Here is a 138,370-nt window from a genome sequence, read left to right as displayed (position 1 = left end):
TTAGACCACAAGCTTGGCTTGGGAAGCTCAGTGCCCACAGTGCTTTGTGGAACTTGGGGGCAGGAAATGTGACATCCCCAGTCCAAGTAATTCAGGACAGAGACTTTTAGCTAATAGTAAGTCCTTAAGAGTGGCCCTGCAGGGTATGTCAAGAGCTCTGTAATGTTTTGAACAACCAATAAAAAAAAAGAGTGGTCAGGGTACAATGAAATTGACATTAGGGAATGCAACCAGCCTCTTCAGAAATTAAAAGCCTTGAAAATGTCTATGTCTCTTGGCCTGTTCCACTTTTGTAAATCACTCCTAAGTAAATCATTCCAAATGCATAAAATGTTTTCTATGTAGATATTCATTACAGAACTACATGCAGTAGGTCTAGAAAACACTCAATCTGGCATAACGGTTGATGATCAAGAACATAAGATCAATCTAGTCAATGGGCTATAATGCCTATTTTATTTACTACTGTATCTCCAGTAGATGGAATGGCATCTGACATATTTGTTTAGTAAATGAATAAACTAATAAAATGTCTTAGAACTTGAAACAAAAAAGCATAAAATAATTTTTTTAAATTATATATAAATGCCAGCATACACACATGAGCTCAACCATATTTTTAGAAAGAGATGCATATGTAATTATATATATACAAACTTTTAAAAAATGAATCCTCAAAATGTAAATAGTGGGGCTGGGGATGTGGCTCAAGCGGTAGTGCGCTCGCCTGGCATGCGTGCGTGTGGCCCGGGTTCGATCCTCAGCACTATATACAGACAAAAGATGTTGTGTCTGCCAAAAAATAAAAAAAAAATAAATATTAAAAAAATTCTCTCTCTCTCTCTCACTCTTTCTTTAAAAAAATGTAAATAGTGATTATTTTTGGATGGTGGAACTACTGATAATTTCCTTTTTAAAAAACTTTATTTCTGTATATTCTGCATATTTTCAAGAATGAATATGATTACTTTTATACTGGAGAGAACAAGTCAATATCATTTCTTTAAAAAGGAAGCGCTGAATTTAGGCAGATTTACACTTTCACAACCAGGATTCTGTAAGGTGATGCACTCTGAGGGTTTCCAGGCCATCTTGTGGGTGTGAGTCCCCAATCCCAACCATGATGCTCCCCTGTAGGAAGGTTAACTCCCACTGCAGTTGGCAAGGGTCAATTATCTGGCCCCTCTGGATTTAGAGAGAGATGCTGAAAGGTATCAACCTTCACGCAAGCAATTTCTAAACTTCAAAAATGATACCCAGCAAGGTGGAAAACTGTTGATATATTTTTAAGTGAAACCAAGCAGAATGCAAATGGGCACATTTTTTTCTGCTTGGAGCTATGCGAACATGCATTTGGCAAAGAATGAAAAAGCATCACAAACAACACATCCACATGCAACCAGAAATAACACAAACAAACAAAATTGAGCCATTTTTTTCAGTAATAACAGGTAATAACAAATCCAATAGTAGGTGTTTTCAGGTGCTCACCCAGTAACTCTAGGTTTCAGGTCAATCTGTTCTAGAGACAAGACTCTTAAATTTAATGTGCATGAAATTAAGCTGCAGATCTTGATGAAATGTGGATTCTTATTTAGTAGGTCTGAAGTGACAACAAGAAATTGACATATCTGACAGGTTCTGAGAAAGGCAGAGGCTGCTAGTCTTCTGACCATACTTTGGATAGCAAGTGTCTATGGTCTGGTACATAAGCAACTGGGATCATTAGGAACCAGGAACAGGATGTAGCCATCCAGGTAGGTTGTTCCACATTAAACCAGGGAAGAGGAGCACAGAAGATTCTCAGTGAGGCTTCCACCCACCGCCCAATTCCAAATACCAAGCACCTTCAGATACTCAATCTGGTGCCCCTATTCCGAAGTATGCCAGCACCCTAAAGTATATTTGTTCTCAAGCATCTCGCACCATTGGGATTTATAAAGAGAAGCAAACTTCAGGCACTTGCATGGTATCTGGAGAGGACCGAGGCCTCAATTCTTTGGAGAGCTTGAACAATGATATCTTACCAGGATGGACATCAGAGTCTGGGCTTTTACGACAGATGATCACATGAAACAGTCAGCAACAGATTGCACCAGAGGACAAGCACAAGCTGTGTCCAAGAGTGGCTCCAGACCTGAAATCCAGGAATGATGGGATGCCCCCCCACAGCTTGCAGCATGATAATGTGAAAAAGAAAATTGAATGGGAGATGTGACCAAAGTTGAGACAAGACAAAAAGTTCCAGGAAGGGGACAGATGACTCAAACAGCCCTTGTCTCAGGAGTCAGTTGCACAGGTTCTTTGGTCAGGACAAAAGATCCCATGTGACTGCTCAGTCTGCTCCTGCCTGACCCTTTTTTAGATTATCCGTGTAGTGCCAATGCTGGCCTTCTCACAATGAGGATCCTTGAGGACCTTGGCAGCACTGAATACCCTACCTCACAGGACCATGGTGTATCCAGCCATGTCCATTCCATCGGAGGTCTAAGTAGGCAGAGCCAGGCTGGGACATCACTTCCAAGGTAAGCCAGGGGCAATCCTGATATGTCTTTCTAAGAACAGGATGTAGGTCCACATACAAGCCTTGGAACTGGTTCAAGATGAAGGGAACTGGGCCTTGACCTCCATAGGGGAGATAATCACTTGTGCTTTCTCCCTGCTCCTGTCAGTCAGGGCCTTATTAAGTGAGACTCAGGAATCTCTGCCCTTACTTCTGTCAAAGGCCACTGGGATGCTAATGTCCTGGGAACACTTTGAAAGAACCATGGTTTATCACTCAGGGCAAGTCATCTCAGTGGTCAGGGCATGGGTGAAAGGGGCTATAGACATAGCCTTAAGGACTGTAGGTCTCTGTAGTGGGTCAGCACAAGGGAGGGCCACAGAGTTTATGTCCACTTTCCTTGACAAGAGAGGTCCTGGAAGGCAAGAAGGACTATGGGTACAGCAGCCTGACCCCTGACCCTTTTCTATGCTGGACCATAGGCAAGTGACCTGAGCTATGGTCTAACCCTCAGCAGCAAGTGGCACTGTACCATTAATTTGCAATGGAAAACTTTTCTGGAGCTGCCTCCCTATGCCAGAGCCCATCCCTGGCATGGGGGATATGAGTTCTAAGGAAATAAAGATGTCATTCACAGGCTGGGGATATAGCTCAGTTGGTAGAGTGCTAGCCTCACATGCACAAGGCTCTGGTTAGATCCCCAGCACCACACACACAAAAAAAATGTCATTCACAATGTGCTGACAATTTCATCCAAAAGAGATGCTTTCAAGCTATTGTCCATATAAGGTAGCAGATGCAGTGAAAGAGCAAAAGAATAGAGTAGATGCGAACTGTGGAACTCCTTCTGCAGAGGACCATGAGGACTTAAGACAAGATCCATCTTTTTACACTGGATTCAGGCTGTGCTAAATGTATGACAATTCTACTGTCTGGACTCTATGGAATTCTTACCACTTGCAAAGCACATACACACACATCTCTCCCAGGGAACAAAGGTTAACCAAAGTTCAGAGCCCTATCTCCAAGTGCTACTTTCCTCACTCCACAGTGGCCTCAAGGTTTATGGTTGGAAAAAATCCCTGGTTTCCCAGGACAGGCATCTGTTACTGAGTTACTATAGTGAACCCTTCCTGTTGTAGCCAGACATCTCCGGCTCTGGCATCCTGCAGCTCAAGTCACAAGGTTCACTGTGATCTGTAGAGTTTAGATGCAGAATTCTTCCAAGAACAAATAGCCAAACCATCTGAATGTCATACTTCACAATGAAAAGGATGCAAAAACAGGTTCTTGCCAGACTCTTGGGACCCGAAATCCAGGAATGATGGGATGCCACCCACAGCTTGCAGCATGTGCTCTTAGTTAAATGGAAAGTCCTGGCAAGAAACATGGCAAAGAGAAGCCCATAACCTGGTTACATGGGAATGGACCTGCCACTTAGCCTCAGAGACCCTTTGGAGACTTCTGTGTGTACTGTGGACAGGGGCAGATTCTCAGACTCCTCTAAAGGGGAATTCTGTTGGCAGGTCAGCACCAGGGCCTTGACCTCCTTCTTGAAGTTGGTATTGAGAAAGCCATAAATGAACGGGTTGACACAGGTAGAGGCCATCGCAATCAGGTGGCACACCAAGAAAATGAGGTTGCTGTGGCAGACAGGGATGACTTCATGATGCCAGTCCTCCAGGGTATTGAATACATGGAAGGGCAGCCAGAATACTGCAAAGGCAGCCACCATTGCCATAAGCATCAAGTTGATCCTTTTCATCTGCCCAGCCTGCCAGCTGTAGGTGCCCTTGCGGAACACACGCCCCTGCCTCCGCAGGCGCTGGTAGATGCGCACATAGCAGATCAGAATAAAGCCCAGAGGGATGCAGTACTGGAAGAGAAGCAAGAAGGTGGTATAGATAATGCGATGGTGGTACAGGGGCCAGGATTCAGTACAGACCACCTTGTCCACCAGAAAATCCAGAGCCTTGGAGTGGTTGTTGTGGAAGACGTTCTCCAGGACACTGTTAGTCAGAAAGGGCAGGGAAAGAAAGCAGGCAATGAGCCAGATGGCCACAATTCCCATGTAGGCCTGGGAGATGCTGGGCTTCCAGCCCGTTGGGTTGATAATGAGCTGATGCCTCTCCAGGGCCACAAGGACAAGTGAGAGGATGGAGACTGTCACTGACGCACACTGGATGAAGGCTGACATCTTGCAAAGGACCTTGCCAAAGATCCAGTAGTCCATGATGGTGTAGATGACTGTGAGTGGCTGGCAGAGGAGGCACATGAGGAAGTCAGAGAAGGCCAGATTGGCAATAAGAAGGTTGGTGACATTGTTCTTCTCCTTTTGCTTCAGGGTCACACATATCAGGCAAAGGTTTCCTAGGACGCCCACAATGGTCTCAATGCTGTAGAAGGTGATGATGAAAGCCATCGGGTTCACAGAATCCTGGCAGTGGTCAGAGAAGTTATACAGAACTCCATTGAGTTTGCTCCTGTTTTCACCCTGTGAGGATCCTGGGAAGAGCAAGGCCAGGAAGTGAGAGGTGTTCATGGTGGATTCGAGAAGATTCCAGGAGCTCTTGAACTCAGGGGCCCGTTTCACAGGTGATGCCTGCAAGGCAAACAATAGGACTCAGGGATCATGCCTCCAGAATGGAATCCAGGGAGAAGGTTCTTGCTGCTTCTCTCTCCTCTGGCTATCACCTTGGGACAACAGGAGCTGTCACCTAAGGCTCAAGGGAAGAGATTGGCATCTAATAAACATTACGCTATAGGAAGCACTTTTGCATGTTGGGGATCACATGGTGTTTTGCATATGTTAGCTAGTTTATTCTGAAATGTAGGCATCAACCTATTTCAAAGATGTGAGGCAACTTGCCCCCAGCCACACAACTAATAAGTAATGGATCCCAGATACAAAACGATGTCTGTCTGATGCCAGAATTTATTCCACACATTCCCTCTGACCTCAGCGTTCCAATCTGTTTTGATGATAAACAAGTTAGAGAATCATGTGCAGAGTTCAGAGGCAGAATTGTTCAGGGAGTGAATTCTACCCAGAAAACCCTTTGTTGCATTTTAGCCAAATAGAGATAGCAATAAATGTTGCTGTTCACGGTGACTTTGGGAGCCTCCCCTCACACCTCATGCCCTTTAGGACAGAACGACTCCTTGGAGCTCAACACAAAATGCACCCTCCCAGTCTCAGTCCCTACCTTCTCTGGCAGCCTCACTGCTCAGGTGACACTTGGCAAAGGTGATGACTTTCTGGTGTGCAAAGACTAGCTCACCAGCACACCAGATTCTTCCTGCTGCCACCATGTGTGCACACAGTCCTGGCTGAGGACATGGGCTGCCTATCACTCTCCCTGGAGCCCACACCATGTGTATGCTCAAGTCACCTGATGCAGTTTGCAGTTCCTAAATACACTAAATTGTTCCACACTTCCACGCCCTGCCACAGGCTATTCATTCTCCCTGGGGCCTCTTCAGCATAAGGGACCCCTGCCAAGATTGAGTTGGAACTTGTACTCCAGAGCCTCCAGGAAGAAATGCCAATGATGGACATTTTGACATGTAGAGTCACCCACCCTATCACAGCATATATCATTACAACTTACCACACAAGTTCACAGGTTCTCTCCTTGACACAGGCTCACAGTTCTCAATCTTCATTAAATATGAAAATTACTCTGGGAGCATACTAAAAGTACAGACTCCAGGGCCCCTCATTCTGGAATGCAGTGAGTCTGAAATGGGGCCCAGGAATCTGTAGTTTAACAAGTGCATTAAAAGATTCTGGTGCACATGATCGCCAGGCCCTATTGTGAGAAACACTATTCATAGCATAAATTCCTATTTAAGATGTTCAATAATTCCCATATATTAATCGTGTTTAGTTTTGAGCATAGCGATCTTCTTCATGATCAAGTTCCAAGTTAAACATAATTCTTACAAAGTAAGGCCAAATTAACCAGAGATCAGTAATTATTTCTCAGCTGTCATAATGTTATTCAATATACATCTGACTTATAGAGTGAGTCTTGTGACTCACAGAAATGAGCCATTTTATAAGGTCAAGTCAGGAACTTTCCCGACAGCTCACAGTCTGTTTATTTGGGACCCAGATCTCAAGATACATGATCGTTTTGCCAGTACCATGATTTTTTTTTCTACTATAAGGGCCATTTGAAGTTAAACATGACAAAATAAAGTTCACAGGACCAAACACATGAAGCAATCCACAGCTGCCACTGATGTACTGGCCTTAGATGCAGCAAATGGGATACACATCCAAGGATCTGGATGACCATTAGCCAGAGCAGAGCTAGATCATCAGTGAGGGGCAACAACAGTCAATCAAAAGTACCAGCTGCTCTAGCACGATCAGAGGGGAGCTATTGGGCGGAGAGGGATCCAGAAAATAGTCACTGCTTCATTTATTCATCTACTCAATTAACATGTGTGAAGCCCTAGTCTGAAGGCAAGGGCTGCAAAGATGACTCAGATAGCCATGGCCATCCCAGACCAGGAAAACTGACCTCTAGGAATGCAGATAGACCTCAAGGACACATTGCTATCGCCAAAACCAGTATGAATGGGGTGCCTGTGAATTGGGAGATGAGAGAAGGAGCAAAGAGATGAGAGAAGTGGCATTGATCTTAGGCTCCTAGACTGCAGACAAGTCACCCATACAAATAGACAAAGAAGAGGAGGGAATTCAAGGAACAGAGGCAGAAAAGAGGAGAGCCTCCAGGGGAAGAGTTCAGAATAACTGGAGCCAGGGAGAGGCTGGAGACACAGAATGCTAGGTAAGAGAGGGATGCTAGATAAGCCACTAAAAAGGTGCCAGCAAGCTAAATGCATTCCAGAAAGATCATTTGGGAGCATAGAACAGATTGACGGAGAGGGCTATAACAGAAGAATAAGGGCTCTGAAGAAGGCAGAATTGGGAGTCAGCCTGGCTTGCAGCTCCTTTCTCAGAGAACTGAAGAAGAGTTAACTTGCAGATGTTAACACACCATTCCAACACCACTGACTAGACTGCATGGATGCCTGAGCCCAAATAAGCTGTTAAGCTCTTTTAGCTGCTTCTGGAAACAGGACAGAGGGTTTGAGAGAGCAATAAAGTAGGATGCACATGACTAGGGACCAGGAAAGAAGTGAAACTATCTATTGGCCCTTGCATCTTTCCCCAGAGCTGTAGAGGCTAGGAAGAGCCATCCTGGAGCAGACTCCACAGATTGATGTCTCGAAGGGCCCTATGTTCACAGGGACTGCAGATTTCCAGAAACACACTCGAGGGGCAAGGCAGCAGCAATTCAAATCCTTGAGCCCCTGGTCAGCAAGAAAGCTGACTTTTTTCACAGAATGTGCTGGGAAGTGAAGGAGACTCCTACACAGAACCAAATAAGGAGGGGAAAAGGATCCAGGTGACCCCAGGGACTTGGGAGGCAATCATGGCACAGCCCTGACTTCAGCAATTGGAACTAAAGAATCCAATGTTAGAAATGACCAGAGTGAGACCATGTGGTTATAAAGGGAGTGGGTCACCTGGGACCTGGAGCCTTTACACCAAAGAAGGGACTATGGGCCTGGCTCTCAGATCACCTCAGGGTCTCTTGAATCAAGAACAAGTTCCCCTATAACATAGATACGGCCATCCTGCTATGTGAAGAAAGGGAAGAGTATTGCCCAATGATCCTCCACGGGCCAGCGGAGTACATAATTGCCCTGGGTTCAAATCCCAGCTCTGCAAACTATGAGAGGGTGCATATGCAAGGATTGCTTAAACTATCTGAGCCTCAGTTTCCTCAGCTGTACAGCAGGCGAGGTGAGTAATACCCATGTTGCAGAGTTGTCTGGCTCCCTCCCAGGTCAAGGATGAAGAGACAGATAGAAATGTGTGTGTGTGTGTGTGTGTGTGTGTGTGTATATATATATATATATATATATATATATATATATATATATATGAATGATTTGGGGCCCCCACTTCTGGAACTCTTTTTGGTCCAGTCTCCATCTTAGTTCTTTGAGCAAATGGGTGTAATTGGATGGACCAGCTCCTGTTAAAGAGCTTTATTAGCCACCTGACAAGAAGTACGCTTCCCCATTTTGTAACCAGAGCAACCTGGCACATAGTAGGTACAGATCAATGTTAGTTTCCTTTCTACTCATTCCACCAACCCCACCTAGGAGACCTCAGCACCCCTAGGAAGAGCTGGACAGTCAACCACACAAGTCCATTCCCCCTCTTGGAAAGGAGACCTCAAGGAGGGAGGGGCTCTCCTCACCATGGAGGGCTCCAGCTTTCCCAGGAGACCAAGGGCAGAGGAGACAGCAGCTTTTACTCACGGTCCCACTGCATGCTAGTTCCCACCATAGTCCTATTATGAAGGACTTTTTATGCTGATCCAGATGAAATTGCCAGTATCCAACCATGTTTGATCACATGTAAAGTTGGCAAATTCAACTGGTTCAATCAGCCTCATGTTAAAAAGCAGAACATTGAGGCCCAGGGAAATGAAGGGTCCTGGCAGAAGTCCCACAATTTATCAGGAACAGAGCTGAAGCCGGAATCCTGGTCAGTTTGGCTCTGAAATCTTAGGTTCTTTTGCCTCCTTTTTTGAAAATAGAGAGATTCTGAAGGGGGAAAGGGGAGTTTGTACCAAAGCAAGAGACAAACTGTTGCACAAAAGTGACAGGGCACAACTGGAGATTGACATCTCATCCTCATGGAGCTCAGGGCCCAGCTGAGTGTCTGCAGGTACTGCCATGTGTCTTAACCCAGAACCAAAACTTTCCCAAAGCCCAGGATCTCTGTTGGCCAGGTGGAATGGCAGCCTGCCCAGAGTCCATTGGCCTGTAGTCCCCACACACTGGCTTAGAGCCCCTGTCCACTAGGGGGCAGTCCTCTACCAGGTGCCTAGGACAGCACAGCCTTCTCCATTCCCTGGTCCTTCCCCAAGGTTAGAGTCCCCAATGTAATGACAACCTTAGAAAGAGATATCTCCCTCCTAGCAGTTTGGGCCCTGGGAAGGCTCCCGAACATGGCAAAGGCAAAGAGTGCAGCTGCCAGGGGGAGGGACACAGGAATGAAGTGATATGAGAGCACCTCTGTTTGTTTCTTCAAAGGTCCCCACCTGCCCTTCCTTCCTTCCTCTTGCAGCCTCCAGCCTGGACACTCAACTCTTGAATCTCCTCTAGGTGATCACATGCACTACTCCCCAGGACAGCTGGGCTGGGGTGCCCCTGACCAGTGTGGACCAAAGGGCCTCAGGAACTCCTGGCACACCTCAAGGGGTGACAATTCTGGAAGATGAGGCACATTATTTTGCAATTGCTGTGAACTGCGTAGCCTGGCAGCTCTGAAGACACAGAGGGAAAGGCTGCAACCCCACCTACCCTGAGAAATGCAGTGCAGCCTGTTTTCCCAAACAGAGGAGGAAAACTAATGAACAAAACCACGTCAGTCTCCCAGTGAGGTAAAGATGAAGAAGGCGGTGTGTCTTGTTTCCTGCAATCTCAGCAAACAGCTACTATCTCCTAATGCCTTACCTTCTCTGATGGCAGTTACGGGTCCAGGTACACCCCACACACACCACCCCCCACCACCCCTCACCCAGCCGCCCCATTCTCAGGCAAGGAGACTGAAGCACCCCCACCACCCGCCACCCCGCGCGGCCGTCCAGGTCTACAGCAGGGCAGGATGGCGCCCCCTACCGGGGCTGCACAGCTCCAACCCCCAGGCTCTAGGAAGCCCACCTGAAGCCCAGCCCCAGGTAAGGGGGCAGGGGTGCCGGCGAGCAGCAAACTCTGCTTCCAAGAGGCTCAACGCCTCGTCCGCCCCGCCTCCGTAGCGTCCCTCTCCCTTTTCCCGCAGGATACATGGCGGGGGGCGCATACCACACCTTCTCCAAGGGCAGAAGCGCTGTCCCAGTGTGGAACTTAACCACCTTGCCTCCAGCTTGGCCACAGCCCGCCCGCACCGCCGCGGCCCGCCAGCGCTGCCACCACCGCAGCCAGCGCCCGCCCTCTCCGCTGTCTCCTGGAGCCGCACCCACCGCGAGCCTCAAGCTCCAGGGCTGAAGTAAGGCGCGCCAACCGCTGCTGTGCGGGGCCCACCCAGCCCCTCACGCCAGCAGACTGGAACTGCAGGGCTTGCCGCACACGTGCTCCTTCTCCCTCTCAACCTTAGTGTCCTCATCCCGCGCGGGCTGTGGCCAAGCTGGAGGCAAGGAGAGGAGCTGTGCAGGCGATATCTGACACTGGCATCTTCTCCTTGTAAGGTGGCTGGAAGGACCTGAAATGACTGTTGCCTCTTAAGGTTTTGCTGGGGAACCCTTCCAGGCAGACTGCCACAGGAATACTTTTGAGAATAATTGCCTGAGATTCAGATCAGAGAACAGGGAGCTGAGAGTTTGGAGAAATCAGCAAAGGGCTCCGGCACCCGGAAGAGGTGCATTCATTCTCATGCCTACCTGGTAGGTGTGATCATCCCATTTTACGGATTAGAAAATTGAGCCTCATAGAAGTGAAGTTATTTTTCCAGTCGCCAGGCTCATAGATGGCGGGGATGGCATCTGAACTCCAAATTGAAGCTCCTTCTCCAAGATCATACTGCCCTTAAGAGGGGCAGGCATCTCCTCATCTCCTCATAACAGACAGTTTTGGTGAAACCAGCAGGCCTCACACTGCCTGCTAGACTGTCTCAGTTGCGGAAGGAAACAGCACCCTCTAGTGGCACCAGAGCCCGGCACTCAGGTATGCTAAAGCCCCTGAAACTCCAAGAAAGTAGTCAAGGATGAGAAACAGGGAGCCATCCTTCATTACTTTCTGGGTTTGGGGGCTAGAAATGAAACATATGGAGCTCTGTGGGCCAGGATGCATTCCACAATCACTGGGAAAGGGGCTGGGTAGGATTTTTCCTTCTGCCATAAAAAATGATTGGCTTCTCTGACCTTCTGGAAATTGAGATTGACCCTCTTTAATAGCTTGGTAATGGACCTCACTTCCCATCCCTCATTACTGTTTCAGAAAAATCATCTTGGAGCACTAATATCTCAGCTGTGTGCCACCTTCTCCCATTAGTGAAAAGTTTTCATGATCCGTTACCTCTCTTTGACCTCTCCATCTTCAGCATGTTCTGTGTCCTCCTTGATCCAATGAGGAAGCTGACCAGAAGAAGAGGGAATAGGCCCTGAGCACTCTCCTTGCACCCAGTTTCCTCGGATTTGGAATCAGGTCTACTCACTCTGACAGCTAATGTGGGGAGTCCTCATCACAAGCTTGGCCTTCACGCCATCTCCCTGAACCTCAGATTTCCATTTATAAACTGGAGCTAATACTTACATCCACTGTGGGCATGGGTGTTAGCAGAGAAGAGATGAGAATATTTCTTAGTATGGTCATTGTCAGATTTGTGTGTGAGTCCCCTGCTTGGTGTCCACTCCCTTCCCCACTGGTGCTAATGAGCAATCTCCTTCATTTCTAGTTTGAACTTTCTCCAGCCCATGTTATAACCCATGCTTCTCACCTGGATTAGTTCACAAGGTCCTACAAGGCCCTGTAAGATCAGCCATGGTGAACTAAAATCAGTCTGAGCCTATTTTTTTCTTAAGCTGTTCTGCTGCTGCCTCCCCAGAGGTGTTCTGTACTTAAATATCATGGAGTGGCAAGTGTCCAGGATTGTAGATGTTGCTTCACTAAGCTCATTTTCCACATGGAAAATTCTTGATTATTCTTGGAGACCTAGCCCTCTGTGAAATGTCTCTTCACCCCCACTCCCTGCTCATTCTTTTTTTAAAATTAGCTCATTATACACATATATAATGTTGGCATTCACTTTGACATAATTATAATCCATTTGTACATGGATTATAATTTGCTCTAATTCAGTCCCTAGTACTTCCCCTTTCCCTCCCCATCCCCAGTTCCCTTTCCTCTACTCTGCTGATCTTTCTTCTATTTATTCATAATTTTTTTCATTAGTGCATTACCAATGTACATAAAGATGAAATTCAACCTATATGTACTGAAGAAAGTCAACATATACGTATATTCACATATGTACATAGGAACATTTAGGTGGGATTCATTCCACCACTCCTCCCTCTTCCAGTCCCTCTTCCTTTCCCCTCAATCCCTTTCCTCTATTCTACTGATCTCTCTTCTTCAAAGGATTCCCACCCACCACCATTTTTCCTTCCTCCCTTCCTTCCTTTCTCTTTCTTTCTTTCTTTCTTATTTTGGTCTAATTTCCACCTATGAGAGAAAAAAATTGACCCTAGACTTTCAGGGTCTGGCTTATTTCATTTTACATGATGTTCTCCAGTTCCATACATTTACCAGAAAATGCTATTCCATTCTTCTTTATGGCTGAGTAAAACTCCATTGTGTGTATATACCAAATTTTCTTTATCCATTCATCTGTTGATGGACACCTGAGCTGATTATATACCTTGGCTATTGTGATTGTGCTGCTATGCACACTGAAATTGCTGTATCACTATAGCATGCTGATTTTTAGATCTTTTAGATATATACAGGTGAGTGGGATAGCTCGGGCCATATGATGGTTATATTCCTAGTTTTTTGAGGAATCTCTATGCTGCTTTCCAGAGTGATTGTACTCATTTGCAATCTCTCCAACAATGTATGAGTTTACCTTTTCCCCCACCTCAACAACATTTATTATTATTTGTATTATTGGTATACACAATTCTGACTGGAGTGAGATGAAATCTCAGTGTGATTTTGATTAGCATTTCCTTAATTGCTGCAGATGTTGAACATTTTTTTCATATATTTGTTAGCCATTTGTGTTTCTTCTTTTCAGAAGTGTCTCTCTATATATTTGGCCCATTTGGGTTATTTGGGGGGAGGGTTGGCAATACGTTTTTTTTTTTTAATTATTTTTACATTCTCAATGTTAATTCCCAGCTGGAGGAACAGTTGGCAAAGATCTTCTCCAATTCTGTAGGAACTTTCTTCACATTCTCAAGTGTTTTCTCTTCTGTAAAAAAAAATTTAATTTGATATCATCCTACCTATTGATTTTGGTTTTATTTATTGTGCTTTGGGGTCCTGTTAAGGAAGTCAATGTGTGTGCCCTCTATGTTGGAATGTTGTGCCTACATTGTTTCTAGCAGTTGCAGGGTCGAATTCCCAGGTCTTTGATCTACTCTGAGTTGACTTTTGTGCAGAGTGAAAGATAGGGATCAAGTTTCATTCTTCTACATATGGATATCATGGTTGGCCAATTCCAAATGTTAAAAAGGCTGTCTTTTCTCCAGTGTATTGTTTTGGAACCTTCTTTAATACCAGATGACTCTATATATGTGTATTTGTTTCTGTGACTTCTGTTCCGTTGGTCTTCATGTACATTTTGGTGCCAATACCAGGTTGTTTTGTTACCATAGTTCTGTAGTACAATTTGAAGTCCAGTATTGTGATGCTCACAGACTATTCTTCTTGCTCAGTATTGCTTTGATTTGTCTACGTTTCTTATTCCAAATGAATTTTAGATATTTTTATTTCTATGAAGAATACTATTGATATCATGATGGGATTGCATTGAATCTGTATAATGCTTTGGGTATTATGGACATTTTGATAATATTAATTCTGCCTATCTAGGAGCATGGGAAATCTTTCCATCTTCTATGGTCTTCTTCATTCCTTTCTTTCTTTCCTTTTCTTTCTTTTTTTTGTGTGTGTCTCAGATACTATTTATTACAGGAAAATTTTAAAAGAGGTCTGCTGGCATAACATAAGTATGACGGATTCATTGATGATTGTTAAAATGTACCTTTATATAATGATATCATTTCCAAGGAGCTCTTTAATACATGAGTTTGATTGATCCTCAAACAAGTGAAGAGGAGGACATGGGAGGTATAGTACCTGGGGGGGGGGGGGATTGTTTTCTTCCCCATGATACCATGGCCAGTGAATGGCAAGTTCAGGACCAACACCCCAGGGCATTTTAGCATGGGTCTTATCACCATGTTCCTATTCATCACAATGACTTGTAATGGTCTGTTTTCTTGTCCTCCTTCTCCACTCCTCTGTAAAGTCTTTAATTGTGTCCACAGTGCTGGAAAAATGTCTGACATAGGGAAAGAGGTAAATAAACATTTTTTCAGAGAATAAATAAATGAAAGGATGGATGGATAGATGCATGTGCGCATTTTCCCTCTAGAAGACAATGGTAAGCCTACTGGTGAACTAGGCGAAGTTTGACTTGGGACACCTGTCATCACCTTGTATCATGCTCTTTGCTTATGAGTTACCCAGGGCCACAGCATATCAGGATTTACATTCTCCATTCAAGTTCCATGATCCCAGTCCTTCAATCAATCCTCTCCTGTCCATCCAGACAATCTCAGCCCATATACAGCCCATATCTATCATTACCTGCCTTCAGTGTTTGATTATTTTCATTGTAAAGGGTTTTCACAGCCTTAGATTCATTTCTAAGTTTTTTGTGTGTGTGTCTTTTTTGTTTGTTTATTTATTTATTTATTTGTTTAGTTTTTAGTTTATAATGAATGGGTTAGTTTTCCTCATTTTTTTCTCAGAGGAGTCATTGCAGAGTACAGGAAAGCAGCTGATTGTGTTGATCTTGTATCCTGGTACTTTGCTAAATTTGTTTATCAGCTCTAGAAGTCTTCTGGAGGAGCATTTTGGGTCTTCTAGACAGAGGATCATGTTAGCAAACAAAAATAATTTGACTTCTTCTTTTACTACTTGTATCTCTTTAATTTCCTTCTCTTTCCTTATTTCTCTGGATAGAATTTAAAGGACTATGTTGAATGGGATTAGTAAGAGTGAGCATCCTTCCTGTTTTTAGAGGAAATAATTTCAGTTTTCCTGTGTTAAATATGCTGTTCACCTTGAATTTGTCATATATAGTCTTTATAATGTTGAGGTAAGTTCCTCTACCACAAATTTCTCTAGTTTCTCACACAAATAAAGTGTCAAGTGCTTCTTCTGCATCTATTGAGATAATTGTGTGATTCTTGTCCTTAACTCTATTTACATGGTGAATTACATTTATTTATTTGTATATGTTGAGCCAACCGTCACCCCTTGACCATGAAATTCTATTTTCTTAATGTATTATTGAATGTTCTTTGCAAATATTTTATTAAGAATTTTTTCATCTATGTTCATCAGTGTTACTAATCTCAAGTTTTTTTTCCTTGATGTATCTTTGCCTGATTTTATAATCAGAGTGATACTAGTTTCATAGAATGAATTTGGCAATATTCCCTCCTTTTTTATTTTGTGGAACACTTTGAGGAGTATTGACATTGGGTTTTTTTCCAAAGGTCTAGTAGAACTTGGCTTAGAATCCATCTGATGCATTCTCTTTTGGAAGCCTTTTAAAACCTGCATCAATTCCACTGTTTAATAGTGGTCTGCTTATGTTTTCTTTTCACTCATAATTCAATTAGGTTAGATTGTAAGTTTCTAGGAATCTGTCCACATTTTTGAGATTTTTCTAGCTTATTGGAGTATAAATTTCAAACTAGTGTCTAATGATTCTCTGGATTTCGTTTTTGTCTGAAGTGATATCTCCTTTTTCATCTCTAGTTTTGTTAACTTGATATGTTAAAATATACCTTTATATAATGATATAATTTCCAGGGAGCTCTTTAATACATGAGTTTGATTTTCTCTTTTGGTTATTTTGGCTAAGTATTTATCAATAATGTTTATCTTTTCAAAGAATGAGCACTTGGTTTCATTGCTCCTTACTGTGTACTTTTTTTATTCTCACCTTCATTAATTTTGGCTATGATTTTAATTACTTCCTGTCTTCTATTGATTTTTGGTATTAGTTTGTTCTTCTTTTCCTTAGGTTATTTATTTGGTATTTATTTTTTCAATGTAGGAACTCAATGTTAGAACTGAATCCATATGTCCCAGAGATTTTGATATATTGTATCTCCATCCTCATTTATTTCTAAGAATTTTTTTTATTTCTCTCCTGATTTCTTCTGTGACTATGTCCACTTAAAAGTGAATTATGTACTCTGAAGTTATTGGAATTTTTTTTAACTTGTCATTGATTTCTAATTTTATTCCACTGTGATCTGATAAGATACAGGAATTATATACATTTTTGTATTTGTTAAAATTTTCTTTGTGTCCTAATATATGATCTATTATAGAGAATGTTCCATATGCTGCTGAGAGTAAATTCAATTGTCAGTTGATTAAATATTCTATAGATGTCTGTTAGGTCAATTTGATTATTAGTATTCTTTATTTCTGAAGAGTCATTTCTTAGTTATGTCTGGATGATCTATCTAACCATGAGAGCTGTGTGTTGAAATTACCTAATATTATCATATTGTGATCTATTTTATTCTTTATATTGAGAAGGGTTAGTGTACCTAGAAGCACCATTGTTTGGAGCATAAGTTTTTATAATCTTCATATCTTCCTGTTGGATTATTCCCTTAACCATATGAAAGTGATCTTTGTCTCATCTGATTAATTTTGGTTTGAAGTGTGCTTTGTCAAACATGAGAGAACTACCCTGCTTGCTTTGTTTATATTTGCATGGTATATCTTTTCCCATCCTTTCACCCTAAGTCTGTGGATGTCTTTGTCTACAAAATGAGTCTCTGGTAAACAACATATAGTTGAGTACTATATTTTAATCAATCTGCCAATCTGTGTTTTTTGATTGAAGAGTTTAGGCCATTTAATTCAATATCGCTACAAATTATTTTTACTTCCTGTCATTTTGATTTATTTCTAATGTTTAAATCAACTTGACTCTCATTTAATTGAATATTCTTATAGTGCAATTCATCCCTCTGCTGGTTTTCATTTTTATTTTTCATTTCTTCTGCATGAAACATTTCATTGTGCATGTTTTGTAATGCAGACTTAAATGATCTTTATTATAATGTGTCTTGGAGTGGTAGTGCCTATTTGGAGTTTTATATGCATCAGGTATTTGGATTTCTGTCTAATTCCTAAGATTTGGAAAGCTTTTAAACATTATTTCATTGATGGGATTGTGCATTCCTATACTTTGTATTTTGGGACCTTCTTCAATCCCAGTTATTCTTAAATTTGATCTCTTAAGTTATCCCAGATTTCTTGAATATTCTGGACATTGCTCAACATTTTTTCTTTATTACTGACTTTATTTTCAAGATAGTATAATTTATCTTCAAGGCCTGGAAATCTATCTTCAGAGTGGTCAGATGGATTGGTGATGCTCTCTACTGAATTCTTAGTTCCTTTTATTGAGTTTTTATTTTCATGTTTTCCATTTGGCTCTTTTGCAGAATCTCTATCTCTTTATTGAAATGAAGTGAAACTTCCTGTATCTTACCTTTAAGTTCATTTTTAGTATCTTCTTGTAGCTCATTGAACGTATCAGTATGAACTTTTAAAATTCTTTCTCCTACAGTTCCTCCACTGTGATATGTTGTGGGCTCTTTGGGTTGATTTATTCCCTTGCGTTTTCATACTGCTTTTACATCCTCTCATCTATACGGATGATTTTCATTTTTTTCACTTTATTTTATATAAAGTATTATTTAGTAAGCTTCTTTCTGTTAAGAGCATTGGGCTGTACAAATATTCAGGTTACTGCTACATTCACTCAATGTGTGTCTCCTGCTGTTCTAGTTCTTAGCACTATTTGAAGAGCAGACACAGAATTCTGTTTACTATAATCACTTTAGAGCAAGTCACATATATTTAACCTTAGGAAAACCCCAAACCTTTCTGATATTGTTCTTCACGATTCTTCTAGTCCAGATGTAAACATGTAGTAAAATTCTGAAATAGGTTGAAAAATTAATTATTTAGAATAATAAAATTGTTATTACACTATAAAGGAGTTAAAAAGAAAGAAGAGAAAATTGGACCAAAGAAGAGAGAAAAAAGAAAAATATAAAGTAATAACACTTACCAAGGTAGAAATAAGATAAAGATAGATTGGAGGGGGGTTTGAGGCTGTATCAGGTAACATAAGAAGGAAAAGAAGAGCCAAGAGGAGCAAATGTAAGCCTAAGCTAAGAAAACAGAATGATTCTAATTCATGCTTTTTAAAAGAAGAAATACAATCAAATGGGTTGAGGGCACAATATAAAATAGTAGGCTAGCAACTATCCAATCAAAATGAAGTCTAAATTATGGCTATTTATAGTAAACCATGCAATATGAAGAATATTCTTGAGTCTTTATTATGGTTTGGATGTGAGGTGTCCCCCCAAAGCTCCTGTGTGAGCCAAGCAAGAAGGTTCAGAGGAGAAATGATTGGGTTATAAAAGTGTTAACCTTATCAGTGAATTAACCCCAATGGGATCAACTGGTAACTGAAGGCAGGTAGGGTTTAGTTGGAGGAGGTGGGCATTGGAGCATATCTTTGGGAAATATATTTTGAATCTATAAAGAGGAGTCTCTCTCTTTCTGCTTTCTGATCATTATATGAGATGCTTCCCTCTGCTTACTCTTCTGCCAGCATGTTCTGCACCACATTGAGTCCCAAAGAATGGAGCCAGCTATCTGTGTACGGAGACCTCTGAAACCACAAGCCTCCAAATAAACTTTTCCTCTTCTAAAATTGTGTTTGTCAGGTATTTTAGTCACAGCAGTGAAAAAGCTGACTAAAACAGTCAATTTGAATTTCATCAGAATTTGGGACTTTTAGAAGATGCCCATCACCTTTCTACTTCAGATCCCTTAGAAGTGTTGGGGCACAGGAGCCACTCCCTTACTTGCTATGGACTCCCATCAGCTGGTTCTTAGTTGTCAGCCCAGTGCTGTGTCTGTTGGCTTTTACTATTGTGTGCAGGAACTCAGGATGTTAGATGTTGTCACTCTGACAGCTGAAAGTCACTACATAACTGCTTCCTTTCAAAGGGTCCTCTACAAAGTAGCAGAAAGCCTGGCTGCTGTCTGCAAGCACAGCACCTATGGCTCTGGGTTCTCTGTAGGTAGTCGGTGGTGCAGAAGCACCCTCCCTGACCAACACTTATCACTGGATCACTGTCCCTATTGCTGTAAAAGAGACTCAGTTGATTCACCTGGGTTCTAGCCCCTATCGCCCATGGTTGTGAATGATGGGCACTGCTCCCCTCCACCAGTGGGGAATAAGAAAAGCTGTCATACCCACGTGAAAACTCCTACTGGCTGCAGCCACGTATCATGGGGGCTGTCCGTTTCTCTTGCCTGGAACAGAGACTGCTTTCCTGTGTGGTTCTGAGCTCTCACTTCTTACTGAATTGTGAAGGTTCACTCCTTCTCTTCCTAGGCTCCCACAAAGGCTTTGGAGAGTGCTGGTTCAGCTGGCACTTCGAAGGACGGGTCTGCTCCACTCAACTACCCTCATTCACTACAAGGTGAAAGGGTTTCAGCAACTTTTGGCTATTTACAATCCCTCTTTAAATTCCTTTTATATGGATTATTGAGACATCTCACCCCATGGTACTACTTCTGGTTATATTTGTTGCTACCTGAAGATGGTGAGATGCTGTGTTGATTCAATTTCTTCTAGGGTGGCTGGTTGCCATGTCCGGCATGGCTTTCTGTCTACAATTTGGGTTATATGTCTTGATCTCTTTCAATGACCTCACTGCTACTCTGGTGTTCTAATTTGGTCTACTCTTCTTTCCAGCTCTGGTTAAAGAAATAAGCCTGTGTGCTTTTTCTCTCCCTCTTTCTTTCTCAGATCTTCCCACCTCCCATTACCCTGGCCAGGTTTCAGGTTGAGGAACTCTGTCCTTATTTTCTGCTCTGGTACCTGAACTTCAAGTCTCTCCTGGTCTCAGACTGTGTCTTAGAGCACTTATTCAGTTCCCCATCTCTCCAGTCAGCTGTTTCTTTACCGCCTCCTTTCTGTGCTGTGGGGAGGGGAGGGTTGGGCATTTCTGCTTACCCCTGCTCCACTACCCCTCCCCCCTCATTCTAAAGCAAAGTCTGGCTCATATGCATAAAGCTCCACTACACACAGCAACTGTTCTGCTTTTTCCTGGAAGATATAACGAGGGAAACTAGCTAGAGAGAAGCAAATTCCCTTCCCATTGAGAAAATCAGTAGCACAAAGGAGATAAATCAAGAGGAATAAACAAAATAACCAATCTCAAAACAAAATTAAAATAACTCTGGGTATAGAAAAGAACTTTAAGAGAATCAAACCTACTGTTATAATCCCTAAAGAAGTTACCACAACCATACAAAAAAATCAAACTGCCATGAAGCAAGAGAGAATAAGAAAGCAAGACAAAACCCTTGAAAGTTAAGCATACAGATGCTAAAATTTAAAAATATTTCTTTGGAGGGATGGGAGAATAAGATTAGGAAATGTCCCATAATCTAGAGCAAAATCACAAAAAGCTGGAAGACCTCAGAGCAAAAACAAAAGACACGGATGATTAACACAAATGATTTGTTATCAAATTAATAAAAATGTTCAGGAAGGGAGAGAGAGGCAATGAGAGGTAGTTATTAGTTATTATTAGTCATAGTCCACATAGATAACAGAATTCACCATGATATAGTCCAAAGAAGAGACTTCAATGGAAAAGTAGCTTTCAGAGGTAAGGGAATAGAAAAAGATAGGGTGAGGCACCTTGAAGCTAGCAAAAGCAAGAAGTAGTTACCTCCCTATGATTAAGGAATAAGAGGAGAAAACCAAGTTACCAGAGGACTGCAACAGCTGTTACAGGTATGGTAACATCTCACTGTAATGAGACTCAGCTTGGAAACAAGGACACATAGGAAAGAAATACACCAACAGCCCTCTCCTTCCACTGTCAGTGTCCTGTGGGTGTCCTCCATTGGCCAAACTCAAGTGGAATCCCACTGTAAGGACAGAATAAGGATTAGGGACTGGCCTTCCTGGAGGCCTTCTCTGTAGAGATTCTGGCCAGCAGGACTACAAAAGGCATACCTGCTGTGGGAGAGGTCCCCAGGCTCTGAGGGATCACTAGCTCTTTGTTTACCCTTGCTCTCTGCTGAAGTTATAGAGGCTGAGCAGTAAAATAAACCTACTCCGGCCACAGGAAAGATAAGACATGCCACTTGGAGAGCCAACACCTTCCTTTTCTCCCACCAGCAAGGGAGCCACGAAATCCCCCTGGGAACAGAAAGAACATAGAACAATGGTGGAGGATAGATCTAGGTAGAATGTGAACTAAGCATGGTGTTCTCCCTTTATCCATAGGGAATACATTCCAAGCTCCCCAGTGGATGCCTGAAATAGCAGATGGAACTAGCAGAGGAGAATTTCACAGGGGTAGGCAGTAACTGCATGAGCCCAGACCTGTCTGAGAGAAGACCATGAGGATGGTACCCCTGACAGGGTGTCAGAGCCAGAATGGGTGAAAGAGAATGTCCATTCAGGGAATCAGGGATTTGGTAGCCCAGCACAAGCTATTTGAACCCAAGTACTCTGAAGATATGGTCCACATGACAGAGCAAACAACCAGTTGTGAAAGCCAGAGCCCAAGGAGGAAGGTGCTGAAATGGGGTCAGGAGGTCCGTTTCCGGGAGATTTGGTACCCTCAAGGGGATCAACCTAGCAAAGTAAACATATTAAGGCTTCTGACCCCAAGCAGCTAGCCCTGCCCCACCCCAATACACACCACCACCTCTTCATCTCTCCAGAGTAAATCTGGGCCTCCTAGAACCTTTTCCCTGGAACATCCTCACCAATGCCTTCTTTTTCTCCACTGCATTTCAAAGGAGTCATGGTCTTCCACTTTAGCTCCATCCCCACGGACTAATCCATGACCTTGAATTTCAGCAGTATAGAGCAGAGGATCTTTTTCTTCTTAAGGGATGGAGAGAAAGACAAGGACAAGTGCACACTTTCTCCCCTGGAGGCCTCTACCCTCTGCCTTCTTTTCCCCACTCATCCCAGGGTGAATCATTTGTCCCTCTGTGGAGGACATCAGAGGAGAAATACCAAAGGATCCCAGACAGTATTCTTTATAGGGACTTTCCTAATCCTTGTCTCTGCCCTTTAGAAACACAGAGATTCATTCAACTTCCCTGTGTTGGACACTGGATACAGGCTTTAGATCCCTAAGACTAAATATAATGGATACAGACTGGATTGTAAGCAAAATATACACCAAATTTCAGTCTATTCCATTCCCTTGTCACCTTGGACTTATGTTATCCTTCCAAATTTGTCTGCTACAGTGATATATTGCTCAGCTATTGTGAAGCAGCAAACAACAAGAAAATCTCAGTGATATGGAAACATCACTGCTTGTCAGCCAGAGGTTAGCCCACCCAGGCTGGCACAATGGGGCAGCTCTGCTTCCAGCTGTGAATCCAGCTGAGCTTGGCTTCTCACTGGGATTCAGCTTTCTCTCCCCATGTTCACTCTGGAGCCCAGGCTAGAGATAAAATGTAAATGAAATTTTACCCTTGAAGATGTCAAGAGCAAGAGAATAAGCCTAGGCATGCAAGGTCATTTTCAGACCTACTTGAGTCATATCTGCTAATATCCATTGGCCAAAGCAAGCTGCAAGGCCGAGAACAGGCTGGCGAAAGCATGTCAGGCTGACCATGAGTGTTTTTTTTTTTTTTTTACTTTAAAACTGACGTGTTTTTTCTCTGTAAAACTGATGTGTCTTTTCCCCCACCCACCCACCCTCTGTCTCTCTCCTGTTTTTTCTCTTCTCCTTCTCCACTTCTATAACTTTGGGAGAAGCAAAATTAACTTTCTACTTACTACTGGTCAGTTTATCATGCCTTTCATTTCACTGACCACAAGAATAAAGAAACCTGTGACAGCAAGATGTACAGACCTGGAAAGTGGAGCCAACATCTCTAAACAATGGCCACCTCTAGGTCACCAGCTGATCTTTTTTTTTTTTTTTTTTTAGTTTTCGGTGGACACAACATCTTTGTTTGTATGTGGTGCTGAGGATCGAACCCGGGCCTCCCGCATGCCAGGCAAGCATGCTACTGCTTGAGCCACACCCCAGCCCTCACCAGCTGATCTTGAATCATGTCTTCTGACAGGTACACCAGCCCCTGGATTTCCCTCTTAAACCCCCTTTGTCCGCCCTTGTAATGGGACACTAGTCTGCTACTTTTTTTATTTGCTAATGAGTAAATAAAACTTAGTTTTTTTTTATTCAAAATCTCATCCTCATCATTTGAATCAGGACCTGGGATAAGGACTGAGCTTTTGATAGCATTAATTCCAGGTTGTGGCAGTTACATATTATATAATCAATACATTCTACTGACAATATTGTCAATAATCTATTAGAACTATTAGATTTTACTGGTCCACTCTTCATATCTTTTCTTTTATGTCATCTTTCCTTGGATTCATATTTTATTTTGATGAAGTACATCCTCTAATAGTTCTTTTAAATAAGTAACTATGTTAGTTGTAAATAGAACTTTTTGCCTTATGATGTTTCATATTTTTCCTCACATATGCACTCATAGATTGAGTATAGAATTAGAAATTTGCATTAGTCCATTTGTTACTAAAACAAAATTTCCAGGGAAGGCTGATTTTATAAAGACAAGAGGTTTATTTAGCTCACAGGTTAGGAGGCTTAAATTCAATGTTAGGCAGCTCCATTGATTTAATCTCTGAAGAGGGATTAAGGGCACCATGCTGGAGTGTATGTGAGATCATGTCACTAGACCCAGGAATCCAGAGATCATGTCACTAGACAGGAATCCAGAGAGGAAGTGAGAGATCATGCTCCCTTTTATAACAACTCACTGTTGCTAGAGCTCAGAGTTTCCACAAGAGCTACCTCAATTCCTTCTGAGGGCAGTTTCCAGTGACTTAAGTTTCTCCTATAAGGCTCTCTGCCTCTCAGCACCACCCCAGCAGGGACCCAGCTTCCAACATATGTACCCTTGATATCCAGACTCAAATTATGGTGAAATTGGCTTCATGCCAAGATTTCAAGGATATTGGGCTGGGGACGTGGCTTACGTGGTAGTGCGCTTGCCTAGCATGTGTGAGGCACTGGGTTCGATTCTCAGCATCACATAAAAATTAAAAAAAAAAATAAAGATATTGTGTCCATCTAAAACTAAAAAATAAAATATTTTTAAAAAAGATTTCAAAGATACTGTTCCCTTGTCTTTTGAATCGGTTTTGCCAAATGAGAAATCTGTCAGTTTAATCTGCTTTTGTTGCTATTGTTGCTGTTGTGTACAACTTTCCTTCAATGTAGACTTTTAGGATTTTCTCTCTGTGCTTGATGTTCAGAAATTTCAAAACGTGGACATTTAAGCCTAGACTTCTTGTATGTTATTTTCTATCATGTTATATTAATTATATGGTAGCATATTTTTAGAAAATATTTTAATTGATTTCTCTACTTTCTGATTTTGAGTTTGGATTTCCTTTCAGGCTATTACCCCTGTCTGGTTGTATAAATATTTTCTTTATACCCCAAGGGCCAGGAGGTAATGTTGTATATGGAGAGTTGTTATAATCAAATGATTTTAGGTTAGATTCTTGGGTCTTATTTCTGACTGTTTTGAGATTAAATAAGTATTTTTCTCTTTTTTTCATGCATTATAGTGTATTTCATTGTGACATATTTGTACATGCATATAAAATAATTTGATCAATTTCACTACTAATACCTTCCCTTACCCTCTCCTTATTCCCTATAATCTTTTTTTTTTAATTTTTAGATGTTGATGGACCTTTATTTTATTCATTTATTTATATGTGATGTTGAGGATCAAACCCAGTGCCTCACATATGCTAAGAAAATGCTCTACCACTGCACCACAACTCCAGCCTTGTAGTCTTTTATTGAACAAAATTATCCTTTTTTATGATTTTGATTTTTCTCTAGATAGTGTTCTTTTCTTTCTTTCTTTTTTTAACAGACAAATTAAAAAGCACAGAGAATTTCAGGATTTTAAGGAATCTTAGCAACCATTCAAAGTATCCTTTAGTACTTTAAAATGTGTTTAAAGTCCTGTCCAAATGTCCTGAGAGCCATTAGCCAAGTAGGTATGACAATTTCCTTGCCAGCGTACCCCATGTTGCTTAGAGGAAGGACTCGTGGAAATGGACTTGCTTTGGACATTCACAGTGACATTGCATGTATGTTTGAGAAAGGTGACCCTGCTCAAGGACCAGGGTGGATCCGGGTTTAAGGAGGATCCTACTGGATTAGGGTGGTTTCAGGTGTACCCTGCTGGGAATAGGGCATATCCTGCTGCCTCAGGCACACCTGCTCCCAGAGTATTTTGCAGAGAACGTGAATTTTCCCCAGAATATGTTTGTAGAGGGCCGGTGTGATTTCGGGAATAAAGAATTGCTGTTTGAATCTACAAGGCTGTGAGTGGCTCATGATTTTGTGCCCAGCCAGACTGCGGCACAAATGGTTGTTATGATCAACAACCTATGATCTACAGATATTAAAGTGATTTTCTGAATATACTAAGTGGCCACAGTAAGATCTGAATGAGCTCTGGTTCCTTAATTGAAGGCCCCAAAGTATACAATATTACTATTTTGTAGGTGAGTGTTTTAATAGAGTCAGAGGTCAAATCCAGTGAACCTTAATGCAGAGGACCAAAATGAAATTAGTGCATAAATCCTGTGACAGAGAACAGAATGGAACTAACAGAAGAAGAACAGGTTTGAAGAGGAACAATGCCAGGTTTTGTAGTAATGGGGAGTTTAGAAAAGAGATCAGAATATTAGGATTTACAACCAGTTTGATAACTTCAAGACAGGGATTAAAGACATAGGATATAGGGAGCTATCTAGAAAGACATATTAAGATAGGGAATTCAGGGTATCTTGAACAGGATTTTTGCTTTCTTGGAGGAATTGACCAATCTCAAGATTTATGTGGAAAGATATTAAAATAATTTCAGCTACTGGGAAGAATCTCTAGAGAACATAGAAATATGAGAATGGCTGACAGAACCTCGAACTCCAAGGATCTAGAAGTTGCTGAACCACTTCCATGACTTTTGCCAACTCACTCATATCCTTCTTATGTAACGTAGGGTAGGACGGGGTGGGTTTGGTTGGAAAAGCCATCATGGAGTTTCAGTTGAGTTGTTGGTAACCTGCTTGTGCTGAGATCAGTGACTCCTACTCCATTTAGTTTTCCAGGAACAGGGAGAAGGAGTTCCCACTCTTGGTCCTCGAAGCCAACCTTGTTTCAGGAAACTGAATCTTTATAGGATGAACATTAAAAGGGTGGAGACTGCCACCTGATTCTGAAGAAGAGGGATGCAGGAGTGCAAGCAATAGGAAAGAAGATATTTAGATAGTACTTAGGGAAATAGAAATAACACTTCTAGTACTCTACTACATAGGTAGCAATTCCCATTGAGAGAGAAACTATGAAGGGATTGTTAACATATGTCAATAATTGGATTTTGTAATTTATAATTTTTGTCTCTGAGAAAAGTACTACCAATAACAACACATACATTTGTTCTTTGACTTTCATACATTCAAACATTTCAAATGTTTCCGGGAAATATCTATGCTATTTGGAGGTAAAAGAAAGCAATATGGCCTTTTTAGTAGGTGTTTTCCACCATGCTGAATCACCAATCATTTTTGGTCTAGATGTTGAACCCCACTGGGACACTTAACCCCTGGAGCCACATCCTTTGCCTTTTTTTTTTTTTTTTTTTGAAACTCATTTCACTAAGGTGCTTAGGGTCTTGCTAAATTGCTGAGGCTGACTTTGAACTTGCCATCCTCCTGCCTCAGCCTCCTGACTCTGGGATTACAGGTGTGTTCCACCACACCTAGCTCCCAGCTTAGTCTTTGATTGGTGAATAGAGACTGGAGAGGAAAGAGTGTAACTTTTATCTTGACCTGGGTTATCAGGTTTCTATTGGTTCAGGTAAAAAATTATGTCAGCTATTAGTTGGATTTTCAGTTCAGCCTCAGGACAGGCAATTTATAAAGATAAATTATTCTTAGGCTCTACCAGTATATTTATCATTGCTCTTAAATAGCAAGAAGTGTGCCTTCATTGAGTATTTCACAGAAAGGGAAAAGTGGGACAGAAATTTGGTTAAAGAAAAAACTTCCTTAAAAAAGAGTTAATATTTTAATTATATCAATCAATCAAGAAATGCCATTTAATGAATGCAACTGGAGACTATAGTGCTAAGTGGAACAAACCAGTCCCCAAAAGCCAAAGGCTGAATGTTCTCTTAGATATACTAACTCACAATAAGGGGGAGAGCAAGGGGGATGGAATAGGACAGACAGTAGAATGAATTAGATATAACTTTCCTGTGTTCTTATATGAATACATGACCAGTGTAACTCCAAATCATGTACAGCCACAAAAATGGGAAGTTCTACTCCATATATGTTTGATATGTCAAAATACATTCTAATACAATGTATAACTAAAAAGACAAAATTTTAAAAAATTAAAAGAAGCATCATTTAATATAGTAGTATAGAGAACTTTTTCTCCATTTTTATCTTTTTCATATTTATTTTTTCGAAACACTGAGGCTTACCTTTTTTTTAAGCTGTCAATGAACCTTTATTTTATTTGTTTATATGTGGTGCTGAAAATCAAACCCAGTGCCTATCAAATGCTGGGCAAGCATTCTTCCACTGAGCCAGAACCCCAGCCCCTGTTATATGGTTTTGCTCTGAAAATTTTCCAACAAACTTGGCCCTGGTGATTCCTGGCCTGTATCAGATAAGGATGACAATAAATCTGATACCAAGGTAAAGTGCTCTTTCATGAAATTAATTATCTTGCTCTGAATTTTGTTTTGTGAAGTGTTTACTGTTAAAATTTAACAGTGGTCTCCCTGTCATTTTGAAGAAACAATTCCATAGAATTATGTTAAATTGTTAAAGTTTTACTTTTGTAAATACCAAAAATAATATTTTGTATTTTTTTCTAGACCACACTAATCTAATGTATTTGTAATCTTCAAATACTTTAGATTAGTGTGGTCTAGAAAAAGAATGGGCAGCAGCAACAACAAAAAAAATACATTAGGGAAAGCATTCCAATGGAGGAGGAAATATGAAATTTGGTCAAGGATTATTTGGATGAATTTATTTTCTTGTGACTTTTAAACCATGCTCTCATGACTTGCAATTTCCACACCTAGATATATCTTAAATGAATTGAATTAGTTTGTATAGTAATCATGGAATTTTAAGTTTAAACTTGTTTGAAAGCTATACAGCACATTGCAAGTTTTTTTTCTAGAGCTTTTTCTCTATCTTTGGTTCGGTATTTACACTAAAATACTATTAGAAATTGTGGAAATTTATAAATTTACATCTGTTTCTCAACATTTAGACTGCAAAGGGCTTGCCCCGTGTTTTCTGAGTCTTTCCATTTAGAGTACATTTAAATCTCTTCATGTAATTGAAGAATAGATGTTTTGTGCAAAATGATAACCAGTTCTAGATACAGAGACTTTCAATAATCATATAGTAAGATTTTAATTGAGGGATTTTTTTGCATCGTGTTTTTTAAAATAGCCACTTGAAGTTCTTGTTACATTCTAAGATTCCACATTTTAGAAGATTCTATGCATAGTTATATAAAAATGATTTTAAAATTCTTCTATCACTCTAAACTATTGGAGGTTAGGAAACTATTTGTGTGTATCATTGAGCACCTAGAATAAGGTATTAGATGTAAAAAATTTCTTAATTTTTTTGAACATCAATAAATTGAGGGAAATATTTCTATATAATGAAGTGTTCTAAGCAATATAATATATATGAGATAGCTAAATTTAAGACTATTGAATTTCTAAAAACATGTCTTAATTTTATATTCTCTTTTAAGGTTTAGGGAGTAGAAATTCAAGTGAGCTATCTGAAGTGATGTCATAAATAAGAGGCAAACCAATGAGAGAAATGTCATAAACATGAATGTAGGTACCAGAATATCCTTAACATCTTCCAATTATGAGCTTAAATTAGAATTTTCCATTCAAATCTCTTAAACTTCTTTTGAGCCCCTCCCCACATGTTTTTAAATGCATCTTTTCAAACTGCACATCCTCTAGAATTGTGATTACCAACTCTTTCCTTCAGAGGAAAATTGATGAAGCATTTCTTTTATATTTTTTCTTTTTCCTGTGGAAAATTTTATAAATTGCAGATAGTGGTTTATAATCATGTTAAGTGAAATGAGTTACTCATCTTAGAGTAATAAACTAAATGCTTTATTATAGAAATAATTAGAAAAAAGCAATTGTTCTGTAATAGAAATCAGTTTTATCAGTGTTATTAGCATGAATAAAATGTGTGTTGTTTCTTTCCATACATGACTCCTAATTCCTTTCCTTTTGTTCTTTTGCTTAAAGTTATACTCTCACCTCTCTCCTTTTGTTTCTTCCTCTGGCCTTACCTTTTTAAAAATTATTTACCCCTAGAGTCAGTATTTCCTTGCAAAAACTGTTTTTCAGTGCCTTTTATTTAAGCAATCTGTCTTCATTGACTTATTTTGTTTCCTTTCTCATTACTGTGTGTCTTTCATTCACCAATCATTGCCCAGAATGATTCTTTTCTTTCTTCACTTTCTCCTGGATGGAGCTGAATTTATTAATCTATTTTCTTTATCTATGGTGATTCCAACCCAGCTTAGTTATAAGACATTCCTAAAATCTCTGTACTTGTATTTTTCCTTTCAAGAGGTCATTCATACAAATAAAAATCATGAAAACACTTTCAAATACCACAAGATATTATTTCAAATTTGTTAAAATGGTATTTTTTCCCAATGTGGTCAAACTACAGGTGGATGAAATGTTCATCCAAGGTTATTTATGAAATTAATCTCATATATATCTTAGTCTTTGTATAATAGTTAATTAGAGATGAAGAAAGTAATATTTTGGAGGTCTATCATCTCTCATAATCCTCACCCATAAGCAGATGTAGGTCAGTGAATGGCAAGTGGAAGTTTGATTCTATATCTGAATAGCTCAGAAATCTGTTTTTCTTTTAAGCCATATAGTATGCTGAATATTATAATCATTTTATCAAACTTGATGATTATTGTTATTTTTCTTCCCAAAATGTCTCAGATGAAAATAAGAACTATGTGAATCTTCTCAGCAATTCAGGAAAGATGATAAGCTATTTAAAGACTGCTTATTCTTGTGCTGCTCATTGACTTGAAAGGACAAGAGCTTTTCATGTTCATTTTGTTTTTATTGTCATAGAAGCAAAATATGACAGTGGGAAACCAGAAAATCGAACCCTGCCTGACAACAGTGGTGCTAATAGTCCAAAGTGATTAGACCACTCTTGTAAGATCAGTCAAAGTAGAGAATATTTATGATCCTCCCTTTTCATTACCTGACCCTAAAGGTAAGGTTTTTCTTTTTACAATTATTTTCCTATATTTTTCACATATCATCTTCCAAATCTACATTATGATGACAAAGATCCTACCAAAAATCATCATCATCATCATCATCCAAGACCACAAGGTCATAATTTAAAAATCAGGTACATAACAGGAGAGAGGTATATATACAGGATTGAGATTTATAGAAATTAGTGAGTGACCAATTCTTTGGTGTGCCCTATAGAGGAAAAGAATTAGAACACAAATCAAAAGAGCAGCTAGATGTGTAGTAAGCTGAGAATGGGCATGAATTGGGAACAATTTTTTTAAAAATGAATACAAACATGAAGATTAAATAAAATGGTCAAGATGAAAGATGTTATAAAAATACAATGGAAGCAGTGAAGTTAAGGAGAGTAGGAATTAAAGTATCAACTAGATTGTTCTGAAAGACTTAGAGTTATTTTTAATGAACTGAAAGAATGTAATCCTTATCTCTTTTGCATTTAAGAACTTTATAGTTCAAATGGGGATAGGAGTAGAAGTGGAATTCTGGAGTCAGTACAGTGTGAGCTGACAACTAAAGGGAAAGAGTCAGACACATAATTGGTAATATTTTCTTCCTTCCTTTCTTATTGAGACTTGTAAGAACTTTTTAAACTTAGCACTAATGTAGAATAGACTTAAAATGGTTAAGATGGTAAAAGTAATAATTGGGTATACATTAATTATACACAACAGAGGGTTTCATTGTGACATATTTGCACATGTGTATAACTTAGTTTGATGAATTCAACTCCCAAAATCCTACCTTTACCATTCCCTCCTCCCTTTTCTCAATCATCTTCCTGCACACCAATAGTCTTCCGTTGTTTTTTACGATGAACATTTTTCACCCTACTGGCTTCCACATATGGAGAAAACATATGATACTTTTGTTTCTGAGTCTGGCTTATTTTTGCTTAACATTATGCTCTCTAGTTCCATCTATTTTCCTGTGAATGATATAGTTTTGTTATTTTTATGGCAGAATAATATTCTTGTGTGTGTGTGTATGTGTGGTGTGTGTGTGTGTGTGTGTGTGTGTATATATATATATATATATATATATATATATCTCACATTTTCTTTATCCATTTATCTATTTACATACATCTAGGCTGATTACATAACTTGGCCATTGTGACTAATGCCATGATAAACATGGATATTTATGTATTTCTAAATTATACTGTCTTCAATTCTTCAATAAATACTGAGGAGTGGCATATGTATATTATATGGTAGCTCTATTTCATTTTTTTGAGTATCCTCCATACTTATTTCTGTAGTGGCTACAATAATTTACAGTCCCACCAGCAATGTGTAAAAATGTCTTTCCCTTACCACCTCCCCAGAATTTATTATTTGTGTCTTGATGATTGCCATTCTGAGTGGGTTAAGATGGAATCTCTATGTAGTTTTGATTTGAATTTCCCTAAAGGCTAAAGAGTTGGCCATTTTACCTCTCTTTTAAAAGCTATCTATTCATTTTATTTGCCCATTGGTTGAATAGGTTTTTCTTTATTATTTTTTCTGCTGTTGAGTTTTTAGTTGATTACATATTCAAGATATCAATCCTTTTTCATAAAAGTAACTGGCAAAGATTGTGTCTCATTCTGAAGAAACATTTTTCTTACTATTTTCTTATCAAAAATTTCAACAAAAAAATATATTTTTGTAAGTCCATATTTACCTAAATGAAGCAGCTGCTACAATTATCCATTTATACTCAAAATGATATCCTCCAAAGTCTCTCCTCATTTCAAGCATTTAATAGTAAAATAATGTAGGTCATTAGAATATTTTAAGTGTTTAATGCCTTGTTATAGAAAGTTTATTCATAATAATTTGTTTAAAACTATATTTCTTAAGTGTCCTTTTAATTTTTCTGGTAACACAAAGTAAAGTTAGATATATTGAAGTTAGTTCCTTGTTGAAATAGAACATTGGTGAGTATTTTTTTCTTTTGAAATATTTTAGTTTTTAATATATATTTGTCTTGTTTTATAATCTCATTGATCTCAAAACTTGAAATTTAGATGTCTTCTCAGAAACTGATTAGGAAATCTTTATGCAACTTATGGTAATATTAATTTTACCAGAGTATCTCAGAGTCTTTGACAGAAGTGTGCTGGTCATTTATTTGTGGCTGCAGACCTCAAAGAGCAAACCACAGAGTAAAAAGACATTAGGAAGTTAAGAAATATATATTATGAAAAATCCATTGGTCAGAATATTTGAGCTGAAGAATAATACCTATTAAATAGAAAGTAAGGAAAAAGAGAAGTGAAAGATTAATAAGTGGTATATTTTGTCAAGTTTCATCAACAGATTAAATTGGCACTATGGTGGAGCTGCTGACTTACCTCCATTTCAAGACCTGCTTAGACCAGAAAAATGTTGGCTAATAAGGAAGAGGTGAAAAGAGGGAATGAATAATAAGAAAGGCAGAGTGCAGGGAGTAAGTGAAGGTGTACACAATGGAGGGAGTGAAATTTAACACTTTAGAAAGAGGAAGAGTAGAATTTTAGAAATGTGGGAAGAATTTGTGATGTTTCAATGCTAAACTTGTCTAAGAGGTAGACTAAAATTGTACACTCTCCCTGTCTTCCTTACACTGGAAAAGACATTAAGATTGAAGTGTTGGACTATGCAGAGGTATGTTTCATTTATAATAAATAAATATAAACTTATATTGTCAGTTATGTATGTTTATAATTTGATGTTAAGTAAAAAGCTGTTTCTTCCTAGGACATTAATATATAGAACAGAATAAGAAAACAGGGGAAAAACAAAAGAGTAGGATTAGTTATGGAGAGATCAGGAAAGTCATAGTCTGATAAAGTCCACTAGAAAGTTTACAACTTCTTGTAGAGTTTCAATTTGGGAGACATGATAGAGAGGAACATGAGTCTAGATTCCAAAAAGTAAGTGAAGGTAGAGGAAGCAGAAGCAGACTCAAAAACAACAGCTTCTTAATTCTTTAATTGAAAATGCACATTCTGATTCAGCAAGCAGTTCTGGGATTCTACATTCCTAATACATTCTAAGGTTATTCCAATGCTGCTAACTTTCAGAACACATTATAATTAGCAAGAGTGTAGATTTCCTTGAGCTGGGGTTGTGACTCAGTAGTTGAACACTTGCTTGGCACATGTGAGGCACTGGGTTCAATCCTCAGTACCATATAAAAATAAATATAATAAAGGTATCATGTCCGTCTACAACTAAATAAAATATTTTTGAAAAAAAAGAGTGTAGACTTTTCATTAGAAAACTATGAATAAAGAGCTATTTGCTAATAGTTTAAGATATAACAAAATCAATGCAAACCATAAATTTTGTGTTTATTTCTGAGCAGTTTTTGAAAAGGGGGAAGGCCAATAAATGACGAAGTAATAGAAATGACAATTCTAAGATATTATTGCTCAACAGTGAAGAAAGTAGTACTTGGAATATGTAAAATGGAAATAATGAAGATCACTGATCCAGAGGTTATGTTTAAAAAGAAGGAGTGTAGAAGAAATGAAGTAGGAAGGAAAACAAATTACCCAGATGATTTTGGAATTAATAATGAAAAAACTTGAAAGAATACACTTGAATTCACATCAAAGATTTCAATATTACTGATCCAGTGATTATTGGATGCAAGAGGGAGTGCTGGAATTGGAGTAGGCCATTTCTCCTCTACTCATTTCTCCTCTCCATAACACTCAAGTAACAACAAAGTAAATTGTACTGATGTTAATTATTCGTATGAGATAGATTTCATATAAAAGCATTGGCTATTTTTTAAAAGACAGCTTATTTGCTCCCTTGTTTGTCTCTTTGTTTTGTTTTTTTTTTCCTTCTGATGTTGTTGCTGGTGATGAATTCCATGGTCTAGGTCATGCTAGCAATGCACTCTATCACCAAGCTACATCCTCAGCCCTCCATAACTATTTTTTTATAACAATAGTCATTTCATGTAAATACTTTAAAAACTAACAAGATACACCTCAGTAATGTTGGAAATAAAACACATCGTGGAGATTTTTACTTGAATACCAAAACTGTTATTTTTAGTGTCAATTACACTGATTTTGAAATGTAAATAATTGTGATATCTATTAATTTAGTGTCATGCTTACTTTTTCATTTCTGATTGCCATATGACAACATTTTAAGCATTCTATACATTATTTCTTAGGTGATGCTCCTATATCTTCTCACATGAGTGGATCAAGAAATTTGAACATGGCTAAATCAGAGGATAAAAGAAATGAAGGCTAGCAGTATCCTACATGGATGTGAAAAAATAGAATACTTTTATAAAATATTATTTTCAAAGTATATATCTAAGCTGAACATTTCAGAAAACTTGCTTTCATGAAAAATGAATTATACATTCCATTGAACTGTTATCACAACTTTGTACTTGCAGAACAATGTGAGCAATAGGATACATGTAATAAAATGGTGTAGGTGATTCTGATGTGTTCCATTGAAGATCATTGTTGTTAATTCTATCTTCAGCCTTCATATTTATCCTCTGTGGGTCATGATTTGCTCCTCTAATTAGAGATCACTTTTCTCTCCATCAATCAGCATGTTTACATTGGTATATGCACATTTTCCTATTTTATTTATGGTCATTGGAAACACAACCTCCCTTTTGGAATATTAACTTTATGCTTTAGTAAATCCATATTCCTCATTTTTCTTCAATATATTTCTGTCACATTGCTGTCCTATCCACGAAAAAAATCACAAAGTTAAAATAATCAAAGCTAAGCATGAGGATTCAGCTTCACACGAACTTCTTCAGAACTGTATGGTTGGTGTTATCATTAACATAGAAATGATTATATGTCTCTTTGCTTTTCAGTAGTTCATGAAAAATATCCTCACTTGGAGGTACAAAAACATATGCATCTTGAATTATGAACTACTATTATGTGTCATATACAATATTTATTTAATATCTTGTTTCTAAACCCATCCAGCCTACCTTTGAAATGACAGATTATGTTCTAAATAAAGCCATAGGGATGACAGATGTTAGGATATTCAAATAAGGCAAATTTTACAATACAAATGTTTTTTGAAAGAAATATATAAAAACATTGACATACAAACAGTCTTCCCATTTCTAATCTTTTCTACTCCAAATTTGATGGGAGGTTTGGTATAAATGAAGTAAATGTCAATGTTGGTATCCTTTTTTTTAAGGTATTTACAAACAAAAAATGATTTTTAAAATATAACCTTTTTTCAGGAGTTTCTATTTTTAAAGTTACCTCATTGGAATCCCTATACATATTAGGAATCCACAGATACAGATCATATGATACAAATGTTTTTCTGATTTTAAAAAATGCTTATTGGAGAGCTGTGCAGTGGTGCTTGCCTGTCATCCAAGCTTCTCAGGAAACAGAGTCAGAAGTTTAGCTTGAGCCCAGGTGGGTGAAGACACATTTGGGAAAGAGAGAAAACCCGATTCTAAAACTCTCAGTATTAATTCTGCTATAACAGTGTATGCAATTAATTACACCAAACAGAATTCTACTTTATGTGGCAGTTAATTCAGTGTTCTTAATCACTCATGTGATCAAATCTGTAGGAAGAATTCCAAAATATAATATATACATTCCCCCCTTACCTATAGATTTAACATTATGCTTGATAGAAGCAAATCAATTTTATCCTAGGGTGGTGACTAGGAGCTGTAAGACTAAAGTTATTTACCTGAATCATTGAATTGTTTGTTTTTATTTAATGTTTTTGTTTATTTGTTCTTTTTCTTTGGGGGGAAGGGGGTTGAAACCAGAGCCTTTTGCATGTTAACCATACATTCTACCACTAAGCCTCTTATTCATTGTTGAGCATTGTAGATCCAAGAATCAGGGTATTGTTGACAAAACACCTAAATGCATGAATCGGAGTGAACATATTTTATATACAAATAGATATATAAAAAATTGTGCTCTATATGTGTAATAAGAATTGTAATGCATTCCTCTGTCATGAAGTTAAAAAATAAAATCTAACAAAAATGAGTGCCCTCAACCTAGAAGGATGTGAAAGAGAAAACCAACTAAGTAAACATAAAAAACTTACACTGTCTATGTAGATCATCTGACATCTTATTTGATACCTTTTGTAGTTATAAGCAGCATTGTTTTCCAGGGACACGGATTTGTCCAATTATTCATTTAATAAAAATGCATTTTACATTGTACACAGAAAATACCCTAAATATTTCTGGAATAATTAGGCCTACAGAGTCTTATTTTGCACTGTTGCCTTCTATGTATTCATCTCCTTCAGCTTATCTATGTGTCTCTCATATTCATCCTACCCACAGCATTGAGACTGCAATTGTGACCAAGAACCTCTCTTTAAAACATTAATATCCAAGCATTTTAAATATACTTTTAAGGCTTTCACAATATGACTTCTGTCCTACCCTCTATTTTCAGTCTTTTTCCCTGTCTGCCTTTTCCTCTGGCATTCATCCTCACCAATACCTATATGTTTGGACAAGCACAGACCCCAAGTAATACAGCCTGCTATGCTCTCACCCTTTCCTGCATGCTGGCTGGCTACCTTCACTCCTTAAGTCTCAGCTCACCCATTACCACTAGAGAAATCATCCCTGACACTTTTTAGTCACACTAGCACATCAGAACTCAGTAAGTACTTATGTGAATCAAATAAACAGAAACTGTTTACACAAAGCTGATTTAAAAAAAAATTTCCCTTTCAATCCAAGAGTATAAGGGAATGACACATAAAGAAATAATTTACTTTTCAAGTGGTAAAGATATAGTATCAAAACTGGTAAAGTTCTAAGGTAGCCCCAAAGAATAAAACACCTGTTTATCTTGGGAACAGAACAATACCCATAATCAAGGAACACTTCACATAGCAGACTGAGTCTAAGATATAGCAAAGGAGTTTGCCAGAAGTGTGGACAAAACCATTTCAGATGTAAAGAATGGGGTGTTCACTGATAAAAGTGTAGAACATATTAGTGGTTTTGGAAACCATCGACGATCAGTTACAATTGTGAGGTATGAAATAATGTACAATGTGAATTTTTATTTCTTTTACATTTCTTTCCTGAGGACTTGTTCATTTATGTTGAGTGATGAATTTTTGGATGAACCTTTGAGATGCTTGCATGCACTGAACCTGGTGACATTTAGTGTTTCTCCAAGTGGTTTGTTGCACTTTGGGGTAAGTAGAAGTATTTCCTAGAGATCAATAGCTGGGTGCAATGGAGCACACCTGTAATCCTAGCTACTTTGGAGGTTGAGGCAGGGGGATGGCAAGTTTCAGGCCAGCCTGGGAACTTTAGAGAGACCTTGTTTTAAAATAAAATAAAAAGATCTGGAGATGAAATTAGTGGGTAGAGTGCTTACCAAGTATGCACTAGTCCCAGTTCAATCCCCAGTAGCACACACACACACACAAATAAAATAAAATTAGATAAAATAAAAAGAAGCAAATATTCACCTAAAGACTAAGCTTAATTTAAATTCCTAATTGGAAAACAAAAATTATTATTATTATTGCTTTTTTATTTTTGTTTTTTTAGGCTATTCCTTTCTCTAGCTATTATAAGAAATTTTAGTAAATATTAGCATTTGTCAGAAGAACCCCATTTAGAAGTGAAATCAGAAGATAGACAAAAGAAGGCTTTATGGCACAGAAAATAACCAGCCACAGTTATGTAAAAATGTACTTTTAAATTCCTGGTTTTATATTGTTTACCTTGCTTTAGAGTATATAGATTAGGCCAGATATAATCACCTTTCAGTATAGGCTTTTAGAATCAACAAACATCCTGAAATATTTTTTTTTTCAGGGCCAAGTACTGAACTCAGAGCCTTGCATGTACTAGGCAGGCCCTTTGCCACAGAGCTAAATCTCAATCCCTAATTAAAAAATAAAATAAAAATATTTTTAACTGGCCTATTATTTGTACTTTCATTTGCATAAACTCTTTAATTGATAAATACAGTAAGATCAGATTTGAGTCTTATAAATAAGCAGTTGAAATTATGACAGCTGTTGCCACTAAATTGAATTCATATGGTCATTCCAGTGGCTCAAAAGTTTTAGCCTCAGATTACCTGCCATTAATGCCATAGTTAGAGATTTCATTCTGCCTTGGCTTCAGTGTTTATGTCGAGATAGATTATAAGGTCATAATAGAACCCACCTTCCTATTAGGGGAATGATACCTTCCAAAATGGGACCTTTCATGTTTGGGTACAACAATAATTTTCCAACTTATTACCTTTCAATGTAGGAGATCAATAAATATCATTAAGCATTTTTGTCTACTGATTTTACCAGACATCAGAATATACATTAGAACTGATTTAATATAGATAGTGTATACAGATGCATATTACTATCACAATATATATTTTAATACAACTTTAAAATTTTTTCTTTTTCTTTCTGATTGACATGATTTGATTTTGGCTTTTCATGATTTAAAGTATGCCTTTTCTCTGGATATTGATATTTAGAACAAAAACTTATTTTCACTGTAAGGGCTCCCTATTTAAGGTATGGGGGGTAAAATTTTTTTGTGTGAGGAAGCATTTTTACTATTAAAAGTTATCTATTTAATTTTTGGTAAATTTTACACATAATGAATTAAGTTTGATCTAAACAGACAGTGACCAAATTAAGTTTTCCAGTTCCCATTTTTCTGCAAGTCATGCTGCAAACCCTGCTGCGGAAGAAAATCAGCACCCAACTCTAAAGTCAATGCCTGGAATCTGTCAGTCCTACCAGGAAAACAAGGGAGTAATTTAGTGTGGTTCTCTTATGTCAGCCCCAGGGCACAAGTATAGACAAGGCAGGTGCTCTGCTTCTTAGGGTGTGAACACACAGGAGGGCAACAACACAGTCATACAAAGCCCTGGGGAGATACAAGCTCTATCTGAGCAATGGAGGATGCCTTCCCAGAGGTGATGGCATTTGGGATGTGTTCTGAAGAAAGAGTGAGAGCAGTCTGGGAAAAGAAGAGGAAGAAAGCACCTACCTGCCATATAGACCTCGGTGGGCAGGCTTTTGCCCAGATGGAATCACAGAGAACCTAGTGCAGGCACACATGTATGCATGAGGCGGAGGTGGTGCCAGAGGTGGGGTAAGTGAACTGTTTGGAGTGACTGGAATATATCATGTGGAACAAAACCTGTTTAAAATAAGAACTTTATTTTTATGGTAACCAATTCTTAATTCATTCAACAAGAAGTTATTTGGGCACCTAGTAGTTGGGTGCAAGAAATTAAACTAAGTAGCACAGAAATTCCCCATCTCCAAAAAGAACAGGCATAGGTTATTCTGATTTGCTGTCACTCTTAGTGTGGAAGGACTCGGCTGAGCATGGGCAGGAGGCTCTGCAGTCCTCTACACAGGAGGGTCCCTGGAATAACGGATGGGATTCTCTAAAGGTGAAGGGATAAACACGAAAATGCACTGAAGCTTTGGTACAACCCGATCCATCCTGGAGGAGACTCTGGTTTGTAGCCAGCCCATCAGGAAACCAGAACACACCTGCTGGGCTCCATGGAAGAGAGGTGAGCTGCCAGGAGGCCAGAGCCTGCCACATGAGCTGGAGTCTGGCTGGCCAGAGCAGCTGGTGAGACTGCCACAGGCAAGGTTCAGATGGCCACACTGTTTGGTATCCGGTCTGGGGACAAGTAGTAATAGGGCAGCTTTTTGTTCTTGTTGCGCTCAGCAATGACGCTGACAATGGCCTCCAGGTTCTTGCGGAATCGGGCCATGGCCTCCTTCACAGGCTTCTCAATGAAGTGCTCTTCTGGGTACATGCCTAGGAACAGCTGAGGGCACAGACATGGGCAGAAAGCTGAATCTAAGATAGGACCACACAAAGTGACAGGCCTTGTCCCACCCCTGTGGACCGTCACTTGAGAGGATAGGGAAGGAACATCTGCTCACCTCCCCTTTTCCTCTACCTTCTGCCACCTGCTCTGATGCAGATGTAGCATATATAATTAGTGAAATACTATTCAGTCATAATGAAGAATGAGATTTTGTCACGTACAATAACATGGATGAAGCTGGAGGACACTAGGTTAAATAAAATAAACCAGGCACAGAAATTCTAATAGTGTATGATCTCACTCATGTGTAAAGCCTTAAACAGTTGATCTCATAGAAGTTGACAGTAGAATGGTGGTTAACAGAGGGGAGGGGAGTAGGAGAAAAGAGGAGAGGATGGTCAGTGGGTACAAAGCTACAGTTAGGAAGAACAAGTCGTAGCCTGCGCCCTCACCAGCCCCACCACTCTGAGATCTCTCTAGGCCTCGCTTGAAGATTTGGTAGCACCTGCAGCTGATTCCGGGCCCTCCAGCCTTGGAGGTCAGGATTCCTTGCTGTAGGTTCCATTCCCTCCTTCATGGTCCCCACCCCACCACCCTTTGTAACAAACAAAACCTTGAACTTGAGAAATGGGTTAAACCTTGGGTGATCTGCCAGTTTCCTATCCTGTCTTCTCACCTCATTCTCCTGAAACTGGCTCAGCGCCCACACTGCACCCAGATGCCAGCAGGAGCGGCCACGGTCCGGCAGAGTATCCACAATCTGTTCTATGTTCACCACTCCCTTGGCAGTGGGCGGTGGGGCACGCATGGTTGGGGGAGCATTGGGGATCCAGGAACACCAGTCGTACTGCAGAGACAGTACCCACAGAAGTGGGCAACCCTGAAGTCCGGCCACCTGCCCACCTGCAACCCACCATATCTGCAACTGCCTGACCCAGAGGGCACTGTCTGTTGGCCTTTGCCCCTCCTCTTGGGTGTCACCATCCCTCCTGGGTACTGCACCTCCTCTCCAAGTTTCCATTCCCTCCTTCCTGGTCCCCACCCTACCCTCCCTCTAGCAGCCCACAGCCGGATCCTCCTTCGATGAACTGGTGGAATGGGTGCCTGTAAACACTGATTCCAGGTCCAGAGTGTCAAGGGAAAGGCTGTTAAGGCCAGGAGGAAAAGACAGTGCCCAGAGCAGAGGAGGAGGCAAAGGTGGGCCCAGCTTCACCAGCCAGCAGTGGATGAAGGGATTCTGAGGGAGTTCCCGCCCTGAGGGTTCCCCTTGTCCAGCTTACCTGGCCGAAGTTCACCGCTGCGTGCTGGGCTGAGGCCGTAAAGATCACCACAGTCAGGTACTCGGACAGCTTCTCCCGGGTCTTGATGGACTTGGGGAAGCCTGAGGGGAAACCATGGCTGAGCTCTTCCCCCCCGCCTGGGGAGGGACCCCTGACACTGCCTCTCACCCTGCCCCCTGCCCCACAGCCCACTGCTCTCAGCATCTCTGCAAGTGCTGGAGAAATTGTTGTGCCAAATACTCCAGCAGGGGACAACCTTTCCAAGCACTCCACTGAGAGGGATCCCACCAAGCCCCCGAGGGCAGTCAGAGACACAGAAGAGCTGCTGTGGCCCACCTGAAGCCTTCTTGCCCCGCATGCCGTACATGTAGACATCCTTCACGAAGTCCTGAAGCTCCTGGTCCTCTTCTACAACCTGGTCACTCTCGTAGTAGATGCTCACCACTTCGGATGTGAACCTGGCTCAGAAGGGGGCCGGCAGGAATAAATGTCCCATCTTTGACCTTAATGTCACTCCTTAATGCCAGGACTCAGGATCCCCTCAGCCCCTCCCTCCATCAGCGCCTAACCACTGAGCCAGATCACTCCCCATTGACTTGTCCTGGGGCCTCCTTCCCAAAGACACCAGCCGTTACTCACGTCTGAATGGCATCCCACACCAGCAGCCCATCGTCTCGGTAGAAGTAGTAGGGGATGTCTTCAGTGCTCTCCATGCCTCGGGCTTTGATGGCCGCAGGAAAGCACAGGGAAGCATAGGTCACGTCCTTCATGGCCTTCTGTACCATCTGCACGTGCCCGCCACCTCCAGTGGCATTGGCCTGGATAGGAGAGAGCCCCTGATGGAGGGTGGCTTTCCTCCTGCCCAGCTGTCCAGCCCAGGAGTTAATCCCTGCATCCAGGAGAAGGTGGGAGGGCAATGGGGTGGCAGAGCAAGAAGGGCAAACCTTTTTCCTGCGAGTGGGGAATGAGTGATGTTTAATTTTTAGAAGGCCTACCCTTCCAACCCCCATGATGAGGTAACAGGGAGAAACCCCTCCCTACCCAATGAAAGGGACTGAATACCCTGTACTGCAGTGCTGCAGGAGGGAGGGATAGGCTGCCACCTGCAGGAAGGCAGCCAGGCAGCTGGCAGATGTGTAGGCACCCACCCGTGGGGGACTGGCTTTCCTGATGCCTTGCTTGGGGGAGACTGGGTTATGGGTCAGGTACATTAAGGGCATGGAAGGAAAGAGGGTGGGAGGCTGTGCTCAGAATGCTAGGCAGGTCCCAGGCAGAATGGTAGGGGTGTGCAGTGTGGGAAGGGGACACAGATATTTGGTGTGTATGAGGTCTATGGTGCCTATGAGGAATGAGGCTCTGGGGCCTGGAGAGGGGAGTGGTGGTAAGAGGTGACAAAGAAACTTCACAAGGAGGAAGACCCGGTGATATCCTGAGAAGAGGAGAGAGTGCTTTGACTGGTGGAAAGGCCTGGAGGTTAGTCATAGAAGCTGGGAGTTAGCTTCAAGTACAGCCTCCAGTCTTCTGCCTTTTCCAAGCCTCCACCCAGTGGCCCAACCTCATTCAGATGGGTTGTAGAGACGACCAAGCAGGGATATCACAAGTACCAAGCGTGTCGGAGAGCATCTACCTTGTCAAAAAGGCCATACTCGCAGATGAGCTGTTCGCGGGCCTTGGTGTTGATGGCGATGGTGAACCTCACATGTGCCACCAACAGCTGGGCAGGGAAAGAGCAAAGACCTCAGAAAGGGCCTCCTGGGTGCTGAGCATCCCCACCCCAGCTCATAATCCAAGGGGTGATGCCGAATACAGTGAGGAAGTGAAGGTCTGGTGCCCATCTTCTTGCTAAGTAATGGCTAGAGGCCTGGAGGACACAGCTTAATGCTTAATGGCAATGGCAATGGCAATGATGATAAAAAAGATAATAGTCAACACTCTTCTCTTTTTTAAAACATTTATTTTTTAGTTATAGGTGGACACAATGCCTTTATTTTATTTTTATGTGGTCCAGTGCCTCATGCATGCTAGGCAAGCGCTCTTCCTCTGAGCCACAACCCCAGCCCCAATAGTCAACACTTTTCTAGTGCTAAACTATGTGCTAGGCATTGCTTAAGCTCTCTGAATTTATTAATTATTTTAATCCTGACCATCATCCTAAGAGGCAGGGATGTTACTTTAACTTTCTTTATAGATGAGGAAACTGAGGCATAGAGGTACTCTTTAGCCTTCAGTTACTCTAGCAATCGTCCTGGCAGGTTTCAGGAAGATGGAAGGAAGATTTTCAACCTCGACTTCCCAGCCAGCCAGGCTCTGTGCCCGGTCTAGGCCCTGGGCCCTGTCCTAACCTTACATCTGAAGGACCCCTCGGGATCCCAGCTGCTTTCTTCCATGTGAGGCATTACTGCCTCCCTGAGCATGTCTCCCAGCGTCCCTCTCTGGCACTCCCAGCCATAGACCCTCCCCAGTGCTCTCCCCCTTCAGGTGGGGCTGGAACTGGCATACCTTGAAAATGGGGTGCACAGCAGGCAGCTGGCGATACATGGCGATACCAAAAACCTCAGATATCAGGTGTGTGCGCAGAAGGTGGGTGATGGTCTGGTGGACGTGGAAGTCACTGGAACGCACCCAGATTTTGGCTAAAAGCCAGTCATATTTGGCATCCGAAGGGAGAAAAATAGGATTCTCCTCTCCTGGGGTTTGGTTGAGCTGATATGTTGAAGAAAGACATTACATTGTATATTTTGCTCTAGACTACAAAAGAATCTAAATGTCTTCCATAGTGACTTTCAAATCACAACACAAGCACGGAGGGCCTCCAGGGGCCCAGGGTTCTTGTTTCATGTCCTAGCTATGACACTTATAACCTGGACAACCCTAGATGACTGACCAAGTCTTTCTGCACCCCAGGGACAGTAATTCCTCATGGAGTTGTTATTAGGCCACATGGAGACATCACAAGAAGAGGGAGGTGCAGATGGATGTGATCTCTGCTCTTGACCTTTTCCCTCCTGGCTTCCTACTAGTCTCCACTGCTGTTTCTTGAACTTCCAGACCCTTCTCTCTGGGACCCGGGCTCTGGGACCCTCATGCTGCCCAATCTCTTAGATTGAGCAGTTTGAGCCCTGCCCTGGGCTCTAGACCTATAAGTGGATATAGCCTGTAGCCCAGCTCACCTTCTCCTTCCAGTTTGAACCCCACACTGGGGCCAAGGTGATCTTTCTCTAAAGTACAAGTCATGTTATATGAATCTCCTCTTGAAAAATATTCAGTCATCTCTTAATGCCAGAAAATGAAATCCCCAAACTCCTTGGTGATCTGGCCTCCAATGTCTCCACATTCTGGTCTTTCCACCCTCTCTGCCTGGCCCATCATTGATCCCTAGCTTCACCTGTGACAGCATTCATCCTCAATCATCCCTGTTTTTTTTTTTTTTTTTTGTGTGTGTGTGTATGTGTGTGTGTCTTTTTTTTTTTTTTTTGGCTTTTTGTGGGGGGCGGGGTGGGGAGGTAGGGAGAGTGAAAGAGAGAGAGAGAAAGAGAGGGGGTGGGTGGTGCTGGGGTTCAAACTCAGGGCCTAATGCATGCTAGGCAAGTACTCTAACTCTGAGCCACACCCTAACCCCACACATCACTCACAAAATACCAGCCTCATTTCAGCACCCAATAGTGAGATCTCTGGGGAGTCTGGATGGCAGATGTTAGGGCTACCCCATCTCTTAAATGAGGACAGGGAATCATGGAGGGGCTGGCATTTAACGTGACTTGGGGGAACAATGTGCCAGCAGCAGCTGTGGAGGCTGAGAGCAGGCTGGGAAGAGACTTGGCTGGGCTTTGTGCAGTTGGAGAGACCAGTGTGGTTCCAGCAGAGATAGGGAACTGACCCAGCTGAGGGAGGCACTCAGCTGTGTCCCACTATTTTGGAAAGTGACTTCCTTGTCTGTTTCTTCCTCTAAAACAGGACTATCCTGTAGAATTATAATTCGAATCAAATGAGGAGTTTCAAATTTTCAGGAAACCATATTTTAAAATATAAAAGGAAACAGGAGAAATTTAGGTTAATGACATAATTTTAGTTTACCCAGTATATTCAAAACATGAAACCAATCTACAACTATTAAATATTTCATCCCCTGCCCCATTTTAAGTCTTTGAAATTTGGCATGTACTTTGCACCTATAGCCGTTCTTGGTTTGGACTAGTTGAGTTTCAAGTGCTCCGGAGCCATGTGAAGACAGTGGCTTCTGTACAGGCTAAGGGACAGAGCTGCTCTAACATCTGCTCCAGCTGCCTCTGGTGGAGAGAGACGGGTGGAAGGAGAGGAGAGCATGGCCTCCAGGTAGTATTCTTGTTTGGTTTTTTATTAATCGGATCCATTGTCCATCTTTAATTAGATAATTTCAGCTAAAATTTGAATGATCAAGTTTTCTAGAAAATTAAGAGGTTGGGAGAACCTTGTGCAGATCAAATTCTTTTTTTTATTTATTAACAGTTTTTTATTTTTTATTTTATTTTTATTTTTTTAATTGGTTCTTGCCCCTTTGAAATAACCCCAGGGCTCAAAGTCCTCAGGATCTCCACCTCTCTGATGATTTGCTCATTTGCATTAGCTGCCCTGGTAACAGGCACCTGCCGCTGTGCCCTGCCTCCTAGGTGTCCTCTGATAAAGTCCTGACATTCTCTAAGACATTCCTCATATGCTCCCTGATAGGCTTTGGGACCTGGAGACTCTCTGCTGTGGGGTAGGGTTTTTACCTGTACTATCTCACTTAATCTTCATGATGACTCTGCAAAGCAGGTATTTCTTATCATTTCCATTTTACATAGGGAGAAACTGAGGCTCTGAGTGGAATCAGTAGCTCTCCCAAGTCACATAGGAGGTAAAGAGCTGATCTGGGACAGTTCCACTCTCTGCCCATTTCAGATCTACCACACCACTTTCTCCCTTCTCTCCTCTCTGCAAATCAGCACTGCATTTGCATTTCCTCAATGAGCTCTTAGGCCCATTTTGCACTTTGCCCTTTCACATATCCTTCACAGATCCCACTCCCATCCAGGGTCTTAGCCTACTGTGGTACTCCAGAATGTCCCCTGGGCAATTTGCTTGTGTTTTTCGAAATTGGGGGGGGGGAAGGGGAGTTGGGGGTGATAAGGAAGTAGCTGTTTGTTTTTGATTACAAAATCGTATTTTCTTATTGTAAAAAATAAATTGGTTATTAAAGAAGAGCTCAAGAAAGAGAACATTTCATGATCCATATCTAACAGCTGACCACTACCTTCTGGTAAGCCTTATTCATTAAGTCTTTGCATATGTTCATATTTATCTTTTGAATTTTCCATAAACAGAATTTTATTAGAAGAAATATCTGTCTCTTCTTCCTTTGCTCAACTGACTCCTAACACACTTAACCCCAATGTTCCCAAGTGGGTGACCAGGTAGCTGCCCAAGTATATGGTGTCTTGTGTCTTTGTATTCATTTTAAATAAATGAATTCATAGTATCTATACAGTTTTGTTTTGCTTTTCCATTTTGCTAATGTATTTCAGAACCCCACCCCCCACCCCAGGACATCTGGGACATAACTAATATGCATCGTTGACTTTTATTAGCATCCCTACTGCTGGTGAAGCTGGGAATTTTTCCATATGATGTTTGTCCCCTTACATCTCCTTTTCTGTGAATAGCCCATTCATATTCTCTGCCCATTTTTTTTTCAATTTTTTAAAATTTTTTTTAAAGAGAGAGTGAGAGTGACAGAGAGAGAGAGAGAGAGAGAGAGAGAGAGAGAGAGAATTTTTTAATATTTATTTTTTAGTTCTTCGGCGTACATAACATCTTTGTTTGTATGTGGTGCTGAGGATAGAACCTGGGCCGCACGCATGCCAGGCGAGCACGCTATGGCTTGAGCCACATCCCCAGCCCCTGCCCATTTTTTTTTTAATTGAGGGATTTGTCTTTTTCCTTATCTCTTTGAAGGAGCTCTTTGTGTATTATAGATTTTCATCCTTTATCTGCGACTGGTGTGGCAGCTAACTCACCTACTTTATTTGCCTTTTGACTTTGTTTATGGTGTATTTTACTATTCAATTTTTAAATATTACATAATCAAATATGTCTGTCTTTTCCCTTATAACTTCTTGGTTTCTTGTTTTCACTTTAAAAGACTCAATCCTCACATTATCCATTGTTTTCCACATTCTCTTTTACTTTTTTATCTTAGTTTTTATTTTATTTGAGTTTTATTTTTGTAAATAGCACCAGTTTGTTATCTCCCTATGCAATGGCAGTATGATAATACCATAAAATACCATTCCCTTCCCCTGAGTTGAAAACCCATCTTAAATTCCTCTACATGGGGGGCCTATTTCTAGACTCTGCACTGTCCTCCCACCCCCAATCTGTCCTCATGCATAGCATCTGCTTTAACCAGTGACCTTAAAATATTTCTTCGTATCCATCAGGGAAAGGTGTCTTTCTGTTTTTCTTTTTTTCAAAAATTTGGGCCTGTCTTTGAAGATTTCTTTTCCTATATGATTATTTAAGTTATTTTATTTAGTTGTCTTGTGTGCTTTTTTAGTGTCCTCACACTATCCCCAATAAAGAATTTGATTAAGGTTTTAATTGCAAGCACATTAAGTTTATACAATAATATTTAATAGAATTGGCCTTTTCTTAAATGTTTGTATTAGTGCATTATAATTTATACATAATAGTAGCATCTTTGTATCATACAATTTGAATAGAAATTCAATATCAAATCATTGTTAAGATTTATTTATATAATCCTTTAAAATGATTGCAGGTTTTTCTTGATATTGGCATTCCATTTTGTTGTTAGCATGAAGAAAGGCTATTTAATTTATTGGAACTATATCTGTCTGGACACTGAGCGAAACAAATTTATTTACTCAAGTAGGTTTTCAAAAACTGAACATCTCTTGTGTTTTCTAGGTCCACCGTCATACCATTATTTGAAAAGATAATTTTCCCAATTCTCTTACAATTTATTCATTATGCTTTATTGCACATGATAGAACTTCTAAAATAATGTTGAATAACAATGATGATATCAGTATTTTTGTTTGGTTTGGTTTGTTTTTGAAGTGCTGAGGATGAACTCAGGGCTTCAAGTGTGCTTGGTAAGCACTCTGATTTAACTACATCCCTGCCCTATATCGACACTCCTGTTTATGATTTTAATGGGAATACCTTTAGAGCTGTATCTTTTTGAATGATATTTGTTGTCTAGGTTCTACATAAATAAGTTCATTCTATTACTATTTTAATGTTTTTGTTGTTGTTGTTGTTACTGGGGATTGAACTCGGGGGCGTTTAACCAGTGAGCCACATCCCCAGCCCTATTTTGTATTTTATTTAGAGACAGGATCTCTCTAACTTGCTTAGCACCTCACTGTTGCTGAGGCTGGCTTTGAATTCTCTATCCTCTGAGCCACTGGGATTACAGGTGTGTACTACCAAGCCTGGCCTATTTTAACTTTTACTAGTTATGGTTACAACATGTTATTAAATTCCTTTTTTGGATCAATTGACATAATATAAGCTTTCTCCTTATTGGTATAATGCATTGTGCTGGGAGTGCTAATGATATTGAAATACCTTAAATTAACCCTACATGGTTGTAACATATTAGTCATTATTACACTACAGCAATCACTTTGCTAGTATCATTTTTAAAAGTTTCTTTTTCAATCTTGATTGCTAACTTGGATTAAATTTTCTTTTGTAGCTTACTTGTATCCAGTCTCAGAACTAAGGCTATACCAGCTTGAAGAATGAATTTGAGGACATACCAATACCTCAAAGAGCTTTGGAAACATTTGTTGTTTAAAAGAGTTGCTAAAACCTAGGTGCTCAGCATACTGACCTTGCACCAGTCTATAGACATTTAATCTACTTCCTACTGTTATATGGAAACTGAGCTGTTTTCCAGTTTCTTCCAATTTATATTTCCCAAGCTTTTTTATGAATTTTCTTTAGTTTTTCTTTCCAAATTTGTTGTCATACAATTACTCTTTCTAAAAAATCTATAATGAGAAGTATTCTTTGTTTTATCTCCTTTCTTATTTCTACTCTTGTATATTCTACTTTCTCTCTTTTCTTTTTGTTTTTGGGGTGGGTAAGAAGCCAGGAGCTCTACTACTAAGTTAGCCCCTCTCCACTTTTTTCCCATCAGTCTAATGATAAGGTCTTTTAAGAGAAAAAAAAACTCTCAGAGAACCAGATTTCATATTTATCATTCTCTGGCATTCATTTACATGTTTTGTCTTAGAGCATTATAAGTATACATAGTATTGGGGTTCATTTTGACAAAATCATACATACATACAAAGAATTTGATTCCAATTCCATTTCCCACCCTCCTTTTTGTTCCTTCCTGCCTCCCCCTGTTTTCCCTCCTCTAATCCATGAAACTTTCTTTCTTCTACATTTACATAAGGGTGAAATTCCCTTTGGTACTTTTATGTATCACTTGGGTCTTTATAGTTTGCAAAGTTTGCAATTTTCAGGAGAGGAAAGAAACTCAGAAGCTCCTAGGGCTTGCTCAAGTCGCAGGGTCTGCTGTCAAGTGGCAGAGCTGGGATTTAAGCCACTCCTCTGACTGGACAGGCTCCTCTGGAGGTATATGTCAGTGGCAACCAGCCCCTCTTCTGGCATCTCCCAATGATGATTTCTTCCCTATGTCACCTGTCCTTTCTGCCTCTCTTTCTCAGGCATAGGGCTTCTCTCTGATAATGCACTGGGGGCTCCTTGGGGTGGAGGTTGTGCCTCTGGAAGACTGGAGGAGCATGGCTAGAATCCCAGCACTCTGATTGAGAGTGTGCACCTGTGCCTCAATTTCCTTATCTGAGGAAAATGATCTACATGGATGAAGACAATTCCCTATCTGAAACCCCAGTGGCCAAAGTGCCTTAGAATTCAAAAGATTTTAGAATTTTATCAGTGTGTATATTTCATTAGGTGACTTGCCCCACTTCTCTGGGTCTGGGGCAACATAATATTTTATATTACAATACAATTTCTGTAGTGATCCATTTGCATATCACATTGAATAGGAGAAACTCTAAATGGCTTTTCTTTTTGGTTCAGAGAAGGTTTATTTGCAGCCTATGAATTTGCTATAAGGTTTTGAAATACATGCAGTTTCAGTACTTTTTAGATTTCTAAATTGAGGGTAAGGGTTTGAGGACTGGGAAGGTAACCCCTAGACAGTCTTGGAGTGTGATTAGTGCATGACAAATCCAACTGCCATAATGCTCTCAGCATCCAGTGTCCAGTGCTCAGGCACTGTTTGTTGAATGTGCATCTTCCCATCCCTATATAGGGCCGTGTACAGTTCCTCCCCCAGCCCCCAGTGGCCAACATTTAGTCCTGTCCTGCATGTTCTGGGCCTGATCCCTGCTGTCCATGTACTTGCTCCCATTGTGCAGGGCAGGTGAAACCGTGTGCAGAACTGCCTCTTCCCCAGACTGTTTCCCCCATCCTTCACTATCTTTGAGAATGCACGAACCCATAGGCATCAAGGAAAGTGTCCCAGGGCTGTCCCATTTCCTAAAATTTGTGCCCATGGGGCCTATTGGTGGCCTCAATCTCCAGATCAATTCACAACTTCACCTACATGACCCCTATGGGCATCTTGATTTGATGCCCTGGCTAGGGTGCTATCATTCCAGGGCAGATCCTCAACAGCATGTCTCACCCTGCTAGAGATTTCTCAAGTGTGTCTGGGAGAATGAAGCCCTCTCTTCCTCCCTGGAGGAGGCAAAAAGTTCTAATGTCTTATTGTTCCTTCAGCTTCAGCACCTTCCTTAGACCACAAGGCAGAGCTGTCTTCCCCTCCTGGAGATGCACATGAAGCTGCTTAGGAAATTCCTCCCCCAGGTCCCGCATCCCCACATCCACCTCTGAGGGCAGAGAGGTCCAGAAAAGCTAGAGATAAGCAGCCTACCTGGATAGCAATGGGGACAATCTTGTTGGCCAGGTTCTTATACAGCAGGCAGATGGGCGCAGCCAGGAACTGGTGTGTGCAGGGGTCAGTTTTGTTGGCATCAATTCCATCCAGCAGCTCATAGTCCACAATGAAAATGTTCCCTTGCTGCAGGAGGCAGAGGAGACTAAATCACTATTAGCAGAGTTGAACCTAAGAGTCAGATTGGATTAGGGATAGAAAATGATGGTCTTTGGGAGCCCTTTCTCTTCCCAGAAACTCGGTGGAGTTCACAATTTATATTTCTTTTGACCTCCAATTCAAAGGTTGATGCACATGGAGTATATTCCCAGGTAAGGTAAAGGACTGGCAGCAGCTAATTATGCACTTGTTCTACCTGAAACCAGCTTGATCCTCATGAAATGGGTAAAAGAGCATCCAGAATGGCAGTTTAATAGAAAGAAGGTAAAGTTTAGATAAAATAGATGAGAGAAGTCATATGCCAAAAAGTGGCACATAAAGTTTAAAACTGGGCAAAGTAGCCATTGTGGGAGCCCCCCCCCCCCCACACACACACACCTTGCCACCCATCTCCCGCCCGCCTCCCTGCCCCGCAAGGGTCCCCCTAGAGAGGGAGAAGTAGGTAGGGAATGGAAAAAAGGGGTTGATGCGATGGGAGGGTCTGCAGGGTTGACATGTTTTGTGACATCCTGGCCTGAGGCTGGCGACATGGTGAGTCACTTGGTGGAAATTCATAGGGCTTCCTGACTCCAGATGCGTACCCTTTTCGGGCAGTTCAGAACACACCTCAGTACAAAACTAGCGTTCCTGTGATCTGGGTGGTGGACAGCCGTTCTGCACCAGGAGTCCTCTAGAGGGAGCCAGACGACAGCGCGGAGGCCAGGTGCAACGCGTTGTTGTCCACTCCGGTTGCGAGGCGGAGTTCTGCTGGCGGCAAGGGCATTGCAGGTGGGAAACGTTCCGGGCCTGAGATGTCTGGAGACATCAACAAAAGGCCACCGCCTGCTCTGGTGGCTGGGCGGATCCACAGCTCAGCCGCAGAAGAAGCTGCGCCGACTGCGCATGCACCTAACACCAGGCTGTGGTACCTTAACTAGGCACCAGAAGGCGCCGCAGAGCCCGCCACTTCCATTGCCGCTGCCCTCCTTTTCTTGTCTGACATTAGGAATGCGCTCTGAGCATCCCAGCCTAGTATTCGCAAAATGGGGAGGGCTGGTTTTGGAGGTCGTCTTCCAGGACCATCCGGACATCTCATCAAGGAGTTGGGCCCAAGGAACTGTGGGAAGCAGGGCTGGCTGGGCTACCAGGACGGGCTGGACACTTTAATGACGACTGCCCAAAAGGAATAGTTGCAAATAAAACCTTGAGACAGATAACCCAATATGATACCCAAAGGGAGGTCCCAGGAACTCAGGTCTGGGAACCAGCAGTTCCTGGAATCTGGGACATTTCTGTTAACCCCAGACATCCTTTTGGAAAACAAGGCCCATCTCAGTTCTGAAACACCAGGATTTTTCCAGAGACTTTGATATTCTGGCCTCCCTAAATTCTGAGTCCTCTTTTGGTCAGCAAATTCCATTTTGCTGGCAGTGGTGATTGACTCAGGGGATTAGCTCAGGATTCAAGCTTGGACATTGGGACTGTTGGGAAAAGGGGTCTTTGTGGGTGAGGTTGGGAGGGGTGTATGTACTAAATTGGAAGAAGCCAAGTCTGAAGCTGTGATCATTTTTAATCCAGCTAAGGAGACCATTCTAAGAAAAAACTCCACCAGGGGCAGAGAGTTAAAAAATGTACATCATCTGAGCCTGGTCCAGCTATGCCTGAGCCCATTAGCTTGGCTTTGAGCCAGTACAATTCTTGGAAAAAAACAGATTGAGTTGATTTTTGTGACTGATATGAAGTCCAAAAATTAATGCAATCTTTAAGAATAATGAATTGAAACCAACAGCAGGAATACACACAAACACATACACACATTATTATCAGAAAACCAACCAAAACAAAAACCCCAACAACAGGATAGTATTTCTATTTATGTTCCAAAAATAAATTTCACCGAAGATTCTTAAAAAGAAAGAATTCAGGAGTTTTCATAGTTCACAAGTTTACCATAGATCATTGAGAGTCTGTCAAAGAAAGGTGGCATGAATGTGGGAATTAACAATTGTGTTGCTTTGTGGAAAATGAGGATAGTGTAAAAAACAGAGGAGTATACATAAGAGTCTAGTCGCTGGTAGCTATTAGATTATTGTCTCATAATCCAAAACACAGCTGAGTGACCAGCTCAAAGGAAAGATGTTGTGTAACCACCTGACCTGGAGGCAGTAGTGGGAGGCTGTGACTTTATTTGGCAGGTCACAAAGTGTCTCTTCTTGGGTGGCCAGGGGCCACAATGGCTGCTGAATCCATCTCAATTTTAGGATTTTCTGACTTTTAGAGATGTATGACTTTCTGATTTAAGGTGTGAGAACTATAGCCTGAGTCAACATTACCACATCTGGCAATTAAATCTACAGAGAAGTAATGTGCTGGTGTATGTGGTGGGTTGTGTGTTATTATTGTTGTTCATATGACCAGGTAAGTGAGACAGTCAGCATCACCATAGGAACAAAGGGAAAATGCACTCCTAAACTTCGGCTTTTGACAACCAATAAAAGATCCAAACTTAACCCACAGTTTGTCAGTTTCCAAGCAAGCCTCATTTATCCACCCTCAAACAGTACCAGGTGCATCGTTAGCTCCAGGTGCTTTCACCAAACTCATCTTTATCACAGGGCAGAGATGGTTGAGTTGAAGCACCATCACAGGTCACACCTAAATCCCATTAATGTCCTATTCATCAGCCCACTCCTGCAAGCAGACATTAAAATCAGCTCCCTTCTTTTGTTCCAGGAAACAGCCTGACACTTTCTTATTAAAGTTGTGTCTCCCTTCTCAAGCAGAAGCCTTGTAAAGGCTTTGCCTATTTGTACTTGTGTGACTCAATTTTGTTTTTATCATCATCGTATCAAAGTTCTCAGAGTCCAGCATTAGTGATGTCTGGGGCTCAAGCAAATCCAGGAGGAGGGGGCTGGAACTGTTTGCACAGGGCCAGGGCCCTGCCCAGGGACTTTGGCAGGGTAGGTGGCCCTCCAGAGTAAGGTGGGCAGGATATTGGGGATGAAAGGTTTGTTTGTCTAGATCTCCAAAGTGAGACAGGCACACAGACAGGGTAACCACAAGCAGAAAAGGCCAAATGGACAGCTGGGGACAGGTAGCAGGGACTGGTGGTAGGAAACCCCAGTGTGCCAGAAAGAGGCAAAGGATGAGATGTTGAGACCAGCAACCCACCTCATACAAGATGCCTGATGTTAAATTCCACCAGATTCAGGTGGAGTGGTTTGAAACCTTTCTGTCTCAAGACTATGTCAGCCTCTTAGAGCCTAAGGTGGGAAACTGAGCCTTCACCTCCTCTCCTGAGGACCTGGAGAAGACTGGGGAAGGATGAGGCAGGAGCAGATGGCACTAACATTTCTAATTAGAATGTAAAGAATTATTTCAGCCCCCACCTTGTTCTTAAACACAGCATGCTTCTTTCTCCAGATTTTTTTTCACTTTGCAAGGTGGGTGATCATTTGAGTAAAAACATCTGTCACAATGCTTGGCCTAGCACAGGCCCCTAGTCAGCGGTAGGTTTTGTAATTATTGGTATCAAAGTTGACAATATACTCCCAAATGTGAGCATCCTGGAGAAACATCACCTTCGATTCCTCTTTTGATCTTACACAAAACAGCACAATGGCCAGGACTCTCATTAGCGCTGCTGCCAGGAAAAGGAAGAAGCCACTGGCTGACCAGACAGGTCTGGAGAATATGGTCTGGGTACCAGTGAGCACTGGTCAGCAGGAAGTGACTTCTTCCTGACAAAGTGTGGCCTTGACAGCCTGTCCCTACCTGCACCTCCTGCTCCAAGCTGAGCTGCCGCTCTAAGCTGCACTCCACCATCTCTGTGGTCACTGGGAGCTTCTCAGGCAGCTCCGAGCAGCGCCTGATGAGCACAGGGTTGCATCCATTTAGAAACTGGTAGCCAAACATGAGGTCTTCTTGCCAGTGTTTCATGACCCGCTCTGGGAAGAGAAATGAGGCCCAACATGAGCCTTGAGCAGAAGGCAGCGAGGGCTGTGGTCCTCATGACCCTGTCCTAGAGCAGAGTATCTGCTGGGTCCCCTCTCCTGGGTACGACTGAACAGCCTGTTGGCCACAGGCATCACTAGCCACACCCAACTGTATGCCTCTGCCAGCCACTGGGTCAGACTATGACGCCATCCTGTCTTCCCTGAGCTGGCTCTTAGTGTGGCTCACACACCTCCCGGAATACCCACCCCTCTCTAAAGAACTCAGGTCCTTCAGCCCATCATGGAGGGAGATGAGGGGAGTAGAGGGTAGTCCTGAGATGATGTTAACCAAAGTGCGGATTTCAAATGTTCTTTATCCAACCACTCTTGTCTCCTTAACTTTCTGTGACTGTTTCCTTCCCATGTCATTATTGCCAATTATCAAGACCACTGTTCCAACAAAATGCATCTTGGTTCAAAGGACCTAACTTCACTCTTTTTTTTCTCCTTCCAACTAGCTTTGCTTTTATGTAAATGCTTAAAAAACACAAAGCTAAGTCTTGACTATTGAGTCCAGAAGCACCATGAATTATTGATTTCTGTAAAGAAAAAGTTATATATCAGATAAAGAAAAATATCATTTTGTGAGACTTTTGATGACAAAATGAGGTTGAGGGTATAGAAGCTTGAATGTTTAAGCAGGAGTATGGGTAACCACAAGTTAGGTAAGTGGTGTAGGACAAAGCAGGTGGCTAGCCTGGATGATTGGTGGCAAGTCCCCTTGACCTGCTGAGCTACGACCCTTGCTAACTTCCTGGTACATCTTGAACAGAATTACAGCATCCCCCTCCCCAGTACTGCAAAATCCCCAAAGGCACACTCACCAGAAATAGTGTTGCTGATCTTGACAAAGATTTTCTCGAAGTCAGCAAAGTCACTCCAGGATGACTGGAACATGTGCATGAAACGGTTGATGAACAAATTCTCCATTCTGCAGACCAGGAGACAGGTCACCCTCACACATGCCACTGCACATCCCTTTCAGGATCCTTTGATACTCCCAAGCAGCTCCCAGCAGCAGTTTATGGTTTTGTGAAACCAGAACAGAAACTGGCCCCTAGACCTGATGCTCTTCCTACTGTACCTCACCTATAGAAGAGACCAGGCCAGTTCCCTCCAGAACCGCCTCGTGCCTTACATCTCATCCATTAATATGTTCATGCATTCATTCATCAGGCATTTGCTGCTCCCAACTCAGAGAGTCAGTTCCTGAGCAAGTTTTCAGGGACAAAATGTTCTACCTTCTATGCAGCTACTCAATCTAACAGTCTGGATTTGGAGGGATGAGTTCAATTGAGATGATCCTTATTTACCTTCTGCCTAACACTGGCTCTGTGCATGGGACTGAGAAGGACACAAGTTCAAATGCTCAATACACAAGACAATAAAATAAAAACCCAAGACAAGAGCTTACTAAACTCAAAATGCAAATTTTAGGTAAAAGAAGGGAGATGTGAGTGGCCGGAGCAATCCCAGAGGCATTAGTGAGGAGGCAGTGTATGTGGAATGCATCCAGAAAGGTGAAGAAGAAGAAAAAAATCTTCCCTGCCTTCCTATATGACCTAAGCAGGGTGCAGGGCCGAGCCTTGGAGTTGTATGCTTCTCACTGTGACACACTCGGCCTCAGTTTATCACTCTGGCACACACAGCTGAGAGTAGTGAGGGCTTTCTTCAGCAGGACTCTGGCTGCCTCTCAGGGGTCAGGTCTCTCTACCTGCTTTGTCCTTTGCTTGAAGGGTTCCCCCTGCCTGGAACGGTCTGCACTTCTCTTTCTTCTCTACTATGGACTGAACTGTGCCCTTCCTCTTCCGTTGTTGAGCCCCTAACTCTCAGTTTGATAAGTAAGAGATAAGTATATATTCACAAGACTGGGGTCTTGATTAGAATGGAAAATATTCCATGCTTGTATGATTATATCAGAACGGTCTCTACTGTCATGTGTCACTAAAACAAACGATAAAATAATTTTAAAAAGCGATGAGTGAGACCTCAGGGAGGTAATTACATTTGGATGGGGTCCTTATAGGAGATTAGTGCCCTTATAAAAGGACACACCTTGCTGGCTTCCTCTCTCCCTCATCCACACCATGTGAAGGTCATTATCTGTAAGCCAGAAAGCCAGCCTTTGACAGAACCCATGTCTGTTGGGTCTTCATCTTAGACTTCCAGCCTCTGGAATTGTGAGTGCCATGCTCTCTCCCCTGTGCTAAGCAGCACTCCTCACAGTTTAGCTGCAAACTCAAGACCATGAATATATGCCTTAGGCACCCCAAGGGTGAGGGCATGACTGCATTGCTCAGCACAGATCCCATGCCTTCCGCATGCAGGGGGGCTCAGGGAACATTGCCTCATAAACTGAAAGGTGCCCTAGTTGCCTGGTGGAGGGAGCCATGCAGTGGAGCTCTCCTAGTGGGTTTTCCTACTCACCACCTTTTGTGGGTGATGGGTAGAGCCAAGTCCATCCAGAGCAGCAGCCCTGAGCACCAAGAGCCCAGCACCATGCTTGGAATCAGCCCTTGGGTAGTAATTTCTCTAGGGCTGAGCTATCAACATATAAGGGGCAAGGTTAGGAGTCTAGCAGCCTCCTTGAGCCTCCTGACCCAGCAAAACCTAAGGACTGGGGTTGGAGTATTCTGTCCAGAGTGAACCTGGTTGATGGGATAGAAGATTCAGGGATGTCAAGCTCTGCTTTCCCAGGGGAGACAACCTATGGACATGCAAGAGGCAGTTTCAGAACCACTGAAGGAAGGAGCCCTATGGACCAGCAGGGGATGCTAGGGACTCTCCTGGCCTTACCAGACCCAGGAAAGCCATGTGAGGGCCTTTTGAATCCTTCTGCAGTTCAGCAAATGCTCTGCTCCTTTGTACTGGTCATTCTGTCCCCTGGGAGGGGATCTTTGGGCTACTCAGGAGAGGTTCACGGGATCATGAAGGCTGGAGACCTTTGTGAGAGTCAGGTTATGTAGAGGATGTGTTGGTGCACGTTGCTGGAGCACAGCCCGGGTAGTGGCTGGCTTTGTGGTGACTGCACACAGTAGATATTCAGCACTTGGTGCTGTAGAAAGATGCTCTCCTTGTCTTTTCCTTGCCCTTCCCTTGTGGAGAGCAGATATTTTCTACCCATGCTTGTCCTACTGTTCAGGGAAGACTCCTACAGACTCATCAGAACTATGGTGATACAATCAGGATCAAAGAATGCCCCAGCTCAGCTCCGCTCAGCCTCACTATCTCCTTCCTCATCCACAATTAGTCAGTCAGTGCCTTGGGCAGAAACCCTTGTGAAGCTAGAGGAGTATACCCCACTGTGGCATCTGGAATCAGTCTGGATATGGAAAATGACTTATTTCTGGAAGGGAGAGGCTTTTGGAGGCTCCTAAGATCCTGTCGGGGCTCAAGGATGGCTCAGTACTAGATGGTTCCCAGGAATAAGGTCCTATGCCTGGTGGGAAGGTGTGGAGAACTGTGAGTCATGTCTCCCCAGCTGGGTCTTTTTGACCTAAAAACAGAAGGTCAGCACTGAAACAGGGAGGGGAGTGGCAGTAACCAGAGGAAGCCACATATTCAGAAGAAGTGGGGTTGAGAGGAAAAACATTTACATATATCCTAGAGGCAAAATATTTCTATATGGTCAAAAACACTGGAATTTGGGGAACTTTAAAGATCTGTCTTTGTAGAAAAGAAAACCCACATCCCAGATGTGGCTTCTGGCTTGTTCAAGGTCCCATAGATAGGTAAGGACATAGCAGGTAAAGGCATAGCCAGATAATAACAGTGGCAGGAAATGACACCACAAGGTAGTGACACAGCCAAAGGAAGATGTGGATTCATACAGATAAAACCAGACAGGAACCCAGACTGACTCCATGGCTTTCTCCTATGCTGAGCTGCTGGCCTGGGCTGGACACCAGCTGTTGGTGCCAAGAGAGGCAGGAACTCTTGCCTCCTCTGCTTATCCCTGCTCCTTTGCTCCTAACAGCTTCTCCATTTTTAATTTCAGTTTTGCTGTTTGGGGTGGGAGACGAAGCTTACAGAGGAGAGCTGGCCTCCTTCCAGGCACAGCAGGTGGCTTAGAGGAAACAGTTCAGCTACCCAGAAGTAGGGAGGAAACCAAGCTGTGCAGAGCCAGTGGCTCAATGGGGAAGGCCTCCTGGGTGACCTCAGCCACAAGTTTCAGTCTTCTACCATGGAGACTAGTTAATCGTGGACAGAGAAGTACTTCCAAAGCATGATCTATGGGGGACAAGGGCTCTGGATATGTGCTTTCCAGCACACTATCCTCGGGATCCATGAATGCTGAGTGGATCTTCCTTTCAATCCACCAGGGGCTGCATCAGAGGGTCTCAGACTCTACAACACCCCTACCCTGTGCTGAGGTTCTGAACACAAGAATCCTTCATGGGGCTGGTAGTATCCCCAGGCACAGGAGAGAGGGCAGCTGAGGGGTACAGATCAGCACAGAACATAAGGGCATGGTCTAAAATTCCAGCCCAAGCACTTCCTAGCCACACAGGCTTAATAAGTCCCTTACCTTCATAGTGCCTTAGTTATCTCATCTCTGAAAAGGACCTAAAGATAGCCACTGTCTCACAGGGCTGCCATGATGTACAAAAGCATTGCTAGGTAAAGAGTTTAACAGATATTAGTGACTATTACCCTGGTTATCACTTGTTGTTCATATTAATGTCTACAGCCCGGGTCCTTATGTTCTAGGGGAACTGTTCTCAAAGTTGGTCTACAGCTAGCAAGTGGTTCTTTCCCTTCCCCTTGTCCCTCTATCTAATTTCTTTGACCCTTTTCTTTCCTTTCCCTGCAATAAACTTTTCATAGAAAAATAACCTTTACCCTTCTGTTATCTGTCCTTGGTGCTAACACTTCAAAGTGGCCACAGCCAAAGGACCCTAATCATTTCTGCTCTCCTCTGATCTCTGGAAACTTCTGACAAGTGATCTGTCCTTTCTGGATTCTAAATGTCTGTCCCTCAGTGTCCGTCCCTTGGACCTTGCCCCTGCTTCCAACCCCCATCATCATGCTGCCCAGGTACAGGAGATACTCCTTGTCCATCTCCTGCCTTGGCAGGCTTAGCCCCACTTTCCTGCACAAACATCTACCCTGCTCCTCCTGGGTTTATTTTGTTTTATATTTATTTATTTATTTATTTAGTCTGATTCCCTCACTCTAGTCTATGTATCCAACAGGAAGACAGGATCAAGAACTTAGTCTTCTTTGCTGTCCTGCTCCACCCACCCAGGATATGAATCATTCTTTTGTCCAGTGTATCCACCCATCGGTCGTTTTGTAGCCATCTCATCTCAGATAGCTGATCAGTTATCAGATTGACTGTGGTGGTATCACAGTGATTGTGGTCAAGTAACCCTTATTTTAGTTAATAAGGGCCCCAAAGTGCAAAAAGAATGATGCATTTAAGTGACAAGGTAAAAGTTCATCATACTTGTGTATGCTCAGAAGAAAACACAGTGTGTATATGGTTCAGTACTGTCCACAGTTTCAGGTTTCTAATGGGGCTCTTGGAATATATCCTCCACAGATAATGGGGGGCCACCATGGCATGAGAGACACTGCTGAAGAATTTTCAATGTTTAGGGGTAGCATTAGTGAAGTTAAGGAACTAACACTCTAAGAGTACTTCGGTGGCATGGGGCCATCTGGTTTTTGAGGTGGGGTGGCAGTAACAGGGTAGGGGGGTCTTATTCTCATGCAAAACTCAGAGCTCTGCTTTCCAGAGTTATGTGAATGAGTTTCCTCAGCCACCCTCCTTTCCATCCTTTGTGGTCACTTCTCATGCCCCAGCCTCTGTGCTTTCCCTCTGCCCCATATTGGCTCTGAATTTTACTTCCCCACTAAAAATCTGCTCCCTCTATGGTGCTCTGTCTCTATTCCCCAGGCTCTTGCCCTTCTGAATCCTCCCTCTTCTCAAAGGACTCCTCCATTCTCCCCTTTTGAGCAGCTGCCACATAGTTGTCCCTCAATATCTGTGGGAATTGGTTCCAGGATCCAGGACCTGGTGGTCTGTAGATGCTTAAGTGCATTATATAAAATGACTTGGTAATTTGCAAATAACCTATGCACACCCAAGAGCACAGCCCCACCAGTAAAATGGCGAGGAAATGGTGGCTCAGGCAGAATGGATCCTGGTCTTCAATGCTCCTTGAGTTGAGATCCCCTAACAATTGCCTGGGTGGTTGCAGATTTTGTTGAGAAACCTGTCTGAATGGCCACACCAAAGGCCAAGCAAAGTGTTTGCAATACTAATACTTTAAATCATCCCCAAATTACTTACAATAATGGATATACTGTCAATGCTATTGAAACAGGCATTGTTCTGTATTGTTAAGGGACCAGAAGAAAAAGTTTAGTTTTATAGTTTATTTTTGGGAAAAATTTCAGTTTGCATGTAGTAAGGAATAGGAGGAGCAGTTGTATATAACTGTCCTCCTTGAGCAAGCAGCAGATGGCTGCCTAGGGACTGTGGGCAGGAGCAGTGGGATTGTTGCTTTCAGACCACATTCCTCTCCTCCCTTCCAAGCCTCTGCCTGGTCTTGGCCTCACTCCCCTGTCCCTCACAGGGCTGCCATCTACTGCTATGGCCTTAAAGCTGGCTGCACCCTCTAGGCTTATCTTCTTTAAGGACCAAGCTTATCTTTTTTAATGATAACAAGCCCAATGTCTTCAGTTCTCCCCTTAGCATATTCCCATTGTGAGCCAAACTCTGACTAGACCCTACACCACATCCTCCATCTGCGCTGATCCCTGGCCCCTGTGTTCATGGGGCCTCTTCCACACCTGGGCTTCCCTGGCCCATAAAAACTGTCAAGGTCAAGCTTCTACAATGCAGCTCTAACTCCATCACTGCTTCTTCCAAACACTCACATGTCTCCCAATTTCCCTGGATGCAGAACATTCAGAGTGCTGATGGCAAATACGACGACTGCAGCTTGTGGTAGTGCATTGAATGCTGCCTTCCTGGGAAGATAGCTGTGGTGTGGGTTGGGTGCTTTATGGCCCCTGAACAAGGATGCTTCACACACGGCCCTTTAAGGAACTGTCCTCCACTAGTCATGTCTGTTGCAAATTGCACAGAGGGTATACGGTTGAGCTTCTCAGTCACCATTCTCCAGACTCATGCACATTCTGTACTGTCTGCTCTATCAAGAAGGAAGCTCTCTTTCTCAATTTCCTTTAAAGAGGCCATTCCCTTATCAGCCTCACCAGTCCTGTAATTGAGTTCCATGCTTCAAACAGTGAGTGCATAGATGATAAATACACAGGCTGTTCTTCCCTTAAAGCTACCAGGAAGTTTCACAACCCACTGGGTTCCCCAGCAGGCCTGACCTGGCCACGACACACCTTTGTAAATGGTGCTGTCCCCATCACAACATCCTGTCCTGTTGTCAGACCCCCATGTGTGTCTGCTTGGCCTGCCACAAAGCCAGACCAAATGTCCCTTGGCTTTGAAGCACTCCTGGGTCCTATCATTAAGAGAATGTCCAGAGGGAGAGTCTCTTTATGTACTTCTGTCTGTGGGTGCACCTGCTCAATGGCCAAGTGGTGCTGGAGGAGCAACCAGTGGGTCTCACTCCATTATTAAGAATAGGTGAAGACTAGCACTGTCTTTAGGGGTACCCTTCACTGAATCAGCTCGGCTGGCTTAGATGGCCCCAATTCAGTTTCATAATCCTGAGTAGGAGCTGGGTCTTCTTTTCCAGAGGACAACATCTAGTCTCAGAGAAACTAGACAACATCCTAGGATTGCCCGCACCAGCCAGAGGCCCTCCCCATGTGCGCTCGGAGAGTGGGTTCCTCTGAGTTACCTTTGCCTCCCTGAGATTCAGCCCACATGGCTCAGAGGAAGGTCCTCTTGTCTCTTGGATCTCATGTATCTGGGTCCAATGTGCCAGCACAGAGTCAGTGCTCAGCTGACGGTCCCAGCTGTGCTGTGCTAGAAGAAGCTGAAGGGCCTATCCCAGGGTTTCTTTGCTTTTATTCCTGCCGAACAGTCCCTCATTCAAGAGGCCAAGTGACCAAGCTGATGTGGAGCAGGATAGGCTGCAGCAGTACTGAAGGGATGGTGGCCAGTGTGGGCGAGGGTGTCAGTGCACAGGGGAGGAGACCTCACTAGGCCCAGGGAGTGGTGGGAGCTTCTTGGAGATGGGTCTGTCACCCACGTACTGGCAAAGAAGGGGGGAGGGTGTTTGTGGCAGAGGAACAACATGGGAAAAGTTAGGGGGCCACGAAGATGCCCTAGAGATAACTCTGGATTCCCGTGGCTGGAGCAGCCTGGGCAGGTTCGGAGGAGAAAAGCCTGGGGATGGCAGGTCCACTTGAATGGATCTTAAAACCTAATAGACATACCTGGGATCTCACCTGAAATTGGGACCATCACTGAAGGATTTCAGGGAGGAGAGTGAAAGAATTATATTTGCTTTTTTATAAGCAGCCTCCCAACAACTCATGAGCCATCCAAATGCTGTGGAAGCTCAGGGGAGCAGGTGGAAGGATATTCCCAAGAACACTGATACCAGGGAGAGATGATGAATCTTAGAGAGCAGGACCAGCTCCCTGAGACCCCAGCACATGGACTTGATCTTACATACAACTAGTTTGTGAGGGTGGGTGAGGCCCATAGAGGCATCTAGGCCAGTGTTTTCAACTCTGGTTGCACACTTGAGTCACCCAGGAAAATTTAAAAGATGCCCCAGCAGCAATGCAAAGACCACAGTCCAGTGGTCTATATGGGGAGGGGTGGAACAGCATGGTATCTATGAGATTAAATGTAGTTGGGATTGAGAACCTCTGGTCTTGGCTGCTGTGAGCCATGAAGGAGATGCATGAGGAGAGGTACCTGTATCTTGTGTGTGTGTCCTTTCTCCACAGTGAAGTGAAGTCCTGGGAGGTAGCAATACTGACCCCTGAGTGGCCAGGTGGATCACATTCAATTCATTTTGACAGAGTTGTCTGAGGACCTGTTCTGTGGCAGCTGCTGTGCCAGGCTCCCCGGACACAAAGATGACAATGACTTTAAGAATCACTGAGTAGACATAAGAAAGGCACTGCCTGGCCTTCATGCCACCTCCCTCTTTGCTTCCCTTCCTTTCTTTCATCCTCCACCCAGTGCCTAGACACTGTCCACCTTGATTTGGGCTTCGAGGAGATAAGATGTGGCTGGCAATTGCATGTTCCAAACAATAATGCCCACCCACAGTGAAAACACAGCAATGCTTGGTGCCTACAGTCCTCAGGTTACGACTGTGTTAGTACACACGCTGACCTGGGTTAGAGGTTATCTGTGGTAGTACACTGAGAATTCACTCTGTGGACAGAGTATAATCAAATGCTTTGGGTGCTGCTCATCCAACCCAAAGCCCCCATGAGGAAAGGAGTAAGGGTCCCATGCCCACCCCTGGCTTCCGAGGGGCCACCCAGCATCCTTAAGTTCTCAGAAACTCACGCTTTGGAGTAGTTCAGGACAAAGTCCACTCCTTTCTCACTATCAAATTGGATATCCCGGGGCAGATCCTTATGGCATCTGGCGTCAATGCTCAAGGGGAAGCCAGGGTTCCACTCCATCCATCTAGCACGAGAAGGGAGAAAACTGGGTTAAATGCTAACCTTTGGTTTGGTCCCATCGGCTGGAGGCTGCCTGGGCTGTCTGCTATGTAAAGGTGGTGCCTGACATGCCCACTCTACTGACTCTGCAGTGACTGAACCTGCATCCAGCAAGATACTGGGACTCCTTTCCGAAGTCCTGTGGCTCTGACCATCACAGGGAGAGATCTGAGACCAGCTTACAGCCAAGGAATAGTGAATGGAATAGATGTGCACAAGTACATCAAAAACAATGAAGGAAGCCTCAGGAGAACTCACGTATTAGAGGCAACTTCAAACAACAATATTTCCCATAGCAGACGCCTGCCTTGCTGGTCACAGGAGGCAGAAGTGGTTAAGGCTACCAAGCCACAACCAACTTGGATGTTCAGTGTCCTCATAGCTTGGTCAGTGTGCACCCTTGGACTGTGTGCATGTTCTGCGTGTGGTGGCCAAGGAAAATGGGACAGTTCTGATGCCTTCACAACAGGACTGCAAGGCAGTGAGAGAAGTGGTGAGGACCCCAGACACAGACTGTGGAGGGGCTGCTCTTTCCAATCTAGGAGCCAACAGCAGGTTTAGAGATTAGTATAATTAAAATTGTTCCCTCCCAAAGTGAACCATGCACTAAATCCAGTAAGAATTTTAAGATCCTGGTGCCCTTGAAAATATCTTGTAGCATTGGACACTTGTGTTTTATTTTCCTACTCTACTTTTCTTTTGTTTATTTATTCACCAGCCTGAACTGTGAAAATAAGATAAAAAAAATGGTGTTCATTTGGGGGGAGTAAGAATAATAAAATAGTATTTGTTTAAAAAACAAAATTTACTCTTTTTTTTTTTTTTTTTGATACCAGGGATTGAACTAAGGGGCACTTAACTACTAAGCTACAACTAACTCTAGGCTTTTTTATTTTTTATTTGGGACAGGGTCTCCCTAAGTTGTTTAGGGCTTCACTACATTGCTGAGGCTGGCTTTCAATTTACAACAGGCATGTGCCACCATATCCAGTCAAAATTTACTTTCTGAGATTTCAGATTTTTTCACTTGAACTCCTGACTTTCCTTTTTAATCTCCTGAGGGAAAAACTTGAGAGCATTAAAAAGTCTAGGCTGAGGCAGGAGGATCATGAGTTCAAAGCCAGCTTCAGCAAAAGCGAGGTGCTAAGCAACTCAGTGAGACCCTGTCTCTAAATAAAATACAAAATAGGGCTTAGGGATGTTGCTCAGTTGTTAAGTGCCCCTGAGTTCAATCCCCAATATACCCCCCCCACACACACACACAAAAAAAAAAGCCTAAAGTACTTTTAATAAAATCTTCTGTTTTACTGTTATGAAACTCCTCATGTTTTTCATGGTATTCTGAGCCCACAGTCTCTCTCTAGGATCATAAGAAGTGACCAGGAACCAGACAGAGTCCCTCCAACAACAAAGGCATTGGGGAAAGTGCTTTCTGTTACATGGTGCCTTGCATTTCTAACTGTTGGCCTACTTACATCGCATCACTCTAGTTTCTTAGATTTGATAACATTCTACTTCCTTAAATTTATTTTTTTAATGATTTGTATGCTGATGCTAGTAAGAGAAAAATGTGGACAAGTACGCAAATAATTTCCTTTTGTTTTGGAAAATCATTCAAGGTATCACCAGTATAAGTTAAAATTGAGCCAGTCATTTGGGAGTCCCACTGGTAGTAACTACGTATTAGATAATTATCATTAGTCATGCCAATTTAAATTACTAATGACTTCCTCCTTTTCACTGGGTAGCTTATAAGCTCTAAGCAACATTAAGAGCTTATTGGACTTATATTTTTCAGTGATCCTCAAAATAACATACATGCCAGCAGACGGCATTCACATTGTAAGTTGAGAGTTTACTTAGAAGAGAAGTTGGGAACATTTACTCAACAGACAAAACATTTTCTCTGCCTGTCCTTCCTCATTCTCCTTGGGATGCAGCACCAATGGGCAGAAATACCCTACCTTGAAAGGTTAAGAGACGACGGGGCCCAGCGTATAGAGATGGGACAGTTTGCTTGCAAGTTTGCTACTGTCCACCTGAAACCAAACCCCTATGCTCCTTCTGCTATGGCCTGAGACATCCTGACAGGCTGACCCACAGGAACCAAAGACCTCACACTCAGACAAAAATAGGCAAAGAAAAAAAATATACTTCACTAAGGAAGATCAAGAGGAACAACTAGGCAGAAGTAAAGAAGAAGCAGGAAAGACATTTGTGTGTGTGTGTGTGTGTGTGTGTGTGTGTGTGTGTGTGTATGGAGAGAGAGAGAGAGACAGAGAGAGAGAGAGAGAGAGACAGAGAGAGAGAGACAGAGACAAAAAGAGAGAGAATAACTTAAGGAGATGCAAATAGTACAATTCAATGTAAAAAGACTTTTCCAGACACAAATATGGTTTCTAAGTTAAGAATTAATATGGAAATAGAAAAAGAGAATAGTCACTCTAAGTATGATCGGTCTCCTAGAAGACAAAATCAATTCATTCTAGAATTATTGAGCACCTCTTAGGGCAGGAAGTGTTACATGCACAAATAGAAGGAAATGTAACAAATGCAGAGCATAACGACAAAGAAATTGAAATCAAGAGTGAAACTATGAGAGAAATGAAGCCCAAGCAAAGAAAATTTAAAATGCAAAGAAGTCCAGAATGAGAGAGAAGTTTTTTTTTTTTTTTTTTAAATCAAAGAAATAGAAGAAAACATCCTTAAACTGAAAAATGATTTAAATATTCCCAGTTCCAGGAAAAATTATACTATTACTGTATTTCTCATGTATCACACTGAAGTTAGGAAGGCTGTGTCATTTGGGAGTCCTACGGTAGTAACTTCCTATTAGATAATTAACATTAATCATACCAATTTAAATTACTAATGATTTCCTCCTTGCCACTAGGTAGCTTATGAGCTCTAATCAACATTAAGAGCCGAAAGTTTACCAACATTGCTTTTAAATCGTCTTCTAACAAGCCAAGTGATTGGTAGGGACAGGTGAGGCACAGAGTCAGATATATTACCGTGTGCCCTTCTGAGGAAATTAACTGAACAAGTATAACTACATAAAAATTAAATTCAAATGAAGCACAAAACTCCTGAACATTATACTAAAGATACTATTCTCATCATTTGTACATTGGCCTTTAAATCATTTTATATTCAATATGAGGTATATCCATTGAACCCCATGTTCAAAAATCTGTAATCATTTGGTTGTCTTGACACCCATTCCTGTTTCAGAACACATATATTCACACTTGTTGTCCTACTCATTAAGAAGTGAACATTCTTTTAATCATACATAATTTTTGATAAACATATAGGCTCTCTTAGCAATACCCAAACACACTCATTATGCAATACTAAACCTAATATTACCACAATACTTAGAGCTATTTGGAATCCATGTCTATAAGTGAATATACAATGTCTTGAATATTTAAAACATCATTTAAATTTTCCTTTTTAAATTCACAGGAAATACATTGTGTATTCTTCCTTGATATATATTCATGCATCATCTAGGGAAAAATTGGTACACATAGAACACACCGTATATCTTTCCCTATCCAAAACACTATAGTTTTCCAACATTAGAAGAGGTATGGTGAAAAATTATCTGATATACATATTCATTTCATAACAATAAAATTCCGAAAAAAAACAACAAATGTAATCTTAAATAAATAAAAATTACTTTTTTGGAGATTCCATCTATTCAATATGAAGAATAACAGTGGTATAAATTATGAAAAATAAAAGACAAAATTATTGTTCTAATAATGTGGCCAAGTAACTAAGTAACTACAAAGACTTACTAAAAGTAATCGAGATTAGAACCAACAAAATAGTTCAGTAAAGTGTCAATACAAGGTAAATATCATTCAACCTATTTAGTTATTTCAAAAACTTCTGAGGTGTTTATAGCAGCACAATTCACAATAGTCAAATTATGGAACCATGTAGGTGTCCACCGATGGATATAAGGATAAAGAAAATGTGAAATATATAAAATGTGGTTTTATTCAGCGAAAAAGATAAAGGAAGCTATGTCATTTTTGAGAACATGGATACAATTGGAGAATGTTGTGCTAAGTGAAATTAGACTTCAAAAGTGAAGAGTCTTAAGTTTTGCCTCATATATAGAAGCAAGAGAGGGAAAAAGAAATAAGAGGAACCTCATGAAAATAGAAGAGAGACCAGTAGACTAGAGGAAGGGAGTCAGGGGAGGGAAGAAAAGGGAGGAAAGGAGGGCATGGGGGAATGAAATAGACCAAATTATGCTTTGTGCATGTATGGATATATCACAATGAATCCCATTATTATGTGTAGTTAAAATTACAAGAAAACAAAAAACTTACAAGGTCGTGCTGTGACGTGTCTCATTCCCCAGAGGTTCACATGTTGGAAGCTTACCCCAGTGTGCTTTAAGAAGTGGGGCCCAGAGGAAAGTCCTTAGGTCGGTGGGGACTCTTGTTTTCATAACTGGACTAATGCTGTTTCCAGGGAGTGGTCAGGTCTCATGGGATCAGATCACTTCTAAAGAGAGCTGGTTTTGTTGTAAAGTGTGGCCATCCACACTTTGGTCCCTTCTGCTCATGGTTGTTTTCCTTTCTGCTTCTCTGCCATGTTGTGATACAGAGGTTCCTCACCAGGATGCTGGTGTCATGTGGTTTAGGCACACCAGCTACCAAAATTATGAGCCAAATAGACCTCTCCTTAAATTAACTAGCCTCAGATAGCTTATCATAAAAACATAAAATGAACTAATAAGGGTAACTATATTATTTCCTCCATCTTAAAGATGAGGGAATTGAGGCCCACAGGACCCAATTGTGGGAGCTGAGCCCCGCACTCTGCTCCAGGCCCATGCACCCAACCGCCATCCTGTGCCAGCTGTGTGCCACGGGTGCCATTCCCAGTGAGCAGCAAAGAATGTATTATGTAATAAATGATGCTGGGAAAGTTTGACTCCTACTTCACATCATGTACAAAGACACAGGGTGGATGAATTAAGAGTCTAAACTAAAAACAAAACTATAAGAGTATCAGGCAAATACATAGAAGTATTTGGGTAATATTGGCATGTGGAAGATTTTATTAAGCAAAGTAGGAAGCTCAAAGGTTATAAAGGATAAACAGTACATATTAGTTTAACTCTAGATAGGGCAGAGGGGTGGGAGGGGAAGGGAGGGGGCAGAGGGTTAGGAAGGATGGTGGAATGTGATAGACATCATTATCCAAAGTACATATATGAAGACACAAATTGGTGTCAACATACTTTATATACAACCAGAGATCTGAAAAATTATGCTGTCTATGTGTAATAAGAATTATAATGCATTCTGCTGTCATTTATTATTTAAAAATCAATTAAAAAGAAAATTTTAAAAAACTGAAATATTTTGTGACAAAAACAAATAAAAAATGCTATACATATAGCAAAGAGAAACTACACTTATATATAAGTAAGAGCTCCTATAGATATTAAGACAAGAACTCACAGAGAAATAAAACATACAAACAGGCAATCTAAATAACAGGCAATGGACAGGGGAATGCAGATTAAAAACAACACTAAGGTCTCAGGGATTTTTCAATTGTCAAATATTGAAAGGATAGGCATCATAAGTTATTGGCAAAGTTATCAGAAAAAGTTATCTTTTTTTACACAATCAATAGGACTGAAAACATTATAATATTTCGTAAAAAGAATTTTTGTCAGTATTTCTTACAATAAAAAGTGCTGACTGGACCCATCAATGGAAGTTTTGGAAATGGACCTGCTAGTGAAGCTCCAGGACATAAAAACATTTGTACAGGTTGCCTCTTTGCAGCACTGTTTGCAATGTCCAAAACCAACATACACACAAAAGGGAAACCTGCTGAATGTCTGTCATTAGGGGGATGGTTGGTTGAGTTTACAGTACATCCACATGAAGCAAGAAATATGTGGCAATTTACAAAGAGGAAAGCAATGAGATAGTGTTTCACACCTGCGTAAGATGAACAAGAATTAAAACGTCTCAAGATGGGAAGTGTGCTGATGATGTAGGTAAACAGCAACCATCAGGGACATCTTCCAAAGGTATAATTTGGCAGAAAAACCAGTCTTCAATATCTAGAACACTTAAAACATGTGCGGTTTGCAACCCTAGAGTAACTCTCCCAAGAGAACACAGAAATATATGAAAGCAATAGCAGGAAAGTTAAAGACAGCCCACATTCTCACCATCTGAAGAGCCCATGAGCATAGAGGATTATGCATACAATGGTACAAGGCTGGGAGTGCATCTTGGTAGGAAAGCCCTTGCCTAGCCTGAGACAGAGCCTGGGTTCACTTCCTAGCACTGCCAAGGCACAAATCATACAATGGTTGGCTATACAGAAGTCGAAAATTAAGGAACGACATCTATCTGTGTCAGCTGGATGCTCTTCAAAACATAGAGGTGAGTGAAAATGAGAGGCAACAGAGAGATTAGGTTAAATGATGTGGATGGCAGAACACACAAACAGCTGCTGGGAGTGTGTTTGGGCGTCACACTCACAGTCGCGGGCCACAGGGATACAAATTGGCTCAGCTGCTCTCTCTCCCTGCATTATTGAGCTAGGGAAGCAGACCAGCTGGATATGTGGCTTTCTGATTTATTGGGGACTATTCTTTGTCATCCCTTTGCTTCCAAACTCTAATATGGAAGCCTGAGAAGTCATGTGAAAGAGGAACGCCAGGATTGTACAGATCACACAAAGTTCAGTGTTTCCTGAAGGGAAGCAGAGGAAGGAGTCTGAGAAAGTAGAAGGAGAAACAAAAGTAGAAGGAGTAGAAAAAAATGACAATTAGGTTTAAGAAAGGGACAAAATATCTCACACATACATACATCCACAAAAAAAAAAAATCCTCTAGTCCTCTCCACAAATCCTAGATTGTGATGATGTTAAACAGCTTCCAAAGAATGTTTGTAGGTGAGTGGAGAGCAAATCTACTCAGGTTCCCACTAACTATGACTCAGGTATTAAGGCTGATAACAAATTAATCTTATGGACATTTTAACCCAGTTCCACAAGCTACAAGTGCCCGGAGAATTGGCTATAAGGACTTTGTGCAGATACTTGAAGTTGAAAAAGAGACCAAAGAAGAAACATAAAACTAAAAAAGCCCTTTGTGATGGGAGCAGCATTCTAAGACAACACCCTGGGCACTGTACCAACTGCAAGTGCCTCAAAACACCGTGTGATACCCAAGCAATGAGACTTGCACATGAGTCTCTAAAGCAATTGGAAATTTCATATATCCTAAACACGACCCACAGTAAAGTCAGATCACAGTGTCACACCTGACACTACAGGCATATCAGTTTTTATTTGTAATTTTTTGTGTGAAATAGAATATATAAATCTATGTATGCATGTATATGTGTATATAGGCACACACGTGCAGAAATATGCACAAAATACCTGTCTAGCCACCTCCCAATGAGAACATTACCATTACCCTCAACCCCTAGCCCTTGTAACTATCATGTTTACTTTTTTATATGTTTGTTTTTGAGACAAGACTGGCTTTGAACTCCTGGGCACAATCTTCCCATATCAGCTTCTCAGGTAGCTGGGACTACAGACATGTGCCACTACATCTTTACTATTATGATTATCACTTCTTGTTACTCTTTTGTTCTTTCCACTACTATACATTACCCAAACTTTATGGATTGGTTAAACATGTTGTATCTGACTTCTTTCCTTCAACATTGCATTTGTGAAGTTCATCCCCATTGCTCTCTAAAATTATGAGTTTTTTAATCTTCTCTGCTGTTGATAGGCATTTGGTTGTTTCCATTTGTTGGCTATCATGAATAACGTTGTTGTTAACATCCAGGTGCATATGCATATGTATTTGGATCTAGGAATAGAACGTCTGGGTCACAGAGTGTACAAAAACTGCATTTCCTAGAGATTATATACTGCCAGCAGTATATGAGTGTTGCCATCTCTTCACATCTTTTTAATACTTGGGTATTGTCAAACTATTGGCATTTTGCCCACCTGGATTTTGAAGTAGGAATTCACTGTGGTCACATTTCTGATTCCTGTGATCAGCACTAAAAGCACATTTTTGTATATTTGCTTTCATATTTTGTGCAGTGACTGGTCCCACTGCTTGCACATGTTTCACTAGATCAACAGTCTCATTCTTATAGATTTATAGGAATGCTTTATGTACTAGAAGTTCTAGGAATAATTGCCCTGTCAATCACTCCATGACTAGTCTTCACCTTCACTCTCTCCTGTTTTGTGTTTGCTTGCTTTTTTAATCAAGGTCTTGCTATGTTTCCCTGACTAGTTTTGAACTCCTGGGCTCAAGGAATTTTCCCACTTCGCCTTGAAAATATCTGGGAACACAGTTTTGCACCACTATGCCTGGTGTGGTGTCTATCAATAAATAGAAGTTCTTCATTTTGAGATAGGTGAACTTGCCAATTCTTTCCTTTACAGTTAATATGTTTTTGAGTCTTATTTGAAAAAATAAATTTAACCTGGAGACTATGAAAAAGAATCTAACAGTCTAAAAGTTTTATAGTTTTGCCTTTAACCTTTTAAGTCTAATCAATCCCCAAGTTGAATTTTCTGAGTGACAAGAGGTGCAAACAAAGTTCTTCCTCTACATTTCCTCCTCTCTTTTTCCTCCACATTGGCCTCTCTCCTTCTTCCAGATGGACATGCAGCACCCAGGAACATTTATCAACAGTGCCCTCTTTACCATATCATCAAGTGTCCATGGATGTATGGCTCTGTTTCTCATTTCTTTATTCTGTATTGTGGAAATGTTTCTGACATAAAGGCAATGCAGCTAAAGGTTTTGAGGTTGGGGCAATCACATTCTCAGTGGAGTGGCTGCTCAAGCAAAGAATGAAGGAGGAAGAGCTAGGAGATGAGATGCTTTTACAAATTGGAAAAGTTGAAAGAAAGATGCGGGGGATGGTATTCAGAGATTAAGTCAATGTGCTGCATTCATGCAATGGAATATACTAACATGAACACTGGAAGGATTTTAAAAATATGGGGAAATGATGCTGCTGTACTGCTAAAATAAAGAGAAGGATGTAATATCATCTGTACAGCACAATCCCAACTCCCCTCACCCCCCAAAAAATAAATGAATAAGAAAAGGTGAAAACACCTGACAGTGAATTATAGGTATTTTTCTGTTTCTATATTATTCCTCTTCTTTTGCTTTATTGAATTGAAAACAAACCTCTGATATACTGTACATTCCTTGAAGGAAGTATTGAGGAATTTGTAAAAAGGTATAACCCTCAAGGCTGCAAGAATCCAGGTAACCATGCTCTCACTAGAATGTTCAGAATGATGCCTTCCTCTTCATTCTCTTGGAAGGAGTCATACATGGAAATGTTTCCAGGAACCAAAGCAGGAAGTAAAATGGGAGAAGCCTTGGTACAAAAAAACAGAAAGGTGTAGCCTAGGGAAGGCTGGAGCACAGAAGCCCAGCTGACTCAAAACTCCATAACAGCCCACTCAACACAGAGACTGGAGACAGCCCACAGACACCTGCTTCCAGAGGAGCAATCTTGATCATCTGCTATTATTACTTAAATAGTTTTACTGAGATACAATTTTTATACTGTAAAATTCATCCCCCAAATTTACACAATTAGGAGGGGTTTTTTAGTGTATTTACAGAGCTGTGCAACCATCATTATAATCTAATTTTGGAATATTCTTACTCCATAAAGAAGTCTTGTCACCATTAATAGTAACTCCCCATTCCCCATCCCCAAATCAGCTTTAGGCAATCACTAACAACTAATCTGTTATTATAGGATTGTTTATTCTGGGCATTTCATAAAGATAAAATCAAACCAACACTGAACATGGTATGGTGTGTATGCCTGTAATTCCACCAACTAGAAGGCTAAGGCAGAAAGATCACAAGTTCCAGTCCACCTTATGTGATTAAGCAAGACCCTATTTCAAAATAAGAAATAAAAATGGCTGGGATGTAACTCAGCAAACTCAGTAGTAAAATACTTTAGGGTTCAACCTCAGAATCACCACCAAAAATAATACGATCACAATATGTGTTTCTTGTGAATAACCCTTTCATTCAGTATATTGATTTTTGAGATTCATTCATTTTTAATGCTAGATTATGTCCTACTTTATGTATATAATATCTTTGGTCAGTTAATGGAATTCAAGTTGCCCCCACTTAATTCAAGTCCCTTGTTAAATATATGATTTGCAGATATTTTGTCTTGTCGATGGAACACAGACCAATGCATGCTAGGTTAAGTGTTCTACCACTGAGCTGCACCCCAATCCCTGATTCATTATTCTTAGGTAGACATCTAGGAATAAAATCACTGGACCAAAGCTCAGCTTAAGATACTGAGGAACTTCCCAACTGTTTCCCCCAAGTGGCTACATTACTTTCCATTCTACCAGTGGTGTATCAGGGCTCCCATTTCCCCACATCTCCATCCACACTTGTTATTTTCTTAATCATTATTTTACCCATCCTAGAGGGCGTGCCTTGCTATCTTGTGCATTTGATTTTCATTTTCCTGATGACTAACAATGTTGAGCATTTTTCATGTTTTTATTGACCATTAACACATTTTGTCTGGAGAAATGACTACTTAAAGTCTTTGCTGATTTTTAAATTGAATTATTTCTATTTTTAAAAATTCAGTTGTAAGAGTTCTTGATATATTCTGAATCCAAGTCCCTTGTTAAATAAATGATTTGTAGATATTTTTCCATTCTGTGAGTGGTCTTTTTCACTTTAATGATGTTTCTTTAAAATATAGAAGTTTGAAATTTTGATAAACTGGGCTATTTTTTTCTATCTGTGCTCTTGGTGAGATACAATTTTCTACTGTAAAATTCATCCCTCAAATAGCTCCAACTGAGCTATTTTTTTTTTCTATCTGTGCTCTTGGTTGTCCTATCTAAGAGGTTTTGCTGAACCCAAGAGTAAAAAGACTTACTCCTATGTTTTCTTAGAGTTTTATAGTTTTAGCTTTTCCATTCAGTTTGATGATCTATTTTGAATTGATTTTTAATTTTTCCAGCATTATTGAAATATTATTCCAATACCATAAAACTCACCTATTTCAAGTGTACAATTCGAGGCTTTTTAGTATATTTACAGATGTGTGAAACCATCACAATAGTCAATTTTAGAACATTTTCATCACCCATGAAAAAATCCCCTGTATCTTTTAGCAGCTATATCTTTCATCACCACCCCTTCTCCTCCCCAGGTTACTGACATATTTTAGATAAGTGTTCCCCAAAGATCTATGGGTTAAGGTTTGGTCCCCAGCTGTGGCATTATTGGGAATTAGTGGAAACTTTAAGGAGTGGGATCTAGTGGAAGAAAGTCTGGTCATTGGATATGTGTCTTTGAAGGGCATATTGGGACTCAGGACCCTTTTCCTTTCCAACTGCTCTGAGGTGAGAACTTTTGCTCCGCCATCCCCTCTGCTCCATGATGTGCTGCTTTGCCATAGGACCAGAAACAATGGGGTCTCCTGACTGTATGCTGAAACTTCAAAAACAGTGAGCCAAAGCAAACCTTTCTTAGGTTGATTATCTCAGGTATTTGGTTGCAGTGATGGAAAGCTAACTGACAATCACTGCTCTCTTTTCTGACTTTAAAGATTTCCTTGTTCTGGATATTTCATATAAAAGGAATAATATAACAGATGACATTTTTTGGCTGTTTTCTTTCACTTAGCAAAATGTTTTCAAGGTTTATATTATACTGTAATGTAAACCATGTTGTATCATCTGTTGGTACTTTATTCTTTTTTATGATCAAATGATATAGATATGTCAGTTAATGGGCATTTGGTTTGTGTAGACCTTTTGACTATTATGGATAATACTGTAATAAGCATGCACATATAAGTTTTTGTGTGGACATAAGCTTTCATTTCTTTTTTACCCCTATTTTTATTATGTTTATTTTTTATTGGTTCTTTTTAGTTAAACACAACAGTAGAATCCATTTTGATGTAATTATGCAAGCATGGAACATATCTTATTCTAATTAGAACCTCGTTCTATGGACATACATGATGGTGAGATTCACTGGGTATATGCGTAGCAGTGGAATTGCTGGGTCATATGGAAACTCTCTGTTAAAACAGTTTGAGGAACTATCAGCTTGTTTTCCGAAGCAGCTGTACCATATTACATTCCTACAAGCAACATGTGAGAGTTCTGATTTTTCACATCCTCATCAACCATTGTTATTGGACTTTTTGATTTTCCCCATCCTACTGGGTATGAAGTGTTTTCTCAATGTGGTGCTGATTTCCCAGATCACTAACCTGTCAAGCATCTTTTCATGTGTTCATAGTCCATTCGTATATTCTTGGAGAAATAGGTATGCAGATCCTTGCCTACTTTTTAACTGGGCCACATGTCTTATATCAAGTTTAAGTCTATTATCAAATATATGATTTATAAATATTCTTTCTCATTCTGCACTGTCTACTTTCTTAAATGTCCTTTGAAAAATAAATATTTTAAAATGTGACAATATCAATTTTCTTTTATTGCTTATGCTTTGGATGTTATTTCTAAGAACCCTTTGGCAAATTTAAATTCACAAATGGTTTCTTCACAGAGTTTTATAGTTTTAGCTCTTACAGTTAGTAATTGATGCATTTTGAGTTTATTTATGTATATGTGTATGTGGTGTTAGGTAAAGGTTCAACATCTTTCTTTCTTTCTTTTTTATTTTATTTTATTTTTTTTACACATTGGCTGTCCAGTTTTCCCAGCACCATTTGTTGAAAAGACTATTCCATTGAATTTTCTTGCTGCTTTTTTAAAAAAATAAAAATCAATTTATCATAAGTATAAGGGATTATTTCTGAACTTTCAATTCTAGTTCATTGAACTTTCAGTTCTATTCCATTGATTAATATATCTATCCTATGTCTGCAACACATTCTTCTTTTCTTTTTTCTTCTTCTGTTCTTCTGTTTCTTTTCTTCTTTCTTTTTTCCAGGACTGGGGATTGAACTCAGGGGCATTCTACTATTGAACTACTATTGAAGTTCTTTATTTCTATTTTTAAATTTTGAGACAGACTATTGCTAAGTTGTCCAGGTTGACCTGGAACTTGTGCCTCCTGCCTCAGCTTCCAAGTAGCTGGGATTACAAGCACGTGCCACCACACCAGGCCAATATCACATTTTCTTGAGTACCATGGCTGTATAGTAATTTGGGTAGTGGGAAGTGTAAGTCCTACAACTTTGTTTTCTTTTAGCTTTTTAATTGCTTAGGGTATCTGGAGTCTTTTGCATTTCCATCTGAATTCTAGCTGGCATTTGATAGAAATTGCACCGTATATGTATATCATTTGGGGTAATAGTGCCATTTTAACTAAAATTAAGTCCTTTGATGAACACGAGATATATTTCACCTTATTAAGGTCTTTTTCAAGTATTTTCAACATTGTTTTAGAGTTTCATTGTATAAGTCTTGAACTACTTTTGTTAAATTTATTCATAAATAGTTTACTCATTTTGACATGGAAATCTTTTATTTATTTTTATTTCCAGATTGTTGGTTGCTAGAATATAGAAAAAATATTGATTTTTCTACATTTATCTTTCAGCTTTTAACTTTGCAGTGTTAGTTTCTTCTAACCGTTTTTTCTTTCTTTCTCTTTTGGTGATTCTCTTAGGATTTTCTATATGAACAATTGTGTCATCTATGAATGGTTTTTACTTATTGTACTTATTGTACTCCAGTATAGGTATCTTTATTTCTTATTTTTCTTCAGTTACTAACCTGGATAGACCCACCACCTAGTGCAAGATTGAACAAAAGTGGCAAACGGCACATCGTTATTTTGTTCCTGAATCTTAGGTGAAAACATTCAGTCTTACCCAAGACACTGATGTCAACTATGAGTTTTATGTAGATGTCATTTGTCATGTTAAGGGAATTCTTTTTAATTACTACTTAGTATTTTTATCATGAAAACTTTTTTTAAAAATTTTTAAATTCTTTTTCTCTATCTATAAAATGGGGTTGTAGAGTGGTTTTTGTTGTTGTTGTTCTTTTGTTTTGTTTTTCTTTATTGATACAATATATTATTAGAACAATTGATTTTGGGTTGTTAAACTAAACTTGTTTACCTGGGCAAAGGACTGTCTATTCATATTGAATAGTTTCTTTTATATACGGATAAATTTGGTTTGGCAGATTTTGTTGAAAATATCTACACCGATATTCATATGAGATTTTAGTATATTATTGATCATTTCTTATGATTTCTTTGTCCGATTTGATATGATACCTATGAATGGTTTTTACTTATTGTAAAAATCATGATGAGTTTATGCAAGATTGGTATTAATTTCTTAAATATTCGACAGAATTCAACTAGTGGAGCCTTCTGAATCTGGGTTGTTATTTGTAGAAATTTGTAAAATTATTAATCTCTTTCCTTATGAGTTATTTATTCAAATTATCTAGTTCTTTCTAAGTCAGTTTGATAGTTTGATATTTATCTAGGATTTCAACTAAGTTGACTAATTTGTTGGCATACAGATATTCATGCTGTTCCCCCCTCCTTTATTCTTGCAGTACTAGGGATTAAATTCAAGGGTGTACCACCGAGCTACACCCCCAGGCCTTCAAATTTTTTATTTTTATTTTAAGACAGTGTCTTGCTAATTTTCCGAGGCTGGCCTTGAACTTGTCAACCTTCTGACTCAGTTTTCCAAGTAGCTGAAATTACAGGCATGTACCACCATGCCTGGCAGTATTCTTTTATTATTATTATTATTATTAAATCTAATCTCTGTGATTGTTATTGACTTTTTCCCTCTCATTTTGAATCTTATTAATTTGAGCCCTCTCTTTTTCTTGGTCAGGGAAATAAGGTTTGTCAGTTTCATTATAGATCATGTATCACTTACATGTATGAAGTATTATTAGAAGACACAAAAGCTGAGGGCAACCCCTCCCACAGCAGGTGGGAGAACTTCAGATAAACTGGAGTTTTTGCTACCATCTTCCTGCTACAGACAACATGGTTGGTCTCACGATTTTTCCACAAGTCTCTTCCTCTTCACCATTTCTGCCTAAAATGGTAGGTAATGTGAAGCTTGGTGATTGTGGCACCACCACTGAGAGCTGGTGCCTTCGTGACTTACCTGCAGATGAGGTCATAAGCTATGATCAGGGTTTATCTAACACCATGCACCTGAGAGGGAAGAAACCATGGCGCATGGCCAACTTGATCTAACGTCATAACTCACCGGTACTGTTTTTGCCGCGTTTCCAATTCTTTACGTCTGTGCTGCTTGAGAATGTGAATTTGGTCATCTCGGGCCAACTTTGCTGTGAAAGAAGAATAAGTATAAAAGAAGTCGTAGAAAAAAGGGTAACAATGTCCAGTGTTCATGTTTTCTTCAGACTCCATCCCACACTGCGTGTTTTACTTATGCCATCTACTTTATGCCTCATAACACACCCTCATTTTATGGTTAAGAAATGGAGCCTTGGGCTGGGGATGTGGCTCAAGCGGTAGCACGCTCGCCTGGCATGCATGCGGCCCGGGTTCGATCCTCAGCACCACATACCAACAAAGATGTTGTGTCCGCCGAGAACTAGAAAATAAATATTAAAAATCTCTCTCTCTCTCCCCTCTCTCACTCTCTCTCTAAAAAAAAAAAAAAAAAAAAAAAAAAAAAAAAAAAAAAAAAAAAAAAAAATGGAGCCTTGGGGAGGTTGAATAGCTTTCTACCCAAGATTATGCACTTCATTAATGAATTTGCAACGCAAGACTCAAATCTCGTGCTCTTAGTCATTCCCTTTACAAAAGGCAATTCCATTTCTTCATCCTCCTGCCCAAACACTCAGCAAAACTTTGGATGATCATAGAATCAATTAATGCATGAGTCAGACTTGGTTCTCATTGGTCTCTATAGGGCTGGGGCAATGATTCTCTGCCTCTCTGTGGCAGGTGCAGTGTATCCCATTTCTGGCTTGCTGTGTATTTCCACCTGGGGACACTCACCTTCCACTGTGCCCCTCAGCACATTGCCTCTGTAGGAATCCTGGGGCTCCTGGTACAGAGCTGCTTGCTCACATCAGGGAAGACATTATCTGGTCTTTGGTGGATATTTTAAAAACACAGAATAGCCCTGAAATTCTTATGCTGAACCAAAATGGCAGCTGATATAGATTTATTATTGCCCTAGAGAACAGCAGGACCCACAGTTCTTAAATCCATTTATTGGCTTCATGAAGAAATGTGTAACTTAAAACCCAACATACAGATGAGGACTCTGTCTCATTCCCTGTGTTGCCTAAACACAGGAGACTGAGAAGGAAGCTTCCTTCTAAAACACTATTCTCTTAGGCTGTGGGCATTAAAGGAAACCCTCCTGGACTTTGACTTAGTTCTTTATACTTAAAGCTGTGTGACCCAGAGTAAGTTGTCTTGGCTTCCTCACATGAAAAATGGAGATCAAAATGCTCAATTCCCAGGGTGCTGGTGGGGATTCAGTGAGAGAACACAGTAAAACACTCTTCAGTGTTGGCACTTGATAAATGCCCAAAATGGTTTTTTCACCATGCTAATAACCAAAGTGGGTCTGAGGTTTTTCCTTCCTGCCTCTAAGCCTAGGCATCAAAGGTGGCTCATCTCTTGGCCTGTCCTGCTGTCATCTCATTTCAGGAGTTTGGCAGTTGGCTAAAGGCAATTCACTCCCCAGGTTCTCTAGAGCACATTAGATCATATCATGATTGTGTGTGATACCACTGTTTAAGGTAAAGATGGTGAACAGAGTCAATAGAACCCTAAGAATGAGGAGCCTGGATTTCCTGAAAAGGATGTGATCATGTATAATATAATTAGCACACTAAAATACAATAAACTCTGTGGTGAAGGACCCAGTTTATCAATTTCCATTCGACCAAACACTGATATTTTTGTAATATACACTAAAAACTAGGGGCTGGGGTTGTGGCTCGGTGGTAGAGTGCTCGCCTAGCATGTGTGAGACACTGGGTTCCATCGTCAGCACCACACAAAAATAAATAGAGGTATTGTGTTCACCTACAATTAAAAAATATATATTAAAAAACTAATTACTAGAAAAATAAAATTAAAAAACAAACCAAAGGTGAGGGAAGAATAGGGAAAGATTGAACAATGGGCATCAAGGTACAGTTAGATAGAAGAAAGAAGCTCTGGGGTGCTATTGCACAGTATGTTGACTATATTGTATATTTCAAAAAGTTAAATGAAGGGATTTGGAAGTCTTCACCACATAAACACACAAAAAAAGTGATAAATATTTGAGAAGGTAAATATGTTCAACCTAACTTAATCATTACACAACATTTACAGGTTTACATGTTTACACAATGTTTACATGATGACATAACGTTTAAAGGACATATTATACATGATACATATATACATATATCAAACATTACATGATATCCCATCAATATGTACAACTTTTTATTTTTTGTGTAGCAGTAAAATAAAAAAAATAAACCAAAGACATTCAAAATTTAAGTCCCATTTTCTATTATTAGATGTGACAGTCATAAAACTACTCTGTCAAGTTGCTATAAAAGTTTCCAAAACATAACTGGGTGCAGTGGCACCTGCCTGTAATCCCAGCAGCTCAAGAGGACAAGTTCCAAACCAGCCTCAGCAACTTAGCAAGACCCTGAGAAACTTAGCAAGACCCTGCTTCAAAATGCAAAATAAAAAGGACTGGGGATGTGGCTCAGTGATTACATGCCACTGGGTTCAATTCCCCAGTACCCCCCGCCCCAAAAAAATCCAAATGCCTACTCTCAGTCTCTATCCTTACCACATTGCAGTCTTGTACCCAACAGTTCTGAGATCACTCCAAGAACTCTCTGGCTCATTTCATCTCATTTCAGGCTGAGGCCACTCCATTCTGAAGCCTGAAACCAGGGCCCAGAGAGCTAAGATTATGGGGACACCCCAGAATTCTCCCTGGGGAAGTAGAGGCAGCCAGCATGGGAGGCTCAAGACCACTAAAGGGGAGATGACATGAATTGTAACAATGACTGCTCTCACGGGCTGTAGGAAGCACTGCTGGGGTTCCTCTTTGCTAATCTACTTCAAAGAACCAGCCTATCTCTTGGTTGCCTCAGCTCTGAAGAGTTGCACTTCTTCAACTTCGTGATATGAATAAATTAGAACATTTGCAGCTGCAACGTGGTAAGTGTCACAAAGAGAATGGCTGTTTCTCCAGGCCCTGAGAGTCTTGGAAACTCCATGACTGCTGGGACTTCTGGGGCCATGACGGTATGACGCACCCTGGATGACTGTAGCAGGGTTCAGGGGAAGTACCCAAGCACTGATAGGAGTGCCTGAAGGAAGCTGCCTCTTCACACTGATGTCTGGATGCTTGAGATAACCAAGACAGTGCTCTGACTTTTTTTTTGGTTGCAGAGGTGAAGTGTTAGATTTAAGAGGCGATCATGTGGCAAGTGACAGAAGTACTTGTGGGCTGTGCCCCATTCTTCCCAGGTTGTTCAAAGGTTTGGCTGTTGTGCCACATGATATATTAATAAAACCCACCAATTCTTTGACATTCCTTCCATTGGGTGTTGACAACTCTTCCCTTTGAGTCTAGGTGGGCTTTGTGACTACCCAGAACACCAGGCCACTTCGAGGTCTGGGACAGAAGAGATTGAGAGCTTTTACTTCCTGTCCCTTGTAATACTTGCCCTTGGAAGCTGGCATGTAAGAAGTACAGCTACTCTAAGAAGACTCAAAGAATAAATTTGCCATGTTTAGACAGAGGCCATGGAGCCCTGAAGTGCTAGACAACATAAGAACCTTCTGAGAAGTGAATCTTCCAGCTCCCGCACTGTGAGCTGATGCCACAGAGGCCACAGGAGAATTGCCCCATGAAGCTTTTCCCAAATGCCAGACCCACAAGATTATGAGCAAAATTTATTGGCTGTTTAAAGCTGCTAAGATGGCTTGTTACCTAGAAATAAAGTAGAACTCCAGAGACAGCTTCTCTTTGCCACTCAAGACCCACCCTCCACCCTGTCCTGACCTTGAAGGTGAAGGAAATAGATTGCATCAATGGGCTTCCCATTGGGCTCAGCCACTGAGACCCTGAGCAGAGTGGAGGACTCGGAGGGAATAGGGAATGGCTGGGTCCACCTGCTTTCCTCTGTGGTGTCTCCCAGGGTGTCTGCCTTTATTCTGTGGGCCACAGCTTCTCCATGGGAGCTGTCTCCTGGACAATCCTCTTCTGCATTATTCTGTGATTCTTTCCCTCCCCCACCCTCTTAGGATTGTTATGCTGATGGCCACACACACAGCGATGTGGCCCCTCTGCACACTGTCCCACACTTTTCTAAAGTCCCTTTCTTAAACCCTCCTTAATCTGACAGTTACCTCTGTTTCTTCTTGGGAATAGGTAGAGGATCTGAGGGAAGAAAGACTTCACAACCCAAAAAGAAGCACCCTGTCTACAACTTTCCACATTCAGGCCACAAAAAAAAAAAAGAAAAAAATTAATTTTGTGACATACAGGACAAAAATCCTCCTATTCCAAAACCTCCAAGACATTTTCTTGGTACATCAAATTCCATATGAGAAGCAATAGGATATGGTCTGATAGTAAAAATGCATCAAGTGGAGAACATTTCTTTTTTTGCCTCCATTTACATATCAACAAGGTGGGTAATAATCTTCCCTGTCTCACCTACCAAACCAAACTTGCATGAAGAACAAATGAACCACTGGTAGGGAATGTCAATGAGAATTGTTACCTGTGGTCACAGGTAGAAGCAACTGTCCTCTTCCCTTTCCTACAGTGCCTATCTGGCATTTGCAGGTTTATCCTTTCAACTTTTAGATTGTGATGATTTAACAAACCAAAGAACTATGACAGGAAGTGAGGTAGAAGCTTGCCTACACATGGATTTAACTCATACACACCAGGAGGCTGGTTTTCGCGGGACAATCATCTAGGGAGAGAGTGACCTTAGATGACCTCTGACATCTGCTTCTCTTTTTGATCCTTTGTACCAGGCCAGCTGAATATCCCTAAAAAAGTATAATCTTAGCGCTAGATTGGGGTACATATACCTGAGGTCTTGCTGCAGATGAGTGCAGATTTTAGGTTCTCTCTGAGTAAAAAGTAAGACTGTGGGTATAAGATCTGATGATGTTGAACCCCAGGCTTGCCCATAGCCTCTCACAGTTGGTATTCCGGGTGCTCCAGCCCTTCCCACCTTAGGCCTGCTTAGAGTACTGAACCCCAAGTTCTACTGTGATCTCACCAACCTTGACACTTGGACACCTGCCCAGAGGTAAGTCCCAGGGATACTTGTTACTAGGGGCCCCAGTTACCCATCCCCCACAGGGCTATAATGCAGAGGGAGGTCACAGTTGGCCAGGTGCCCTGGGGCCACTCAATTCACCCTGAAGCTTATTAGTACCTGAAGAAGATAATATCTGCTGCAGGTATATCAGGTCACAGAGCAGGAGCTCCACCCAGTACAGCAGATGATCTCTCCAAGAATTCAGTGCTTTGAGAAGAAGACCTTTCAGTTCTCAGAAAGCCCAGGGGGGGCAGGAGCCAGTGCTGCTCACCTCGTCCATCTCTCAGAATGATCTCGCCATCACCCGTGATCCAGCGGTAGCAGGGGAACTCAATGTAATCCCCGTGGGGTGTCTTCAGTGTGATGTACTTTAGGTACCAGTCATCATGGATCCAGTACTTGCGCTTCTCAATTCTGATAAGTTGGATATCCCCCAATTCTTCATCCACAGTCACATCATAAGAATCAACCTAAGCAAAAGAAAGAATTAGTCCATTTGAGCCTGAGATCTGAAGAGGTTAAGTATATGTCACCGCAAACATTTTGTTTTGGCATATTAAATATTTTGGGTTAAAGGTGCTTAAAAAATGGCACATATAGGAAGATGACTCTGAACTTCTCTTTGTTTCCTAAAAGCAAAAGATAAAAGTCTGAGGTGATTTTACTTTTTGCACTTTAGAAGTCTTGTAGAGGAAGTTTGTTCCTAAGTTCACATGTTGGAGGATTAGGTCTAACTTTTCTTCTGCTAGGTGCAGGGTCTTTGATTCACTTTGAGTTGAATTTTATGCAGTGAGAGATAGGGGTTAAATTTCATTCTATTACATATGGATTTCCGGTTTCCCAGAACCATTTGTTGAAGAGACTATTGTTTATCCAATTTATATATTTGGCACCTTTGTCTAGTATGAGATAACTGTATTTATGTGGGTTTGTCTCTGTGCTTTCTACTCTATTCCATTAATATTTATGGGGTTTTTTTGGTTCCAATATCATGATTTTTTGTTACTATAGCTCTGTAATATAATTTAAGTTCTGGTATTATGATGCTACCTGCTTCACTTTTCATTTTTTTAATTGTTTTGGTCACTCTGTTCCTCTTATTTTTCCAAATGAATTTCATGACTGCTTTTTCTATGTCTATGAAGAATGTCATTGGAATTTAGGTATTGCACTAAATCTGAATAGTGCTTTTGCTAGTGTGGCCATTTTAACAATACTAATTCCGTCCATCCAAGAAATGGGAGATCTTTCCATTTCTAAGGTCTTCAATTTTTTTCTTTAGTGTTCTGTAGTTTCCATTGTAGAGGTCTTTCACCTCTTGTGAGATTGATTCTCAAGTTCTCAAGGTGTTTTTTTTTTTTTTTAGGCTATTGTAAATGGGATAGTTTTCCTAATTTCTCTTTCAGCAGATTCATGATTGATGAATCACGCAACTAATTTATGGTGTTAATTTTATATCCTGCTACTTTGCTGAATTCATTTATGAGTTCTAGATACTTTTCAGTAGAATTTTTGGGGTCTTCTTTATATAGAATCATGTCACAGGCAAATAGGGATAGTTTGAGTTCTTTTTCTATTTGTAATCCTTTAATTTTTTCTTTTGTTTAATGGCTCCAGCTAGAGTTTCGAGGACTGTGTTGAATAGAAGTGGTGAAAGAGTGCATCCCTGTCTTGTTGCAGTTTTTAGAGGGAATGCTTTCAATTTTTCCCCATTTAAAATGATGTTGGCCTTGGGTTCAGCATATATAGCTTTTTATAATATTGAGGTATGTTCTTACCCCTACTATTTGAGCATGAATGTATACTAATTTTTTCCAAATTTTTATACATCTCTTGAGATAATCATGTGATTATCTTAAGTCTAGTGATGTGATGAATTACATTTAATGATTTCTGTATGTTAAACCAGCCTGAATCCCTGGAATTAACCCCACTTGATCATGGTGCACTATATTTTTAATATGTTTTTATGTAATTTGCCAGAAATTTATTAAGTATTTTTACATCTATTTCATCAAGGATATTGATATGGAGTTTTCTTTCCTTAATGTGACTTCCTGGTTTTGGTATCAGGGTAATTCTAGCTTCAAAGAATTAGTTGGAATTGTTTCCTCTTTTGCTATTTCATGGAATAATTTGAGGAGGTTTGGTGTCAGTTATTTGTAAAGCAAAATAAATGAAATTTTAAAAAATCAATAAAAGGAAGCACCAAAAAAATAACCCAATCAATAAATTAGCCAAGGACCTGAACAGACACCTCTCAGAAGATGATATTCAATCAATCAACAAATACATAAAAAAATGTTCATCATCGCTAGCAATTAGAGACATGCAAATCAAAACTACTCTAAGATTTCATCTCATTCCAGTCTGAATGGCAGCTATTATGAGGACTAACAACAGTAAGTGTTGGCTAGAATGTGGGGAAAAGGTACACTCATACATTGCTGGTGGGACTGCAAATTAGTGCAGCCAATATGGAAAGCAGTATGGAGATTGCTTGGAAAATTGGGAGTGGAACCACCATTTGACCCAGCTACCCTTCTTCTCAGTCTATACTCAAAGGACTTAAAAACAGCATACTACAGGGACACAGCCACATCAATGTTTATAGCAGCACAATTCACAATAGCTAAACTGTGGAGCCAACCTAGATACCCTTCAGTGGATGAATGAATAAAAACAATGTGGCATATATTCACAATGGAATATTACTCAGCAATAAAAGACAATAAAATCATGGCATTTGTAGGTAAACGGATGGAATTAGATAAGATAATGCTAAGAAAAGTTAGCCAATCCCCAAAAATACCAAATGCCAAATGTTGTCTCTGATATAAGGAGGCTGATTCATAGTGGGGTAGGGAGGAGGAGCATGGGAGGAATAGATGAACTCTAGATAGGGCAGAGGGGTGGGAAGGGAAGAGAGGGGACATGGGGTTAGAAATGATGATAGAATGTGATAGACATTATTATCCAAAGTACATGTATGAGGACATGAATTGGTGTGAATTTACTTTGTATACAACCAGAGATATGAAAAATTGTGCTCTATATGTGTGATAAGAATTGTAATGCATTCCGTTAAACTATACTGAGATTCTACTTCACTCTAACCAGAATGGCAATTATCAAGAACACAAATAACAATAAATGTTGGCAAGGGTATGGAGAAGAGGGTAGGCTCATACACTGTTTTGGGGACTTCAAATTAGTGCAACCACTCTGGAAATCAGAGTTTTGAGATTCCTCAAATCCATCAATGGAACCACCATTTGACCCTGTTATCCCACTCCTTGGTATATGTCCAAAGGAATTTAAACTAGCCCACTACAGTGATACAGCAACATCAATGTTTTTAGCAGCACAATTCATGATATTTAAGCTCTGGAATCAACCTAGATGGCCACCAAGGGATGAATGGATAAAGAAATTGTGATGTATAATGCAATATTACTCAGCCACTAAAGAAGAATGACTTTGAGACATTTGCTGGTGAATGGATGGATTTGTAGGCTATCATGATAAGTGAAATAAGCCAATCTCCAAAAGCAAAGGTCAAATGTTCTCTCTGAGATGTGGATGCTAACCCACAACAGGGAGCAAGGGCAGTAACTAAAAATTCAGTGGATTAGATAAAGGGTAATAAAGGAAAGGGAGAAGGGATAGGAATAGGAAAGACAGTGGAATGAATCTGACATAACTTTCCTATGTCCATGTATGAATATACCACAGTGAATCTCAACATCATGTACATCCACAAGACTGGGAAAACAAATATATCAAATAGATTCTACTGTCATGCATAACTAAAAAGAAATACCAATAATGCTAAAAATAAAAAAGAAAGTTTCAGGTGATAGACATTCCTCCTATATTAAAAGGAAAGTACAGTTCTTTTAATCAAGAATAGGATATTGAAACAGAAGAAAATCTGTACAAATAGACTTTATTAACCTAACCCTTATGGAGACAGGGACTGTGACAAAGGCTGGGACCATGCAATAAATTATTACCCTTTGCAGGCTCCTCTACCTTTGTGCTGTTTTCAACAGACCTCTTACAAGACCCTGATAAAACCACAGAAACAGCATGTTTGCACAAGATGAAATTGTTACCAAGACAAAACCTAAATAAACTCTCCAGCTTCACTAGTTCATAGTGAACTTAGAAATCACTCATTCTGAAGGTCACACAGCCAGGTAATATATTAGTAGCTTCCCATTAACTTTGCTGTAGATAGCACCTCTAATGTGTGGGTTAGGATGATAATGGTTGCCTAGGTTACTTTTCAGTGACCTGAAGCCTGCTTTTACTGAAAACAAAGACCCTTTCCTTGGTCCTGCAGATGTCTGATAGGTGAGTGAAATGGGATGGAAAGGCTTGGCATTTCTGTCTTCATATTTTATCTGTGCCTTTTACCACCTTAACTTTTGGATCAGATTTTGTTCAGCCCTGCATGCAACGATGATTACCCATTAGAACTGGTCTGTGTGTTTTCTTAGCAGCAATAGCTACCCAAACACCTAAAGTCCTTCAGCCCTATCATAAGGCCCAGATCCAGCCACAAGATCAGTTTGTGTCCACATGATGATGGCACCAGCTGCAAGAGGAACTCAGCAGTTGCTGGGACAAGTTGACCATAACTGTCCAGTGATCTGAGTCCCAGACAAGAAGAAACATCTTTTGCAACTGTACCCTTCTCTAGTAAAAAATTACTAGATCCACCTCACCCCAGCAAATAAAAGCTGACACCCCAGTTTTGTTTGGGAAGCAGCCTGGTCTCTCAATCAGTGCTGTTTTCCTTCAGTAGAAGTTCCAATTAAAGCTTTGCATTGGGCACACTTGACTTGATTACATTTCTACTATCACAAAGTTTAAAGCTCCCTTCTCTGGCATCGCTATCTTTCTAGTTTCTTTTTTCATTTAACTACCCTTGACCAAAGCCCTTATTATATTCAACAGCTTACTATTCTTTGTATAATTTAATATATAAATTATTGACTTTGCTTTTGTAGGGTCTTCATTTCTTTTTGAGGGCTATAGTGTCATGTAAAACTTGAATTAAATACATTTGTACTTTTCTCCTTTCAATTTTTCTCAGGTCACATTAACTCTCAGACCCAGCCAAAAATTGGAAGAGGTAAATTTTGCTCCCTCATAGTTTATTTAGCCAAGAAAAATTTTTATATTTAAAAAGTTGAAATTGACATAATAACTGTACATAATTATGGAGTATGGAAGATATTTTGATACATGTATACAAAGTTTAATGATCAAACTAGGGTAATGAGCATTTTTATTACCTCAAATATTTATTTCTGTTTCATAGAAACATTAAAAATTCCCTCTTCTACCTTTTTAAAATATGAAATAAATTATTATTATTATTATTATTATTATTATTATTATTATTATTTTAACTATGGTCACACTGCTATGTTGTAGAAAACTAGAACACCTATCTGAATTTTGATATTCATTATCCAACTTCTTTCTATCCCTACTACTATTCCCAACATCGTAGTGACCACTATTTTTCTGTCTACTTCTATGTTATCAATATTTTTAGCTCCCCCAAATGAGTGTGACATGGAGAGAAACAGAATACAGAGTTTGCTTTTTTGCACTTGGCCTATTTCATTTAACATGATGTCCTTCAGATTCATTAATATTGCTACAAAAGACAAAATTTCATCCTCTATTTATGATATATATAATATATATGTATATATTCATCTTACCCATATATATGAAAGGCCACATTTTCTTTATTAATTCTTCTGTTGATAGACCTTAGTTGATTATATATCTTTAGCCAAGATTCTTAATGATCTCCTTAAATGAACCCGTTAATTCATTTAGTCAAGACATATACCAAATGCTTCCTTAGACAAATCTCTGTGCTGTACCTGGAGTGGCAGAGATGGTCAAGTCCCATGCTCTGACTTCATACTAATGAACTCCAGTGGCCTAGGAACCTCTTTGGTCTACACATGGCTCAGATTGGAGTAAGGGTATATGCCAAGGCACAGGCTGGCACCTACCAGGCCAATCTCCATAAGGGTCCTCTTTAGCTGCTCCTATGGGCCAGAGAAGAAAAGCTGGCCCTCACTCAGGGTAAATCTGCAATGCTCAAAAGGCTTGATAACAATGCCTGTGACATAGACATAATACTTTTGGGAGGCAGGGAGATATTATGACTTTTTTTTTTCTCAGAGGAGGATGCTGAGGCCTAATAAGACCAAATTCAGCCATTAATGGAGCTGGAATTCCATTCCAGGCTTTCCTGCCACAGTTACTTCATCTTTATTAGTTTTCAATAAGGTCAATAAATGGATAAAATGGAAAGGCTCAGAGACAAATGAGATCATAAAGATTCAAGTCCTCCTGGGACAGTGCAGTTCACAGCCATATAGTGATGCCAAGAACAATCAGACAGCATTCTCCAAGCATCTGTGGAACTGATGGTAGATGGGGACCTCCTTGCCACTAGAATGTGTCACTCTCCAGGCTGTGAGTAACATTGCCACCCAGGTCCCTGGGACCTAGATGCTGGGTGACCTAAGCATGCCTAACTCCTTTATCCTGGGCATGGATGGGCACAACAGCAGTGACCACAGCTTCTGCAAAGCTTGTGTCTGCAACAATCAGTAGATGAGGAAGGAGGACGAGAATTCAAGCATTGCTTCTATGTTCCAGTGACCAGCAGATTTGAGAAGGCCCAGACTCAATGCTCTCAGGGATAATTTCTAAGCCAGATTTCTTTGACTTTTTCCCTTGGCAGTAGAAACTGGAGTTCTTGGAGTGATAGTGAAGCAATCAAAGGGACTAGGAATGTTCATCTTACATGTGATTTTCTTCATTCCTATCTCCATTCCCCTATCTCCAAGCTGCCAGGAGAACCCCTGGAGAACTTTCTAAGAGGAAGGGAAGTTGGTGTTTGAAGCAAACCTCTTGGCTTTAAACACAATGAACAGTTTTGCATGTGGTAGCTGGGGACAAGGCCAGACACTGTGGTCAGAAAGCAGAAGCTTCCTCCTCAGGCCCTGTGGTCTAGGCCAAGGTCCTCAGGAACAGTTTTGTGAGCCAGGCCCATGTGCTGGGATGACAAGTCTTATGCAGGCTCCTGTTTGGGGATCACAAGTCTAAGGTATTCCACTTGTATATGATCCTCTGTCCCACCAGAATGCCTTTCTGAGGAAAGGGGACAGGTCTTGCCTGATCAACTCTAAGAAAGACCACTTCAGCCTCACAGTTTGTTCTATGGGAGACCAGGAGGTTCTGGCAAGGCTGCATAGAAACAGCATTGACCTAAGAGCCTGCAGAATCTCAGGCAGGGGCCCTGTCCTACTGCAGGGTGGTGACCCACTGGGAGAAGTCAGAAGACACTATGATAATGTCAAGTTAGGGACAAAAACCCAAAAGAGGGGTGGGGAGGAATGACCTGGAATAAGCTGAGAGAGAAAGGATGCATCTCTTGAAGGGAGTTTCTAGTGGTGGGAGATCAGGAAACTTCTTCACACATAGCAGCAGGTAAGGGTGGCCTCTAATGGAATGAGAGGTCCAATTTCCAGGGACTTGGGGGCATCTAGAAGAACATGGGATGGGATGGCCCAGAACTGGATGCCTGCAGATCATCTATCCACCCATTCCAGGACCCACACACCCCAAGGATCTGCAGAGGCCTCAACCCTCCTGTGGGCCAAGACGGAGATTCCTGGTCCTACTAATAGGAAGGGCAATGAGGAGCACATGTCTAGAGGACCAAGTGAGCTCTGGTGTCTGGAGCTCTGAGTTCACATTCCAGTTCCAAAGTGACTGGTCACATGGCCTGGGCAAACTGCTACACTTTCTGAGACTGCCTCTTCATTTTCATGTGGAGATTACACCTTGTTAGCAGGACCATTGAGAATTCTAAATGATAAGATGTCTGTATTACCTTCCTACAAGGTCACAGGCCTCTGACTGTGTGCATCAGAACCACCTGGCTTTGCTCCCCGACTCCAGGAGGTTATAACACTACCTGTGAGTAATAACAACATAGCACACGCCCTGAACTGTGGTCTATCTGGGTCCACATGGGCCCAGCAGAGCAGCCGGGAGTATGTATTGGAGGAAACCCCATGTACTTAAACTCCTGCCTCAAAACCTGGAGAGAATTCCTGTGAGGGTCGAGAAGTGGCTGTGAGGACACAGGAGAACCAGAGGCATTTTGCTCTGCAAGCAGAGCAGAGGGAAGTCAGAGTGTGGTCAGGACTAAACAGCGGCTGCCAAGAGGTCTGGACCCTGTCCCAGGGCAACTGCTGCAGGGGAAGTGGCTTTCCTGTGGCTCTCAGGGGCAGGAGGGGGTGGTGGATATCCCAATGTATAGAGGACAACCATTCTAAAGTAACAGGTATCAAGAGGACCTGAGGGGGACACTATCATGGGAGGAAAATGTCCAGTACCTTGGAATAAAATAGAGAGACAATTTTCTTGCTGGGAGTGGTAACCCACAGAAGAAACTGAGCAGCTTCTCTGAGGGTGGGAATGGCAGGATGACCCTTCAACACACTTTGGTACAGTCACTGTACAATGGGACTCTTCTGGAATCCTGCCCCATCCATGCCTGCAGTTATCTAGCAGAGAACCCTGAAGTAGTTGCACCTGGGATGATATCACTGAAAAGTCTTACAAGGATTCAATCTGCCATCTGACTGGGTCATCCATAGGAAAAGCAGGTCAGGCCCACACTGTGACTTGTCTCTGGCCAGCCCAGAGGCTTTTTTGGCCTGGTCTTGGACATACCAGGGGATGAACAGGGCCTCAGAGATTCAGCCAGGACCAACTCTGGAAGTCTTAGGGGTCAAAGCCAGGTGGCTCTAGCTCTAGCATCCCAGGGGGCAGTTACTAGAAGTGTCACAGACAACGGAGAAAATCATCCCTCTAGAAAGATACCAAGGTCACATAGCAAAATAAGGCCTTAGGAAGTTATGTAGAACCACCAGATGTGCTGAACTTCCTTCCTCCTCTCTGAGGGCCAGAAATGCTATGATGATGCTTTATTTGTTGTTCATGTGCTGTAACACACAGAATTCTGCATGGTGGACACTATAAGCATCAATTAGCACACAATGGGTACTCAATGAATGCTGTACATGTGAACAGCTAAGTGAGTATCATTTCATTTTATAGATGGACACAGATGTCAGAGAGGTGAGGCCACTACACTGCTAGTGAGCTCCTGTGGCTCCATGATTAGCAAGCACACCTACAATGAGTGGTAGCCTACAATGAGTTACTCCCACTGGTCCTCACAAACATGTCTTTAAAGAAGGCCTGACTTGGAAATCAAAGACTCAGCATTGAGCCCTGGTTCATCCATTCCACAGTATGAAGGAAGACCAAAGGTAGGAGGACACAGAGACTTTCCTAAGAAAGTGTTTGAGCAGCTATTTGGAGCTGGTCAGATTCAGAGGTGAGTTAAGTGGAGAGGAGGAGTGGGCAGGGCATTTCAGATACAGGAAACTGGGAGAGAAATATTCCTAAGGCAGGGAATTTGCATGCAGAGGGAGGAAGACTGAGACACAGAGTTTCTGCAGAGGGAGGTAGATGGTACAGTGGTTGAGATGCTAAAGAGACACGAGGAACCTATATAATTCACTAGCCTCAGGTCAGGAAGCCCAATTGGCTGATATTAGTAGTTGTTTTCAACTCTATTTGGTATATGATTTTAAGGCTTTTGAATACAATCATACTTTGCTTAATGACAGGGATATGTTTTGAGAAATCATTATGAGGCAATTTTGTCATTGTGCAGCAATTATAGTGTGTACATACATAAACCTATATGATATAGCTTACTACATGCCTAGGCTATATGGCATAGCCTATTGCTCCTAGATTAGAAACCTGTACAGCACATAACTGTATTCAATACCGTAGGCTCTGTAACACAATGGCAAGTATTCATGCATCTAAACATCTAAACATACCAAAAATGCCAGGCAATCGCAAATTTTCAGCTCCATTGTAAAATCTTATGGGACCACTATAAAATATGCAGCCGTTGTTGACCGAAACATCATTATGTGGTGCACGACTGTATTTCAGTGAAGTGTTAGTTGATCAGTTTCCAATTGAGCTATCTTTCAGCATTTTAAGAAAGGTCATTCATTAATTCATTTGTCTCTACTTCAGATCTCAGCTGTCTCTAGATGGGATGGGGAAAAGGATCTCTCTGCTGGAGAAAGGACGTGGCTCACCAGGGCTGCACATTTTGGAGGGGGACTGATGAGAGGCTGGTGGGGGGAGACTCTGTGGAACCCAGAGGAAAGGATACTGGGAGAAGACAAAAGAGAGACTGGGACAAAGAGAAAGGGAGACCAGGAAAAAGAGATCAGGAGATCAAAGGGCTGAGAGGGGGTGGAAGGGACAATGTGTGGGAAGACTTAGAGCTGAAGGAGAGAAAATGTGGGGCACAGAGCTGGGAATTGAGGGAGCAGAGAGGGGCCTTCTAGGGGAAGCTGAATACAAGGAGGAAAGGAGATATTGGAGCAGAAAAGAGGGAGAGTTGTAGGATAGAGGGAGGAAATGGGGCCTTTGAGGGAACAGGTAGCCCAAGAAGAAGAGGCAGAATGTAGGGAAGAAATGGGGCAGGCAGGATGTATTGGGACATGAAGAAAGAGAATTACATGAAAGAAATATTTTTTCTCTACTAACATATTCTTCTTGAGAAGGAGGTACTCTAGAATTTATTCTTAATGAATATAAGAATATTTACTGAATTTATTTAAGAATATATCATTAATAATTTAAATTTTCTGAATATATTAAAAAATCATACATTGAACCTCATCCTATAGCCGTTAGCTGTGTGTGTGTTGCTGGGAACTAAACCCAGTGCCTGTAGCATGCTAGGCCAGCACTCTCCCACAGAGCTACACTCCCTACCCTCTGATGTCTTTGAAAGTACTACAGTAGAGTGAAAGGGGCCGACTAAATTTCTCCAGTAATCTTCAGAATGTTAAGGTCATCCCATTTGAGTTAAATCACTTTAAGTTTACAGAGTTAAAGACACAATCAATTTTTCACTTTTGCCAAGAGGCTGGCTAACCCCTATGAACAAGGTCATTTGGTGTCACCTCAGCTTTGTCCAGCAGACAGCAGGGAATAAATGAAGATATGATGCTTATAGGAGAATTCTACCTGAGAAAGACTCCATTCCTGGTCTTGAGATGAATCACCATCTGATGACAATAATCAGAAATTTGTAACTCAGTTTATTGAAAAAAAATAAAGGATCAGTCCTGTCCATTACTGGACTGAATATGCATTGAGGAGGGGATTGTTGACCTGCTACAACCTGGAAATGGTCAAATTGGAAATTATTGAATTGGTTGTGTGGAAATATTATTATTATTATTGTTGTTTTTGATGTTAATGGTAACCACTGCAACACTTTTCCAAGTAAAATGGAATAGCCTTATCTTTTTAGTAAGTACTTCTGCTAAGATTTCTTTTCTACCTTTTCACAAAAGGGACAGCTGTCTTTAAAGATATACTGCCTAGAGAATGAGGAAGCAGTTCTGGGCTGTGCAAGATAAAGTATGAAGTAATTTTGCATCAACAGGAACTTTCTCAAAATCTGATTTTTTTCAAAGGACCTTTCTCACCCAGCTGGTTCCTGATAGTGCAGCTGCCCCTCTTGACAGCTGCTCTCAATCCAATGGAAATGTGGCATGCAAATCTCTCCTGAAATTTGCCTCTGGAATTTTCACTGAGGTGTTCAATCACAATGCCATTTGAATGACTTCTCAGGATAGAAAGTCAAAACAGAGGGAAATAATGAACAGAACTGCACTCTCACCTTTTGTCCAAGGACTACAGGATGGCTCTGTCACTGTGTCCTCTCCTGGGAGGAAACACACATGGGTTGTATAAACTATGCTGCAGAGCCTATGCTCTGAAGGCCTTGTGCTTCTATAATCTTGCAGCGTGTAGAGAATGGGGTCCACTGTATTTCACTTATAAAGGGGAAGTAATCTGTTCTCTGTTTTCCTGCCCCAAGTACTGGGGTGAGGGGATCCATGATATAATGGAGACAAATGAAGGTGCTTCAGAGATGGCAAAGGATGCCAACAATCCAAATGGATGACACATTAACTCCACTGCATCATGATCCTCAGGGCCAGTTCCTTGATTGGGAACCAAACAACAGAAGTTCTTACTCTCAACATCTAAATTTCTGTGAAGGGAGCTCAAGCCAGGTTAAAAGTGTGCTAAACTTAGCTAAGTGCCAAGTCAGGTTACAGCATGTTTCTGAGGCTGCAGGATAGGAATTCAGCCCACTTGGGTTCTGGAGTCCAGAAAAAGAGTAGACTTATTTTCTTACTTATGTTCTGGAAGCCAGAACAGTGTGACATTTATCCAAAAAGCATTCAATTGAAACATGAAAATTACAAATTGTGTCTGTTGTAAATAGTTCTGACAAGTTTCATGTGGGTTGACCTAATAAACTATATGGTGAGAAAGCAACTTGATAAAGTCTCAGTCTTTTTGGTTGTGGGATAGTGGAAGGAAATGTGGTTTTCCTATGCATTTGCAGTATGTCTGGAACTATTATCAGTTATTTGCTGAGCACTTCCTATGCACCAGGTGCTAGATGAGGCACTGAAAACTGTGACTTACCCATGCTCACCAGAGAAAGCCATGGAATGAAATCCACAACCCAGTCAGCATCAGGAGTTTGCTGCTAAATGAGGTCACCTGTGCATGGCTTCTCACAGTGTCTGGCATCATAGACTAGAGGTTCAATAAATGTGGGCTGCTTTTGCTCCTCAAATTCCCAGGTTCCAGGGAACCTCTACCAAAGAGGAAGAAATGAAGGGAAGCCCTTTTCCTCTTCTACGTATCTAAAGGGTTCTCTGGTATACTTTTGCCAGGAGTGGCAAGTACCCCTATGACTCTCAAAGGTCTCTCCTCACCTGGGTTTGCTTTATCCTTACCTATAAACTCTGAAGCTGTCTTGATGTAAAAGACACTTGTGAAAGCCAGTCTCAGCCACCAGGTGGGACCATGACTCATAGACCAGACAGAAGCCATCGTATTTTACAGTTGGCCTAAGTGAGGTCCACAGGGAGGTCAGAGGATCAAACTAGTGGTCAAGCCAAGGTTGGACTAGGGCCTCTGAACTCCCTGATTTGCACCTTCTTCCCACAGCTCATGTCTGTCTGAGATGGTGTCAGTGCTTCACAGCAAGACAAAGGACTTAAAGAAAAGGACCTCTCTCATCCCCTTTGCTAGCACCTCTAAGAAGCAAGGGCAAAAGAAGTACGACCTACAGAAGGCACACAGGTAACTCAAGGTCCCCTACCAGATCCCTATGGCCAGGAAATTCAGGACATTCCCTCACCACAGTCCAGCTCACACTGACAGGGACTCAGGTGTCCCCAAGCCTAGACCTGGCTGCCGCCACTCTTGAATCCTGAACGTTCCCCCAGCCATATCCCAACTGCCCTGACGGTCCTTGGAAGCCCCTAGTCCCACCTCCAGTCTACTACATCCCAATCCAGGCCAGCCCTCCCTGCCCTGCCCTGTTTGCCGGGACTGGCCCTCAGGCCCGCCCCTCCTCCCGCGTCCAGGTCTCTGCCGCACAGAGTCAGCCCGGCGCTCCCCTGCCCAGCCGAGCGCGTCCTCACCGCGCCCCGTTCGAAGTCGTTGTAGAATGCCTTGTCCAGCAGGTGCTTCTCGCTGCAGCCCGTGGAGCCCACGAGGCTGAGGTATATGTAGTCGTCGGTACCGGCGAACCATTGGCTACCAGTGGCCACGGTGACCGTGTAGGAGGGCATGGTTGCAGACTGTGAGCACCGCTGGCAGTGGGCTCAGGGGACGCGGGTAACTTCCGCAGGGCTGTCGGCGCCCGTCTGTACCTGGCGGGGCCACGTCTGGGGCTTCCGTTCGCAGAGAGCAGCAGTCGCCGGGTCCCGCCCACTGGTCCCAGCCCCGCCTCTGACAATAGCCCCCGGGTTCCCCCACTTACTACCCCCCTGTGCGGTCCTGTGGTGCAGGTGGTGTCAGATCGCTAGTTTCTAACTGGAGAGGGGTCATCCATTCCTACTACTCGCCTCCGCAGGGTAGACGCATGTTCTAACAGCTACGAAGGGAGACTATTAGGTGCCACCCGCTCATTCATTCAGTTTCTTTCTTTTTTTTTTTTTTTTTATTGGTCGTTCATAACATTACATAGTTCTTAATACATCATATTACACGGTTGATTCACGTGGATTATGAACTCCCGCTTTTACCCCGTATACAAATTGCTGTATCACATCAGTTTCCCTTCCATTGATTGACATATTGCCTTTCTAGTGTCTGATGTATTCTGCTGTCTGTCCTATTCTCTACTATCCCCCCTCCCCTCCCCTCCCCTCCCCTCCCCTCCCCTTTTCTCTCTCTACCCCTTCTACTGTAAATCATTTCTTCCATTTGTATTATCTCGTCTTGCCCCTCCTTTCCTCCTTTCCTCCTTTCCTCTGGAGGAGGTCGACTCGCTTTGGGGAGGCAGGGGCTTGTGGTAGGAAAGGAGATAGTCTTTATTGAAGGTAGTTCAGGGAGTGGAGTGGACCAATGACTGGAGGGACCGTCTAGAGAAAGTAAATTCTACATCAAGAATGTTCCAGGAGTTAGGGGGAAGCGCTGCCTTGTGGGGGTAATGGGTCCTAAATTGTGCTGCGCAGATCCCAAGAGGTGTGGTAGAAGGCTTTGTACACTGAAAGGAAGTTTTCCATAGCCCTACCTGAAATGTACCCCCACCCCATTCCCTCCATCAGTCCCCTTATCCTGCAGCCTCGTCTTCATCCCTGGGTCTGTCTGGGCATGATTCAGTAATCACAAACCCAGTAATGTTAAATGTGATGACATATTTCAAAGATCAACTTTGGGTTTCATAGATTTTATCAATTTTGTCCTCTGTTCATTTCCACTTTGACCCTTATGTCCTTCTTTCTGTTGTTTAGGCTTAGTTCTCTCTAGGATGAATAATTTATTTGAGCTATTTTTTTAGTGGAGTCATTTGCAGATATAAATTTATTTATAAAATTAGTGCTGTTTTTAATGTCATTCACAATAGCCAAGATATAGAAATAGTCCAGGTGCCTGCCAGCAGATGAATGGATCAAGAAAATGTGGTATATATACAATGGAGTTGTACTCAGCCATAAAGAAGAATAGAATGATGGCATTTGCTGGCAAATGGATGGAACTGGAGAACATCATGCTAAGCAAAATAAGCCAAACTCAGAAAGTCAAAGATTAAATGCTTTCTTTCATAAGCAGAAGCTAGACCAAGGAGTAACCAGGAGGTTGGAGGAATCCCATGAAAATTGTAGAGAGATCAGTGACACACAGGAAGAGGAGGGAGGAGGAAAGGGGGAAAGGGAGAAATTGCAGAATGAAATTGAACAAATTATGCTATGTACATATATGAATGTACCATAGTAAATACCACCTCATGTATATACATAAAGCACTAATTAAAAAAAAAAAAAACTATACATACACAGAAGGCCAGAGGAAGAATAAGAGGGGGAGGGAGGTCTGGAGGGAAAGGGCAAGTACTGGAGACTGAAGTGGAACAAATTATATTCCATGCATGTATGATTATGTCAAAGTGAATTCCAATATTATTTACAAATATAATGCACTAATAATACATAAAATAAAATGGTAAGTGCTAATTTAGCTATATCTTCTAAGTTTTTGTATGTTGTATCATTTTAATTAAGCTCAAAGTAGCTTCTAATTTCTCTTGTGATTTTATCTTTAACTCATTGATTATTTTGGAGTATATTCTTTTATTTTCACATAGTTGTGAATTATCCAATTTTCTAATTATTATTAATTCCTAATTTCATTCCGTTTTGATTGGAGATCATACTTTCCCTCCCTCCCTCCCAGTTCTGGGGGTTGAATCCATGACCTTGCACATACCAGGCAAGCACTCTACCTCTGAGTTACATTCCAAACCTGGAGAACATACTTTGTATGGTCTCATTCACTTAAATTAAGTAAGGTAAAGTTTAAGGCCTAGAATATGATCTATCTTGGAGACTATTTCACGTGCTCTTAGAATAATTTGTATGCTGTGTTGTTAGGTTTAGTTGTTTTGTTCCATTTTCCAGTTCTTAGTATTTGTTAGTCTATTCCCCAGGCATTTTATCCATTATTGAAAATGGTGTAATTTCCAAATTTTGCTGTTAATTACTGATTTCTCTCTTTAATGATTTCAGATCTTGCTTCATATATTTGGGGATTCTGTGGCTAGATGCATACATGCTTATAATTGTTATATCTTCCTAATGGATTAAACGTATCATAAAATATCCATTTTTATCTTTAATAACATATTTCTCTTCCAGAGTCTATTTTGTTTGATAGCATCACTATTTTAGCTGCCATATGGTTGCTATTTTCATCTTTTTATTTTCAATCTATTTGTATTTTTAATGTAAATTTTGTATTTTATGGAAAGCTTATTTCTACAAGTTTGATCTTATTTTATCCAATCTGATGATTTCTTCACTTTGAATTTTCAATCACTATTTTTTTTTTTTTTGGTACTAGCAGTAAAACAGGAATTTGTGAACTGAGCTACATCCTCAGCCAGCCCTTTTTATTTTTATTCTGAGACAGGATTTTGTTCAATGCCCAGGCTGGTCTCAAACTTGTGATCTTCTTGCTTTATCATCCCAACTAGCTGCTATCGCATGTGTGTACCACCATACCCACCTAATTAATTAATCTTCAATGTCATCACTGATGTGGTTGGATTTATTTCTGCCATTTTTGATATTTGTTTCTGTAAATTACATGTTCCTCTGTTGCTTCTTTACTTTTTTTTTGCATTAAGTGAATTTTTAAAGTATTATTTAAATTTCTTTAATGCTTTTTAGGGTAGAATTTTAATTATTTTCTTAGTGGATGCCCTAGGACCTATAATATCACAATCTACCTTGGATTTATACTAAACTTAATTCCAGTGAGGTATAAAAATGTTACCCTGACATAGGTCTATCCCTGTTCTCTTTATTCAATACTATTACTGTTACACTATACATATATAAACACAAAAATAGAGTAACATAATTATTGCTTAATTTAATTTTGCCTTTTAAAGAAACTGAGAGAAGAAAAACATGTATATTTATAAAATTTGTTATCTTAATCTTTCATTTGTTAATTCTTGTTCTTTTCATTTCTTTCGCTATTTTGTGACATTTCCTTAATCCAATTGAACTTTGCTCTCTCTTAGCTCCTTTGTGCTCTTAAAGTGTGCTATATTTCTGTATGTGATAGATTCAGTGATACAATTATATACTTATGGTTTTATACAATTGTTTTTTGTATTATTTAAGAGAAGAAGAAAAATATTGAAGTATAATGTCTTTTGTAATTATATACATAATTACCTCTACAAATATTTTTGTTTATTAGAGAAGGCTCAAAATTATTGTCTCGTATTATTTGTTTTCAGTCTAAAGAAGTTCCTTTAGTATTTCTTTTAAGATGAGTCTACTAGTAATGACTTATCTCAATTTTATTTGTTATCTGGGAATGTTATCATCATGTTTAAAATCTGAGTTTGCTAGACATAAGGTTCCTTTTTTAAGAAAAGAAAGGGGATATATATTTCATCAAAATAGGAGAAAGATCAGCAGAGTAGAGAAAGGGCATTGAAGGTAAGGCGGGACAGGATAAGGGAAGAACTGTGGAATAAATTTGACCTAGCTTTCCTATGTACATAGATGAGTAAGCCACATGAATCTCACCATCATATACATCTATAAGACACTAATTTTTAAAAACTATAAATAAATAGCAGAAAGACCAGTACAGTAGGAAGAAGGGAACAAGAGAGGAAGGACAGGAAGGAAAGAGGAACTTCTGGGGTCTGAAATAGAGCAAATTACATGCCATACTTTTATAAAATTATGTCAAAATAAATATTAATGTTATGCACAACTAAAAAGAACCAATGAAAATAGATTAGTTTTTATTGTGATAAAATTACCTTTATTTCTTATTTCTTTCATGTTTCTAGTAATTCTATTTTATCACTTTTTAAAATGTGTAAAATATACATTATATGAAATTTACCATTTCAGCTGGTTTAGATGTATAGCTCAGTGGCATTAAGTACATTTGTAGTGTTGTGTTACCAACATCATTATTCGTCTCCAGAACAGGAGCTTATTTTTCCAAACTGAAATTATGTACCCATTAAAACTATCTCCCTGAATACCACCATTTTTTATTCTGTCTCTTATTTGACTCCTCCAGGCATCTCCTACAAATGAACCATAAAATGTTTGTTCTTTTGTGCTTGGCCTATTTCACCTAGCATAATGCCCTCTAAGTTTGCCCTTGTAGTATGTGGCAGAATTTCCACCCATTTTAAAGCTCATCCATCTATTGATAAACACTTGGGTTTTTTCTATCTCTTGGCTGGTGTGAGTGATGACATTAAGAAAATGAGTATATAAATGTCTCTTTGAGACCCTGATTTGGGGCATAAACCCACAAGTGTAATTGTTGGATCATATGATCATATTGGTAATTCTTTCTTTCTTCCGTAAGGTGACCTATAGACTCATTGTTATGACCTGTCTTTTCCTCCAGGAATATTCTCTGTGCCACTGCTTTGCACAGCTGGGTGTCTTGGTTTATCAGACATCTTCCTTTCTCCAGGGTTTAGTACTGGGAGAGGGAGTGTTCCCTATTTCTGCCTTTCCAGAAACCTCCTTTTCTATCAAGGAATCTCTGCCCTATGAGTAACATGGGTGAGCTCATTCAGAGTCCAATATTCTTGGCCTGATATATTTTGGATAGAGCTTGTGTCATAAGAGTAGAACTTGAATAGATAAAGGAAGCTTTGGGTCTCTCGATCCAGCTTTCCTAAAGCTTCTGTAGCATGAAGTCAGGGAGGGAATAAGAAGTGCTGGTGATCTGCTCCTACACTGGGAGGTGGAGGAAAAGGTTAGTTTCTCATCTAACTGAGCTGATTGCAGTGGAGACAGGGAATGGGTCATGGTTTACACACTTGCTGGTTCTCGCTGTTCTCTCTGAGGGTGGTAGATTCTTTGGGTTGAGTGTTTCTTCACTTGAAGTATGTCATTAGTATGATTTCCAAATATTTAACATTTTTTGATTTGTTTTTAATCTTCACCAATTGTAGTTGTATCATTTGGGTTATGTCTGTAGAACTCCTCCTTCCGTGTCATTCCAGAAGTGCTTCTCCTGTCATTGATCTCTGACTCCTAAAGAAAAAAATTCCTCTTCCAAATGACATCCTATAAGGAATCAGATAAAAATGGTGATGCTCTGGTTGAACATAAAGTGAACTAATGCTGCAGTTTGGATCTCAAGTGTTCCTGGAATGTCCACATACTAGAGGCTTACTCCCCATGTCAGCAATGTAGTGAGATGGTGTAACCTTTAAAATTTGGGGTCTAGATGCAGGTATTTAGGTCATTGGAAGTATGCTCTTGAAGGGGGGAATAGGACCCTGGCCCCCTCCTTGCTCTTTTTCACTCCCTGGGCTTTAGATGACTGGTTCTGTCATGAGGTGCTTTCTCACCACAATCTTAAAAACAACAGGCCAACAGATCATGGACTGAAAACTGTCAAAACAAACACTTTCTTTTTTATAAATTGATTATCTCAGGTCTTTGTTACCACAATACCAAGCTAATAGAGATGAAATCCTACAATGAACTAAATGAAAATGGAGAAGCTCTGGTTAAAAATACAGTGAACTAATAAAAGGGTTGGAAGTTCTGATTGGTTTGCTCTTTTCTTTTTCCATACGGCACCCCTTCCTCCCCATTCTCCATGCCTTGATGTAGGTGGAGACACTCTGGGAGAATCATTTGCCCTTAGGATGAAGCACCCAATCCATTGCTGGCTCTTCACACTCTGGCCCTGCATGTTCTTATCCACTCCCTGCTCCAACCTTCCCATGTGTAGCAGTCTGGGTTCCGTTGGAAATGGATGTGTGTACACAGGATAAATGTAAAGATACATGTATCCTGAGGAACTGTCGTATGTGAATGTGGGAGCTGGCTGGTCAAGTTTGAAATCTGTGAGCCAAACCATCCAGAAGGACAAACTGGAACTTCTCAGGCAGCAATCAATGCTGCGGTGCACAGGATGAATATCTCCCTCCCCAGAGAGACCTCAGTTCTAATCTTATCACCTTTCAGTGATGGGGTCAGGCCCACCTAGATAATCTGAGATGGTGTGTAATTAATAGCATCTAAAAAGTACCTTCATAGCAACACCTAATTCGGTGTTTGATTAAATAATCATGTACTCTAGGGTGGCCATGTTGACCTCTAAAACAGACCGTGTTTCCACGGTGCTTTCTCCTGAGCAGTTTACATCTTCTCATTTCCAGGCAGTCTTTACACATTTCCTTCCTTCAGGCTGAAGTACTCCTACAATCTTCTTTCTCTGTCTCCTGAACTTCTCCCTGACCTGCATAAACATTGCTTCTCCAAGGGAACCCTCCCGGGAAAAACAAGTTGCTTCTCCACTGAGCTCCTGCAGACTTTGCTCAAACTCATATTTTAGCACATTTTTACTCTGCTCCACCAGCATTTGCTTCTGTCTCCAGCTCTCCCATTATCCTCTGAGGTGCCCAAGGACTGGGTCTGTGTTTTATTCATTTCTTGATCTCCAGCAAGATGCCAGGTGCAAAAAAAAAAAAAATCTGTAAGTAAATCCTAGTAGGTCGAATTTTTGGAGAGCCTGCGACTAGCCTTGCTAGAAAACCATGGGTTTTGTGATTGGCAAAAGAGACGGGCAGCCTAAGGCTCTAACTTCCCCCTAGCTGGTCTTGTGATCCCCTGACTCATGGAGTGGAAATTGTGGCATCGCCACAGGAAGCCACTGCATCTGTCATTGCAACAGAACAAGTGACCCTCCAGCAGGACAAAATGGCCCTGGCTCTCTTCTCTGCCCTGGTCAGAGAAGTGATGAGGAACCTGCCTGTGTAAGTAGTCACTATTCTCTGGAAGTTATGTTATAGAACACACCTTCTTTGGGTCCACTCTAAACATTTAAAGCCTATTTTAATTTCTCATGGCCCATTGACATCGTTAAGATCTGTTTAATACTGAGCATTATAAAGAAAGCAAACTCATTTGAGATTTACAGAAAGAAAATCATCAACTCCCTGATCCCAATCCCATGAGGATCAGTCAGAATTCCATCAGAGGAGCAGAACCCCAAAGATATATGTAACCAGTAAGCAATTTACTGTAGGGACTTAGCTTTGTGATTCTGGGGCTGGGAAAGTCTGAAATCTGTAAGGAAAACCGCCCAGAAGGGCAACCTGGGAAATCCTAGGCAGGAGCTCATGCTACTATGCACAGGATGAATTTCTTGATCCTCAGAGAAACCTCAGGTCTATTCTTAAGACCTTTAAATAACCCAGACCCCATCTCCCACCCCTGCCCTAGGATGAAGGTTACTCACTATCCTGGAAGACTTTCTCTTAAGATGGTGGTTAGCAGCTTCCCCCAGACCATTGCTTATTTATTCTATCCCAGGAAGAATCAGAGAGAGGGGGATAAATTCTAAGATGTCTCTGTAGCTTTATGAAAACAATGTTGGGAGGATAATAACAAAAGGCCTGTTGCAGATTCTTCATTTTGAGGTCAGAGCTCAATCATTTTTAGGTGAGCATGCCCCAGTCTTCTTCACCTTTGTGACTTTCAGAATGAGATCAATCTTTCATCCATTGGTCCCTTTCCTTTCCTCAAGGCTGTGTCATAGGAGTGGGTGGGCCACCCCCTGACACCACCTTACCTCAGCTTCTGCTCTCCTAAGACCTAAGTAAGATTACCATCAATGGCTCAACTCAGCCACTCTGTTTATTTAGTCTTACAAAATAATGTTCCTCTTTGGAACTTTTTGACTAAAGATATCTTTCAACCCCATACTTAAATGGATATATCTGAGTTTAATGTGACTTTGATTCCTATTTATTTTTTCAGAAGGTAGAACACTTCTCATACCAAAACTATGTTCATTCCAAGATTAAATATCACAATGGATTATCTCTATGAAGATGGATGTGGGGTTAACCAACCTTTACTGGACTTCATGCTGCTAAACACCATATTGGGCATTTTATTGGGTCAGGTACCATTCTATTAAGTGATTTCCATCTTATAAATGGGAATACTGTATGTGGTAGTCAGCTTTCACATCACTATGGTGAAATACCTGAGAAAATCAAGTTATAAATAGAAAGGTTTATTTTTACTCAAAGTTTTAGAATTTCTAATCCATTATCAATTGGTCCTATTGCTTGGGTCTGTAGTGAGTTAGCACATCATGGCTAGAATGTATGGTAGAGCAAAACTGCTCATCTCACATCCAGGAAGCAAAAGAGAAGAAGATGAGGACTGGGGTCCAGCATCCCTTTCAAAGGCATGCCCAAAATCACCTAGGACCTCCCACCTCTTAAAAGTTCCACCACCTTCTGATAGCACCACCATGGGGGCTAAGTCTTTTATACATGCCTTTGTGGGACATTCAGGATCTAAAGTAGAGCACTATATATATAACAAGGAATCCCTTGTTATATACAAAGTAACTTTCCCAAGTTTATATAGGCAGTTAAGTGATGGAACAAGGATTTGAATACTGATAGTCTAACTGCAGGGTCTACTTCTTACCCAAAACTGTGGGCAAGAAGGGAGGTGACATTTGTAAAATGAATGAAAAAGAACAATCTTCTTACAGGCGTTATATTTAGATATGAAGAATTTTTGATCCATGAGACTAATGATAATAGTATCCACTAACATCTGCATAGCACCTTGTACATTGCAAAGCATCCCAATGATTTTGAGATAGGAGATAAGAGTATTAGTTTTCATTCTCAGTTGACAGTTGGGAAAGAGAAACTCAGAAGGGCAACACAACTCGGCCAATATTCACACAGCCAGTCTATTCCTGAGGTTCACCTATTTAGGATTGTAGACTGGTAGGATTTTCCCACGAACTGACAGCTCCCAGGGCCCATGTTTAGAACCAGAAGTCCTGCTTAGGAAGGGTAAAGAGGCATGCCTGAAGTAGGTTGAGAATTGACATAGCCCTGGGGACCAGTACTTTACATCTTTGGACTTGGAAGGGTGGTATGACTGGGGCACTAAGGTGCTGGACTGATAGCAATTAAGAGATGCTCTCAAGGATATAAGGCAAAGGGAGGTTACCATCTTTCTTGTTTTTATCTCAACAGTAGGCTCTCTAATGATGGTACCAAAAGGGGCAGAACACGGAGGAGGAATGTAGGTGTGGCTGTCTTTGTTATGAACCAGGAGGTCTCCTCACTAGACCTGTCTTTTTCTGAGGTGTCTCAAAGGTCTTTGAGGCTTCCTGGTTTAGAGAAGAGGCTGACTTCATCACCAACTCCTCAGGGCTTAGCATAGGGATTTGTACTTGGAAGATGCTTAATAAATGTGGAACCAATGAGTTTGCTTCTTGCTTGAATTCTGATTTTTGTAATCATGAAAAATTACTCTGTACTTTTATTTTTCATTCTATTCCCTCTTTCTTAATCCTGTGCAATAAACCAGGGATTGGTAGACTTTTAGAGGTATTTACAGGTTGATGTCATTCACAGATTGTGAGACTGCTGCTGATTGCTTGGCACTCATGTGTATTACTAACTCATTAGTCCCCGATTGGCTGACTTTCAGAAGTGAGAGGCTGACCCTGATGAATTGCAATAGTGTATTTACTAAGGCAAGCTGTTCTGGATTTATTTAACAGGTTTAAAATGTGTGCTAGTGGATATTTATCTCCCAGGTTACGAGAAAATCAATCTATTTATGATAATATTGCTTTCATAATATTGCTTTGAATGAGTACACACCAAGATACTGTTCCTTACCCACTTGATTGTTTTTATTATTGCTATGTTGATTAGTACTGCTGTGAATATTCTTGTTCAAATCTCCTGGTACATGCATGCAAGAAATCCTGAAGGCATACATCTGGAAGTGACTTGCAGGGTCAAAAATCATGTGTGCCTTTAACTTCATAGGATGTTGATAATTGTGACACAACAGTAGTGTGTGAGTCTGATTGTTCCACATTTTCAATAATATGTCAGATTTAATCCCCCCCCAATCTGGTGAGTATAAAATGGTATCACATTTTGGTGTGAATTTTCATTTCATTAATACTAATGAAACTGAGAAACTATACATTTGGTGGTAACTTTAATTTCCTCCTTGAAGTTGTACCTAATCAATTCTTTTTACTGATATTTCTGTTATCTTTTCTTTAAAAAATAATTTTTAGAGTTTATAAATTAATTCCAGATACAAATGCTCTGATGGCAATATGTACTTTAAAGACATTCTTCCTGTTTGAGACTTTATATCTTTACTCTGTATGTGGTATTTTGTTTCTTCAGTAAGATAATTTCTCAGTTTTATTGTCATTAGGTTCATCGATCTTTTTTTCTATGATTTTTTCTATATTTTGTTTCAGATATCCTCTGCTACCACATATACTATTCTACATTGTCTTATAAAAATAATAGTTTTGATTATTTCAAAATTTTAAATTGAAATTGATTTTATATGGTGTGAATAAGGATCCAATTTCATTTCCATCTATATGGATGTCAACTATTTCATTATAATATGTGCAATAGAGTCTTCCTTTTCTCATTGATAGGTCATGCCAAATCTGTACTTATATAGTTATGTAGTCTCTTCTTCAAAAGAAGGAGAAAGAAGAAAAAGGAGAAGGAGAAAGAAAAGGAAGCAACAATAACCTAGGTGACACAAAGATTAGGCAAAGTTTTTTTTTTATTTATGACACCCAAAGCATAATACATAGAGAAACAAAATTGGACTTTGTCAAATCAAAAATATTGGTCGTGCACAGGAAAATATTAAAAGGATGAAGAGACTGAAATATAACATTATTTTCAAATCATATGTGAAAGCAGAACTTTTATAAATATGTAAACCTTAATAAGAAAATAAACAATCACAATTTTTAAAAAATTACAACTTGAACAGACACTTTATCAACATGTATGTGGATAAGATCATGAAAAGATGCTCAGTACCATAAGTCACTAGGGAAGGGCATTTTAAAACCATAATGAAATACCACCTCAGACTTACTGGAATGGTGTAAAGAAAAAGATAAACCATACCAAGTGTTGGCAAGCACATGAAACAACTGTAACATCTATGCTGCTGGCAGGAAGGTAAAATTAGACAACCACTTTGGAATGCAGTTTGCCAGTTTCTTAATTGAATCCATCAGATCCACTCATTCTAAGTATTTATTTAGTCAAGAAAAATGAAAACATTCATTCATACAAAGATAATACACAAATATCATAAGACGTTTATTTTGAATGGCTGAAAAAAATCCTGAGCATAAATACACACGCATGCACACACACACATATGTGCATACACACACACACACACACACACACACACACAGTCATTAGTGGATTAGTGATGATAATACATTCTGAGAAATGCCTCATTAGGTGATTTTGTTGCACAAATATCATAGAATGTACTTACACAAACCAAGATGGCTCAAACATCACTAGACAATATCATCTTATGGGACAACCATCATATATGTGGTGCATCACTGACCAAAATATTATTGTGCAATAAGATTATGCAACTCATGACTATATATGACTATAAACACACACACACATACACACAATATGAAACTCTCAAAACTTTTGTCAACTTTTAATTATAAGCATGTCATATTCATGCTTATAGCTATTACACTTTTCTGGAACTCCAATTTAAACTTAAGAGCGTCTTGATAATCAAATTTCTCTCCTTGGTTTCTTTTCTCTGAGTTATTTTGTTCAGCTGAAAGGATTTGTCTTGTGAGGCCTTAATGTAGAGCTTAATTAATCTGGTTCAGCCACTGCTTGATTTGGCACTTCACATGACATTGGGTTTTAACAAGACTTTGCTATTTGCAGTTCTTCTGAATTTCAACTTTTGGTGGTTGCAGAAGAGAAATTGTTGCAACTTTAGATACTATAAGTCCTGCAATTTCTAGATTTCCTCTACTGCTTCTAGTCAATTACTTCCTGAGTGCCTTTGTTTCATGTAGTAATTAGCAAAACTCATCCTAGCTATCAAAGCACATTCTTAATATTCTATTTTCCCAATTCTTCACTTGAAAGCACAAAGCCCTTAAGTACATTATTTGCCTTCCAATTATCACAGGTGACATTTTTACTAATGCTTTACTATTATATATCAGAGGATGTTATCACTCCAGTTTCCTCACTATCCACCCCAGAGATGACCTCTTATAGGTCAATGACTTCTTGATGTTGTTAAATCAGAATTCTCTTTCTAGGTAAGAATTTCAATATTAGTCAGCTTCGGTTTGTTATGCTGCAGTAATAAACAAGCCTAAAATCTCAATGGCATGTAGTAAAGTACTATTTCTCACTCATTTTACACATTGACAACATATTGGCTACTTTTGGACTCCACATTCTTTTTGCTTTGGAAATAGACTGAAGGGGCAGCCTTTATCAGGGCCACAAATGTGCCTGTGAAAAAAGGTATGGCAGACACACATGGTATCACCAAATATTATAGAAGTTATATAATTTTATAATATATAATTGGCATATAGTATACATAACATACACACACACTTTCAGTTTAGTAAATATTTAAGTCAGGATTGAATATTATTATAGTTACAGCTTCATCCCAGGATTTCATAAACTGACTTCCAGACCACTCACATATCATCGAATCAAATCTTTATTGAAGCACATCGGTGGTAGCTGAGCAGAACATAAAGCTTTCCCCCTGATCAGCCTCGAACAATTGCAAGGGCACTCCTTATAAGCCTGAAAACTGCAAAAGGGATGTTTGGGGGTCCAGCCAATGCAAGCAAGCCAGGTTACAGAAGCGGGGCAGTGCAGTCAACCGGAGGGAAGCCTAACCAATCACAGCCCAGTCACCCCAGTTACAGAAACAGAGCCCCGTTACCCTAGTTACAGAAACAATACCCCATTAGGTAGTTCCTTGTTCTTAAAGGTTTCTATAGCAAAAGGAAAAGAACATCTTGCTCCAGTCATGACTCTTCTACTTGGCATGGTTGTTTTACAGGATGAAGTCATAAAACAAAATAGAGTCACATTTGCTCCTACTATCACAATATTAACTATTACTAAATATCTTTTGAAAATTTAATAAGATTACATTTTTCTTTAGCTGATGAATATGAATTTTTAAACTATTAATCTTATTAATAGGTAGTCTTATTTTAAGTTTTCTTGTAATGAAACTCATTTTTGTTAATTTTTTTTGTTTTTCTTTTGCATTCATATCTGTTAGTGTATAAGTGAATATGTCCAATATGAAATTCTTGTTATTTTTACCTGGATATCTTTTGACCCCTTCTAATTCATTATTCCAACTGCAGCTAGATTGGCTTTCTAGAAAAGAAGAAAATCATGCTATTGTCCCATTATTACCACTTGAAAGACTTCAAATTTCCATCACTCATTTGGTATAATGAATGCATTTATTAAAGTTTGCCTACTTAAAATGTTAGATGCTTCCGTCATTCATCTAGGATAAAGTTCAAAATATTTAAAATGGTTGTACTAGACAGTGGTCTGTTCTCTGTCTGTGTATCCAGTGTTGTTTCATGTCACTCTTTTTAATGACCTATGTTCTAGCCACACATTTTTCAGTTTCTCAAATTATTGTTTGTTTTCTGACTCAGAGCATTCTCTATGCCTACAACAGTCTTTTCTATATTATTCATCTACCCAGTTAACACTACTCAAGATATTTAGGCCCCTGTTTAAATATTTCTTCCTATAATTTTCATTATATCAATGTCAAGAACTTTATCTATTGATTACACCACATAAAGATGAAGAAATTAGCAACATTATCTAACAAACCTCACACATTCCATAGCCCATGGCTTTATTTCTCTGGATATATTCTTGCATTTTGAGTCAGTTTATTATACCACTTTAATTATGAAATATTCTCATCAAGAATTATCACAGTTACATTTTGAATTGTAACTGTCATTTAAACATAAATCCATGTCTAAATGAACTTAGACCCTTGTCCAGTTATTTCACATTATATTTATCCTTTCAAGGTGACTTATTTTAGCAAGCATAATGTCTTTCAGGTTTATCCATGCTGTAGGGTGTGTCAGAATTTCTCTATTTTAAGGTTGAGTTCTATTGTATAGCTATACCACATTTTACTTTTTATCTATCCATTCATTGATCAACACTGGGTTGCTTTAATTTTTTAGCTGTTGTCAATAGTGCTGCTCTGAACATGGATGTGCAGATATCTGTTTGAGTTCCTGTTTTCAATTATTTTTATTCTCTGAACCAGCCTGGGAATCAAGCTAAAGCTACTTGTCATGTGTGGTAGGTGAAGAAATAATTTCTTAATATAGCAAGAGCCCATGCAAGAATGTGTGAAAAACAACAACCATGCAAATTTGATGTGTGACAAATTGTACAACCTCTCATTAATTGAATAAATATATGAAACAAGATCATAGTGTTTCTTACCTAAAAATGAAATACCAATATAGATGGGTATCTATCATCACAGAAAACATTTTCTTGGTTTGCAGTTAGGCAATATCTACCAGGATCGCTTGCCACAGTAATTTTAGTCCTAGACATTATTTTACACTACTATGTATTTTTCTTTCCTGAAACCACAAATTTCACAGTTTCTTAGTGATAGCTCTAGATTCAGATGGATTTAGTGCTTATTAGCAATATTTTTGTTAACCACAGCTGCTTTCTTCTGAGTTCTTTGTTTTGGTTCTATCTTAAATAGCTACCATTTGGTGTCATGGAGAGCTAAAATTTTTTATTGTGCATATTTAAGGTATTTTAACATGATGTTTAACATGATGTCTAATATGCTTATCTTGATACACACTTACATAGTAAGTGAAGCAAATTTCCATACCCATCACTGCTAGTGTTAAGAACACAACTGCTTTTCATGTGCTGATATTTTACTTGTAGTTTTACTGAATTCTTTTATTAAATCTAGTTGGGGTTTTTTGGTGGATTTTTTGGGGGATTTCCTCTATATGGAATCACATATTCTACAAATAGAGACAATTTAACTTCTTCCTTTCAAACATATATGTCTTTTAAGGTCTTCATCTTGCCTATGTGGTTTGGCTGGGACTTCTAGTAAAATGTTTAGTGGCAGTGGTAGAAATAAGCATCCTAGCCTGGTTCTTTCACTATTTTTTTATGACACTAGCTGTGAGTTTTTCATGTATGACCCTTATGTTTATGTGTGAATTCTATCCCTAGTTAGTTGAGTAAAGATTTTATGATGAAAATGTGTCAAGAGCTTTTTCTGCACCAATAGAAATGATCATGTGATTCTTGTCCTTTCATTCTATGAATGTGGTGTGTTACACTGATTGTTTTTTGTAGGTTGAATTATTCTTGTGTTCCAGGAATAAATCCCACTTGGTCATTGGGGATAGTGATTTTTAGTGTTCTTTGCATATGTTATCAGTCTTTAGTAAAAGAGTAAGTTGACCTCATAGAATGAATGTCAGACAATATTTTTTCATTGGCAGGGGTCCAACCCAGGGTCTGCACATGCAGTCAAGTGCCTTACCACTGAGCTATATCTGCAGCTAAAATGAGTTTTAAAGCATTGCCTTATCTTCATTTTGGGGGGATGAATTTGCAGACATTGGCTTTAATTCTCCTGTGTAAGTTATCTGGTTCTGGGCTGATCTTTGTTAGGAAGTTCTTGATGCCCATTAAATTTCCTTTGCAGTTATCAGTTTGTTCACATTTTGTATTTCTTTATGATTAAGTCTTAGCAGGTTTGTTGATTTTAGGAATCTATCCACTTCTTCTAGGTCATCAAATTGGTTGGCATACAGTTGTTCAGTATTTTCTCACAGGTCCAACTGGTCTATAATGTTTTTGAGATCTTCTGTTTTCTTATTGATCTTCTGTCTTTTTCATCTGTTATTCAAGGGGAGATACAGAAATCACTATCATGACTGTTGCTGTTTTTCCTTTCAGATCTGTCAATGTTTGCTTCAGATATTTCCTTTTAATTTTTGTGGTATAGGTTATAATATACTCCTTTTAATTTCTGATTTAAGTTAACCAATTCCTTTAGGTATTTGTCAGTTTTGGTGTTACTTTAAAAAAATTAACTTATTTCTGCTGATTTTTTTCTCTTCATATTTTCTTTAAATATTTATTTTTCAGTTCTCTGCAGACGGCAGACACAACATCTTTGTTAGTATGTGGTGCTGAGGATTGAACCTGGGCCGCACGCATGCCAGGCGAGTGAGCTACCGCTTGAGCCACATCCCCAGCCCCTCTTCATATTTTATTTATCTTTAATCATTAGCATTTTCTTCTTTCTGCTAATCTTGAGTATAGTTCTTCTTTTCCTAATTTCCTGAAGTACAAACTTAGATTTTTATATGAGACCTTTTTTCTTTTTAAATATATATACTATAGCTACAAACTTCCCTCTTAGCACTGCTTTTGTGCATCTTGTGCTTTGGGGTACGCTGCATTTTCATTTTCATTCACCTCAAAATAGTTTCTATTTTCCATGTCATTTACTTTTTTACTTCATTGGTTGTTTGCGGTGTGTGTGTGTGTGTGTGTGTGTGTGTGTGTGTGTGTTCTTGCTGCTGTTGGTACCTAGTTCTATGTAATTGCAATCCCCAAAGATACTTTTGGATGATTTCAAACTTTTGAAATTTTCTAAGACTTGTTCTTTGACCTTACATGTGAAATGTTCTCAAGAATGTTCCATGTATACTTAAAAAGAATGCATATTCTAATCTGATTGTGTTGAGTGGAATGTATTGTCTCCTAGGTTCAACTGGTCTATAATGTTGTTCAGATCTTCTGTTTCCTTATTGATCTTCTGTCTTGATCATCTGTTATTCAAGGGGAGATACAGAAATCACTATCATGACTGTTGCTGTTTTTCCTTTCAGATCTGTCAATGTTTGTTTCAGATATTGAGGTTCTCTAATATTGGCTGCATACATATTTATAATTTTCTACTTTTCTGTTGAACTGACATTTTTATACATGATATCCTTGTCTCTTGTGACTGAAAAGTTTATTTGGGGCTCACAGTTTCACAGTTTATTTGTCTGATGTTAGTATAGCCACCACGGCTCTCTTGTCTTTGCCATTTGCATAAGATATATTTTTCTATTCTTCCTTCTTCAGCCTATGTGTTTCCTTAGAACTAGCTGGTATAAATTGAATCTATTTCCAATTGTCTTTTGCCACCACATCTAGTATTCCTGGTAGTGTTTGAAGCCTTAAGTTTGATCACATGATGCATAACAATATTTCAGTTAGTGACAGTGACCACAACAGTCATCCTATAAGACTTTACAGCCTAGTGACATGGTAGATATCTTAATTTCAGTATGTTATAATGTTCACACAACAAGAAAATCACCTAATGATATATTTCTCAGACATATCCCTGTTATTGAATAATCATATTCAAAATGATCATACTCAAATACACCATCTTGTTATTTGCATTTTCTTTGTCTCATCTATTCTTTTTTTTTTTTAAATATTTTTTTTTAAAAGAGAGAGTGAGAGAGGAGAGAGAGAAAGAGAGAGAGAGAGAGAGAGAGAGAGAGAGAGAGAGAGAGAGAATTTTTAATATTTATTTTTTAGTTCTCGGCGGACACAACATCTTTGTTGGTATGTGGTGCTGAGGATCGAACCCGGGCCGCACGCATGCCAGGCGAGCGCGCTACCGCTTGAGCCACATCCCCAGCCCTCTCATCTATTCTTTATTATTCTTATTTTCTGCTTTCTTTTCCACAACTAGTGTATTTTTGTGATTTTATTTTGTTTCAGTCAGCTTTGTTGTTGCTGTAACCAAAACACCTGACAAAAACAACTTAAAGGAGTAAAATTTTATCTGGGGCTGATGGTTTCAGAGGTCTTAATCCATGTATGGCAGACTCCATTCCACTGGACTGAAGGTGAAGCAGCATAACATGGGAGAAGGCCCAGTGTAGTAAAGCTGCTCAGCACATGGTGGGGTCAGGAAACGGGGGGGAGGGGACCAGAGGGAAGCTAATCCCCTTCTAGGGCACAACCCCAGTGACCCACAGCCTCTAGCCATGCCCCTCTGCTTAGCACAAGGTCCATTCAAACTAGGATAGACTGAGTAGGTTACAGGTCTCACAATCCAATCATTTTACTTCTGATATTTCTGCATTAACAAGGATCTTTGCGGGGATCTTTTGGACCTTATATACAAACCATACACATACGATTTCCAATTTCGGCTTCTTAATTATAACTGTATGTTTAAGGTATCTTAGCGATTACTTTAGGGTTTATAGTATTCATCTTTAATTTGTCATAGATTAACTCAGGTGGTACCCTAACATTTAATATATAGAATAAGAACATTACAACAGTATAATTTCACTTCTTCAGAGGTCATTATCACTCATTTTACTTTTTCATATGGTTTAAACCCTACCATACTTTGTTATTATTTTTCTTTTTTTTTAGTTTTATTGATTTTATTTTCTTAAATACATGACAGCAGAATGCATTACGATTCTTATTACACATATACAGCCCAATTTTTCATATCTTTGTATATAGAGTATGTTCATGCCAATTCATGTACTTTGTTTGTTTTGCATTACAAATCTTATTACACATATATATATATCACAATTTTTCATATCTCTATTTATATTTAAAGTATGTTGACACCCAATTCGAGCCTTCATACATGTACTTTGGATAATGTGTCCATCACATTCCATTGCCCTTGCTAATCCCCTGCCCCCTTCTTCCCCTCCTACCCCACTAGAATTCATCTATTCCTCCCATGCTCCCCCTCCCTACCACACTATGAGTCAGCCTCCTTATATGGGAGGAAACATTCGGCATTTGTTTTTTGGGGATTGACTAACTTCACTTAGCATTATCTTCTCCAAAGCCATCAATTTACCTCCAAATGCCATGATTTTATTCTCTTTTGAGCCACTGGGATTACAGGCGTGTGCCACCATGCCTGGCTAAGATTATTTTTTTTAAAGATAGCTTCAGTCCTGCCTTCATTATGTTGTTCCATTCCATGTTGAGATGTCATAGGTATTGTCACCTTTTGTGTTTTAAAGCATATAAGGGTCTGCTGTCAATCAACATCACAGAATTCCTACAATCCAGATATTCACCAGAAGTTGTTTTTTAATTAATTGGCTGATGACAAACCCTTGCCCAAATTCTGATTGATATGATGGTTCAAAGGAATGTGCTAACCATTCTTTCCTCTAGATTTTACAAGCTCTCTTCCTAAATCAAAATAGATTATCTGTGGGGCTGGGGATATAGCTTGTTACTATTTTTATATAAGTAGTTGGAATTTTTTCAGGATATTTAAATAATAAAAAATAAACCAATACATTTAACTCCTGTTATAGTTTAGATATGAGGCATCCCCCAAAAGCTCATGTGTGAAATAATGTAAGAAAGTCTGGAGGTAAAATCATTGTGTTATGAGAGCCTTAACTTAATCAGTGCATTAATCCCCAGTCAGGAATTAACTATCAGGTGGTAATTGTAGGCAGTTAGGGTGTGGCTGGAGGAGATGGGTCATTGGGGGTGGGTTTGGGGGTGTAGATGTCCCTGGAGAGTGTAGCACCTGCCCCCCCTCATTTGTTCTCACCCTGATTTCTGTTGCCATGTCCCCAGCTTCTTTCTTCTGCCACATTCTTCCACCATGATGTTCTGTCTCCCCTTAGGCCCTTAGGAATGGAGTCAGACCACTATGAACTGAGACCTCTGAAACTCTGAGTCCCAAAATAAACTTTTTCTTTTTAAAATTGTTCTTTCCAGGTCTTTTGGTCACAACAGCAAAAAAAAAAAAAAGAAAAAAGAAAAAAAAGAAAGAAAAAAAAAAACCTGACTAAAATGGGCCCAGAGTTACAAGTTTTTATCCATTTTTTTCAATTCTTTTAGAAAATCCAGATTTCCATGATACAACTTTCCTTCTTGCTAAAGGGTAATATTTCTTGTTTTGTATGTATTCTGGTGATGGATTTCTTTAGTTTATGTTTCCAAAATATTTTTATCTTTATTTCCGATAATTACTGTTACTGGGTATAAAATTTTATATTGACATTTTTCTTTCAGTTCTTTAAGGATGTTTTCCCACTGTTCTTGTCTGCACTGATTTTATAGAATTCTGTAAGGCCTTTCTTGGTCTCTGTCTTTTTAGTGTTTTCTTTTTCATTTTATTTCCAAGATTTTTTTTTATTGATGATTTTAAAGGATGTGTCTTAGTCTTATTTCTTTACGCTTATGGTGTTCAGTGTTCGTAGAACTTATTAAGCTTATAGATATATATTTTTCTTTTAATGAAATGTGTTAGCTATTATTCACTCAAATATTGTTTTTATTTTTTACTCTGAGTAAAGTATAATTACATATAAATCAGGCGATTTGAAAGTGCCTTACAGCTCATGAATGCACTGTTCTTGTGTTTTTGTCTTCCAATCTGTGTTTTGTTTGGGCAGACTTGTTGTTTTTAAATTCAAATTTACTTATCTTTTTTCTGCAATATCTAATATGTTATTAGTCTCATCCAGCGTATTATTAATTCCATACTTTGTAGATCACATCTTGAGAGATTCAATATCTTTTTTTAAAATTTCTTTTTAGTTGTAGGTGAACACAATATCTTTGTTTTATTTATTTATTTTATGTGGTGCTGGGATCAAACCCAGTGCCTCACCCATGTGAGTCAAGCGCTCAACCACTAAGTTACAACACCAGCCCTGAGATTCAATATCTTTTTGTATCTTCTTTGCCTCTCTTTAATGTGATCAATCTAACATATGGAATATAGTTATAACTATTTCAATATCCTTGTCCACTCATCTCATTATTTTTGTCATTCTCAGTTGATTCTGATTCATTTTTCTTGCTTTGGGCAAACTTTCCTCCTGAGCATGTATGACCTGCAAATTATGCCAGGGTTGGGAATGATGATAAGATTCTGAGGTGATGTGGAAATGTAGAGAAAGTAACAATGCTCACCACTTTTATTTGGGGGAAAATGAGTCTCTCCTAGATCTCCAGATGATTTCTCAGAGAATCTGCTTAGAGGATAGGGTTTCACAAAATCATAGATAAAAGATGTATGAAGACTGAGGTGGGAACAATCAAGTTGAGAATCTGATAGGATGGTATTTCTCTTCTCAAGAAAGTAGGAGGCAAAGCCAATAGTTATGTGGGTGCGGGGGGAGAAAAGGGAGACTTGAAGAATTTGAAAGGTACTCAGGGCTATGGCTGGGTAATGAGAAATCAGCTTAAAAGTTTTGAAGGCCATGTTTAAGAGCTGGCCTCCATGAGGCCTAGGAAAAGTGGGCATTGAAACCGTCTAGTCAGGATTTCTTATCCTCATTCTCTATATTCCTATTTCCCCAAGTTTCCAATCATGTCTTTGGCCAGAAGTCTCCCTGTCAGCTGAATCTGGCAGCTCAGATCCTCCTCTCTTGTTCGGTCAAGCCACACTTTTGCTTAGCACTCTTCATCGGAGGCACCAATTGAGGTTCTATGTAACTTCTCAGAGTCCTTTTGCTTTGGGACTCTTTCTGAAGATTGCTTAAGGAGATTAGAACTCTTACATTCATTTCCTTGATTTTCATTCTGAACTTGAGGTGTTGATCATTTATCAACTTTCTACTTTATTTACTTTTTCTTCATTTTCCCCTTGCTTACATTATAATAATTTCTCTTTTTTTTTCCTCTTTTGAAGTTCAATTCTTAAGAACAACTTTTAAAGTTCACTTTTACACCCATGCTTTTTTTCCTAATCCAATATCTGTAATTTCCTCTTCCATGTTTGTAGCAATTATTAATTTTTTCCAAAAATTAATTTCCCCTTTTTTTTCTGTATATGTATCTTCCCAGATTGGCTACATCTACCAGCCTCCTAGTTATGTTGCTAAGTAAGAAGGCAACATAACTACATTTTTGCCAGTCAAATGTAGACAGAGTTCTGTGTGAAATATCCGTCTCACTTGCATAAAATAAATTGCTTTTCTTCAGCTTTCTGTGTCTTCACTTCTTTTACAAGCTGAAATGTACAGCTTGTGGCAACTTTATTATGACAAACATAACAACAACCTAGGAGATCAAGAATCATTGGCTTGGAAGGAACCCAGGACCCTTAGTGACTTAAAGGATCAAGGCTACCCCATGGGTCTGGAAATATTCCCTTCATTCATGAGCACTTTAGATTGCTGGGTGAGAGAAAAAAATAAGAAACTATATATCTGGGTCTCTTTGTTATAACAGTTTGGCCTTTAATCTAATCTTTTTATTTTATTTTTATGTGGTGCTGAGGATCGAACCCAGCGCCTCGTGCATGCCAGGCGAGTGTGCTACCGCTTGAGCCACATCTCCAGCCCCACAGTTATTCTTGAATGGCAACATATTGTCAACATTTCAGGAAGGAAATTCCTTGTTTACATATATTTTATTTTGTTGAAAAGAGGGGTATTTTGTTTGGGTTTCACAACTACAAGTAGAATTTTTCTGTGTAATTCTTTCTTCTAATGACCTGCCTACAATGACAACTAGCACAGTTTCTAAAATGGATTAATATACATTATGCTACTCAAAATAAAAATCATGGAGATAGGTATTATTATTCTAATTCTACCAAGTGAAAACAACAATTGGTATAGGAAGAGATTATGAGACTTGTATAAATTTATACAGTTATTACATAACAAGAGTCAGACCTCAAGGCCATTAGTGAAGTATTTAGTTTACCTCTTGTTCTGAGGATATCATCTCAGTAAAATTAAACTGCTCAAAATGCCTATTAATATCAAATCCACTTAACTCTCCAGCCAAACAAATCAGCCAGTGAATCCACAATTATGTGTTAAACTATGTGTTAAGTACTAGTTATGTTTAGCCTCTTTCCTAGGATGATAGGTAATAGATATTTGGCCTTTTCTCTGCTTGCTAATATATATATTCACTCACATATATATTACATATGTGTGTATGTTTTATGCACATGCATGTGTGTGTTAGAACACTGACCAGCTCTTTTTATGCATTAGACATTGTGATATTACTATTATTATTATAGTTGGAATGTTTACATTGAAGGCAAAGTTGTTCTGATCTTAAAAAGTAGTTTTACTTTGAGTCTCAGAAAAAAAATGGAAAGCAGAAACAAAAGTTCATGTTACAATCAGAAACTAATAATTCTAATTGTTTAGTTCTATAGAGGTGGAGAGACTCATTCAAAATCACACAACCATTAGCTTTAAAGTTGAGATTTGACCCTGGGTCTGTAAAGACTCTGAAGCTCACGTGGCCTCCAAAGCTTGGTGGGGACTCCTCAATGTGACAGAGGCTCAGCAGGCAGAGTACCCATTTTCCTCAGAGAATGAGGGGTGATGTGGCTGAGGAGATGGTGTCAGGTCTGGGTGGAATTCGCACAGGAGGAGAAGATACTAAGTAAGATAGGGAGAAAGAAGAAGTCAGGAGGTAAGGAAGCCAAGGTGTGAGCGAGGTCCTCTCGCTAGAGGGCAGCTCTGTGATCAGGGGTGGGTTTTGCTGAGGAGCTCAGGGTTGTTTGCACCTTGCCTCTCATCTTCCACGGAAGGCAGCCAGGAATCCTAGCTTCTGGTCCACCACTCTCTCCCCAGGCCCTTGGTGTGAATACATTCCTCTGAGCACCAGATCCCTGCTCTGGTTACGCTGAGTTGGGACAAGTGTGTGTCCTGTGTCTCCCCACTGCAGCTTATACCCTTTCCCCCACATTGGATCAAAGTTTGAACTGGCCTTTGGGTGAACATCAACGATAGCCAACTCCCCAGGAAAAAGGGACTTATTTTAATTACCCCTTCAGGGTCCACTTAGAGTAATGGCTGTGAACATCTCTCCCGAGTGTCTCCCACAGACAGGGAAAGATGTTGCTAAAGATAAGTCAAAATTTCATGGCAAGATCAGCTTAAATATGAGAAGGGGAGCTATATCTGTCTAGACTGTGTCCCAGATCGTACACACTGAAAAGCCCACTGTGGACGACAGAGGGAGGAAAGCCATATACAAAATCTGACTTAGCTCCACCAAGGTGAAATGATTTTTTTCAAGATAGTTATGAATGTTCTGAAGATGGCTCATTTTATTTGGTGTTTCAAAAAATAGAAAAAGTTCTACTTGTAACTGTGTCTGCTTAGTATAGACTCTTAATTGTATAAAAGAACTTCTGGTTTTATTTTGCTAATCTAGAGCCAGGAATATTTGAATACTTTTCTATGGCTATCATTACTGTTTGATTAAGGAAATAACAAGAGCCAATGAGATGCTAAAACTGGCTGAGAATTTAGGATTTTCAATCCATATAAGAATAATCCACTATAATAATAATCATATTTTGTTTGCTATTTCTTTTTCTTAGCTTTTTTATTATTATTATTTATTTTGATAGAGTTGGTTTTAAAGGGGCAATGGACAAATTATACAAAAAAATAACTTTTGGCCTGGAATCCCAAAGGCTTGGGATTAGATACTAGCTGCATCACAAATACTCCCTGTGACCAAGGTTAAGTCACTTTGATTTGCTTTTGACTTTCTAGTAAATAGGTTGCATAAGTTCAGCTTCAAAATATCTTTTAGATCTAAAGATGCACATTTGAAATTTTGGCATATTCTGAATTTCAATTTTCTGCTTCTGGAATATGTTTACAATGGAAATATCTATCTTCATTATATAATAAAAAGGCAAAGGATTTTACATGGTGTTTGTGGAAATCTTTGAATCCTTTTAGAGATAAAAATAACAAAGTAATCAATTTTTCTTCATTAATTAAGTACCTTGAAACAGTAATAATTCTCCAGTTGTGGAACCATGGAAAATAAATTGGAACTAAGATAAAATTCCATGAAAATAAATTTTATTCCATGTAAAATTCAATCTATTTTTAGGAAAAACTCATTAAATAAACATTCTAATTTCAGGGATTTTGTGGGCACCTATTGTATTTCTGAAGTGATAGAAAGTCATCTATGATATATTTTTATTTTCTAGGAAGCTCGACCACCAAAATGTTTGATAAGTATAGAAAATAACCACTGTTTAAATATTCTGTTGCCTTGACTCTGGGGAGTCATTGTGTTTTTTTTTTTATTTGAACAAATACTTGTTGATTGTTTTCTAAATTATTTTTCTTTTCCTTCAGATCCTTGGTAATAACTTAGTGATGCTTGATGAGAATTAAAGCCAATGCGATAGGAACCTCAAGGGAGAAAGTCTTTGTTATTTTCAGAAGAAGGAATGACTGCCTGAGGTCAGCGGAGACTTCTTGGTCATTCTCATGGAAGGAGTCTCGGTCTCCTGATTCTTTGACCTCCCTATTGACCAACTGGAGGAGGAGACCATCTACCTATCCTAGAAATCACAGTGAGTGGGTAATTATCTGAGGGCTAGTTTGTTTCCTGAATGTGAATGGGTTTTTGAAATTTCCTTGTGCCCAGCCCCTGTTAAAATCCTTCATTTATGTAGCAGATTCATTTAGTTTTTTTTTCTAAGCTCACTCTAGAACTGAGTTGAAAGAAAACACTTGGTTTAAAGTTTCTGTATATAATAGGTCTTCTGTGCCCAGTGATGGCATGTGACAGACCTGGCCCATGAATGTTCTTTAGGTTTAGGTTGGAGGCATTTGTCTTCTACAGGAACAGCTTTTGCACTACAACTCTGGTTTGTCCGTGATGTGTGTTGTGGGAGTGCACCATGGTAACTGGGGGAGTCAGATGCTTAACATCCTACAGAGGATATTAGTGGGAAGTGGAGAAACATCAGTGGAGTCAAGCCAAGTCTTCCTTTCTAGCTGAACTCAGCTGTTTGGCCTCACAGTGGTCCCTGGTGATAAACAGGAATCACGCCCTGGGTCTTTGGTAAAGAGCAAAAAAAAAGTTATTTCACTAGATCCAAAACTCAAACTGAGCAAAAGTAATTATTCAGGTTTTTTTTTTGTGTGTGTGTGTGTGTGTTTTGCCAAACAAAAATAAAATCAGCTAAAGCATTTTGTGTTTATTTTTATTCAACAAAATTATTGAGCTGTCCTGACACCTGGCTCCTGGGAAGACACACAGATGGAACCCTGGTGTTTCCGACAGTTGTTCTAGGTCATAATAATTCTATGCTTTTCTATTGAAAGAACAATTTATATCTTATAAAAAGTGATGTGACCCAAATTGTAGGTGATGTTTCTATAAGCCTCTTAATGTTTTCGCAGTAAAAGCATTTTTTGAAGTTTGACCAAAATCGGAATTCTGAATTTAAAATGAAAATGTTCTTGACTCTTCATGTGTAGAGTTGAAAAGGGGAAAGCAGATGTGGTACCATGCTGATTTTATCTTAACACAAAGTGGGCATTGTCTTGAGAATAGAACTCATAGAATAGAAATACACTGTTCTTTAGCATTATTTCAGCAAACATATTTGAATGCCAGGCCCAGTTTGGGGGTCCATGAAGACTGCTAAGAGACAGATGGACACACCCAACAACCTGAGAGAAAGAGCTGGGTAACTTGACCAGGCAGTGCAGTGTAATGCATCCTAGGAGACAAGTCAGTCTAGAATTCTGAGAGGACACAAAGGAGGGAAAAGTCCTTTCTCTCCAGGAAGGACTGCTTTTAAAGGAAGGGACCTATGATCCACCTGGTTAATGAGAAGGAGGACATTCCTGATTAAGAGACTACAAGAACAGATCCAAGAAAGCCTACTGTGGCTAAGTGCTGTCAGCTGTGGTTTTGCGGGGTTAAAGATGGGTGGGAAGAGAGGCTGAGAGGGAGGTATCTCCAAAAGGACCTGATGGGAGCATTTATTCTGTCAGCACTGAAGAGTCTCACAAGAATCGTTAGAAGGCTTCAATGATACACCTGCTTTTTAGAACGGTCGTTAATAGAAAAATAAGAAAACAAATCGACAAAAGCAAGGAAGGTCAATCATAGTCCATTCCTATGAATCAAGCTCTGGTCTATCACTCACTTGATTTGTGTGTGTGTGTGTGTGTGTGTGTGTGTGTGTTGTGTAATAATTTTAATAATATTCATGCAAAAAAGTTATATATGATATATATTTTACATATATTATTCTTAAACTCCAAATGCAATCCCATTGTGCAAATTTTTTCACTCTGTTTTTAAAAGTATCAGTAAAACACTTCTTAAGTGCCATTTTATAATTGCAGAGCATTATATTGTTTCAATATATCATAATAAACTTGCCTTTAAGACTATAGATTGCTTTCAAATTTTCAATCATAAGCAGTGCTGCTCTCATAGCTTGAAGGTGTTTTAAATTATTTCCCTAGGATAAATTTTCAGAAAGAAAAATTTTGATTCAAATGGAACTTGTATTTTTGTATGTTACTAATGAAATAGTCTTTTTTATTTTGAATTGTGTCATTGGAATTATTTCTTTATTTCCTCATTTTTATTGGTGCATTATAGTCGTACATATTCATGGGATTTGTTGATACACATTCATACATGCACATAGTATAACAATATATTTTGGCCAATATCACTTCCAAGCATTTCCTCCTTCTCTCCCCACCTCCCACCCCTTGACCCCTTTCCTCTACTGATCTCCCTTTGATTTTTAGGAGATCTACCCTCACTGTTGTTTTCCTTTTGCTCTCTAGCTTCTCCATATGATAGAAAACATATAGCCCTTAACCTTCTGAGTTTATTTCACTTAACATGATTGTTTCTAGTTCCATCCATTTTCTTGCAAATGCTATAATTTCATTTTAAAGGCCTTTGTCTTGCACCCTTACATGCTAGTCAATGTCTTCCTTTTCTAACTTTGTGAATTCATAGATGATAAGAGTTGGATCATTGCTTTAATATGCATTTCTTTCAGGTAGAATGATGCTTTATGAGTAAACTTCATTAAGATCTCTCGCATCTCTCTGTCTTTCTCTAGTCCTGAAATCACATGAAACTGTGGATGAAGATTCTCCTAATAGTCCCAGAAAACCCTCCCAACCCAGGGACCATGAGCAACAAGACAATGGTAACAGAGTTTATCCTGCAGGGCTTTTCGGAGCACCCACAATACCACATACTCTTATTCAGTTGTTTCCTCTCCCTCTACTCAGTGGCCCTCACAGGGAATGTCCTCATCATCTTGGCCATCACCTTCAACCCTGGGCTCCACATCCCCATGTACTTTTTCCTGTTCAACTTGGCTACTATGGACATTATCTGTACCTCCTCCATTATGCCCAAGGCACTGAAGGGTCTGGTGTCAGAGAAGAACTTCATATCCTTTGGAGGCTGCATGGCACAGCTTTATTTCCTTACATGGTCTGGATCCTCAGAGCTGCTGCTCCTCACAGTCATGGCCTATGACCGGTATGCAGCCATCTGCCACCCACTGCATTACAGCACCATGATGAGCAAGGCATTCTGCAGCATGCTGGCCACTGGAGTGTGGGTGCTCTGTGCCTTCAACACTGCCATCCACACAGGGCTGATGATGCGTTTGAGTTTCTGTGGCCCTAACATCATTATGCATTTCTTCTGTGAGGTTCCTCCACTGCTGCTTCTCTCCTGCAGCTCCACCTATGTGAACAGAGTCATGATTGTCCTGGCTGATGCCTTCTATGGCATATTAAACTTCCTGATGACCATTGTGTCATATGGGTTCATCATTTCTAGCATCCTGAAGATGAGGACTTCAGAAGGGAAGCAGAAAGCCTTCTCCACCTGTTCATCCCACCTCATTGTGGTGTGCATGTACTACACTGCTGTCTTTTATGCCTACATAAGCCCTGTCTCCAGCTACAGTGCAGAGAAAAGCAAGGTGGCTGGGGTGCTATACACCATGTTGAGTCCTACCCTCAACCCCCTCATCTATACTTTGAGAAACAAGGAGGTCAAAGCAGCTCTTGTGAAGCTCTTCCCCTTCTTCAGATGTTAATTTGTGTTTTCAGAAGTTCTTTTTCATGGAGGCTCTAGTTTTAGTGAGAATTGACCTTCCTGTGTGTGTGGTGGGGGGGTCCGATGAGCAAGTTTCTGGACTGAAGGTAAGTAAGCCTGTCTCTTTCACCCCTGCAGAATGTCTGCATAGATGGGCTCAGAATTTTTTGTCCCTAGATTGACTGATGGAAGACTGGCTGGGTTTGTGCCCCAAAATTTGTGAGACATGGGGTCTCATGGTCTGACTCCAAGGTGCTTAGTTTGCAGGGAAACAAAGCTTCCTGGGAGAGGAAAAAATGCTCCTAGTGTTTTAGGCTTATAGAGTATGAAAATCTTCTTTTTTTCTTTTCTTTCAAATGTACTATGTTCAAAGTGTAAATTCTGAAATCACACCTAGAATATAGGTGTATGTGCCTAAGCAGAGTTAGGCAGGAAATAAAAAGTCCACAGCAAAACTGTCAGACTGAAGAATTGCTTTAGAGTGACCACTAATCTCTAAGAAAACTTCTACTATCTTACATCAACTGCTTCCTTTGGAGACCCTTCAACTTAAAAAAAAAAAAAGAATTAGTTTCTTACTGTAACATGAACTTTTGTTTCTGTTTTCTCTTTTTTTCTCACTGAGACTCAAGGTAAAACTGATTTGTAAGATCAGAACTTTGCCTTCAATGTAAAAATTCCAATTTTAATAACTGATGTGTGGTTTATATAACTGGAAAATTGCCCAAGATTTCTCACTCCTTGACTTTGTTCTCAGACCTTGAGTATCTGATCTACTTCATTGGCCTTGAGTACAGATGGCGGATATGATTCAGCTGTAATAGGAACATTGTAAGAAGGCACTGTTTTCCTCAAATCATTTCTCAATAAAACTGAGTGGACAAATTCTCTGTGCTCTGTGCTATTAAAAAAAGAAAAAACCTTTCCTAAAAAATCTATCCTTTTTATTATGATGACAGAAGCAAGATGTGAATGTTAAGCTATATCTCTGGGATTGAACAAAAACATACTGTTGGCTGTTTTAGGTCAAAGCTGAGAGAAAAGTTACTTATTTTTTATTTGGAAAGGATAAGTTGTCTTTGATACTTCAACCAGTATTCTCATTATCTTTTATTAGAAGCATATTGATAGGGGGCATGAAATTCAAGAATTTAATGAACTGTGACTGATAAATAGTTCATCCTACCTCATTGTGGGATTTCCCCAATTGCATGATGAAGCCCTGGGTTGGCTTAAAGAATTTCCAATTACCATAGCTTTGAAAAATATCAGCAAGGATTCAATTACTAATACGTTACTAATTGATTTTCAACATGCCAGAAGGAGTATTTGTTGTTTTATTCCTCTAAGTTTCTTACAATTTTTATGGTTTCTACATTGAACTATTGATTTTAAAAGTAAGAAATACTTGGATAAGTACTGAGAGTTTAAGAGAGACAAATAAAAATATGACAAAACAGAAATATGACATTTGATCTATATTCTTAGAAAGCGGTTTGCCCAGTTAAACAGATACCAGCACCCACATTATCAAGTATACAAAGAAAACACAGAGAGAGTCCTGCATTTCAGTCATGGAGCAATGGTGCTCTCCATGCTCAGAGAGGAAGTATGAGTGTGGAAAGAGTCCTGTTCTGGAAGGAGGAAGATCTGTGTTGGAGTCCAGACTCAGCCCTTTTGAGCCCTAGTTTCCTTGTAAGTTTGATGACAAAAACCGACCAATGCAGCCTGAAGAAAAAGATTCAAAGTGTTATGAAGACATTACTGTTGGTGAATGATCACTGAAGGTGGGAGTGGCTAAGGAAGCCTCAGTGTCACAGGCTCTGTGTCCTGCTGACTCCGAGTGTCTGCAGTGGCTGGGTGGGAAGGGTAAGAGAGGAAAAGTATGTGGGACCTTACAGATAGGGAATGTTGACAGCTGTAGACTTGGCTCTCCAAAAATGATCCATTGGCGAGAAGCAATTGGGATGGGTAAAGGAGAAAACATTCCAGTAACTGCAAAAAGTAGATCTTATGTATCTTAGGAATCGTTGGGCTGATGAATGACACCATCTCTACTCAGAGTCCAAATGGGGATGTTCCCCTGCAGAGATGGATCGTCAACCTTTCATCCTGAGTGCTCTACTGGTTCCCCAAAGTCCACCTTCTTTCAGACCCAACACTTTTTTTCCCTCACCTCTCCAAATAGGTTCATTTGAGTCTTTAGATTACCCCCCCCGCTTTGCTCTGCTTCTCTCTTGTTCTTTGAAGCCCTATATGAGCAGCAGGCAGTCTCTGTAAGCTATCTTTGTACAGGTACATCCCTCACCACTGGATTGCTGTTTTGCTCAGTGTCTGCTTCTTAGAAACATGTGTCCTTTTCCTCCAATGGACCTAACAACTAGGACCAATTTTTTTTACACATCCTTTTCTAGGAACTGGCTCCAATAACCTACCCAAGACAAAAACTTCCTTTAACTGACACAGAAATGAGCTCTTCCTTTTCATAATATTACCTCTTAAAACTTGTCCTGTGACAATGCAGACAAACTCATGACCCATAGGCAGCACTTCTCGTGTGGTTGCCAGTGACTTCATATCATCAAGTCTTCAAAAGGCACGTAAAGGAGGTGACAGAACTTCCATTTCACCCATATCTATACTTTTTGTCTTTGATAAACACATATCAGTCAAAGAAAGCACATCCTTTCTTGGAAAGAATCCCCAACCACAAACCTTGTTTTTGTCTTCCTCACCAGCAGACGTCTCCAAGTGGTGGAAATAAGATTGGTTTTCCAGAACCAGCAACCACACAGTGATGGGCCTGGCTGATGCAGACAGGATATGGTCTGCACTGTACCCAGCTCCCTGTTTCTAAGCATGGAATGAGAAAAGTGTCTGGACTCTTGAAGTCAATATGTCCTTATGCTGACTCCATGTCACATTCAAGAATCAAAGTGTGACTAGGCAAGCACCTTACCACTGAGCTACATGCCCCAACCCTTTCTTTTTTGTTGTTATTCTTAGATATATATGACAGTACATTGTAATTTGACATTTTATACATACATGGTCTATAACTCCTCATTCTTGGGGTTGACATGCTGTGGAGTTTTACTGGTTTCCTATTTATATATTAACATAGGAAAGTTATGTCCAATTCATTCACTGTCTTTCCTATTACTCTTCCCCTGCCCTTCATTCATTCTCCTTTGTCTAATCCAGTGAGCTTCTATTCTTCCCACCCCATCTCCATTATTGTATGTTAGCATCATCCATGTATCAGAGAGAACATTCAGCCTTTGGTTTTAGGGAATTGGCTTATTTCACTTAGCCTGATAACTCTCCAGTTCCATCCATTTACCAGCAAATGTCATAACTTCAGTCTTCTTTATGGCTGACTAATATTCCATTATGTATATATATCACCTGCTTAGGCTGTGGATTGGATTCCCAGAACCACAAAAACAAACTAACTAACAATAACAAATGAAATCTCATTTCTAGCCTATAAAAATCTTATATTTAGAGTGAACTCTTATACAAAGTCATAACAGTATATCATGACATCTAGTATTCTAATTGTTATTATTTGAAAAAATAAAAATATCAGCACTCTTAAAGTGTGACTAGGTCTTGATTTGTCCTGTTTGGGAGTGAGCCAGCCCCATGTCTTTGGCAGACCAGGATTCACCATGTATCTGAGTCTAAACTTCTTAGTACTGAGTTGTGTGTTCCCATATTCTGTCTTTTCCCCCTTTAACACTTAGACTATGAGACATGAATCAAAAGAATGAGACAAATCAGAAAGCTTCTTTTTTTCTGATTTATAATCAACATATGTGATGAGGTAGTACTATAAAAGTTTGCTTTCCAAAACGGAGCTTTCACCTATATTTACTCTATTAGACGAAAAACTCAGAGCTCAAATTGCAATACACCATCCACTTAGCTGTTCTTGATGCTAACTCACCTTCTCACCATAACGTTTTTATGTCTCATTCTGAAGGCTCTTCACATTGTTGATCATTTCCTTTGCTATGCAGAAGATTTTTAATTTAAAACTATCCCATTTATTGATTCTTGTTATTATTTCTCAAGCTATAGGAATCCTATCCAGAAAGTCAATTTTTGTGCCTATATGTGGAAGTGATTCCTCTATATTTTCTTCTAGAACTTGTAAAGTTTAGTCTTATGACTAAAATTTTAATCCATTTTGAGTTGACTTTTGTAGACTTCAAGAAGTAGGAGTTTAATTTCATTCTTCCGTAAATGAATATCTGATTTTCCCAGCACTCTTTGTTAAAGAAAGTGTTTTTTTTTCTCCAATGTATCTTTTTTGCACCTTTGTCAAAAATTAGATGACTGTAGCTTTGTGAGTTTTTTTGTGGTCTAAACGTCTGTTTCTATTCTAAGACCATGCTATTTTTGTTACTATTTCTCTGTAGCATAATTTGAAATCAGGTATTGGGATGCCTACTTTATTTTCTTTGCTCAGGATTTCTTTGGTTATTCTGGGCCTTTTGTCTTCATATGGAATTTTGGGATTGTTTTTAGTGCTGTGAGGAGTATCCATTGAGATTCTGATGAGGAATGCACTGAATGTGTATATCACTTTTGGTAATGTGTCCACTTAAAAATAGTAATTATGCCTATCTATGAGCGTGGGAGACCTTTTCATCCTCTTCAATTTTTTCAACATTCTCCATTTATCCTTGTAGAAATCTTTGACCTGCTTTGTTAGATTTATTCCTAGAGTTTTTTTTTTTTGAAGGTTTTGTAAATTGCATTATATTACTGATTTCCTTCTCAGTTATTTATTATTGGTGCATAGAAAGTGATTGATATTTGTATATTGAAAATGTATCCTGCTACTTTGCTGAATTTGTTTATCCACTCTAGAAGTATTCTGATGAAATCAAAAGTATAGGCTCATGTCATCTGCAAATAATTTGACTTCTTCCTTTCCTATCCCTATTTCTTTTATTCCCTTCTCTTGCCTAATTGTTCTGGCTACAGTATCAAGTACTACATTGAATAGGAGTAGTGAAAGTGGAAAGCCTTGTTGTGTTTCTGAATTTTAGAGGAAATGCTTTCATTTCTTCCCCATTCAGTATGACGGTGCTTTGGAATTATCCTATATAATCTTTTCTATGTTGAAGTAAATTCTTTTTATCCATAGTTGCTTTGGAGTTCTTTACCCTGAAGAGGTGTTGAATTTTGTCAAAGGTTTTTTTCTGCATCCATTCAGATTACATAATTTTTATTCTTTATTCTATGTGATGTGTCTATTAATTTGCATAAGTTGAACCATACTTGAATTCCTGAAATGAAACCAACTTGATTGTAGTATATGATCTTTTTAATGTGTAGTTGAATTCCATTTGCTAACATTTTATTAAAGATTTTTGCATCTATGTTCATCAAGAACATTGCTCTGTAGTTTTCTTTCTTTGACCATGTTCTTACCTGGTTTTGGTATCTGGATGATACTATCTTTATAGAATGTATTCAGAAGCATTCCCTCCCTTTCCTTTTCATGGAAAATTTCGAGGGGCATTGCCATTAGTTTTTGTTCAAATATCTGGTAAGATTCAGCTTTGAATCTGACCACTCCTGAGCTTTCTTTGTCAGAAGATTTTTGTTACTGCTTCAGTCTCATTACTTGTTATTGATCTGTTTAGATTTTTAATATCCTGTTGGTATTGATATCTTCAGAGTTGGTTTTGTGTGTCTTGAAGTTCAATCATTTCTTTTTAATTTTTCAATTTACTCGAGTGTAAGTTTTCAGAATAGTCCCTATCATTCCTGATTTCAGTTGTGTCTATTTTAATATTACATTTTCATCTCTAATTATTTTAATCTGCATCTTTTCTCTTTTTTTAATTTGTTTGCTTAAGGGTTAATAGTCTTTTTTATATTTCAAAGAATCAACTCTTGGTTGGATTGATCCTTTGCATTGTTCTTTTACTTTCTATTTCATTAATTACATCTCTAATCTTTATTGTTTCTTTTTGTAAGCTCTAGAATTTATTTGTTCTTATTTTTCTTGAGGTTCATTATTTGGTTGTTTGATATCTCACTTTTTAAAAATTTTTATTTGTGCATTATAATTGTTCCTAATAGTGAGGTTCATGTATTATGTTCATATGTGCACATAACATAATTTAGTCTATCTGCTTTTTTTCATGTAGGCATTCATCAAGTTTACATAGCTATAACTTCCCTATTATAACTGCCTTCACTGTATCCCACAGACTCTGGTATGTTGTGTTTCCATTTTTGCTTGATTCTAAAAATTTTTTAAATACCCACCCGAATTTTTTGATGACCCATTTATCCTCCAAAAGTATATTATTCAAGGAAAGAAAACTATAGACCATAGCCTTGATAAATTTGGTGCAAAAATCATTAATATGCTAGCAGAACTCCAATTCTTTGAATCATTCTAGCATAGACACCAAATATGTAAATGAGGAAGCTTTGGAATATCTCTAACCTTGGCCATTATTTGCAACTGCACAAGAAACCCTAAGTGGTAACCACCTGATTGAGCCCAGTCAACTCTCAGAAACATAAGAAATAAAAATCATAAGAACTTTGTTTTATACCGTTAAAGTTTGAGTCAGTTTTTCAGGAAGCACAGATGCTAATTGATACCTTGTAGAAGTATAATTTCAGGACTATTTGGATAATGGGCTGGAGGAATAAATTTACTTTTTTTTCAGTGTAAAAGAAAGAGTAGGAGAAAATGCAGATAAACACGTTACAAATATATCATCTAATTATAATTACAATTTTCTCATTAAAAATTTGAGATGCAATTTGTATTTGTAGATTCACATGCAATTGTAAGAAACAATAGAGTGATCTCATGTACGCTGTATTTAGTTTCCTCAAAGAGTAACATCTTGCAAACCTACAGTACCTTATCACATTGATATGAGTCCAGTACAGAACATTTCCATTACCATTGAGGATGCTTCATGTTGCCATTTTATGACCACACTCATTTTTCTTTACATATTTTTTCATACTCTTACTATCAAATTCCCTATATTTTAATACACATTGTGTTTTGACATCACAGAGACTTTTAATCTATTCTACCAATCTTTATAATACATATTTCAACACCATTCACCCTTAGTATTATCATATATTTTTTGATGACTTAGGGCTTAGTTTGCCATTTTTTCTTATTTTCTATTTTTAATTTCCCTGTTTTCTTATTTTGAGAGGAGGGTACTATGGATTGAACTCAGGGACACTTGACCACTGAGCCACGTCCCCAGCCCTATTTTATATTTTATTTAGAGATAGAGTCTTACTGAGTTACGTAGGACCTTGCTTTTGTTGAGATTGACTTTGAACACATGAACCTCATGCCTAAGCCTCCCCAGCCACACAGCATGGTGTGTGCCACCATGACAGGCAATTTCCCTGTTTTCTTTGTTTTTTCCTAGATTTCCAATTTTATTTCTCTATATCACTTTTGAGTGTATCACATTGTATAGCGAGTTTAGTGATTTTTTTAAAATATTATTTATTTTTGTTTAGAGAACTTCCTAGGCCATTCTTTTTGGTTAAGCTTGCTAATGACAGATTCTTATTTTTCCTTTATCTGAGAATATTGGAATGTATACTTCATTCCTGGAGAATGTTTTTATTTAGTATAGGATTCTAGTCACAGAATTCTATATACTGACAGTTCTTTCTTCAGCAATTGAGCAATATTATGATATTTCTTTTTGAACTCCGTGATTGTTGATGAAAAATCCTTTGAATTTCTTTTCCACTTAGGAAGTATGTTGTTTCCCTTTGGTAGCATTAAAATGTTTTTTGTCTTTGATTATCAAATGTTTGCATTTTGTCTTAGTTTGGATACTTTGGTTTTATTATATGTGGGGTTCATCTACTTCCTTGAATGGGTTATGTCATATGCAAAATTTGGGGACATCTCTGACCTATTTCTCCTATGTTCTGAACACCAGACTCCAGGAACATGAATGTTAAACATACTGTCCCTAGATCCATAAGATTATTTACTTTTCTTAGTGTCTTATCTTTCATTTGCTGAGTGCAGTTTCTATTGTTCTACCTTCTAGTTCATTTATTTTCCCATTTCCACCATTCCATTGTTGAGCCTATCAATTGAGTATTAAACTCTCATTTAATATATTTTTCAGTTTTAGAATTTTTATTTGATCCTTCATTATTTCTTCTATTCCTTGATTGAAACTATATTTTTCCTGAGACTTTCGATTTTAAAAGGTGTTTCATTATGTTTGTAATTCAATGAGGCATATTTACGATGGCTGCTTCAAATACTTCAATATAATTCTAATCCCTCTGTCATAGCGATGTTGATGTCTATTGATGGTCTTTTAAAATTAAATATGAGATCCTCCAGGTTCTTGGTATGGAAAATGATTTTCAACTGAAATTAGGCATTTGGGGTATTCTGACACTCTGACACCCAATGAAACCTCATGCTTTATCTGACTTTCATTGACATTGCTTTGGCAGAGTAGGGGGAACTCCACTTCATTACTGCTGTGCAGGGGTTCAGTTTCCACACTTGAACTTTTATCCTCACCTTAGCAACATGGTGAAGTTTGGGACTTTATAAACCCTGGGGAGATTAGATGTATCCCACTTTTAAAGATTTTCATAAAGATCAACTCAGACAAATATTTGGTCCATATTAATTTCATGCGAAATGATGAGAGAGTAGTAGTAATAATGGACTATTCACAACATGCCTGTTAGGGATCTCTCCCACCCACCAGGGATCTTCCAGGGACATTGGTCTCTAGGTGTGTTTGTTCCATCTTCTCCTAATGATGTCTGTTGTGTCTTGGCACTGCCCACTGTTCCTAGTGGATCCTGACTGGTGTCAAGAGACAGTACAAGGCTACACATATGTTGGGGTGAATTCCTACCCTTTTCATTCTGCTCCCAGTGTGTGCAGGTATCCTGCCCAGTCTGGAGAAGTGGAGGACTGGCAAACCTATTGCATGTTAGAGAAACACTATATGAGGAATCTGTTGTCTCCATCCTGTCCTTGAGTATTCATATGCCCCCAAAGTAGGATGTCCTGCCTGGGAAACTGATGCAAGAGCAGGAACAGGATGGAAGGCTGGGGGGACTGAGGA

General features: G+C 39.9%; 3 protein-coding genes across 3 annotated transcripts; 1 reads left to right on the top strand and 2 right to left on the bottom strand.

Moving 5' to 3' along the window:
* Window positions 1-3,917: 3,917 nt before the first annotated feature.
* Window positions 3,918-5,045, bottom strand: LOC113190346 (neuropeptide Y receptor type 4-2). The gene has a single exon (XM_026399554.1). The coding sequence runs from the start codon at window positions 5,043-5,045 to the stop codon at window positions 3,918-3,920; it is 1,128 nt and encodes a 375-aa protein (XP_026255339.1).
* A 35,058-nt stretch (window positions 5,046-40,103) lies between these two features.
* On the bottom strand, window positions 40,104-99,986 carry Alox5 (arachidonate 5-lipoxygenase). The gene is made up of 14 exons (XM_026399544.2): window positions 99,796-99,986; window positions 86,385-86,583; window positions 81,031-81,112; window positions 65,568-65,690; window positions 56,926-57,032; window positions 55,881-56,053; window positions 51,948-52,094; window positions 44,486-44,689; window positions 43,614-43,700; window positions 42,626-42,804; window positions 42,323-42,444; window positions 41,987-42,087; window positions 41,383-41,553; window positions 40,104-40,703 (listed from the first exon to the last, which is right to left on the bottom strand). The coding sequence occupies exons 1-14, from the start codon at window positions 99,943-99,945 to the stop codon at window positions 40,524-40,526; spliced, it is 2,025 nt and encodes a 674-aa protein (XP_026255329.1). The 5' UTR covers window positions 99,946-99,986; the 3' UTR covers window positions 40,104-40,523.
* A 28,261-nt stretch (window positions 99,987-128,247) lies between these two features.
* On the top strand, window positions 128,248-129,234 carry Or13a1 (olfactory receptor family 13 subfamily A member 1). The gene has a single exon (XM_026399548.2). The coding sequence runs from the start codon at window positions 128,248-128,250 to the stop codon at window positions 129,232-129,234; it is 987 nt and encodes a 328-aa protein (XP_026255333.2).
* The last annotated feature ends 9,136 nt before the right edge of the window (window positions 129,235-138,370 follow it).

Source organism: Urocitellus parryii, chromosome 5 (assembly GCF_045843805.1).
Source record: "Urocitellus parryii isolate mUroPar1 chromosome 5, mUroPar1.hap1, whole genome shotgun sequence".
Taxonomy (NCBI): domain Eukaryota; kingdom Metazoa; phylum Chordata; class Mammalia; order Rodentia; family Sciuridae; genus Urocitellus; species Urocitellus parryii.
This window is presented reverse-complemented; position numbering and strand designations above follow the sequence as displayed.

What these genes read in the sequence shown, in the direction of transcription:
- LOC113190346 (XM_026399554.1), bottom strand. Translation starts at nt 5,045, where the DNA reads ATGAACACCTCTCACTTCCTGGCCTTGCTCTTCCCAGGATCCTCACAG.
- Alox5 (XM_026399544.2), bottom strand. Translation starts at nt 99,945, where the DNA reads ATGCCCTCCTACACGGTCACCGTGGCCACTGGTAGCCAATGGTTCGCC. An exon ending in ACGCGGCAAAAACAGTACCG is followed by an intron (nt 65,691 to 81,030) that starts GTGAGTTATGAC and finishes TTCTCGTGCTAG; the next exon opens with ATGGATGGAGTGGAACCCTG. An exon ending in GTCCTGAACTACTCCAAAGC is followed by an intron (nt 57,033 to 65,567) that starts GTGAGTTTCTGA and finishes CCTGGTCTGCAG; the next exon opens with AATGGAGAATTTGTTCATCA.
- Or13a1 (XM_026399548.2), top strand. Translation starts at nt 128,248, where the DNA reads ATGAAACTGTGGATGAAGATTCTCCTAATAGTCCCAGAAAACCCTCCC.